This window comes from Akebia trifoliata, chromosome 4, assembly GCF_017979445.1.
Source record: "Akebia trifoliata isolate Shusen 1 chromosome 4, ASM1797944v1, whole genome shotgun sequence".
Lineage (NCBI taxonomy): Eukaryota > Viridiplantae > Streptophyta > Magnoliopsida > Ranunculales > Lardizabalaceae > Akebia > Akebia trifoliata.
This window is the reverse complement of record NC_141378.1, coordinates 31,653,785-31,797,591: the sequence shown is the minus strand read 5'-3', so window position 1 is coordinate 31,797,591 and position 143,807 is coordinate 31,653,785. Positions and strand designations below refer to the sequence as shown.

At 36.1% G+C, this 143,807-nt stretch overlaps 3 protein-coding genes across 3 annotated transcripts; all 3 read left to right on the top strand.

Moving 5' to 3' along the window:
* The first annotated feature begins 23,016 nt into the window (after window positions 1–23,016).
* Window positions 23,017–85,513, top strand: ATGRIP (Golgi-localized GRIP domain-containing protein). The gene is made up of 22 exons (XM_086440793.1): window positions 23,017–23,300; window positions 23,765–24,249; window positions 24,487–24,602; window positions 33,406–33,575; window positions 41,088–41,181; window positions 55,057–55,143; window positions 55,273–55,353; window positions 56,140–56,265; window positions 57,167–57,275; window positions 57,360–57,439; window positions 58,527–58,655; window positions 58,753–58,853; window positions 61,253–61,386; window positions 61,482–61,579; window positions 61,684–61,803; window positions 61,938–61,965; window positions 62,100–62,158; window positions 62,965–63,036; window positions 63,106–63,153; window positions 73,198–73,303; window positions 73,426–73,484; window positions 85,089–85,513. The coding sequence occupies exons 2-22, from the start codon at window positions 23,799–23,801 to the stop codon at window positions 85,200–85,202; spliced, it is 2,382 nt and encodes a 793-aa protein (XP_086296919.1). The 5' UTR covers window positions 23,017–23,300; window positions 23,765–23,798; the 3' UTR covers window positions 85,203–85,513.
* Window positions 85,514–90,650: 5,137 nt separating this feature from the next.
* On the top strand, window positions 90,651–91,142 carry LOC147404727 (uncharacterized). Its single transcript, XM_086437897.1, has one exon. The coding sequence runs from the start codon at window positions 90,651–90,653 to the stop codon at window positions 91,140–91,142; it is 492 nt and encodes a 163-aa protein (XP_086294023.1).
* A 14,618-nt stretch (window positions 91,143–105,760) lies between these two features.
* On the top strand, window positions 105,761–106,165 carry LOC147404726 (uncharacterized). Its single transcript, XM_086437896.1, has one exon. It carries the CDS (start codon window positions 105,761–105,763, stop codon window positions 106,163–106,165), a length of 405 nt encoding a protein of 134 aa, XP_086294022.1.
* Window positions 106,166–143,807: the final 37,642 nt, after the last annotated feature.

Sequence of the window (143,807 nt, the reverse complement as noted above, 5' to 3'; positions counted from 1 at the left end):
TCGTACTCTACCTACTCGAGGTGAAAGAGTAATGAGCTAATTTTATGGGAGTCCTACTCGGGGTGAAAGTGTAATGAACTAATTTTTTGAAGAGTCCTACTCTACCTAATCGGAGTGCAAGAGTAATGAACTAATTTTTTGAGGAGTCCTACTCTACCTACTAGGGGTGAAAAAGTAATGAACTAATTTTCTGGGAGTCCAACTATACCTACTCAAGGTGAAAGAATAATGAACTAATTTTCTTGGAGTCCTACTCTACCTACTAGGGGTGAAAGAGTATTGAACTAATTTTTTGGGAGTCCTACTCTACCTACTCAGGGTGAAAAAGCAAAGAACTAATTTTTTGAGGAGTCTTACTCTACCTACTCGGGATGAAAGAGTATTGAACTAATTTTCTGGGAGTCCTACTCTACCTACTCAGGGTGAAAGAGTATTGAACTAATTTTCTGGGAGTCCTACTCTACCTACTCGGGGTGAAAGAGTATTGAACTAATTTTCTGGGAGTCCTACTCTACCTACTCGGGGTGAAAAAGTATTGAACTAATTTTCTGGGAGTCCTAGTCTACCTACTCGGGGTGAAAGAGTAATGAACTCATTTTTTGAGGGAAACAAACGGGGGATTAACACCGGATTTGATTTTTTTCTTTTTAAAAACACAAAGAGTTGGATTTTATGAAAGTCCGATCAACATTTTAACTTGCTTTTGAAAATCAGGGGTTTTTAACAAATTGCTATCAAGAAGGTAACCTTTTAATTCAGTTGATTAAGCTTCAGAACAAAATGCCTCTAGTTTGATAGAAAATATTCCACTAGGAATAGTTGAACTTAGTTTAAAAAAGACTGCCCCTAGTGTAAATGGGAAAACTACATACTTTAGAAAAGGAAAATGCCCCTTATTTTGAAGATTTGAAATCTTTGATTATCGTAAGCGCAATAAAGATTTAAATTTTAACTTTGACTTTTTATTGAAGAGTTTGAGTCGAGCTCAAAGAAATTGGAACAAAATATTTCCTTTCGAGATTCATTGTAGAATCTACCATTTCCCTTTTGGTTTACTTGGGAAGTAAAAAATTTTCAGATCAATCGTAGACGATGCTCGTGACTTCTGAGTCTTTGCTTGGTTTAAGCTTGGTCATTCGGATTTCTGATGTTTCGGTTCGGATTGCCTTTTAGCTTTTCAACTCCCCGGAGATTTTTTCTGTTGTTATAATTTTTACCTAGATTGCCTTCTCAAGTTTTCAATATAGCGAGCGTGCTCTAACTTTTGCCTAGATCGCCTTTTCAGATTTTCGATGTAGCGAGCTTACAATTTTTTCTTTTTTCTTTACTCTGATTGTTGTCAAGGTCATATTTTTGGATTTTCAACCTTACAAGCTTGTCTTAATTTTTTCCTAAGTCGTCCTTTCGGATTTTCAACCTAACAGGCCCCATTTTCTTTTTCTTCCTTTTTGAATTTCTGAAGATACTGTCTGATCATTTTTTGTTACCTTCCTTGACTTTTTCACATGGAACTCAAGAGGACTTTCATGGGTAAACTTAGGGCTAGGCATAAAAAGAAATGAATTTTGAGGCTCAAAAAACCTGAATGCCCCTTGCGTGGCATTTCTTTTAAATTATTTTCTTTTTTTTTCTATTTTGACAATATTTCTTTTTCTTTTGAATTTGTTTCTTTGTGGGAGAATATATATATATATATATATATATATATATATATATATATATATATATATATATTTATTTATTTATTTTGATGTAGTTAGGCTTGAAGTAACTTGTCAGGTTACCTACGTACCCCAGAATTTTGGGATCAGATTAAAACGTAGTTTGAATTCTTCCCTCCCCTAGGTTAAGTGATCAGGCTGAGAAAGAAAAAGACATCATTTTTTATTTTTATTTTTTAAAATGCTACAAAAGGTTGAGAAATGAGATATTGAATTGGGTAGCAGGAAAATTGATTCAGCCAAAGGTGGCCTCCTTAAATGTAATACCGCTTGATTTGATAAAGGTTGGTTGGTTCTGATAGTTCAACTCCATCACGATTTTGAAGTCTGGCTGTATTTCCTTAATGAATTAATCTTTTCAATTAGGTTTAGACTTCTTCCTATAATTGAGGATGAGTGCTTAATTTTCTTTGAAGTCTGATGGTTAAATCCTTGACTTGTAAGTGGCGAACTTTAACCTTCTTATCAAACGTGCGAGCGATTCTTTTTTGATAAGTTTGCACGTGGTACAAAACTTCTAAGTTATTTTTCTTCAATCAAATTTAGCTCTTCATACCCAATGGTGTGCCTAATCTGTTTCTAATAATTGCATTTCCATCAAGACCTTGAGATACAGGATTTCCATTTCAATTGGTAAGACTACTTCCATATCATACATTAGAGAATAGGGAATAACTTCAATAAAAGATTGTATTGAAGTACAATACGCCTAAAGTATGAATGGCAGCTTCTCTGACTAATCCTGATGTGATTGACATATTTTCTTGATAGTCATTTTGAGACTTTTATTGGCTACTTCAACTGCTCCATTAATCTGAGGACAGTAGGGAGATGATGCCGGATCTTGAACTTTTGAACATAGAGTAATAATGTCGGCTTTGAAGTATGGCCTGTTATCAGATATCAATTACAAAGATACTCTGTATCGACTTATGATAGATGCAGTGAGGACAATATTGATACGTTTTGTAACATCTTCTTTGATCTCATTGGTATTTTCATTTCATCGAGCGAGTATCTATTCCGTGTTGGATAACACTCAAGCTTGCACCTAACATATCCTCATAAGGTCACGTGAACAAGTCTTTTGAAATTTCAGAGTAAATTCATTATCCCCTTGTATTCCTATAGGGATAAGATGGTTTATATTTGAATTTCTTGGGAATTTTTTTTTCTAAGGTCAATGACCTACGGGTTGAACCCAACCATTATTTCCTTGTTCAAGAAATAAATCTATCCTTGAAGTCAGATTATTGGTTAATCCGTTAATACGCTCGAGGTATTCAAAAATTTCATTTATTCAAATAGGACGACAGACGCCATTGTAAACTTGACAAACTAGTTCGACTTAACAGAAAAAAAGTAGACTCGATCTTAAAAAAAACATTACATTGATAAATTGATAAAAGTAAAATGGACTAGAGCTAACCTAAATGACTTATGAAAACTCAAGACGAGTATCCACAACGGGCTTGATTAGGATTGAGGACTGAGATATTGCTTATAACCGGTAGGACTAAGGCATTATGATATTCAAGGAACGACTGGGTGATGTTGAGAAATTCTGAGGCCATTTATGACTGTTGACTTGGTATTGACGTTTGTTCTAACTAACCGGACTTACAACCCTAACTAAACGATGGACGATTGAGCTTAGGTACAATGATAACCCTTAAGCCTTATGGAAGGTGAATTTAATAAATTTTAGTGTTACCCCTTTGATAACATTTTAAATGAACCCTGAGATTTTATTTAATTTTGTGCACCAATCCATTAAACAATTTATCCATTCAATGATTACTTAGAAGGAAAATAATTTTATTGCACTTTTGAAAATTATTGAAAAATAATATTTTTATTGAATAAAAAATTTCACAAATCTGATTATTTTTTACAATCATTTTCTTTTTAGAAAAACATATTTTGATAATTTTTCAAGGTCCATGCAAAAAATTGATTTTTTGTAAAAAAACATATTTCAAAAAAATTTCATTTAAAAATAGATTTTTTGTAAATCATTTTTCCTTCCTTTTTTTTTCTTTTAGAAAACATTTTTTCTGGAAAATATTCTTCTTCCCAAAAATATTTTTTCTGAAAAATATTCTCCTTCCAAAAAATATTTTTCTTATTTTAAAATAGGTTTAAACCCGAATTAGCAACGGATTTGAATTGTATTTTTATTTAAATGGTCTGGCCCATCATGATCGTTGGATCGAGATGGACTGGTGGGTCATTATGAACCATTAACGAGTTTTTAAAATGGATTCTTTATTGGGTTGGTGCACCCAGTGATATGATAACCTTGAATCAGATTAAATAAAAAGTTTGGCTATCTTGAGGACAAAATTGTAACTTCCTGATCTCAACATTTGTAAAGTCCAATTCCAATAAGCAACCCGATAACACCCACGATAAGCTCGAGTCGTGACCTATAAGGAGGTTTTTAGACTCTAGATTTACCACGTGCAATGCAATTTATCTAGCCACCCTTGCCCAAGTGCACCTATATACCTTTCGATATGTGGTGACTTGGTTTGATATACCGTATAGGTGATAATTTAAGACTCCAACTCAAATCTCTAAAGATAAAAAGTAACTAGTTTAATTCCCAGTTAAGAAGTGGCGCACGATGCTGAGCAAGGGCCCACTTAAATACCTCTCGTCTAGAATAGACGTTGTCTATCCCCCTCGTACAGTACGGTACAGCGGGATAGGATCTCGCTTAGGCATTGATTTTGACCAAAAAGTGGAATTGGTGAACTTAGACTAACTTTGATACCGATTATAGGGTTGGTGATCGGGACATGTGACATTGTGGCTTACAATAGGACAAAGGCTAAGGTCGCCCCAGTATGGATGCATCGATATTGCTTTCAGTGTCATCTGATCAAACGGTACTTATGCCCCAATTTTATATACCATAAAGATATGTGACTGGAGTTTTGGTTTTCATGCATGACATCGCATCTCACGAGGAGATTGAGCCATACACTAGTGCCACATTGGCTAGAAGGGACATGCAAGCGTGCAATGCAACAAAATAAACGTGTTAGTGGTGTATGCCAAGTAGGGTGGGATGTGCCTAGGGCATTTTTTCAAATAAATGGGCCCGTAAGCCATATCAAACCACAAAATATGAATATCTCATAAATATTGATCAGAAAACATAAAATCCATAGCATCAAAAATTAAGATCAAGGCATGCACATAAAATATGTATATCAATCAAGATCGTAGCATGTCAGATAGGCGATCAATTAGTTAGCACAAGAAATAATCAATCAGATCCAATATTGAAACAGGCACAAAAATTTTTGTTTTTTATTTGTTTTTTATTTTTTAAAACTGAATCAAAACAATTTTTTTTATGGTCCAATCAAAGATTACTTTGGGTGACCCTAAATAAATTAAGATTTCAATGATCATTGAACCGAGGATAGAATGGTAATTGTGATGATATGGAATGATGCTTTCTTCTTTTTTTTCTAAATAAAAAACAAATTGATTATTCTTTTTCTTTTTTTTAAAAGAAAACAAAATTCTCTCTTTTTCTTTATTGCCACGTGGTAAGGTCAATGGCCTTTAGCAAGATTTGAAATCTTACTAAATTAGTGAGGTTAACCTTACCATTTGAATTCAACAAATTTTGAGGTTAGAAACTTTAATCACTTTAAATGAAAATTGGGATCACACATTTTACACATCGACAAAGTCAATTTGATCCTTTAAAAAAATGTGGGTCCCTCGCTATGATTTGTTTGCGTAACAAACTCAATAGACTTTTAAAATAAAAATTGCAATAAAGGATATGTCAAACTTACAAAGGAAATTCTTTTTTCTTTGTATGTTACTGCCAACACCACATAATCAAAACTTTTTTCATATATATATTGCTAGCAACAACACCACACACCTTTATTTTTTTATTTCTTGAGGGAGAAAGTCTATAAAGGCCAACTGGTCAAGTCAAAATTTCAAAATTGAAATTTAGGCTTTTGACTGATGTGCTTAATGCCTTTGCTTGCTTGTTTTTGAGGAACCGAACTTTGATGGGGAAGCGACTAGGTATAAAAACAGGCCCACAATGAAGATCACAGAAACAATGGATCCATATTTTGTCAACAACCTCTTCGCTCGTTGGAACTTCTTTTTTGGGAGGTCTATCTTTCACTTGGGACTCTAGAACAAATGAGTGAGAAACAAGAGAACCAGTGTCAAGCTTTTTCCATGTCTTGAAAATGTTAACACTGACCAGATCATATACATCTTGAGCCTAACCATTATCAATAAGACTTACATCATACCCACTTGCAGATCATTGGTTATAGATGTCGATAGAGATAGAAACTTGTTTGAATCCAGATTTCAACTTGTTGAGGCTGACCTTCTTGTGCACTAGAGAAAAGGCACATCTGAGATCGCAAAAGCCGAAGAAACGATGAACAAAGCTAAAAGAAAAGAGATCAAATGCTTCAATTTCGAATTCACCATGGCTGATTTTGGATTCCAAAACTCGTTATTTACGGGATCTGGAGTCACGAAGAGGAGAGAGGCTAGGGTTTTTTATTTTTATTTTTAAACAAGGCTGCTGCTATTTCTCTCTTCAATTGAATCGAAAATTTTTTCTCAATGGTGAGATCGATCACACAAAAGTGATCGCAAAGATTTTTTATCTGCGCCATAAATATCGCAAACAAACCCTTAATCGGTCCTTGATTGGTACTCTTCATGATCGCTATAACCAAACTACCTTAAAGAAAGAAATTGTTCTTGTAAAACCTCGAGTTCTCGATTCGTATCTTGAGAAAAATAAATATTAGAATTTTGAGAAAATCTTGAAAGTGGGACATAGGGGTAAAACTTTAAGATGTTTCTGATCATTTTTAATGGAATCTAACCTTACCATTAGATTCAAAATGATTGAAAAACATACTTTAGCCTGTAAGCACGTTCAAATGCGAGTCTGAACACAAAAGTTGCAAAATCTTCGATTACCGAGTTGGACTAGGCTAAAATAGTGACTTTTTGTTAGAGTAAGAATTATTAAGATTAGATTACTTTATTGGATTCGTGATGAAAAATTATTGAACATGAACTATTTATTTGTCATTTTTGGAGATTAGGAAATCGAATTATCATTAAAAATGAAAATGACGTCAATTTTAAGGGGTTACCTCAGGCCAAAAATGTAAATTTTTGTTAGCGATAGAATTTATAGAAATTTATCATACCATTAGATCCAGAATAAAAAATTTGGTGAAATAGAGTATTCATTCGTCACTTATGGAGTCTAAATGGTCAAGTTATCATCAAACGAAACAATAGGTAAAATACCGATTTTGTCCCAAGATATATATAAATAAATTTTTTTAATTTTTTCACTATTCATTTTCTTTTTAAACGATACAAAATCAGCTAACCCATTTTTTTTTTTAAAAAATCATTTTTTCTTCGATCTTCCACCTCAGATCCTTCGTAAATAGCTTGCCGTCGACAACCGACGTAGAAGAGAGAAACGTCCGCAGCCACGTTCTCTACAAAATCCATCAAACCTCTTTCCATTTCACTTTCTCTTTCACCCCGTATCATCAAAAATCAACCGTATATATATACGGAGGTTTCGAAACTTCGACCTCGGATTTCGCCTGTTTCGGGGTCAAACCGTCTTCCGTCGCAAAAGGGAGAAAAGACGACGACGTCGAGATTTTCAAAACCACCGAGTTAGATTTGAAAATCAACCATTTTGAACTTTGAGTCATCTCGATTTCTGTGTCGTTTGCCTTGATTTCCACGCACGCAATTCGATCCTTTCGCACAGAGATTGTATGGAACTCTCAATTTCTATTAATAATCGTAGATTGTGAAAATTGTATTTAGGTTTTTATTAAAAATTTGTAGTGAGTTTCCAAAAATATAGAATTTAATCGGTTATTTCAAATTCACGTCAGAACTTGCATGTTTGATATGTTTAACTATATTTTATAATAAAAATATACGTGGGTAGGATATTATTTCCGTCAGTTGGGTCCTGTGCACCACTCGGACCCCGTTTTGATCTAAGTTTTGATATTTTTTTTAATGTTATTGATAAAAATGAATTTCATAGTTGAAGAAACGATTTTAATATTCAATGAACTCAAATTGAGTTGATGAATATCAGAAAATTGATATTTTTATTTAAAAGATTTAAAATGGTAAAAATCAAAAAAGGGAAAAAGTGTATGAAACGGTAAAATGTCAGAGTCACACCCGAGGGGTGATGTCTGCATTTTACATTATTATGTTGTGTGTAGGTTGGTGAACGGATATCTAGGGATAATGTTACTGGTTGCATGTTTATTTACTTTCTGTTAGCGCCAGGCGCTGTTTACGTTTCCATTCCGTTATTTATTTTAGGCCGGTGGCCACACTTGCATGGTAAAAAACTAGATATCCATTCTCAACCTTGTATTGTTAATTTCTCTTTTATTTTCAAATGAAAATAATATATATATATATATATATATATATATATATATATATATATATATGTAGTTATTTTGTGAGCTGTTAAAGAGTCTGTGAATGCCTGAAGGGATAGTGCGTCATATCATCCGGAGTGGTGTACTATCTTGGGATGTACGGTAGAGACCACCAAGCTCATACGTGGTATGGGACACGTATGAGAGTGGAGTCACAATTGGAATCCGGGTTTATTCATCTCTATCTTTACCAGTGAACTTGTACTGTAAAGATGGTCATATACGAATGGATTGTATATTTGGGAATCACATGTACACCTGATTGACATAAACGAAGATGATTAGTCAGTGATCACTAACAATCTATAGTAGTTGAACGTTCTGACACATCGAAAATAGTCTCATTGCTTAGGGTCACGTCAAACGGCCAACCTGAGCCGGATAAATGGTCAACCAAACGTGGTAAATGCAGCGATCGACCACAAAATCAGGAACTAAAAGTCAATAAAGAATTGTAACCTCATGTCCCGACTAGGAGCGATCCAGTCGTGAATCCCAATTATCTATTTCCACTACTCCACCATATGTATTATGTATATGTTGTCTTATTTTAATATATAAAATGAAATGCAAGTTTAATGTTTCTATTTAATCAATTAGATTTGTATAAAAAGAAAATGCTATAGTGAGTATTATTGGTTGATGTAATATCAATTTTAAAATGTTTAGTTGTTCATCTTTGGCTATATTACCAGTTAATTGTAGTTTCTTCTTTAAAAATTTGCATATTTTAAAATGATTCAGCATGCTTATTCGTTCATGTTAGGAGAGGTTATTGGCAGAAATTGTTTGATTCCCTACTGGGTAACCAATGTTACTCACCATTTCTTTCTTCATTTTTTAGTTTCAGATCTGAAGCTTGGCAAAACAGGTGTAGAAAACGAGTGAGGATCATCTGGTGGGTCAGATAGACAATCAGAGTTCGTCACCTGGTGAGTATTGGGGCTACATCTCCTAGTAGTGTCAGTTCGTCTAGAAGTATTTTGGATTCTATATTGAGTGTTAGGAATTCTGTTATAGTGAGGAATCTCTGTATAATCCTGTATATAAATTTTTTTCTTCTACACTCTAATCTATCGTACGTTATTAGACGTATATAGGCTTCCGCTAATATTATATTTTGTTTATATATATGCAGGATTGTATGTCGTTTATTAGGTACAGGTTGAACGCCTTGGAATGTTAACATAAACAGAGGAGATCATGCCGAAATTTTGAGGTGCCACCTAGTATTTCGAGATCTAACATGGGGATTTGTGTTAGCGTTTGGCGGGGCGGCATAGTTCTTATCTCCAGATTACAGAAAAAGAAAGTATTTCTATCCAGGCATGAAATTGAAAACTAGAGATCCTGATAATTGCTGCGTCACGCCCAATTTCTGAGTCTAAGAACCTTTGTGAGAAGATGAGCGAATGAGAAATGCCATAAGAGAGAAAGAGTGAGAGAGAGAAGCATCTTTCTTTTTGCTGCCCATTTCAGCACACATATGGAGAAGAAGATAGAAAGAGAAAAAAAAAACGTTTTCACTATTAGCACCTCAAATAAAAAAAATATTTTTCTTTTATTTTTTTTTCTTGGAATCCTCTCATCATCACGAACAACATTAAAAAAGGTAATTTTTTTTATTTCTTACCACATCACTCAGAAATAATTTATTTAAGAAGAAGATGAAAAATAAAAAATCGTTTTCTACTAAGGACACACCACACACAAAAAATATATTTTTTCGATTTTTTGTTTTTTTATTTTATTTTTTTTCATGGAATCCTCTCCTCATCACGAACAACATTAAAAAAACAATTTTTTTATTTCTTAGCACATCACTCATAAATAATTTTTTTCACAACTTATCATCGATGCATATTAACATACTAAATAAATTTTATCAAAAAAAAATCCTTTTAAAAGTCTATAGCTTCTCATCCCAACCACCATCATTTCGTCCTCCATTCATATGTCAATTTGAGTATTTCATTGTTTAGAGTCGTCCCAAAATGACCCTAAATTGAATCATAGAAAGTGATACTCGAAAATAATATACTCAAAATCAATCTAAATAATGCAAGAGAAGATGATACAACCCAAAAATATACGAATTAGCTAAACTAAAAAATAAATAAAACAAACATATAAAAAAAATTAGGTTTAAATGGTAATATTCCTATACTTGGGGCTTTTCAAGTTTGATCCTCAATAATCTCCAGTGGAGTCGCCACTTAAAGCGCCCTCGATCCGCGGGGTGTGTGGATCTGCTTTTGATTTTTAAGCTTTGGGAGTCACCACCTAGCTATTACAGTCTAGGAATCGAGCATTGACTCAAAATGGATAAAAACAACTAATCTATAAAAAGAAACTAGGTCTGAGGATCACGTTACGGGAAGGTGTTAGGCACCAATCCCGCCCGGCAAACGCCGGTCTCTACTATTTCCCAAGAAGATTACATTGCTAAAAAAACCTAAAATAAATAAATAAAATATAAAAAATAAAAATAAAATATACCTATAGGATCACAATGATTTGTTCTCTCAGAACTGGTAGAATGATTATTCGTAAGATACTCCTCGCTTTGTTTCTGTTATTGGATCCGCTTCAGATCTCCAAGATGAAGTATCTCTTTCTTAGATATGAATGTTTTCTAAAAACTTTTGATGGATTTCTGGGTGTTTTGTGAAGAATTTCTAGGAGTTTGTGAACAAAAACTAGGGTTTGGATGATAGGTAAGGGGTTAAGACTTCAAAATCGGGGTTTTGGAAAGGTAAATGAGGTTTTTTGATCTACTTTTTCTAGGGTTTTCTTTGACCTGTGAAATTAGGTTGTGGAGACTCTTTTTTTATAGAGTTTTTTGGGTAGAGTTAATGTTTGATTAAGTTTCTTTTAAATAAGGTAAATTAGGATTTTCACTTTAGTCTTATGAGATTGACTTGGTCTTTTTAGATTAGGATTTTAATTAGGATTTTGACTTAAGTCTTATGAGATTGACTTGGTTTCTTTAGATTTTTAAATTAATTTTATTAAGGCTTTACTTTACGTTAATTAATATTTTATTTATTAATTTCGAAATTAAAAATTTAAAAATTATCATTTTGCCTCGAAAAGAACTTTTGCTTTTCAAGTCAATTTTCAATGTTCCGAGATGTTTTGGAATCAATTTTTCGTAAGGAATTCAATGGGATTATTGATTTGTGTTACTTATGAAATTTTTTGGCATGAAATGATTGTCAACTCTTATGAGGGGCATTTCGTAAATTTATCGAATTTGGTGAAAATTGGCGAAATGGTTTATTTGTTATTTTATGTGTTCGAATGGGTTTTACTAAGCGTAAGGGGGCTCTATGGATGTTTTGATATTAGGGTTATTTTGGTAATTTGATTATTTTTTAGTGATTTTTATCGTAAAGCTTCTTTTTATCTACAAGATGATGATTTTTATGTTTTTGGGATTATATTTTCCTAGCTTAGCGTGGTTTTTACAGTTTTGTTAGTTTGAGATACCTTATCTAAATTTCTGAAACTTATCTAGTAACAAAATAAAGCATTAGAATAATCATCCATCATTGGGAATCGCCACGATCAGGCGAGTACAAAAATGTGGTGTCTACAGTCTCTTTGAGCAACCTAAACATTTTTCATCAAAAATGTTAACAACCATTTTTAAAAGGTGGATGCAATGGTGAAATTGTTGAAAAAATACTATAAAATCTTATAAATCCTGATGCAAAGTCCTAGTTTTGCCCAAGATGGACAATATCAAGCTTTCAATTCCAACCAAGTTGTACCTGATCAACAACCACAAAGACAACATACTACTATACCTTCCTCACCTCCAGTTCCTTAAGGACTTCCATCCATATTCACTACAATCGACAATAGCCTGAGATTTCTCAAGATGATGAATGTGAGTTCAGGGTAGTTGAAGTGAGAAGTATTTTAATGACTTGAACAATTATTGTGTATCTCAAGAAATGTTTGTCAATTATTCTAAATTATTAATGATTAAATATCTAAATTGTGGTAAGAAGGTTTTTAGGGTAAACAGACTTCACCATTAAGACCAAATGAATCAAGAAACATAGTCTAGATTGTAAGCACACTTAAATCCAAACTTGAAAAAAATCCTAAGAAACCTTGAAATACGTGTAATTAGAAATTTGAAGAAAGAGATTTTGAAAGATATGGTTTTAAAATAAATGGAACACACCATTAGAATCATCTCAAAAAAATTATTGAAAATTGACTATAAGAATGCGAAAATCTAAATCCGTTGAAGTCGGATTATTAGAAAAATTACTGATTCGTAAAACCAAGTGATGTCGTAAATTGTGCAAAGGATGTGACTCACCAATTGTGTTGAGTCACAACTAAATAGCATGAGTTATTAGTGAGGTGTATAATCAAAACACTTCAACCTAAATGGGTCCCATGTGAGGTAAGATAACTAATAATATAATATAAAATAAAAATAAAACATAAGCTTTTTGTTTCCACTTCTTCTCAAACCCAACATCATCTTCATTGTCATGTTTCATCTGAAAAAGAAAACTTGGAACTCCGATTTAGCTTAACTTACAGAAAGTTTTGGGAGTCAAATAAAGAGAGGAAAAACTCCTAAGGTCAAGGGATTCGGGAATCACCAAATAATTTCTCATTTATGTGAAATCAAACTAATATCTTAAGCTTACATCAGCTATTGGAGAAGCAACACCCTTATAATACTTCATTCAAAGGACCTTGGAGACTTCTAGGTAGGAACTTACCATTTCTCATAAATAATTATTGATTTTAGACAAAAGATGCTTAGTCAAATATGTTTATTTGGTTTTCTTTAGTTTTACACAAAATTTTATGAAAACTAGTAATTAAAAAGGTTTGAAGTGATTTTAGTTTCAATAAAGGATGATTTCAGTTTGAAGTGATTTTTGTTTTAAACTTGGTAATATTAAAGAGTTTAAGGACTGATGATGTTTTTTTTTTGTTGTTATTTCTATTTTAATTACATTGGACCAGCTGAACCTTGTTTCTATCTATTTTAAAGACATTAAACCGGCTAAACCTTGTGCATATATATGTTTTGAACGCATTGAACTAGTTGAACCTTATTTTTATTTCTGTTTTGAACACATAGAACTAGCTAAGCCAACAAATCATTTAATGATTTTTATTTCAATGACACAAAAACATTGGATCGATCAAAGCTAACAAAATAATAAGTACATAGCTATAATAATTTTGAAACTACATAAAAAATTGAGTTGGGTTTCTAATAGCATTTCAAGAAGTAACGAACATAACATTTTTTAAAGAAATGATTTTGTTGAATGATGGATAGTGAGAACGAATTTTCTTCATTATTTAAGCATGTGATGAGTGACTCTAATGGTTTTAATACTATTAGTGATTGGCTTAATTTTTCGTTGATTTGTTAAAATTCATAAGGTGGATCACGGATGGGATTGATTGGTCGATTTTGAATTTTAATAGGTCGATTTAGTCTAAAATACTATTAGCACCCCTCCTTAGTTTAATTTTATCTTTCACTTTTAAATTGGGGTGTAATAAGTAAAATTGTACATTTTAATCGATGAGGGTCCGATATCCAATTTCTTAATTAAAATTCTAATTTTATCATTTCACCATGATCGATTGGGGTCATTTCATGTGATAAAAATCGTTATTTTATGTCATCGTGAGTATCATTTCACGTGGCCAAAATTATTATTTCATATGAAAAATCTCGTCATTTTCTCTGAAAATTTCTCATTTCATATGAAAGTTTTGGTTTTCCTAAGCATGGGGGTTTCTAAATGTGGATCAAATATTAAGGGTATTTTAGTCATTTTTTTCAATTCTTTTGAATTTTGGTGAGTGATTTCTTTGTATCTCGATATGATTATTTCTAAGTCTCGAGATCCCATTTTCCTAGCGTGGCAAGGTTCTTACGTCATTGAAATGGGTGGTGAACCTAAGCATACATACTTACTAAATTGAGTGTATAATGTGGTAATTATAAACGTGCATAATTTCTAAATTGAGTATGCCAAGGAAGGAAGAAATGGAAGAGGGTCGGAAGAAAATCTCTCACAACTTTCAGCTTCTTTACATATTTTGCGTTTATCATTAGGAATTCATGACGACTGGGTGACAGATTGTAGGATTAGGTAGATACAAAAATGGGATGTCTACACATGAATACTATCACTGTATGTTTGTAAGATGAGTTTCTGTTAGGTAACTCTGTTATTCAACTAACCTACACATAACTATTGTAGGAGACTAAGATATGTTTGATGTGCCAATTGAACATGTTGAAGTAGAAGAGGATGAGATGGTTTATGTTCATCCTTTTTGTTTGTGTTGAGAGATTAAGTAGATCTATGTTTTTTGTGTATGTTAAAGGCTGTGAATTTTGTGTTTTGAGAGTATCAAAGAGCTCTTGCATATATTGATATGATGTATCACTACTTCTCTATATTATATATTTGGTTTGTGAGATATGTTATAGATAGAATGGTGAATTTTATTATTCCATTTTCAATTATATTGTTATATTGTTAATTATATGTTGATAATATCATTGATAAGAGTTGTCATTATATTATATTTTAGTATATTCTATATATGAGGAAGTCTCATTCTTCGAAAACTAACATTAGATTATGGAGATTCGTGTTAGAAGTTCAAGGCGGGACAAATACTATGGACGAAAAACTCACCAATCAGATTGAGGTAGTCTAAGAAGAAATGATTAAACTAAAATAGACATATTCTTTGGTAGGACCAGGTTTAGAGATCTCTACTTTTACCCGAATACGTCATTTCCCTAAAAAAGTTCAAATGTTTGGATTTTGAAAAATATAATTGTATTTTGATGAATGTCTCGAAACACTGAATTATACGCACATTTCCTGGACATTTATTTTCATTTTTGTCCCTATTTTTCCGTATTAAGGTAATAATCATGATAAGTCTCGAAACATCATGTTGCATGTTAATTAAGTTTAATTATACATAAATAAATTCATTTACTAGATAAATCTAATTACGTGTATTTCTTGTGCAGAAAATTAACATTTTGGAATCAAAATCTAAAGGCAAAAACATTTGAGCCCACTTTGGAATGTCCTAATCCTTTGGAATGCCCTAATCATTAACTTATGTTCTCATCTTTTGTCTTTTTGTGCAAAAAAAAGTGGAGGCTACTTTTAGACTCTTCTACACACATTTTTTTTCTATAAATAGAGCTTCAATCTCTAGAGGCTCTCTCATCTCCTCTTGGTTCTCTTATCCAAGACTCCTTTAATCTAAGGCTCTTAGTCTCTTCTCTTATATTTTTATATTTTTATCTTCTAGTTATTTTCTTTTTTGGCTAGATAGTCTTGTAAGAAGTAGAAGAAGAAGAATTTGTAAGTTTCTCCATGAAATGAAGAAAAATTATTTCATCTCTTATCACCCCTCTCTTACAATGACATTAGGCTAAGCTCCCCTCCATTAGAGAGTGGAAAAGTCTAGAGTAAGTTTTTGTGTTATTTTTAGTTTCATGCCTTTCTTTGATCTAAAATGCTTATGAGTTCTCTTTAAGATTTCTTGTACCTTTTATTCTTAATATAGATACTTTATACTTAGATTAGATCAAGATAAAGTATGCTTAATCTAGATAACTGGTAGTAGGAAGTTTTGAAAGAATTTTACTTTGTTTATGTTCACTCATTTGATTTTATTTGCTAAACTTTCCGATCTAAGGAACTAACACCAAGCCCTTATGATTGAGTTATAAAAAGGCTAGAGACTAGGAATTTCTCATCAACATGTTCTAGGTAGATCCATCTCTAATGGTGCTTTAATTTCATAAGTTTATTTGCTTTTACCATCATTTACTTTGGTTAATTTTCTAGCAACTTTAAATCTTCTTAATAAGTTCAAAAATACAAAGAAAATCAGTTTTAATTCCTTTTGGTTAATTCGAATTTTATCCTCTTAACTTAACTCTACTATCCCTTTCTCTTGGGTTTGATCCCCTACTTGCCCTACAAGTAAGGTAAAAGTAAGATTAATATTAACTCCGATAGGAAGAAAAACGATAGTCCCATCATATTGGTTGCCCTCTCTCTCTCTCTCTTACTCACACATACTCACTTGAAGCTATATTTTGGGTCAATATGCCATCTTGGGAAGAAGATAGATTGTTGGTGTAGCTCTTTTAAACAAGTTGTTTTCTCAATTGGATCACTCTCGCGTCAAGGGTTGGCAAGATTTTTCCGACATGTTACTAACCCACTACCAGTTCAACACTGATGTGAGACTAGCAAAACAACATGGCCAAGATGACAAGAAAAACAAATGAAAGTGTGAAGGAGTATGCCAAAGATGGTGGGAATCCGCCTCTCAAGTAAAGCCACCAATGACAAAATAAGATATGAACACTACGTTTGTCTTGATACTGAGAATTCATTCTATACCCACATATTGGATCACTCAACTGAAAGCTTCAAAACATTAGTTTAGGTAGTAAATAGGGTCAAAAATGGGATCCAAACCGGTCTGATCTTTTATTTGGAAAGCCTGAGGACACCAGTAAGAAGATTTACATAGAAAAAGTTAGGAATTTTGGGTAAAAAGAAAAAAGATGTCCAAGTAAACAATCTACAACCAAGTTAGTCTCTCTTTATTCCAACAATAGTAAATCATAGGCTACCAGTGCCCCAGTGCCACGGTCGTGTTCTTTTGAAGTGAGGTCGTGCGGCGCAAGGGGTGTCAAATCCACCTGCAAGCCTGTAAAAATGATCGTACACCACAAACGTAGCTATCAAACAAGTAAATGAGGCAACACGAGGCAAAGCCCAGAGGCAACTTTATTAATATAATATTGATTACACGGGGTAACACGTTATAAAAATATAAAGGTGCGTTACAAAGCAATAGATAATCCTATGACACGCGAGACTTCCACGCAGCTGGGCTTGAGGGCTTCAGTCAACATGGGTGTAGGTTGGGGATTGGGAAGCATTGGACACCCTTCCTACAAGGTGTATAATTTTCCTTTCCTAGATTTCCAGAAGAAAACATCAAAAGTAGAGGCTAGTCATACTCCCTTATTATAGAAATACCACTAAGCTAACAGATATGCCCTGGCATAGGACTGACATGTGCCTCTAAACTAATAGATATGCCCTGGCACGAGGGCTGACATGGTTTTATATTGAGCCTTACATACTGTTACATGGGTACTCCTGAGTAGCTCCGGGGCGAGCTTACACCTAACTCTAGGTGACAGAAGTTATAACTGTCACAGACTCCCCAACCTATTCTATAGACGTCCTCGTCGTATTAACTTGGCAAACTCTTCAATCTTTTGCTTGAAAGGTTGTAAGTTCTCTGCACTCTCCTATGTAGTTTCAAATTCTGACATGTTCTCCTATGTGACAAAGTACTCCACGTGATGCTACTGCTGTTACTGGATTGAACTGTTGTTGAATTGACGTCTTTAAGAACTTTGTCGACAACACGTTCTTGCTGAATAGCTGAATGAGAAGATGTACGTGTTGGAATGCTGCGCGCGGGATCTTCTGGATCTTTATGGTACGGCTTAAGACTTCTTGCATGGATGACAAAGTGAATGTTGCGTAACCTGTATGGTAACTAGAGTTTAGCAAACCTGTACGTCCTTGGATTATGTCTCCTGTAGCCTGAAACAATAGTGTGAGAAGTTAAATCATGTTGGTTTGTGATAACTTCAAAAGTACTCTTGTTGGACTAAGAGTTCTTCTGAAAGTTGGAATTGAACAAATTCGCCTAACTCTCATGGTCGGCATTGGCAAGATGCCTGAAATACTCCAACGTAGAACTGAATCTCTTCGTTGGCCAATCTGATTGACGATGTCCCCTGGTTGGAAAGTCAATCTGAAACCCAAGTAATATGCACGGTCCGTCCCATAACTTCCATGTGATTCTTGAATCTCTAACACTAACAATACTCTTAACTGAGGGGCTTCATCTACAACTTGAATCTGACAGTAACCTGATCTCAAACCCAATCTTGAATAGTACTTGGTTGTCCCAAGTTTATCAAATAAGTCGGCAACCGGTTGGATAGGATACCTATTCTTGATGGTGATCTTCTTCGATGCTCGAGAATCAACACAACGTCACAAAGACCTATACTTCTTTTATTTCTTGCTCAACTCAGCTAGTCTTGGAGGATTTATCCTGAAAGGCTCTTTTGTAGGAGGCGTGGTACCAGGTAGCAATTTATTCTGATGATCTATCGACCTACGTGGGTATAGTGTTTTCAAAAGCTCCTTCGCTATTACGTCATCAACTTCTACTAAAACCTGTGTAACTTGTGTGGGAGTTGAACTATGGTCCTGTTCTTCAGACTCAACTCTCAAGGTAGCAATGTACGGTTGCTTACTTTTCTTCAACCCTTTCTTCAACTAAATGGCTGAAATCAACTTTCCATCTTCTTTGCCGATGGAGATGGGAACGAAGCTTAGACATTCACCTAACATGCCCAATGTGTTGGTGAATGACATTGGGACAACCCTGTTCTATCGCATAAAATCTATCCTAATGAGAACTCTGAACTCATCGAGCGGAACTACGAGTAAATAAAGCTTATCCTTCTGTGTACCTATCTTGACGAACACTGACTTGGCCGAACCTTGGATAGGAGTAGCTTAGGAGTTTACAACTTTCATACGGCTTGAACCCTTATCTAACAGGATATTGAGACGCTTCGCCTCTACAGGGATAATGAAGTTGTGCGTAGTTCCTGTATCAACCATTGCCTGGGTGGTCTTGCCACCAACTTCAATATCGACATACATAAGACCCTTCCGTTGACGATTATTCTGAGTCCCAGATGTCTGCTTCATTGCATTCAATAGATGCAAGGCTCCCATGTGAGGATAATTTTCATCATCTCGCCCACTCGTACTTTCGTGACTAGGGTCACTTTGGGAGGCTAATAGTGCAGTCAATTTGGCTCACTGTGGGCACCTAAATGTCTTGTGAGGCCCACCACACAAAACGCATACATGCTTGTGACAACGCTTGACTGGCGAGGTACTTCTGCTCTGTGAAGGGGAGGAATTCGGGGAGGAACCTTGACTAGAACTCTGTTTGTGCCCTCCATTCTTACCATTCGAGAACTTCTTTGTGTGCTCATGTTGATGCGAGTAACCCTTCGACTGAGGGTATACATCCTGTTGGCTCCCTCCCGCGGGAGTATAATTAGTCAACCGCTCAGCTGCTATAATTGCAGACACGAGATCTTGCACACGTTGCTGTTGGAGCTCTATCTGAACCCAAGGTTTGAAACCTTCTTGGAATGAAAACAACTTGTCTTTATCTAACATGTCACGAATATCAAACATCAAGGCGAAAACTGCTTAACGTAATCGTAAATTGTCCTATTTGTTGGAATTGCCTCAACTTTCTATGGGCAATGAATTCTACGTTCTCTGGGAGAAACTGGTGCTTCAACTCCTTTTTGAGGTATTCCCATGTATCGATGAAACATTGGCTACTTTTCATCTTGGTGTACTTTGTTCGCCACTATAGTTTGGCGTCACCTGCAAGATACATAGAAGTAGTTGTTACTTTTACCTCTTCTAAATCCGGACGAGCTACACAGAAGTACTGCTCCATGTCGAATAGGAAATTCTCGAGCTCTTTCGCATCGCGAACACCATCGAAAGTGCGTGACTTAGGGACTCGCAATTGTGAGGGAGAAGCATCACTATTGATAGGCCGATCATTAGCTACAGCTCGGACTAGGAGACCTACCTTCGTAGTGAGCTCCGTAATCTGTTCTTGTAAGTTGGCTAGGGTTCCTCGGGTATCTTCCTCGAGGTCAGTTACTCTAGCTCTGAGGGTTGCGGATTCTTTTTCCAGCGTGTTCTGGCGACCATCTAATTGTGCAATACCATCAACGAGACTGGATAGCATGGTTACCTTATCTTCTAATACCTCAATGCGTTCTTTGTTTATACGTGGTGGTGGTGTGTTTGGAGCGGGTTGGTCCGCGGTACTTGTAACTCTTCTTGCCATTGTTCATGTGAACTAATGGAAACTGGGGGAAGAGCTTGGGGATAAAACCAACGTGAACCTAAATCAACATGGTTGAAATACCAACTGTGCTCAAACAACTATAGCTTTGATAACAACTGTCACTGCCGTGTTCTTTTGAAGTGAGGTCATGAGATGCAAGATGTGTCAAATCCATTTGCAAGCCTGTAAAATGATCGTACACCACAAACGTAGCTAGCAAACAAGTAAACGAGGTAAAAGCCCGGAGGTAACTTTGTTGATATAATATTGATTACACGAGGTAACGCGTTACAAAAACATAAAGGTGCCTTATAAAGAAATAGATGATCCTATGACACGCGAGACTTCCACACAACTGGGCTTGAGGGCTTCAGACAATGTGGGTGTAGGTCGGGGATTGGGAAGCATTGGACACCCTTCTTACAAGGTGTATAATTTTCCTTTCCTAGGTTTCCATAAGGAAACATCAAAAGTGGAGGCTGGTCATACTCCCTTATTACAGAAATGCCACTAAGCTAATAGATATGCCCTGGCACGGGGGTTGACTTGGTTTCATATTGAGCCTTACATACTGTTACATGGGTGCTTCCGGGTAACTCCAGGGCAAGCTTACCCTTAACTCTAGGTGACAGAAGTTATGGCCGTCACACCCAGGCTACCTTTCCTGTCATTCATCACATACCGCACCAATCCAACAAATGTCTCAAATCGATTAGACTGTAAGCCAAATAGAAGCACCAGGGTCTTTACCCCTCTACCCCGTGAAATAATAAGAACTACTCCCTACGTTTGTTATCAATCTGCCTTTTATTCACGAAAATTGCAATCCATCATCCAAGAATGACAATACTTGAAGTTATCTTGTAGGTCCATGTGCCATTTTGGGAAGACGATTGTTAGTGTAGCTCTTTTAGACAAACTTGACAGCAAGTGGTTTTCTCAATTAAATCACTTTTGTGTCAAAGGTTGGCAAGATTTTGTTGACATGTTCTTGACCCATTATAATTTCAACACTGATGTAAGATTAGACTAAACAACATGGCCAAGATGATAAGAAAACTAAATGAAAGTGTGAAGGAGTATGTCAAAGGTGGTGGGAATAAGAAATGAATACTACATTTATCTCGATACTGAGCACTCATTCTATACCCACTTACTGGGTCACACACTTGCAAGCTTCAAAGCATTAGTTCAGATTGGAGGCCGGGTTGAGAATGGGATCCGAACCGGTCTGAATCATGTTTGTTACACATTGCTGAAGCTGGTAAATTGTCTTTGTTACCCTTACAATCATATTATACATTGTTTGCATGTTTCAAATGCCTATTTCTTATCAAACATAATAAAATATATTATTTCTTATAAAATTAAAATACAATTTATTTTTAAATAATAAATAATACTCAAATCTTCAATTTATAAATAATAATTTCTATTTATAAAAGCCCACAAATTTTAAATTAAAAATAATAATGTCATACAAGTCACCAAAATTTAAAATCAACATTAAAAGAACTTAATTTTGGATCAATAATTTTCAATGGAAATGAAGGATGTGTTATTATAAAAGCACCCTATGAATTAATAAGGACAACCCACACTATAGTCAATTTTTTTTGTTTCATATAGGTTAAAGTTTTTAAAATGAGTAAATTTTTAGTGAGGATCGTCTATATGGTCTAGAGATCATCCTCACCAAAAATCAGTCCATTTTAAAATTTCTAACTCGTCAAAAATAGTTTAAAAAAAAAAAGGGACGAATTATAGTTCTTGAACTTGTTTTGATAGGGTTAAAAGTTTCAGGATGTGTTGATTTTTGGTGAGGATGATCTCCTCATTGTAGAGATCATCCTCATAAAAAATCAACTTATTCCAAAACCTTTAACCCATATAAGACAAAATAATTTAGCCATGGTGTGGGTTTATTAATTTGTGGGGTGCTTATATATATTAATAAGGAGATCATCCTCACCAAAAATCAACTCATTCCAAAACATTTAACCAATATAAGACAAAATAATTTTGCTATGGTGTGGGTTTATTAATTTGTGGGGGTGCTTATATACTTATCCATGTGATATAAGAAGTAATATCCTTTTTAAGAATAAGGGCATACTTGTCCGTGCTAAAAAAAATGAAAGGCATACTTGTCCGTGTTGAAAAAAACGAAGTGCTTACCGTTTCAACACTTTTTTTCAGCATCAAAATAGTGCTGTATTTTTTTCACTTATTTTCAGCAATAAGCGCTGAAAATATAGAGTAAACAAACGCGCTATTTTAATAAAAAGTGCTGAATTTAATTTTTTTCAGCAATAAACCCTGAAAAATAGCGCAAACAAACACTACCTTAGTCTCTCTTTATTCCAATAATGGTAAATCATAGGCTACCAATGCCCCTGGTCCCCTAGTCCCCTTTCAAGTCATCCACCACAAGCAATACCAATCCAACACTTGTCTCAAGTCGGCTAGAACTAACAAGTCGAGAATCGTAAGTCAAATAGAAACACCAGGTTTTCACTCCTCTACCCATGAAATTATCATATTTACTCCCTATTCCCTGCCCTCGTTAGCAATCAGCCTTTTATTTATGAAAATTGCAATCCATCGTATAATAAGAATCACGATGATTAATTTTCAAAATTACAAAAATATCCATATTTTACTATGTAATAATAAAAAACCCATCAAATAAATATTTTAAATTACAGCACATGCCACCTTCTACTGCCCCTAAACTGTAGAAGGGACTAATCTACCTCTCTTCCGTCAGCACAGATTGCATGTTAAGAGCATCCATCATATTCGTATGAGAGAGACCAGGGCCTCAGGAGGAAGACCTGCGATGCGATCTAACATCAAATCTATTATTCTCTTAGACGGAGAAGAACACTAGACAGTGAAACCCACCCTGATTATCACTAAACTAGGGTTACGCCAGATTTATTTACTGGATTCAATAAACCTTGGAGCAATCTAATCTCGTGAAATTTAACTGTTCGATCGCATTTACCAGGTCAGTTTTTGTTTTTTTTTTTTGGCTGAATCTCGCTCTTTTCTTTCGAATATCTATTATTTCTTTGATTACTTATTTTTTCCCTAAAATATCTTGAAATTTCGCTCTGATCTTGTTTATTTGTTACTAAACAACTCGAAGAAACAGAGGGCGAGTTATTGAATTTAAGGGATATTATAATTTTAATTTAATTGGTATTATTTTTTGGGATAAGAGTATGAGACTGATTTTCATTGTGACTTGTGCGGAGAGGAACCTCTGTTGGAATAAAAACCAAATGAAAAATTCATAATGTCTGGTGGTCAATGGTAAGAACATAAGGCACTAGAATCTGATCCTAGTTCACTCACTCCAATGAATGTTTAAAAAAATTAAATAAATTTGGTTGCATTGTGAATTTGGATTGAAAGTAATTTTTGATTGTTCATATTTACTGGAATGGCGTGTGTGTGTTTTGTCGTCAGTATCCAATTGATGAAGTCAGGAAAGTGAAGAAGAATGTCGACACTGGAACCGATGATTGATGGAATGCCAGAAGGTCATAAAGAGGAGGAGGATGCAATAAAATCAGGGAAACATTTGTTTGATGGGAACTACAAGGAAAATGGGGTTTGTGATGATGATGATACTCATGATCAGCTTTTACAAATGGTTATCGAACTCAATTTTCAGAATGAGTATTTAAAAGCTCATTTTGAAGGGTTGAAGAATCTGCATTTGGAATCTAATGTGGTAGCTTCCAATCATAAAACAAAAGAAATCATTGGGCATGAAGGTGGGGCCTTTGAAGACACGAATGAGCTTCATGAAAAGATAGAATCTTTGAATAGAGAGCTTTTGGAGCAAAAACAGATGCAAAATGCTGCAGAGGATGCTTTGAAGCATCTTCGTGCGGCATTCTTCGAGGCAGATGCGAAAGCCCAAGAGCTTTCCACTAAGCTTGCTGAAGGTTAGATGGTTTTTTCAATTCTTGATACCAACTTCAAGATACTGTGTATTTGGTTATTCGCGTGTGTGCGTTATGTCATAGTGTTGGTTCACTTCCAAATACTTATATATAATAGAAAAGCTAACTATGTTTTTTGGCACATCATCAATTTTCATAATGTTGCTTTTGCAAGAACCTATATTTAATCTGTTGTTCCTAAGTGTCAAAATTGAAGGCTTAATTGTTATAATTTTGTAGCTCAACAAAAGATGGACCAAGAAATAAAAGAGCGTGATGATAAATTCAATGAACTTGACTCCAAGTTTGGGAGGCTTCACAAAAGAGCAAAACAGCGTATTCAAGAGATGCAAAAGGTAAATGATATCTCTGGCAGTCATTTAACTTCAGACTTCCTACTTTGTTATCACTGTCACATATTGCCTGTCTTGTCTTGGTTAGAAGTTGAAGATGCACATTCTGTTAGAATTGAGTATTGGATTTCATTTTATACTTTAATTTATCTGTACTTATTTTATTGTAATTGTGGAAGCTGAAAGTTCGTTTTAAGATGATGGTCTTTGTTGATGCTCATATGTTGATCTATTTGAGCTATGAAACAATGACACTGATAATGTGGCATTCTAACACATGGATACAAGGTGTCAAACATAGTGTCTTTGACAAGACCAAAACCCATAGATTCGTAAACGTATATTATAATTTGTCATTTTAATTATGTTTAAGTCTGATTCTTTAAATAAAAAGTAAGGAATGAAATATATATTAAGTAAAATCAAGATAAATTAATAATCACGATCATGTTTTAAAACTAAGAAAAATTGCAAGATGTTGTAAAACTAAGAGATCTAAGAGAAATTGCAAGTCACCAAAGTGTGAGAGAAATTTTTTTTCAAGAACTCTCTTATCATTCATGTTGTCAACACCTATATTTATAGGATTACACCAATAATGAGAGGGAGATGAAAAGCTAAGAGTTACCTTCAATTACCATGGCATACAAAGAGGTGGAGGTTAAGAAGAATTGTCATCATGTGGTCATCCACAATGCATGTATGCATTTATAACACTCCCCCTTGGATGACTATAATTAAGAATATTTACAATACTCCCTCTTGGATGTCTACCACTCAATGATGGTTGCCTCATTAAAATCTTGCCATGGAAACTCCAAGTAGGTAAAAAATCAATGCAAAGGAAAAAGAGTACAACGTTCTTTAGGACCATTGAGTTGGTGTTGGATGCACTTAATGCCACCTCGTTAAAAACCTTTACTGGAAAATCCATTGGGATAAAAACTAGTTAAAGGAAAAAAGAGTATAGTGCGCATATTTCCTAAAATGGCATACTTTTGCTTTCTTTTCCTTTGGCTACTAAGATGTTTCAGTTCGCTAGGTTGTTTCTTCCCTGCCCATAGATTTAGCTGTAGTTTGAAAGGTTGACATATTCGGGAATCTCCGGATCTATGCTTATTTTCAACTCCTCGAAGCATTTCGTAGCTAGCTAAGCCTTTCCTCATCTCTGGGTGCCTAAGTATCCACTGTAAGTTTTTCCTTGTTTGGACCTCACCATCCACTTTAAGGTTATGCCATCCTAAGGTGCTATTAAATGGAAGGATGCCTCCCGATTAGTTACTTCCCTTGATAACATCAAATTTCAATTTGTTTGATTATTAAACAGTCGCACGCCAATTTCGAGCACCATCTTTTGAAAAATTGACTTTGGGAAGGTTTTGGTGAAGAGGTCCGCAAGATTATCATTGGAGCGGATCTGTTTGACTTCAACTTCATGTCTCTTTTGGAGTTCATGCTTGTAAAAGAACTTTGATGAAATGTGCTTAGTCCTATCTCCCTTGATGTAACCTTCTTGGATTTGAGCGATACAAGCAACATTGTCTTCATAGATAATAGTTGGAACATTTAGTTGGCAAGTAATTTGTATATGTTAAATTAGGGATCTCAGCCAAACACATTCTCAGTTCACTTCATGAAGCACCAGTATTTCTGAATGATTGGAGAAAGTAGCTACCAATGTTTGTTTAGTAGAATGCCATGAGATAGCTGCATTACTACTAATAAAAACATAACCTGTCTATGATTTGTCCTTTATGGGGATCAAAGATATAACCTGAATCTGCATAACCAACTAGATGTGGTTTGTTAAATTTATCATCAGAATAAAATAAACCCATATTAGTTGTTCCACAAAGGTATCTCATAATATGTTTAACACCATTCGAATGCTTGTGAGTTGGTGTAGAACTATATCTTGCCAAAAGATTGACCGAGAATGTTATGTCAGGTCTCGTGCATTGTGCTAAATTTAACAATGCACCAATAACACTTAGATATGGTACTTTTGGACCAAGGATTGTCTCATCCTCCTTAGAACAATATGGATCTTAACATCTAGAGACCGGATAACCATCAGTGTACTAGGTGGATGTGCTTTGTCCATATTAAAAAGATTTAAAACTTTTTCTGTATATTTTGACTAATGGATTAATATTCCACTAGTATTGCGTTCTATTTGTAGACCAAAATAGTATTTTGTTTTTTCAAGGTATTTCATTTCAAATTCCTTTTTCAGGTAGTCAACAATTTTACTGAGTTCTTTAGGAGGCTTAATTAAATTTATGTCATCGACATAAACTGCTAAAATAATAGATCCTTTGTTAAATTTCTTGATAAAGACATATGGGCAAATGGGATTGTTTTTGTACCCTTCCTTTGCTAAGTATTCACTAAGACGATTGTACCACATTCTTCTGGATTGTTTTAAACCTTACAATGATCGTTTTAACTTTATCGAGTACATACTCTTTGGCTTTGCTTCAGGCAAATTAAGTCCTTCAATGTCTAAATCCTCGTAGAAGTGTGTAGTTGCTACGTCCATAAGTCTCATGTCAAGTTTTTCAAAAACTATGACACTTATTAGATAGCGGAACATTATTGCATCCTGAAAGAGTATGTATCTTTATAGTCAATTTTGGGTTTCTATAGGAAACCTTGTGCCACAAGACGTGCTTTATATCTAGCAATTTCAGTTTTCTTATTTCCTGTTCGTACAAATACCCATTTGTATCCTACAAGATTAACATTATTTGGTGTTTGTATTATACGTTCGAATGCATCACGCTTTTCAAGAGAATCTAGTTTTGCTTGAATAACAGTTTTCCATTTTGGCCAGTCATCTCTTTGTCGACATTAATTCATGCCATGTGGTTCAGTATCATCATCGCCCTTAGAGATTTTAATAGCTACTACAAATGAGGACATATCATCAATGATCATCTCTTTGTGATCCCACATTCATTCATGCCATGTGGTTCAATATCCCTTAGAGATTTTAATAACTACTACACATGAGAACATATCATCAATGATCATCTCTTTGTGATCCCACATTTCTCTTGAATATGTATAAAACATAGAGATCTCATTATTATTTGGTACCTTTGCCTCTTTCAGGGTTTACATAGTCACTTCAGAGACTTGTGTCATTTCTAAGACAACAACCTCTTCTGGGGTTTTAGAGAAAGTGGATCTTTTGTTTATAACCTCTTTTGGAGCATTACGTATTATCCCTTTTGGAACGTTATTAGGGCATGATTTTTCATTTGACCTTTGCTTCTGGGGAACTGAGTATTTAGAACCTATAAGTTTGCCATACTTTTGGCTTGCAACAAATTCATTTGAAGTTTGTCTTACAAGGATATAGATTTGAGCTGTCACATTTGCAGCTGACACATATGACTTAGTTGCTTTGACTACATCATTAAATGCATCTGGCATTTGATTTGCAATATCCTAGAGATGTAGTATTCTTCGTACCTCATTTTCACATTTAGCAATATGAGTGTTTAAATGAGGCAAGGTGGAAGTATTCCGTGATAATTCTTGTCATTCTACAGCAATGTTCTGTTCTCCCCCTAATGACGGGAAAACTATTTCATCAAATGGACAATCTACAAATCTAGCGGTAAACACATCACTTGTCAAAGGTTCATGAGATTGGAGGTGGATCTCTACATCCAATATCCAGGACAAATAATTTTCTCTTGATAGCTCAAGAGCCTTGAACTTAAACTTAGCGATATTTGTCATTCCCCTTTTTTATGTTGTTGTCTAGGAATTGTTCAATAAAGAATGTATAATTAAACTTATGAAATGAATTAAAAAATAACCATGATTAAAAATAGGCTCATAAAAATAAATAAATTCAATAAACACACAACTATTTAATTTTATAGAACTTCTGGTTCTATTAAGATCAATGATTAAGGAACTTCAGGTCCTTATTGACTCTTCAAAATATTCAGAATTTCGATAGAACTTTAGGTTCTAACATTTACTATGTGATTGTGAGAACTTCTGGTTTTACACATAAAATCATTGAATTTCTAGTTCAAGTTGGTTTAATATATAAAGGTTAGAGGACTTCAGGTCCCAATCCTCTAACTTGATCTTGTAGATCATCAAAATTTCAGGTTTTGGCTATGGATATTGAAAGAAAAATTATCTCCAGGATGTCCTCTACAAGAGGTTTCTCTTAAAAATTCATCTTCATGATGAACTACCTCTTCAAGAGGTTTCTCATAAAAAAATTCGAGAGCGAATATTTCTATTAGTTTATGAACAATATGAAGTGTGAAGAAAATTCATTTTCTTACCTTCTCATAAAGAACAAATATTTCTTACCTTAGAGAAAGTTGACTTCAATTCTAGTGGTGGGGCTAGTGTCAAGGTTTGCGTTCAAAAATCTTTAGAACCTCTGGGGAAGGTGCTTGAAATAGAGAGGGGTGGAATTGTTCAATCATCGGTTGTGGAAAGGGTGGAGAAAGGTAGGGAGAGGCTTGAGAAGGTTCAGGCAAAGGATCTCAAGCCAAGGCCTGTGAGGCTCCCTGGCAGTTCATTTGTTTCGAGTAAAAAGGGATTCAACTTTTGGAAAAGGGTTGTGGTCTGCGAAAGTTCGATTGATCTCTATGATGGGGTTGAGCTCCAATTTTTACTTGAAGGTTTGGCGTGTTCCCCTAGGAGGTTGTTCTGCTTAAATTCAAAAGTGTGGTTCTTTGTTCAGGGCCCAAGCCTCTTTGTGCTCATTTAAAATTTTTAATTATCTCGAAGGAGTGGTGTCCTTGAGCAGGTGGTACGCCCAGGTAACCCAGTCTTGGCTTAGCCTTAGGGGTTTACCCCTCTTCCTTTGGAATCAAGATTCTCTGGTTGAGTTAGGTGAGTCATTGGGGGGGGGGGGGTAGGTTTAAAGGAGATTGAGGACAAAACGTTGAAGTTGGGCAAGCTGGATGTAGCAATCTTAAAGGTGGGTCTTTGTGCTGCAAAAATCCCTAGGAGTTTGGAGGTGGTTTGTGGAAATTTGAAGTATAGGGTTGTCGTTGACTTGTTGAAAGATTTAGTCCTTAAGGCGGAAGTGTCTAACACCGAGGTGCGACCGGATTTACTTTGCGACATTGCAGCGTTGAGCCAGGCTGTTTAGGGTCAGTTGGAGAAGAAGAGCCATGAAGTTATCAACTCAAACTTGGTGTTATTGGACCCTGGATGTAAAAAGTCATTAATTTAAAAAAAGGTTACAAGTGGGTTTTCGAGCGGGAGGAATGATTTCAAATTCGTTGCGAGGCACGTGGAAGGGTATGGTGACATGTGGCATAAGTACTATAACTAAAGGGGTTGGGTTTGGTTCTGGTGCTTTGCATGGTTTGGAGGACCAGGATTTATCCCCTTTAGGGAGTAAATCCGTCAATATTCGACACGTGGAAAATGCTTATGAGGGTGTGACTTGAGTGGCCCAAAGTTTTAGATAGAAGAGGCATTTTGCGTAGGAAGTAGGGCGAGGCTCAAATATGTAATTGATCAAGATCTGGTTGTAGGAATTCGTGGCATAGTAGATCTGAGACATGTGGAGACCATTTTAGGGTTGAGCATTGAATTTTAGTGCTAAAGGTTTCAAGCCTGATAGTGAAACCTAGATCGTCTCTTTCGGGCTGGACTTGGGGGCCCATGGGCCGGTTTGCGAATTGGAAGTGGATCAAAAAATCTTTTGGCCTAGGGATGTTGGGTAAATTGAAAAGTCTTGGGCTAGAGGATGTTGTAGATTTGGTTGGGGGCTTAGTTAGGCTGTTAGGTTGGGCCAAAGCCTAGAGTTTTGATCAAGGACTTTAATTTTTTCCCTATTTTGGAAGGGGCTGGATTAGTTTTTGATGACTCTCATAGTCAATGATTTTTTCAGAAATTTTTTCTTAGGCAAAGTTGGCTTCAAAAGGTTCACCTGGTGGGTAGATTTGGGGTATAGATTTGGGGGAAAAAGGGTGTTCGATGATGGATAAGAATTCAGGGGGAGTTGGGGCTAAGTTGGTGCAAGTTTCTAGCATTGTTTGCACGTTGGTTCCAATTGAGCTGGTCAGGAAAAGGCTTTAAGAGGATCTTCGGTTGACTGAGTCTCCCTATCTTCCTTCAACAGGTATTGGTAAGGTTCTTAGTAGGGAACTTGGCCCTTTCTGAATTTGTTCCTACCCGATGGAATGTCTGTCTTTAGATCCCTTACCTTTCGTTTCTTTATCTTGGTATCTCTTTCTTCTTCTGTGCTATTATGATCCCATTCTATCTACCATGCTTGCATTGGTACCTTGTTTTGTTTTCTGGTTGCAGATAAGCGTCTCCTCAAGAGAAGTTCTTTTCCCAACTAAAGCCCTTTGAAGGTTTAGAGGTAGAAGGGCTAACTGATTGGTATCCATTGGCTGACATGTAGGGTTTACCACGACGTTTGAGCATACATTGTCGACTCTTAAGTTTCCTAGACTAGGTGCAATGCAATGGGACCTACTTTGAATGCAATTACAACTAAAGCTAAACCTTGGCTCTGATACCAAATTTGAAGCAGGACAATGCAATGAACTCTAAAATGAATTTAGAGATCATAAATAAAATCCACCAAAGCATGAAACATTTTTTTTTTATTTTATAAGTTTGCCGTCACTAGCTAATTCAAGAAAAATCCAAGATAACTGTCTTTCATTCTTCAAAAACAAGTAATAAAATTGAGTCTTTCACATATATTAAGCAATAAGCATTATCCTAGACCTCTCACTTAAACATAAAATAAAAAAGACTTAGCTACCCCTAATTAATAAAACTACTACTGACTAACAGTTCGACAAAAATTTAAGAAGACCAAATACTAAAACTAAGTGTTAAAATACTAAAACTAGGTGATGTCCTCGTCAAAAAACCTATCCAACCTCAACATTCTGTGTTTCTTGGCGGTTCAACTCTGTAACGTGTCTTCTTTTCGACGATAGATCCATTGGTAAATTTTTTGGTTTAAAAAAATCTCCAAATGACAGTATATTGCTTGTTAGCTCATCATCCCTTTCTCTTAAGTGAACCTAATACATTAATATCTCCCCCCACATACCATGGTCTAACCCAGTTGTTAGCTATGTCATCTAGCTCCTCCCAAAATTGATGTCGCTTTTCGTCCCTTATTAAGAGAAGTCTTCGTGGATGCATTTGCATGATATTGAAGCTTAGAATGCTCATGCCCCAATCAACTGATTTGATATGGTTATATAATTCTTGTTCCACAATTCACATGACTGATGCCTCTCGAAGAACCAACCTATGGTTGGTAATGGTACCCCTCCTTTGCCAGGGCCCCACACTTCTCAAATAATTAATTTGTTCACCTCTTTCAATTTGGATTCGTAGATTGTTACAATATGTAGTTTCCCAGATTTGATTAGTTCTTTCATTGCTATTCTCCTTGCGGTTTAACTTAAGTCCCTAACATTCCATGTCAAACTTGACTGCCATTTCAAACAATTTGCACATTCCTCTTTGCACATTCAACATTTTCCGAATAATCTCACATATTGATCCCAATATGTGTGAAATCAAAGTTGCAAAAATTCATGTGCTTGAGGTCACGTTCATGTAGTGGCTAGGGTCATCATAGTGGTATCGTTGATTTTCATTATCCAGGAAGGCGAAAGGTTGATCGAAGATTAAGGGATTTCAAGCAGAGGATTGTTGTAGTAGGGACAGAGTTGCAACCAAGCGGAAGCAAGAAGATTCTGAGCCATTCTTTGTGTTTTCTAGGCATAGCCACTGGATGTCATGTTGACTCGGCTCTAATGGTCATCTCTCATGCAAAAGTTGTGTTACCTGTTGTTCGTCTCAATAGTTCTCCTCGACCCCCTTTCGTATGTTTCTTGCTATGTTTAATGCTATTTACAATTATAAAAAAAAATGCACCAAAAGTAAAACTTATAAGGTAATGAGACATAATCTTTTAGACTTTAATTGATAGAAATTGGTATATGTTTTGCCCCTCATTTGCCTCTTTGTATTATATTATTTCTTTTTTTAGTGACAAGTACCCGTAACTCATTGATGTATAATTTCTTTACTTGTTTGGATTTTAGTTAGTGTAATCGGTCTTTTCGATGGAGTTTTGTCATTATGTGTGATTTGATCCCTTGTTATTGTTGGCATTTTGTCTTGGTGCTGGTATTCTTATGGTTCTGCAGTTGTTAAAATGGATATATGCATTATTCATTGCAAATCTACATGCCAGGAATATGCCTATTCTCCAATAATAAATAAATCACCTCTTTTTCTCTCAACCTAATATGTGATCAATAAAATAACTCAATTGCTATTTTAAAATGGCTAAACTAACTCAGAGAGATTCAAAGACAAAAAAATCGAAATGACTAAGCTCCAATAAGACTGAGGTCTACATTCCCTTTATTGACTGTAACTTAGCCATCTCAAATGCGCCTTTGTAGACCTAGGATTTATCCTAGGCAATCAATACCATTCAAATTGAATATCAATTAAACAACTAAGTATTACCCATCATATCTTTCTGTGTTGAATTGTGGTCTTGTCAAATTCCCAAATGTTACTCTTGATAGGAGTTCCATTTTGCATATCTAGGTCTTCTTTCAGGAACATTAAAATGCTTTGTAGGGTCACCCTGCTTGTGTATAGGTTGCCTTGTGGACCTTTGTTACTTGGCATCATAAATTATTATTTTTAAGTTATACGCTTTAAAATTGTTTAACTTGAGAAAAATATTACTCAAAATAGATTAAATTTGTATTTAATTGAGTTCATTTCTTGACAAGAGCTTTTTTTATAGGAAAAAGATGACCTTGAGGCACGCCTTCGTGACGTGAGCGAGATGGTTGAGCAAGCGTCATCCCAACAATCATCCTTGCAACAAGAACTGGAACGCACGCGACAAGAAGCAAATGAAGCACTGCGAACATTGGATGTGGAGAGGCAACAATTACGAATTGCAAACACTAAGTACAATTTCCCACTAAATGCATATTGGGGTTGGTTTGTGCATATGAAACAAATAACATATTTATTATTCATCTAGGATAATAGTTTTAGTTTAAGTGTTGTTTGAAAATTTTGCTTTTTTTGAATTACAGTTATGCTTGTGTTTGACTTCATTAAATATCATACCATCTCGAATCTACATTTGCCTCCTATGAAGGGCAGCATCAGTTTTTATATGGGCGTTTTTTTAGAAGTTATCGGAATTCTTTCATTCTAATCAAACCTGTTTTTTTTTTTTTTCCGAATGTGTTAGATTTGTGAACTGGTAATATGTTAGAGATGTTTTTGAAAAATTGAGTGTGATATTATGTGATATTTTTCCAAGATTGTTTTTGGCAAGTTGCCGTGAAAAAATTGTTGGTGGATAATTGCTACTAGTATAAAAGAAATGAGAATATTATTTGGATTTTGGTGTTTAGAAGAAATTTATTTGACCGAGAATTGTTTTTGATTTGTAATAAGGAGATTACTACTATTAATGGCAAAATAATTTTTTTTCTTTAAGTAATGATGACATTTTATTGAAAAGAAAGAAAAAGGAAGAGGGAGAACTTAGAAATTTTTTCTCTAATGTACAAAACCTTTAGAAACACCTTCTTTTGCAAGCTAGTATGTTTTTTCCTTGGTGCTTTTAGGAGTGAGTCCATATTAAATATCCAATCTATCCACTTTGTCCTTAAGTAGGTTTTTTTTATTGGCATGCCTCTTATATAATTATATGATTGTGTAAATCTTTTCTTATCAATATAGGATATTGGGTGGATTAAGCTTAACTTTGATGGAATTGACTACATGACTATATCTAGAATTGGTGTCTTTCATAATGATCATGGTGAATCGTGTGATGCAAGACATTTATTTCATAGCCCAGAGCCCGGTCAACCCTCCCCCATAGTTGACTCCATATTGTGGACGACCTCTATCACAGGATTCCAATTGATTGGCCAACCCACGAGCATGCCCCAACTTGTGGGCCCCCCCATCACATGACCTCGCTTCCCTGGAGATGCTCCTGCATCATTCAATCACTTTATGAACGAGACTTGAATAAGGGACTTGCTTTGATACCAATTTGATATGTCATTAACCGATACTTAACAAAAATCCGTGACTAATGATGGGCGTAAGATTAATTTCTTTATTTCATAGCCCATAGTACCTGGTCAAGCCTTTCCCTTTAGTGGGCCACATCTCGTAGGCCAACCACAGCACCGGGTCTAACCTCGTGGGCCATCCCACCAACGAACCCCACCTTGTGGGCCACCTACTAGCATGGAGATGTTCTTGCATCATTTTGAAAGCTTCTTAGTCCTATACATGGAGGCGAACTTGGACAAGCCAAATTTTGAAGAACTTCAAGGCCTTAGAATTTCAAACATAGTTTTGGGGAAACTTTGCTGGTCGAAGGTCATTATTGAAATACTAAAAAATGGCTAAAAGAGGCTTCATCATAACTTTCACGCCCCGAAATCCCAACACGAATCCCTATGATTCATCAGTCAGAATCTCGAGGTGTGAGGTAATCAATCACACAACCTGATAGAACATTCACAAATAATAATACTAATGGAAAAGAAAATATACGCAGCAGAATAAACATTTAACTAACATCTATACGAGAGTCTAGAGTAAGCGGAAGAAATTGACAAACACTGATAAGTCAAGATCTTCAGTCTCATAATACATCAGGTTACAAAAATTTCTAAACTAATATGTTTCTTATCTACAAGCGAAAACTGCTAGGATCCTCTACTAATCCTCAAAGACACGGTGGCGGCAAGACATCAATTTTGATCCTCCTCGAGGACCTCCTCAAAAGACTCCTCAAAGAATGGCTCTTCAAAAGTAATCATTTGAATGCAAGTTTTTCATAATGTAACAACGATAAATGTCTAAGCATACTCAATAAACAATTAAATAATTTCAACCTATCATTTTTATCATTTAAAGTAACCTATGCATCTTTCAAATAAAAACATCTATCAAACATCACAAAATAAGGAAAAGATACATAATAAGAACATGGCGGTGTAGTCGATAAGAGAGCAGAGGAACACGCCGATATAACCGCCTTGGCTATGGCAATTCGTTATTCCAGACTTCCAATTTGACGTGGAATCCCATCGTTATAATATGATTTTATGGCCAGTCTAGCATACCACAGCTTGATGACTATTTATCTGGCTCAGACTGGCCGTTGACTAATAACCCAATACTGAGTTCAATTAACTGTGAGGTCGACCGTTTGACAACTACAGACTAACAGTGATCACTAACTAGCCCAGGAGACCCCTCGTGTCGAAGCCTATCAAGAGGCAATGCATGTGAACCCCGCCTACCTCTACATTATACAGAGACTGCTTTTACACATAACGTTCCCCAGGAAATAAGTAGGAGAAATTTCCGAATCTCATAAGTTGTAATATGCTCTAAGGTATCTCATACTACCGAAGAACATATGACATCTAGCGCTATCCTAGATTGACTCGCCGCTTCCGGATACACAGCAACGCGTCGCTCTTTATGGGTTTTCTACCAACCTTTGTTGGTAAACAAAATAGTTTATTTTGTATATAATATATCATTTCTTTTAATCGAAAATATAAACAAAGTCTGGTAGTGCCCTCTAGTGACAATTAGCTGTCATTTCCATCCATCAACCATCTCATCCTTCTATCTATCTTCACGTTTTACGTGGCATAGCCACTACGTAGAATTGGAGGCACTGTCCCATTAATCAGTCGAGAATATATGTTCTTTCTATCCATCCATCAATTAAATCGATCAATCTATCATCTAATTTCTTACATATCTATCAAAGTAATTTCACCTTTAAAGTAATTCGAAATCCATATAGCATCAACCAATTCCATTCGGTGGTTTTGGTTGAGTCGAAAGAGTCAGAAACAAAGATAAAACCATAAGACGTAAAAGCTGGAAATCTGTGAAAATTTGGCTAAGTGTTGAAAAAAATGATTTTTCAAAGTCGAAATTGAAAACGGGTTATTTTTTTTTTATACAACCATTCCCGACGTTTCGAAATGGGAGGGGTAAAATCTTCATTTTATTAAAGAACTTAAAGTAATACTTAACTGTTTTTAATGAAATAAAGGTAGGAAATGGGTATACATACTATATGGAAGCAACACAAAAAAAATTGGAACCAAGCTCAACGTTTGGATACTTTCCGAATTGCTGATTTTTCGTTGAAACTCGACCAAATTCGATCCAAACCTTATACTACTCATAAAATGCATAAAATACATAAAATACATCAAATAAATCAAATGAACTAAAATAAATAAAAAAATAACCATGCAAACATGATCCAATACGTTCAAATATTTATAATGTGACGAAATAATCGATATATCGAAGATCGCATGGATTTTCTATGAAATTTTTGCATAAGTAGAAGTTAGAAGGGAAGGCAACCTACTTTGAGCTATATTCGACTGTTGAACGGAGTTTAAGATCGTCTCCGGCCAATCTCCAAATTTTTCCTCCGGCGAAAATCGAATTTCTTTGCGTCTACACATAGTCCTTGACGACGTGCACAACTCTTCTTCTTGCGGCAAAGCTTGAATCATTCTAGTTCGGTGTAGATCTAAGTTACAAATTTTGAGGGAAAATGGATGAGTTTTGTTTGGAAAGGAGAATAAGAAGAAATCAGATTTTTCTAATAGAATTTAGATATTTATGACTTAAATGGGACGTAAGCGTTATTTCGGGAGATATTTTTTTCAAATGCCGATTTAGATAATCTTATACTCTATTTCAGGTTATTTATTGATACGAATCTAATGGTATAATCGGATTCCTCGAATTATATCTCTAAAAGTATCGTTTACCTATTTGGTAAATATCTAAAACGGAACTCGAGGATTTTGTAACTTTTCCGTCCGAACTCGAATTCGAGCGTGCTTACAGGGTAAAGTATGTTTTTCGATCATTTTGAATCCAATGGCAAAGTCAAATTTCGTTAAAGATGGACAGAACAAAATTTGAGTATTTTACCTTAAGTCCCTCGGTTAGAATTTTTTCAAATTTCACTATTTTATTTTCTCGAGATACTAATTAGAATTCGGGGTATTACAATAGCCTTCATGATGAGGACAAGAAGCTTTGGGAGGCGTCGAAAGATGGGGCATTTTTAGTTCGCTCCTTTCATTTGACGAGGTTTCAAGCCGTGCAGATTTTTTCTCCAGCCAAAGCTATTTGAGGCACGAAGGTTCCTACAAAGATCTCTATCTTTATTTGGCAATCTAGCTTCGGCCACCTTCTGACTTTGGATCAACTTATTAAGAGAGGTATGATTTTTTCGAATTTTTGTGCCTTGTGCAAAGAGGATGGGGAGTCCCTAAGCCACATACTCCTTCATTGCAAGTTTACTTGACAGATTTGGGATTACTTTCTTTCGTTGTTTGGCATCTAAGGTTGTATCCCTAACTCGTTAAAAAATTTGTTTGTGTGTTAGGCGTACTGGGGTTCCCCTTTTTGCAAAGCGTAGAGAATTTTGTGGAGCATTACCCACTTCATGATTTTTTGGGCTGTTTGGAGGGAAAGAAATAAAAGGATTATTGAGGGGGTAAAATCAGATGTGTATATTGTGGTGCACTCGGTGTTAGCTTTCTTGACATATTGGGGGAACTTTTTAAGGTCTTTAGAGTTGTATTTTTTGAAGATTTTCTTGTTAGATGGGATAGGATTTGTAACTTCGAGGTTTAGTCTGATAGGTAAGATTTTCTTTGTATTTTCTCTTTCTTTTGGGTTAGGTATCTTGTCCCCCTCTTCTTGTACATTATCTTTTCCCCTTTTAATAAATTATGTTTACCTACAAAAAAAAAAAAATGGCTACAGTTGTATGGGAGCTGAATGTCCATGGAGGCTAGCCTAATCTTCCACATTAGGCTATAGCTGGTTTGGTAGCCTAGTGTGGAAAATTCTGCTCTGACATCTAATCCATTCTTTCCATGGCGAAATAATATACAAATATGTAATATTATGATGGAAGGTTCTATGACTTTATCTTTGAGAACTAGTTGCGAGAGACTCTTTTACCAAATTTTGTTGGACCCCTTCCTTTGTTGATACTTCTTTTACTATACTTTTACAATGTTCCCCTCAAAGCATTATGGGGTTTTGGAATACGTGTACTCTTCTAGATGGCACACAAGATTACAAAGGTTGATCGAAACTTTTTTGTTTACCGAACATGACTCACATTTCTTTCTAGCTTATGCTACCAATATATGCCAAGGAAAAGATCCCGATGGGCACAAGTGTTGTTTTTTTGCAGAATGTTAAATCTAGTCAGGTGATTGGGCTTTGTTGTGAGCTGTTGTAATTCCCATTAGTATGTTAAGCATGAGCAAAAACATTTTTCGTGGAAAGAGGGAGTTTGTGATTTGTGATCAAAGGTAGATCTCAGACAAGAGTAATGATGCTAAAATGTTTGATTTGGTAGAAAGTGAAATGGGATATTATGAAAAGAAAACTATATAAAACGGTGGTGGGAAGGGGGGGACTCAAAAACTTATATGCTTTGATGAAGCAATTGTCAATTGCTTTGCTCAAGTTTTGGAAGAACTTATCAAATGGAAGCATGTGGGAGTTTTTTTTTTGAGAAAGATGCACATCAGAGGTTGAACCATGGTGGTACAAAAGGAAGTCAAGTGATAGAAGCAAATGTCTTTCCAAATGCCTAAAATCCAGAATGCTTTGTCATTCCTGAAGGTAGAAGGAGCAGTATTGGAGAAATATGGAGTACAAAATTTTCTGAAAGAGAAAGAAGTAGGCTTTAGTCACACCTCACAAATTCAACCCGAATCCCCATGATTCCCAAGTTGAATTTAGTAGTATGATATTTACCCCATAGAATGATAATAATATATAAGAGACTAAAATCTAACAATGATAATTAAATAACACAGTCAAAGCAATTTAAATAACATAACCATATGTCATACCTGATCATTGCTCCAAAAGAATTGAAAACAGACACGTGTACTCAAACATCATCACACCTGACATATATACCTAAAAAAAGTAGCGACACGAACTATGTCCATATATACAAAGACAACTCTAAAAGACTCTAACCTAACTCTAGTATCAAGACTCTCAATAAGAATACTCAAACTCCTCTCTTGAAAGCTTAGACCTTACAATTCTAAATAGTAGTCACCTACATGCAGGCTAAGCATTCTAGGCATAGGTAAATTATGCAGTTTTTGATAATCAGAATATAATTAAAAATATTTAAACATTGAAATCGTAAAGCAAAGTAAGTAATTGAAACACATTACAGTTCATAATATCACATTCAATGACAGGGTACTATAATAGAGAGTTGAGGGTCACGACTGATGTGAACATCTCACTCAAGATACGATTGATCCAATACTTCACCGGTATGGAACCTCACCATTAATTCCTGATTCTATGGCCAGGAATTAAGATGAATCTGAAAAGATGCAAAGAATAATCACATTTGGAAGTGGGAATCTGAAAGCATTTCACTACACTCATTTGCTTCATTTGAGAATTAAGGGGCCTTTATTTTCTTGCAAATTTATGTGGGGTAATTCTGCTTCACTGAAGGTAGCATTTTTTTTTTCTTTTGGTGGACACTATTGATGTAATCGTAGTGGTAGATCAGTTGATTAATAAATACACGATTGTGGTCGATGTGTTCTGTTAGTAGAATATAGTGGTGAAATGTTAAGTTGTCTTATCCATTGTGCCTTCACATCTTGTATGTGGATTTTTTTCTTGAGACTGCTACTTGATGAGTTATGCCTAGTACTTTGACATGGCTAATTCAAGGATGGAACAGTAATCAATTTCAAGTTTAGGTGGATATTCTTTGGAGAATTCTTCCTTTTGCAGTCTGTTTTGAGTGTTTATAGAGAGAAACAATTGGATTCTTGAATATAAGTACGAACCCTTCCATCATGTTATAAAGAAGGTTGAATCAAAATTGTTTGGAGTTTGGTCCTTGAATTCAGGGGAGTTTCCTATCTATTCTTTCTTTTAGCGGGGAAACTTCTGTTGAGGGACATAACTCAAATAAGTGAATATGTAATTTTTGATGGCAGTTCTCCTTGAGAGCCCCTCACCCCGCCTTTAGATTTTTCTAATTGTAATTTCTTTTCCTAACCTTCCCTCATTTTACTTAAACTCCAATGAAAGAAAATCTATTTTATCCCTGTGCAGGAAATCATTTGTGACAGTTAACGCAAATGATTTTCATTAGTGATACTGATGCTCTAATATGTGAGTTTGTAGCTGAACTCGTTAAGCAAATAGAGGATAAGACAATCATATTCTTTTCCTGAAAGCTCTCTCACTTCAGTAAATATTTGCACTATCAACATATGTATGATGATCCTGTTTGACATGTCGCATTTATGATTTCAGCCTATGAGTTGTCATTAACTTTCCTAATCCTAACAATTGTTATTACTCCAGACTGCGGGATACCAGTGAGGAAGTGCGCCGTTCATTAGAAGCCAAAGATAACGCTCTTGAGGGGTTACACCATACTCTTTTTGAGAAAGACGAGGTTTGGTTCTGTTAACTAATTTTCGAGGATTGAAGTTGCTCTCTTATTTTATAACCATAACTCTCTTTTATTGAACATGACTTGGTAAGTTTGTAGTGTTTATCACAGCTTAAGAATCTTACTGTTTATGACATTGCTGTAGTTAGTGTGAGTGCTTCTGTGTAGCATTCAACTAAACCTATGGATTTCTTGTTCATGCTTGTGAATTAATGCACGACAACAAGGTTTCAACTAAAAGTATGTTTAAATGATGATTTAAGGGTTTTAATGGGTTCATTAAAATATTTTAATGTGCTGGTTTTAAGGTTATATTGGATAGAGGGTTAGAGAACTCATCAAGAGGTTAATCAAATCCACTTCTAATAAAGAAAATCCCGACAACTTAAAACCTTCTAAATTTAGAAACTTGCTAATCAAGCAATTATTCCCTTCATTAAAACTTTATAATGGAAACTCACAATTAATTTTCTGCAAACTTATTGACCACTAAATAGCGACTCATACTACTAGAACACTAATTGCAAAGAGATGAATCTGCTCATCCGAGTATCAATTATGGAAAGAGAGGATGTGATGTAGGACAGTGATGCCTAATCTAGAATGTTAGGCTAGTATCCTAAGGTCCTAATAAAAATTGGCCCATGGGTCCATCGTTTCCCTGTCGGGATGCCATAGCTTCCCTGGTCTTGATTCACCTCCCATTTGAATAACCAAACACGTGACACAGTTGTTACTTATTTGACCAATAGCAAAAAAACCTTCCAATTAAGGTGTTTGACAAGCACATATATGTAACCCTTTTTTAAGGCGGCCCAAACAGCACGAAGATGACCCAATAGTTTGTTTATTGGTAGATTGGGTTTTTGTGGGCCAAAGTGGACTGGACTTTGGGTTTGTTGTGGCACTTAATGGGCCTTCCTGATGAGCTAAGTATGAAATTTTCATTGTTAGCTTTACTTTTAGTTGTTGAATGCTTGCTAGAATGATCATAGTGCCACTGACATTAGAAATGAATCATAACTAATCATAATATAAACTTTTTGTGCTTTCCTAGGTAAATACTACATGCTAAAATACTTTTTTGGGTCCCACTAATAAAATAGCATTAAAAAAATAATATTATATTTTTTTTATAAGTTAAAATTTTTATTGATGAAAAGGAAAAGCGGGGACGAGATGGCCCCAATACAACAAATCAAAAGATGGGGAACAAACCCATAAATAGCCACAAGGTTACAAACCAACGGGGACAAAGAGATGGCCCCAATACAACAAATCAAAAGATGGGGAACAAACCCATAAATAGCCACAAGGTTACAAACCAACTCCCACCTAACAACAAAGTCCTCAAAGATTATTCCTTTGAATTCTTTGAAAACTTTACCCCAAAAGAACAACTGCCCCAAATTGGACAAAATAAGATCACGCAACTGAAGCATATGTCCCTAAAATGTGCGCATGTTCCTTTCTTTCCAAATCCCCCAACAGATGGTGAATGGGAAAAGGTTCCATGGGATACATTTCGCAAATCTGAAATGGTGACCCCAAGCAAGCCACGACTTAAAGAGCTCACGAACGGACCTTGGAAATCAACAGACTATCCCAAACAAACTTAGGAAGTACAACCACACTTGGTTACCCACCTTGCAATGCAAAAGAAGATGGTCCACTGTCTCCCCATTTCTTAAACACATGAGACAACAGTTTGGAGTTTCAAAATCTCTTTTAATTAACTGGTCTTTCATCGTAATTCTACCCAAAGCCTCTAACCATGCAAACACCAAAATTTTATTAGGAACTTTAGCACCCCAAATAATGGAAATCAGAAAAGGTGAGGGATTTATGGAAAGCATTGACCCATACATGGACCTACTCGAATAAGCCCCATCCTTTGTGCCATCCCACAGTTTACGGTCTTCCGAGTTATCACAAATCAAACTGGTTTCTAATTGCTCGAGAAGTCTTCCTATTTTATCCAACTCCCAATCATTTAAGTTACGCCTAAAACCAAAGTCCCATGATCTTACCCTGTTAAAGTCCACCCAAAAAGATTCAATTGGTTTCCCCTTTTTCCTTGAAATAGCATATACTCTAGAAAAGTATCCATTAAAGTTAGCTCCCCACACCACCTATCTTTCCAAAATCAGATCCTGCTCCACGTCCCCACTTTGAATTTCACCTTTTTTATGGAATGAGGGAGTTCTGCTAAGAATAACCTTACACACTCCACAACCCTACTTGTCCACTATCCCAACCAAACTCTTGAACCCCATATTTTTGTGCCGCCACTTTCCTCCTCAGCAAATCTCCAAAGCCCTTTTGACAACAAAACGGAATTTATAGCAGCAAAGTTTTTAATTCCCAAGCCTACATGTTATTTTGGCAAGCAAATTTGTTTCCAACTCACCATTCCTATCCCCTTGATCATGCCGAAAGGAGTTCATGCAAATTTGATCCATCTTGGACCCCACACTCTGAGGCAAAGAGAAAAGAGAGAGGAAGTAATTAGGAATACTGGATAATGTGCTCTTTATCAAAGTTAGTTTCCCACCTTTGGATAGATACCTCGGCTTCCAAGTACTCAACCTCTTTCCCATTCTTTCTAAGGCTAGATCCCAAATCACTTTGCTTTTAGAACCCGCACCAAGGGGAAAACCAAATAAGATGTTGGCAAAACTCCCACCTTAAACCCAATCGATGCTGCAAGAAGATGAACACCATAAACAATGTTCACCCCAAATAACATACTCTTATTCAAGTTCACTGGCCTATCGGATATGGCTTCAAAACATCCCAAAACCCCACTAAGAAATCTCAATTGAGAAGCTGAGTAATTAGAAAGACGAGTATCATCAATGAGAATTGCAAATGAGAAATAAGACGGCATTGGCTTCTTGCCTTAAAACCAGACAAATTCCTATCCACCACCCTTTCTACTAAGTGTTTCCATAACCACCAAGAACAAATAAGGCGAGAGGATTAACCTACCTCAGTCCCCTCGAATGCTTGAAGAAATCTTCCGGAGCCCCATTTTCTAGTATTGAGAAGGAAAGTGAGGAGACACACTTGAGTATGTAACTAATCTCCATTCAATAAGATGTCAATGAATAGAAAATTGTCTTAATTCTCTTGCAATACAAAAAACAAATGCAAAAGAAAATGGATGCTATTTTGAAAAATGCAACTATGAGGTAGGAATGGTCATTGCAACATGACTTCTTTCTACTGAAGACTTGACCGGATACCAGTATTACAGGTTTGTAGAGATGGTAAGAGGAAGAGCGGTTGAGGTGAAGGTGGAGTGCAAAGTGTTTGAGATCAAGGTGGTGTGGCTTCAAAATAGGAGAGGTGTTCAGGTCCTAGAGAAAGGTAAAAGGTTTGAATCGTGTATTCAACTCTACGAAGAAGAAGCTGTATGGGTCTCTACTTAGTTAGATGCAGCGAGAGGATCTGTGAAGCCAGTAAAAGCGAAATATTCCAAAGGTGGTAGGATCTTCTTCATTCAAGGAGAACGCAATACTTTCGGTAATTTTTTGAAGCTTCAACAATTTTCTGAGAAGTTTTTTCGGCGAGCAATTGTGCTCCCAGAAGGTTTGGGAGGCAATGGTTGGGGTGAAGTTGGTCTCACTCTTAAGACTTTGTCACAACCTGAAGAGAGGATGGTAGCTCCGAAGGAGGGGGTTCGGGTGGTTAAGCCGTGGGCTGAGGTTGTGCGTAATCCACAGGCTGGTTGTACCCCACAGGTCAGTGACTGGAAAGCTCCAGGGGTTTTAGACATGGAAGGGAACCTTAGTTTTGGGGATAAGCTAATAAAAACTAGTGGTAAAGCTTTTGGAAATTGGAGGTGGGCTTTCATTTGCAAGGCAAGTTCCCGAGAGGCAGATTGGGAAGGTCTATTATCAGAAATTAAACGTGGATCAGCCCATCTATTGGGGGTAAAACTGTTGCAATGGGAACCCTTAACCTCTATATTGTGGTTGGGAAACAGACCAGAGTTTCTAAAAATAAATCATAGAAGATTGATTAAGGTGGGGGAAACGTTCTTCCATTTACGACCATGGTATGCGGACTGCAATACGCTAAAACCTGAGTGGAAGATAGGGGGGTCCTGGGTCCGCATCAGAGGACTCCCATTCCATTTATGGGGTAGATTTGCCTTCAAAAAAATCGGAGCTCAGTTAGGTGGGCTTTTGGACATCGACCCAAGCACGGCGCGGCGTATGTTGCTGGATAGTGTGTTGCTGAAAGTCGGTTTCTCTCCATGGAGGATGCCACGTGGGCTTAACCTCTGGGTCGATGGATGCAAATACTCAATAGGGGTCGAGGTGTTAGTCGCCGAAGACGCAGGGTCAGTAGAAGCGGAGACAGCATCCCCTGAGAGGATGGAGGAGGCTGTGAGTAAGGAGGTCAAGACTTCAGTCAACAGAGGCATTCAGGTGGAGGAACCATGGCTTTAGGTGGAAGAAGGGCTGAGAGACAGACCTGGTGTTATCATTTCGGGAGGAAGTATATCAAAGCTGGGTGAGGGAAGCGTAAATGACAAGTTTTGCAATTGCTTGATGGACAAGATTCGTCATTATAGTGTTACACGTGGAAAAAACAATAAATGCGGGAAATCACGATGTTGGGAGGAAGGACATATACGTACGGTAGAGTTACTGGGGAAAGCAGCACGAACTGTGAATTACAGGAAGTGGCTGCGCAAGTCAGGGGCTCTGGATAAGTCTGAGGGCCAAATATCAAATTTTGGGGTTAATTCAGGGGCCCAAGATGGAGAAGAGGAGCCCAGTTTTAATGTTTCACATTTTATAGTGGACGACGGGATGGGCCACGAGGCTCAAGTTGTTGCTGAAGGATCCGTTGTCAAAAATCGGGCTACAGACGGGTTGGGCAGCGAGGCCCAATGGGCCAATGTGGGGCTGGGGAGTGGGCTTAGATTCGCGGCCCAGTGTGACGAGACAGAACCGAACAGTTCAGGCCTGATGATTATAAACTCATCTTTCGAAGATCTAGTCACGCAGGTGACTTGCAAGCCCATGGGCTTGGTGGGTTCAGTTAGGGGCAAACAGGCTGGCCTTTCAAAGGTGGCTGGGCTGTTAATCAAGAGGGCCCGACTTCGGTCGTTCCGTCGCAAAGCTAACAGGAGGAATTCTTGTAACAGAAGAGGGGAGACAGAAGCTCCAACAGTAGGTGTACCTGGTTAGCTTCCGACGGTGAACTTGACAGGAAAATTGAACGAGAAGTATCGATTCAAAGTTGCGGGACCTGAGAACTGGGAAGACTTCATTTCCGAAGGGAAGTTAGGCCTGGTGGACAAGGAACTGGGTCTTTCTGGCAAGAAGATCAGCGGGAATGGGCGGATATGTAATAGCGAAGGGATCTTGGAAGCGGATGATGGAGATGGCGGCGGAAGCGTTGTTAACGATCAACCCATGGTAAGATCGACTTCTGGGATGTGGGGTATGGATTTTGGGACAAAGGGGAGTTGCCTTTTTAGTTTATCGAAGGAGTTAGGGGCTTCGTGGATACCTTGGGCTATCTTTTTCTCGACATCGCTGGGTGGTTTCAATGGGGTAGGGCGCAGATTTGGTGATAGAATATGGTTCAGGAGAGAAAGAGTTTCAGAACAGGATCCCAATCAGTGGTGTGATCATAGTACGAAGGGGGGAATAGGTTTCATATGTGGGTTTTTTCAGGAAAGGAAAAATGTGAGGTTAGTACGAGGACAGCCTAGTTCTCAGGCAGAGTCAGTAGCGGTAGTTAGGTGTGGGAATGACAGTGAAATGCAGCAGCGCGATATAAAGAAGTTAACAGAATAGATCTTGGCCAATTTGTTGGAAGTAGGGTTGAAAGTGGGGATGTCCATAAGAAATGAAGGTAAGGTATCCCAGCTACTGGTTAATGTGGCCCTGAAAACCAGCAAGGGTGTGGAGGTTTGTATGCAGAAGGTGGTGGGACAATGGCTTACTTCAGGGGCTGTTTTTACTGTTAGTGGGGAAGTGGAGATGTCGTCGAGGGCTCGATTTCAGTATGAATTTTCCAGATTGAAAATTTCGAGACATCTATCTAGCTGTGGTGGTATGACCAAGGAAAGGAATAAAAGACTGAAAAAGGAGATCATTCAGCTCAAGAGATCGGTGGAGGAATTCCCTCTCACAATCTCAAAAGGGAAGAGAGCCGGTAGGCGCTTAGTAAGTTTAAATGTCGATTAAAATCTTGTCTTGGAATGTAAGGGGTTTGAATGCGGCCCCAAAAAGAGCAACAATCAAAGCTATGGTGTTGAAACATAAACCTCACATAGTGATCCTTCAGGAATCAAAGTTAGATAAGGCGGATGATAGGGTGATTAAGGAGATTTGGGGAATAAAATCAGTTGAGTGGTGTGCTCTTCCGTCTTGGGGGGCCTCGGGTGGTATCATTTTAATGTGGAATAGGAAGACAGTGGTGGTGGAGGATAATCTTGTTGGGGCCTTTTCGGTGTCAGTTCTGTGCAGGTTGATTGTGGAAGATTTCACCTGGGTTTGTTCAGGGGTGTACGGACCTACTCTTGCTAGAGAACGGAACTAGTTTTGGGAAGAATTAGACTATATCAAAGAGCGTTGGAATAGACCGTGGGTTATGGGGGGAGATTTTAATGCCATCCGTTTCTTGTTCGAGAAGAGTGGGGGGTCCAGGATAACCCCGAAGATGCGCAAGTTCTCGGAGTTTGTTGACCGCAATGGGATGATTGATCTTCCGCTTTGTGGGGGTAGGTTCACGTGGTCCAATAATCAGGAGAATCCGACTCTTAGCAGATTAGATTGTTTTCTAGTCTCATTGGATTGGGAAGAACATTTCGGTAGGATTACCCAGGATAAATGGCCAAATCCGGCGTCAGATCACAGCCCTATTTCCTTGACGGCCGGGATGCGGAGGAATAGACCTACGCCATTTAGATTTGAGAATATGTGGTTAAAGTATCAAGGCTTTGGGGAGATGATTAACGTTTGGTGGAACGAGCTTTCGTTTGAGGATAGGCCAGGAAAAGCGTTGAGGTTAAAACTGAAGGCCATCAAAGAGAAGTTGAAAACCTGGAATAAGGAGACTTTTGGGCTTGTGCAAGATAGGAAGAGCGGTGTGCTGGCGGAATTACAAGATTTGGAAGACAGAGAGGAGGGAGGGGGTATAGGAGTGGAAGAGAGGTTAAGACGAGCAAATCTCAAAGTTGAGTTTCAACAATTAGCCACTATGGAGGAAATTAGTTGGAAACAAAAGTCGAGAGTTAGGTGGCTCAAGGAAGGGGACAAAAACACAACTTTTTTCCATCGTATAGCGAATTGTAATAACCGGGTGAATTTCATTTCTAAACTCAAAGTTAACGATGTATGGAAGATCGGGGAGGAGGAGGTGTGTGAGGGGGTGGTGAATTTCTATAATAATCTATATACGGAGGATTATGTGGATAGGCCTGTACTGGATTCCTTACATTTTGATAGCATATCTCCAGAGCAATAGAGCTGGCTTGAAAGACCGTTCGATGCAGAGGAAGTTTGGGGAGTGGTGTCTGGTTTGGCGAGTGATAAGGTACCGGGGCCAGATGGTTTCTCTATAGCTTTCTTCAAAGCTTGTTGGGAGACAGTGAGAGATGATGTGATGGCAACTCTAGAAGATTTCTACAGGGAAGGTTTCTTAGATCTGGGTTCTAACTGTACATTCCTTGCTTTGATTCCTAAGGTGTCAGGGACTGAAGACATTAGAGATCTTAGACCAATTAGTCTGGTGAGTTCAGTTTACAAAATCATCTCGAAGATCTTATCGTCCAGGTTCAAGATTGTGTTGAAGGATATCATCGGTCCGGCTCAAGGGGCATTTGTTTCTGGAAGACAGATTTTGGACGGGGTTCTTATAGCTAACGAATGCATTGACTCGCGCAGAAAAGAGGGTATTCCGGGGTTCGTGTGCAAAGTTGATTTAGAGAAAGCTTATGACCATGTGAATTGGAAGTTGGTGAAGTATCTTTTAAGGAGAATGGGGTGTGGAGAAAGGTGGGTGAGATGGGTCATGAAGTGTATTTCAACTTGTACATTTTCGATTTTGGTCAATGGTTCTTCGACTGGGTTTTTTAGAAGTTCGAGGGGTCTCCGCCAGGGGGACCCACTGTCACCTTTTTTATTTGTGATAGTTATGGAGGCCCTGGGTAGGATGATTTCCAAGGCGGTGGCTATGGGGGAACTCTCTGGTTATTCTACTAGGGAGGGTGGTCATGTGGTGTCGCACCTTCAGTTTGCTGATGACACCTTAATCTTCTTGGATTACTCCCCTAGACAGTTGAGTGTCTTAAGTGGTATTCTTGGATGCTTTGAGGCCATCTCTGGCATCCCAGTGAATTTTTCGTAAAAGTAAGCTGTTCGCGGTAGGTGTGGAGAAAGTTTTGGAAGTGGTAGCGGCATCGATTAGCTTCCAGACAGGGGATCTTCCATCAACATATTTGGGGCTCCCTTTGGGGATGGCCTACAACAGCAAGGAAATTTGGGAGCCGGTCGTAGAAAGGATGAGAAAGAGACTCAGTTTATGGAAAGCGAAGCTTTTAACAAAAGGAGGGAAGATCACCCTTATTAAAAGTGCGTTGGCTAGTATTCCAATATACACTTTGTCTCTCTTTTCAATGCCTAGAAGCGTGGAAGTGCAGTTGGAAAGAATTTGCCGAGAGTTTTTGTGGCACGGCAAGGATGATTTGAGAAAACATCATTGGGTGCGGTGGAGTAAGTTATGTTTGCCCAAGAAAAATGGGGGTTTGGGCTTTCGTAAATTTGGTTCTATGAACTCAGCTTTATTGGGGAAGTGGCTTTGGAGATTTGGAGAAGAAGGGGATAGTCTTTGGAGGAAAGTAATCGTGGACAAATATGTTGTAAGTGGGAACGGATGGGAGAGTGGTCCGGCAAGGGGCGCGTTGGGGTGTGGAGTTTGGAAAGGAATTCTTAGAAGAATGTCGGCAGTTAGGAGCAAAGTGAAATACAAGGTTGGTAGTGGGACTAAGGTGAGGTTCTGGGAAGACTAGTGGTGTGGGAATGGCCCCCTTAAAGACGTGTTTCCAGAATTATTTGAGTTATCTTTGAAAAAAAATCAAGCTATTTCTATTTTCAAGAAAGTGGAAACTAGCGGGATAAACTGGGACTTTGGGTTTAGAAGAACTTTCAATGATTGGGAGGTGGATCTGCTAGGGAGTTTTGTCGCTATGGTGGAGAATAGCTATGTGCCGAGCTCCTCGATAGATAAGAGATTGTGGGGAGGCATAAGGGATGGGAAGTTCACGGTCAAATCGTTGTATGTCAACATTGCGCCAAGTAGTACTACGCTGTTCCCTCATTCTTTTGTCTGGGGTGGTAAGATTCCTCCGAAGGTATCGGTGTTCCTTTGGCTGGCGGCTTTAGGGAGACTTCCTACTCTAGACCAGTTGATCAGAAGAGGCTTTATCACGCCAAATCAGTGTTGCATGTGTAGGTCCCAGGCGGAAATGGTGGATCACTTATTTATTTACTGTCGGGTGGCTCATTATGTTTGGTCGCACTTTACTTCTCTCTTTGGAATAGTGGGCTGTCTTCCTAGATCTGTCAAGTTGGTTTTGGAATCTTGGTTGGCGTGGGGAAACTCTTTCTTGTTTTCGAAACGGATCCTTTGGTTTTTGGCCCCTTTTGCAATCTGTTGGGGGATCTGGAAAGACCGTAATCGGTGTATCTTTGAGGGAAAAATTTCTACGTTGGAAGGACTAGTTCTATTAATTTTGGAGATCTTGTTCTCCTGGAGCAAGCTTTATAAGGATTTCAAGGGGGTATTCTTTGAAGACTTTGTAGTGCGTTGGGATCGAGTGTGTTCGTTACAACCAGTCTAGATAGGTGGTTGAGTTCTTTTTTTGCCTCTTGTTTTATTTTTCTGTTAGTCTGTTTGCTTCTCTTTGTTTTTGGGTTGGTCATCTCGACCCCCGTTTTCTCTTATAAATAAATTATCTTTATCGATAAAAAAAAAAAAAGTATGTAACTAATCCACTTATCTCCAAATCCCATTCTCCCCAAAACATACTTTAGAAAGGACTAACTCACATGGTCATAGGCTTTTTCAATATCGATTTTCGCAATTAGAAAAACCATAAAAAATTTAACGACCAGCAGCAACGCTCCTTGCTAGGGACCAATTACATTTTGTAACACTTTCTTCATTCTTGAAGCTAGGATTTTTGAAAAAAATCTTGTAGACTGACCCCACAAGGCTAATGGGGCAAAGATCATAAAGATCCAGCGCACCTTCTTTCTTTGGGATCAAAGTGATTAAAGTGCAATTTCAAACCATGGTCTGGAAAGCTTTCCCTAAAGAACTCTTGTAGAATAACCAACAAATCAAATTTAATTACCTCCCAATAGTACTTGAAGAATGCCATTGAAAAATCATCTGGACCTAGTGCCTTGTCATCTTCCTCATCAAAAGGTCTCTCTACCATACCTTTTGGTCCACTGAAATGCTATCAAAATGTAAATTGTTAGGCAAGGGATGTTGAGGGAAAATTTCCATGTACAAAGCTTTATAGTATTCCACAACTCCATTAGCCACCTCCTCATCACTCACTTTCCATTCTCCTCTAACTTTTAATCTTGAAAGATGATTTAGGGAAAACTTCCGTGTACAAAGCTTTATAGTATTCCACAACTCCATTAGTCACCTCCTCATCACCCACTTTCCATTCTCCTCGAACTTTTAATCTTGAAAGATGATTCACCCTATTATGATGGTTTGCCATTCGATGGAAAAATGAGTGTTGCCGTCCTCCTCCTTGAGCCATTTAACTGTAGCTTCTTATTTCCAAGAAACTTCATTCATAGCCACCAATTTTTGAAATTGAACTCTCAAATCCTCCCTTTTAAACCTTCCATCCCTGTCCAACTCTTCAACTTCCTCCTTTCTCTTCCAAGCTATCGATCTCTCCTAATAAAACTTTCAACTTCACATTTACAACCCCAAAAGACTCTTTATTCCACTTCTTGAGGAGCTCTTTCAAAGCCTTTAATTTGTTCCTAAAGGGAAAACTTCTATGTACAAATCTTTATAGTATTCCACTACTCCATTAGGCACCTCCTCATCATCTACTTTCCACTCTATAAGAGTTATCTTATCACTAGCAACAAACCAGGATGGCCTCTATACCAGTTCAATGTGAAGAATGCCTTTCTCCATGGAGACTTAAAGGAGGAGGTGTACATGTTTCCACCACCAGGCTTCCAGTTGACAGGAGAAAAGGTTTGCAAGCTAAGAAAATCCTTATATGGCTTAAAACAATCTCCCAGGGTTTGGTTTGAAAGGTTTAGCAAAGCTATACTAAATTTGAAGTATACTCAAAGTCAGGCAGATCACACCTTGTTTGTTAAACACATAGTGGACATCACTACAGTTCTCATTGCTTATGTGGATGACATTGATGTGACAAGTAATAGTGAAAAAGAGATTGATCGGCTGAGGAAGTATTTGTTCAGAGAGTTTGAAATCGAAGACCTTGGAAAGTTAAAATACTTCCTAGGTATAAAAGTGGTGAGATCTGATAAGGGAATAGTCATTTCCTAGTGGAAATATGTGGTGGATCTACTTCATGATATAGGAAAATTGGGGGCAAAACTAGTAGATACACTAATAGAGACAAATCATAAGCTTTGTATGCAAAAGGGTGCGCCTCTTCAACATATTGGTATGTTTCAACTTCTGGTTGAACGTTTGATCTATCTTTCCTTTACCCGTCTAGATATTGCTTATGCGGTTAGTGTCATGAATCAATATATGCACTCTCCTCACACCCAACACTTAGAAGCAGCATAGCGTATTTTGAGGTATCTCAAACCGTCTCCTGGTAGAGGGTTTTTGTTCAAGAAAAATAGGCTTTTGAATATAGAAGCTTTCACTAATGTAGATTGGGCAGGATCTTAGGATGATAGGAGATCTACATCGGGCTATTGTACCTTTGTGGGGGGTAACTTAGTAACATGGAGAAGCAAAAAAGCAATAGGTTGTAGATTGATCAAGTGCAGAAGCAGAGTTCAGATATATCACACATGGGATTTGTGAGATATTATGGTTAAAAACACTTCTTCAAGAGCTTGACTTTCCAGTAGAGATTGTACTGTGACAACATAATGATTAATATTGCACATATCCTGGTACAACATGATAGGACTAAGCATATCAAGGTTGATAGACATTTTATTAAGGAGAAGATTACAGATGGTGTTGTTTGCACTCCCCAGCTTGCAAATATTCTCACCAATGGAATCAACAGTGTACAACTTCATGATGTCTTGAAAAAGTTGGGCATGGTCGATATCTATACACCAACTTGAGGGGGAGCGGTTCAAGGGTAGAATAGTCTTTCTACTTCCATGTACTTATCAGGATTTTATTTTGTTCTTAGGGGTAGTTTTGTCACTTCTGTTTCTTATTAATATAAATAAGAATCCTGGGAGACATAAAACCATTCTTTCATGTACTCCACTTTTCTCACATTCCTCTTTGTAATTTTTCTTATCTTTTACTCTTTTCTAACAAGATGTACAAGAGAAAGCACTTCTACTACTATTTGGCCAATCTCCAAACCCACAGAAGGGTATAGACACAGAGAAGCTTGTTCTCCCACCGGCTGCACCAAAAGGAGGCGGCGCCTGCTGCTTTTCCTCTTGCACAGCAGTCTTCAGCTTGAAAGCCGGTTAAAATCTTCGCCTCTTGCACAATCGCCTGAGGTATGTTCGCTGGAAAGAGGGTCGTCGGTTCTAGAATCTCTTTAAGCCCCTTTAACAAAGATTTCCACCCTGAAAGATTAGTGCCTTCAGGGAAAATAATTGGCCTGAATTGATTTTTCTACGCAAAGTCTATGATTTTAATGAAAGCTCCACCTCTGTTGGACCTTTTTTCTGCCACCTAATGTGATTCTGAAAGGAGAACTTACTCCTCAACGGTTTCCCAACTGGAGCGTTAATGGATTCTGACAGGGTGTTTAAAAGCCAACTACCTTGGAAAAACATGTTTTTAACTCAAAACTCTTGGAACCAATTGTAGCCGTAGCAGGTTGATTGTTACGTCTCATTGTAGTCTGATTAAACAACTGACAGCTTGATCTGCAGATCTACTTCGATTGTCCGAAGGATCCCCTTCTATTGACCAAATGAATGTGCGGTGACCGGAAAACTTCAATGGAAATCGTGTTTCATGGAGATGAGACTGACTCTAGATATAGGATGGAATCAGAAACCACTGAAAGATTTTTGGAGTGGCATGAAACTTTGAACCACAGATAGAACTCTATTCCATTATTGAAGATTGAGTAGAAGCTTTATTGGGAACTACTCTTGAAGTTGGATAATAATTAATGATTTTAAAGTTTGTTGATGCATGGGTTTTAGGGCACATTTTGATTAGCGGTATGTTCTGATGAAGTGACTCGTTTGTCAAAAGTACCTTGAGTGTCTCTATGGATCAGATATGGCCTTCACATTTCTTCTTTCCTCTTTACGAAATATATATTTGTTTTGTGGTTGCAAATACAGAGAAAGAAAATATAATAATTGTTGACTCTTCGGTTATTTATTTGAAACTGTTGAGTAATGACAATTATCCCAAGTTATCAACTGTTCTACTTGACACTAACATTGTTCTCAAAATCTCTTCCAATTGATGCTTCCATGGAAGTTTTTCTCCAACAAATACTAAATAAGACATAAATATCTTATTCTTTCATTGTCTGACTTAAATATTTATCCCTGGTTCTGGTTTTCCTTGATCTTCTCAGTATGCTAAATACAAAAGTTAAAGATGTAATTTTCTTCTATTATGTTCTTGACATTGTATGCTAACTCACCTTACCCACAGATGTTAGAAGAAATGAGAGGTTCTCTGCAAATTGCTGATGAGAAAAAGCAAGCTTTAATTACTGAGCTTTCTACTAAACACCAAAAGGTATTTTTCAGTTTTCAACTCCAAATTTTCAGTATAAGGCTTTGATGATGATGCAATAAACATTATCTATGACCTTTATTCTTCTAAGTGTCTTCACTTCCCTTTTTCACCTGCCCTTATTTTCTTCAGCATGTAGAAAGCTTGGAAGCCCAACTTGCTGATGCACTTTCTGAAAGAAGTAAAGCAGCTGAAACAATTTCTTCTCTACAGGTAATTATTGACTTACAGAAGCTGTGTGTGTGTGTGGGTGTGTGCACGCGTGCAAGGAAATGGGAGTATGAGGAAAGCCATGTCCAAGTTTTATGACTTCTTTGTTCATCTCATGGTGTTGAGATTTCAGTTGATGAAAAAGCGTCTAAAAAATTTCATTGATGTTTATACTCCAGTCCAATATCCTTGCACTTAAGCACACCCATAACATTTTTGTTTATCTTGTAATACATGCAGTGGGGGAATAAAAGAGTGTTTTCCGAATATGTATGAATTTACAATTGTCTAAATTACCCAAAGTTCTAGAAGTAATTCATCAAAATAACAAGTCACCAATTCTATAGATATGGCCACATTTGAGAACATCAAATGTGCTGAGTGCACTTGAAAAATAAATGTAGCGGATCTGTGATCCAAATCACTTGATTTTGCTGCACATTTAGAAGTGGCCAAATTACATAACTAACGACATGGGTAAGATAGCGGCAGTAGACTTGATTATTTGTTGGCATGATATGGATATTAAGTGATTCTATTAGTTGAATCTGTTAGGACCCTAACAGTAAAATCATAGTTACCACTTCTTTGTTGTTGTTTATGTTGATCAGGAAAAGAAAGTAAAAGTTTCATCTTCGACAGTGGGCTTTCTTTGTTATAATCATTTTATTTACTATTATTATTATTATTATTATTTTAAATTTTGTTCTCATACTCCTATATATAGCACATCGGTGTTGCATGCTCCAGGAACTTCAGAAGTGTAGAATATGGTGGATTTTTTTGCAGGTGCTACTTGCTGAGAAAGATTCTGAGATTGCAGAGATGGATGCTGCTTCAACTGGTGAGGCAGTACGGCTGAAAGCTGCTGTGGAGTCAGCAAAAGGAGACCTTCTTCAATTGAAAGACGAACACGTATGTTTATTTAGATTAAATTTTTTAGTATGGTCTCTTCTTCCTCTACCATAAGCACCTGCACAAGTTGGTGATATTTACTTGTGGATAGTAGTTGGATCTCAATTCACTGTGACTCTAGTGGGTCGATAATGGATTGCTGACATTGTTAGTGAGCAAGGATAACAGCTCAAGAATGGTAAAGTTGGTTGGTCATCCCTGGGTTTTTTTTTTTTTTTTACAAGTGAAATAATTGCCATCCGTATTTGAAAGTTTTCAACCAAGAAAATGGGGGCTAGGAATTGGAAAGTGGAAACTATAGTAGAGTTTCATCAACATATTAAGAACCTCCCTTTGTGCTGAGGGTTGGTTATCCTGGTTTTTTTCTCTTTCCTTTAGATATGCTGATCCTCTTATCTTTTTACTTTTTGATAGGTCTGGATATATGCTTTCCTTATTTTAGTGTTTCTTTTTTTCCCTCCAACTCATTAGAGGGAATTATCAATTGTAAAAGAAAAATAATTAACTGTGAATGCAAAAAAAAAAAAAAAAAAAATGTAGACTTTGGCTGGATGGCAGAGGTCTTTTCTTGATAGGGAAAAAGGTAGAATGATATATAGTAGCTGAAGCTGCAGCTTTATATTGTGACATTGACTGTATATTTTCATTTCAAATTTGTCTTCATCATACCCCTAATGCTCTGTAGTTACACCATCTACAAGATCATTCTTGATAACACTAACATTTTGTTTATCTCAGATTTTCTAGATTTAATGTTTTTTCAAGATATGTTTACATCCACATCAAAACATATTTTCTATGATCTGTTTTCATGTTTCCATTGGCCCTCCAATCAAAGGGAACAAGTGGTTGCCCTTTGAATTAAGTTCTCCATATTTTTAAAAGTGAGTTATGCATTCAGGAAAAAGAAAAAAAGAGCTGGGAAGCTGCTTACCAGGCACTCAGAACTAAGTTGGAGGCAGCTGAGAGTACCTGTCTACGCTCTGAGATTGAAGCAGAGAAAATGCGAAGTATCTTCGGAATTTCAAGCTGAATTGTTTTTTGATCATTGTTACTGTATGAAAGAACTGAACTTCCTTGTTCTTAATATACAGGTCAACTGGAACTAGAGTTATCCATGAAAAACCAGTTGCTAAGTATGAGAGATGCCGAACTTATGACCACCAAAGAAGAGGTACAATGATTTTCCCTCGCCTTTCCCACCTTGGGTGATGTTTTCCATTGATGGCCTAAGATGGAATGGTATTAGGCGACCAGGTTTCAATTTCTTTGCTTTTGTTTTTCTCCCCCCGTACAAATGGAATTTACCATTCTTGATCCTGATACTGAGAAAACATCATACTTCTAATGTTCTTGTCTAAGCGAAAAAATATATGAAGAGTTAAAAGTGGAAGTCCATGTGTTGGACTAAAGTTTTCAATTGTGACCTGAAATTGTGTCGATGAGTTATAGAAGAAGAAAATGCACAAACAGGGTTACAAAAATGTTGTGTATGATTCCATCCGGCAATTTTTAGCATTTGTCAACACTTTTTTTTAAATTTTTTATCAGTAAGCCTGTTCTTAATGAGATCAATAACGTGGTGATGGTAGGAATTGAATCCAGTTATATGGTATCATCACCCATAGACTTTACCAACTAAGCTAGCTGGCATTTTCTTTGTCAGCTTTCAGGCTTTAGGAGACGTCAGTTCAATCTCTGCATCCAGCAGTTCTATTACAATTTGAAAGGAGTTATCCGATGAATCTCTTTCTGTACATAGAGGATACTTGTGAGTGCATTTTCCAGGTTGCCGTTGATACCTGGTGAAATGCATAACAAAAAATAAATTAGTCACAAGAATGATCAAGGTGTTAATTACGTACCTTGACTCTAGTCAAATTCTGCTGACTAAACTAACTACCCTAACTTACTCCTAAACATAGTTACCCACTAATTAGGCTGGAGGTCTGTCATCCCAAATTTGGGATAATCAGCTCCGATTGAGTCTGTTATCCCAAATTTTGGGACTTGATCTTTTGAGTCCTGAACCGGCTTGTTACTGATCAGACTTGAACGTGTGAATAACCTATCATGTATAAGTTGTATTAAATCTTAAATAGTTACATCCACATTTAGTGACCTACAAATTTTCACATAATATAAAAACTTTTGTTTTCTCAGAATCTTAACGGAATATTCCCTTGGTATGCAACAAGGTCCGATCGAGTCTTCACAGACTTGCTTCAGGATTCCCTTCTCACATAACTTATCTTTTGCAGATCAATTGCCTAGAAAGTGAGTTTTCTTCTTATAAGGTGAGGGCTCATGCACTTCTCCAGAAAAAGGATGCAGAGTTATCTGCAGCTATGGACTCTGAACTGCTCAAAGCTCAAGAGGAAGCAATAAAAGTAAATGCTTGCAATGAACCTTGTTCTATCTGAAGAGAAAACTAATGTTTTTCTTCGTCACTCATTTGTTTTGTATTTTTTTGGTCTTTTGTCTTAGGAAGCTGAAAGAGAAGTAGCACTGACATCAGCAGAAAGGGATAGGGCCCTTCAAGATCTCAAGGATGCTTTGGCTAATCATGATAAAGAACTTGCAGCAAGGTGGAGTGCAACATACTTACTTGACTGTATCACCGACTGCTGCCTTTTAATAAAATTTTCATCCATGCCCCTCCCTTTTCTACTTTATTATTTGGTCAGGTTATTACTTTTTCTATTATCGAGAGAGAAATGAATCTTCCCTCTCCCTAAATTTATTCCTCTACTCAACCTATTACAAAGACTTCAATATTTCTGTTTCTGGAACTTTTAGGTGGATGGAAAATGTGGTACACTGAGGGAAATAGAACTGACAACTCTTTAACACCTTTTGGTACATAGTGTACAATTTTGTTTGCTGTGCTGCATATTGGTGCTGGTTCTAATATAAATAAGGGCTGGTCCGGAGTTTCAGATGATGATACTGATGTGAATCTGACCCCCCTGTAAAATTATTGATATTAGGCTTACTCCCTTGCAAAAAGCAAGATGAGGTTTACCCCCTTAGACCATAAGTCAACGTTGTTTTTTTCTTGATAATTTAACAGTGAAATTTTAGTATTTTTCAAATTCTGATTTTGTAATTTAAGTATTTAAAGAGCATTTTGAAAAAAATCAAAATTTCACTGTTCAATCATCAAGAAAATACAACATTGACTTACTGTCAAGGGGGTAAGCCTAATCTTGCATTTTGCGAGGGGGTAAACCTAATATCACCAATTTTACAGGGGGTGTTTCTAAATACCCAAAAATGAACTATCAAATATTGATAGATGAAAATTTTAGAGCTATAATATTTCACCGATTCACACCTGGTGTAACACTTACCTCTCCATTCCTTCATTCTGGAAATGCTGAAACAAGATAACAATGGAGTCAAAAGATTTGTTCCATTGAACAAATAATTATTAAAAGAGACATACTGTAATCAGTAGCTCTGAAATGAGCACACAATTATCAAAATCTGGATTGAGATATTAAATAATCCCCATAAACACCCAACCTGCCTTGAATATGATTTTATTTAGTTTTCTAAAGTGATAATTTTGATTTTATATTGCACAATTCTAAACCAGACATGAATTCAGCTGAAGCTAATATATCCTTGCAATGAATTTTATGATCTGCTTATTAAACAAAAGCATGATCCGTCATGTCTACAAAGTTTTGCGTATGGGATTCTTTTATATCATGACTGAGTAATTCTGTGACTTTTTTTTTTAACCTATTCACAATACTGTCTTTCACCTAGTTATTAATATTTGCCCATGTTACAGTTTTCTTATATATTTATGTTTGCAAAAATTTTATAGAGTGAAGAAAGTGAAATACAAAACATTCTTTGAGGACCAGTAAGACCTATGAAGGAAGGACACAAAAAACATACAATGAAATGTAGTTCCTCCATTAACAATGAAATGCATTCTGAAAAAATAAAATAAAATAATATATATATATATGGGTCCCATTCGGCACCCTAAGTTTTACCACACACTTTAACAAACGCATTTTGTCCTACATGGGTTAGAAGTTTCGGAATGAGCTGATTTTTGGTGAGGATGATCTCTATGGTGAGGAGATCATCCTCACCAAAAATCAGCTCATTCCAAAACTTCTAACCCCATCAAAAATGGTTTACAAAAAATGGACGGTCCACGATTTTTCAACGTGTAAACATGGGATTAAACATTTCGGAATGGGCTGATTTTTTGGGAGGATGATCTTCTAATCATAGAGATCATCCTCACCAAAAATCAGCCCATTCCAAAACTTCTAACCCATGTAAGACAAAAAACGTTTGTTAAAGTGTGTGGTAAAACTTAGGGTGCTGAACATTTCCCTATATATATATATATGGGAACTGTTCGGCAGCCCTAAAGTTTGCCAAGTTTTGTGCCAAACATTTTTTGTAAATCACTTTTGATGGGGTTAGAAGTTTTGGAATAGGCTGATTTTTTGTGAGGACGATCTCTACGGTGAAGAGATCATCCTCACAAAAAATCAGCTCATTTTGAAACTTCTAACCCTAGTCTACAAGTTGATGAATCGTGGACCGTCCAATTTTTGTAAATCACTTTTGATGGGGTCAGAAGTTTTGGAATAGGCTGATTTTTGGTGAGGATGATCTCCTCATCATAGAGATCCTCCTCACAAAAAATCAGCTCATTCCAAAGCTTCTAACCCATATTTTGAAAAATGTTTGGCACCAAACTTGGCAAACTTTAGGGCTGCTGAACCGTCCTCTATATATATATCAAAAATAGAATTGTACAATCTCTAAATACACTGGACCGCTCATGAATGAGTTATTAGATCATTTGGACCTTGAAACATGGTTGCCCCATTCCTTAATATAGTTTGTTTATGGTAAACAACAAACAAAACATCTTATCCATTTCCAATTCCATCTTCATTCAGACTATTGTCGTCCAATACTATCTCATAATTCCATCTTCATTCAGAGATGCAGCTCTTAGCAATGCTGACCAGCGAATTAGGAGCATGGAAATAAAGCTTGAATCTACTAATGCTCAGTACCGATCAGAAAAAGAAGCATGGAAAAGAAACTTTGAGAATTTGGAAGAGACCTGGCGATGTAAATTCTCCATGCTTCTTGTTTTCCTTTCTTTATTGTTTGTTATGTTATATAATCTTGGAAGGATGCTTAGAAGTGGAACAATATTTTTGAAGTGAGATACGGGGCATTACAGAGTCAAAACGAGGTAAGCAGTAGGGCAGATCTACAAAAAGAACTAGAGGAGCTCAAACTACAATATAAAAAATTGAAGGTACCTTGCACTATGTTTCTTTGTTTGGATATTCTTTCTACATTAAAGGAGGTCTATTTATTTCTTCGGTGAGGTGAATTCTAAATATCATTCATATATTGTAGGAAGAGAATGATTCTTTTCGTGATATAGCTGATAGAATGATAGAGGAAAAGGACAAGGAGATCTCTAGACTCTTAGATGATAACAAGAATCTTCATCGTTCTCTGGTGACGAGGCCTTCGGTAGGTTTTTTTGTTCATCTATTATTTACATTCATACGTTGCTTTCTTGCATCCAGGATTGAGTTTTATTTTCTATAAGCCATATGGTCCCTTTATTCATGACCATTGGCCTGATAGTATTTTATTTATTCCAGATTGGTCACACTGACAACCAGACCACCGGTAAGTGGGATATTCCTGTACTTCTTGCTAATTTGTTCACGTTGGACAAGAGTGTATTGTTTTCAGCTATTATAGTGAATTTAAATATAAGTTGGTAATAGTTTCCTCTCGCTCTATCTCAATCTCTTTTTTAGCTTTTCAAAAGCAGGGTGCACTAATTTCAAATACAAACGCAGCAGAACAGCAGATTCTGGTACATTATTATGTTTTCTTTTACTCTTGCTTAATATAGCATTTTATTTTTAAGAGTTACATCTGATTTCCAAATGCATCTTAATGATAAGTATCAGCATAGGGAGAGAAATTGTTCATTGGTTTGTCACATGAGTTGTGATGACTGATGAGTCCTTATCTTCCTTCTGTTAGTACTCAAGTTACACAATTATGAAAAAATCTCATTTTTGTTTTCCTTGATGCACATCACTTGGAATTCTTGATCATCATCTATTGAGCCTATGGAGTATGGACCTCTCCTTCGGTTAGCTACAACCAAGAACACCCAGTGTTCCAGTAATCCTAACCATCCAATTTAAGGAATTTCAGTCAATGTTGATGGACCAGAGCAAACATTATTTTTGAACTTCCTTAAAAAAAAGAGCTCTCAAACTGGACCAACAATCAGTGCCATTATTGGGTTGCAGGTTCATCTGAGAGGTATGATAACACAAAAGTCCAGGATGGCCCGTGTGCCAGGTGTCACCACGTCAATCATATGCACTTGGGCACATAAGCCTTGACTTGACATCACATTCATTATAAAAATGTACATCTAGAGTGCTCAAAACTGTACGTTTGAACCTTAGATCTGCAAAATCAATGAGATGGGTTTTCATTCCATGCATAAATAAGACCTAAAGTCGTATAATACCTATAGGGTAATATTCTCAAAAGTATTTAAGTTATGAGAGTAAATAGCGTAAATCTTCCACATAATCTCATATGTCTAGACTAAGAAGTTGCCACTTAGCTTGATACTTACAATAAAATTTGAAATTTCAGGTTTTGGCTAGGCAACAAGCTCAGAGAGAGGAAGAACTAGCACAGTCTCAACGACACATCTTGGCACTTCAAGTAATTTTCACTCTTCTTAGGTCATACCTATAAACTATAGGGCATGTTCTGATATTTGATCCAATTCAGGAGGAACTTGAGGAGCTTGAACGTGAAAATCGTCTCCATAGTCAACAGGTACATCATCATCATTATCATAGTCAACTATACTTATTAATTTCTTATTGTGAAAGATGAAAAGGATTCATGTTGACCCTAATGTTTGGAACACGTTATAGATGAGGTTGATGATGATGAGATTGTTAGAGTTCTTATTTTATGTTATTATATTTTATTCACTATATGTGATGGGTCCATAACTTAAGCCCATCACTATATGATTATTTTATATATAAATAATGAGGGTTGAACCCTATCAAACTCACCTTCATCTTTCTTTTATTCTTCTCTCTTTCTGTCTAAATCCTAACTTTTATCTTCTCACATGGTATCAGAGCAACTCTGCTCTTAGATTAATCCATTCCTCATCCTCTTCCTATTTTTCTTTTTTTCTTTTCAGTTCGGGTTCTTCAAACCCTAAGACCTGGTACAAAACATGACTTAGGAGTCTTCATTTGCAGTTTTTTACACCTAGATGTGTATCTAGAGTGTAGTTTTTTATTTGTTTATGGTTTGTCGATGATTGTGAAGCTCATGTTGTAATTTTGAAGTCCCAAAATTCAGTTTGTAGAACAAATCTATGACTACTGTCATGTGAAGAATATTTTCTGAAAAAAATAGACTTCTTCGGCTTTTCGATCAACAATTTGAAATTTTTTCCGAATCTCAATTTTTTCAGGTGTTTTTTGATTTTGTGATTTTATTTTGATCGTTGTTTCGTTGGCATCTCAACCCTAGACACATTTCATAGAATATCCCTAGTGACACTATTTTTTTTCCATCTTTGTGCGGGTTTTTAGTGAACTTCTCCCCAGATGAAAAATTTGAGGATTTCTAATGGTGCTCAGATCACTTCTGTCAAGTTCAACGGCTCAAATTATTTATCATCATTTTGTTCAAGTATTTCTTTGTGCCAAGAAGAAATAGGTTTTGGTTGAAGACCCTCCATCACTAGATGAGAAACACTATGAAGATCGGCAGAGGGACAATTCTTTGGTGATGATGTGGCTTCGGAACATCATGGAACCACCAGTTTCTTCCAATGTTATGCACTTGATATATACAAGTGGATTTGGACAGCCATTCAGGAGATGTATCCTCAAGAAAAAAATGTGTCACGGGTTTATGATCTATTCGAGGCCATATTTACTACTAAACAGGATGACATATCTCTAAGTGAGTATTATAGCTCTCTCTATGGTATATGGGAGGAGCTTCAGTAGCACCAACTATTGACCACCGATCTAGAAATGCAGAAAAGAAAGGTTGAAGAATTTCAGGTTGCATTGCTTTTATCTAATTTGAATCCAAAGTACAATTCACTTAAGGGGCAACTTCTGGTTAGTGAGTCCTTACCTACTGCTGTTAATGCCTTGTATCGTATTCAACGGGCCTCTCTTGGAAGGAGTCATTGTATCTCCTACGTATAACAAGGGGTCATTAGCTTTGGTTTCTAGTAGTCCACATGAGGCTTCCCTTGGTTATAGATATGGTCATGGTAGAGGTGAGATGAGATGCTTTTATTGTGATTACTCTGGCCATACTGAACAGTTTTGTTGGGATAAGTTGGGTTAGCTTGGGTAGGCTAATCAAGCTCATGAAGAACCTTCTCAGCCACCTATTGGTCCACCCTTTCAGGCTCATTTAGACTTGTTTCTTCTGATTATTCTACTCAGCTTGACGAGATATTTAGAAGCTGAATACTTTGACTATAGGACCTTCTCAGCCCACAACTACTATTGCTAATTCTGGTATGCCCACACTTATGACTACTACGTCTCCTTCATCTTGGGTCATCGATTCTTGAGCTAGTGCCCACATATCTAGTATATCCCACATCTTCTCTAATTTAAAATCTCTTGGTATTAGAAGATTAGGGTTAAGGAGGAAAATAGAGAAGAGAATCAATTGGTCACTACCGATAGGGTTCGGCCTCTCGTTTATATTAAAAACATGTGGTTGGTCGTGTGGGCTTAAGTATTGGGCCCATACGACATTAAATAAGAACTCTAACACTCCCTCTCAAGCTGGGGAACATACAAATCTAACATGCTTAGCTTGGTACAAAAAGTAATAAAGGAACTCCTAGACAATGGTTTTGTGAGAACATCTCTATACTGATTTTTTGACTTGATATAGAGAGTAGATATCTTCTTAGCCATCACCATATCACAAATAAAATGACAATCAATCTTAATGTGTTTGGTTCTCTTGTGGAATATTGGATTACTAGCTATAAAGCTAGTAGCCTGGTTATCACAATACGTAGGTATAGGAATAGGAACTTCAATCCTCATCTCCTTCAGAAGACTCTAAACCCAAGCATCTCACATGCAGTATGCGCCATTGTCCTGTATTCTGCTTCAGCACTAGAATGAGTTACAATTTGCTTTTTACTACACCAAGTCATCAAATTACCTCCCACGAAGGTACAATACCCAGAAGTAGATCTACGATCAGTCCTGCTCCTCGTCCAATTAGCATTTGAGAAGCTAGTAATGGATATAAGAGGTGAAAGTCTATATAATAATCTTTTGCCTGGTGACCCCTTTAGATACCTCGGTATCTTAAACACATCCCAATGAGTCTGTCGCGGAGTATACATAAATTAGCTAACTATTCCCATAACAAAGATAATATCTGGGCGAGTGACAGTTAGGTAGCTTAGTTTGCTAACTAACCTACTATAACACCCTACATCAGCATAAATCTCCCCTTATTTAACATCTAGCTTGGTAGTAGGATTTATAGGAGTATTAGTTGGTTTGGAACCCAAAGTACTAGTCTTAGATAACAAATCTAGAACATACTTCCTCTGAGACAAATTAATACCTTTTTTGGAGCGAGCTACTTCAATACCCAAGAAATAGCGAAGAAGACCCAAGTCTTTAGTGTGAAACTATTTAGCTAGATGAGTCCTCAGATCTAAGATACCACTAGTCTCACTTCCAGTGATGATAATATCATCTACATAAACTATCATCGTAAGAATTCCACCAGAAAAGTGCCTCACAAACATTGAATGATCAAGAAGTAAACCTAGCAAATTCATAGGCGAGAACAATTGAGCTAAATTTATCAAATAAAGCTCTAGGCGATTGTTTCAACCCATAGATTGCCTTCCGTGGATGATACACTAGTTCAATCTTACCAGAGTCCACATATCCAAGTGGTTGCTCCATATATATCTCCCCCTGCAAGTCTCCATGTAGAAAGGCATTTTTAATATCCAATTTATAAATGAGCCAAGCATAACACACTGCAACATAAATAAGAATTCTAATAAAGTTTAAGCAAGTCACTGGAGAATAAGTCTCACTATAATCAACCTCATAAGTCTGTGTGTAACCCTTGGCTACAAGGCGAGACTTCAATCTCTCAACATATCTATCAGGAAAATACTTGACTTTATACACCCATCTACACCCCACAACCTATTTCCCAAGTGGAAGTGGAGATAGGTCCCAAGTATGATTATGATGAAGGGATACAATTTTCTCACCCATAGCTAGTTTCCACTCAGAGGAGAATAATGCCTGCGTATAGGAAGTAGGAACAAAAATAGTAGACAAGGGAAGTGTAAACTAGCAAAATAAAGGTGACATCTGATAAAAAGACACAAAATCAACAATTGGGTGCTTAGTGCAAGTTCTAGTACCTTTCCTTAAAGCAATATGAAGATCACCAGAGGTAGAGGTAAATGTTGGTGGATTTGTAGGTACCTCAAGTGAAGTTGATGAAGGATCTGGGACTGGCAGAGAAGATGAAGGAGCTTAGAAATGAGTGCGTTGATATACTTGAAGAGACATAGTGGAAGGGTCACATGTAAGAAGAATTAGAAGCATAAGAAAGGAGGAAACTGTAAGAGACAACTCCCCCTGACAATAAGACACAAGATCCAAGTCAAATGAGACACCAGCAAAAGAAAAATAAAGTGTAATGTCACATCAGCACTTACTAGTACCGTTGAGTGATATAAAAATAACACCTATACCCTTTTTGTGTATGAGAGTAACCCAGAAAGACACATTTGATGGATCTTGGGGAAAGTTTATCCAACTCAGACTCCAATGAGTGAATAAAGCAAATACAACTAAAGATTCTAAGAGTAACAACAAAAGGATGGATTTGAGAATAAACTAGAGAGAAAGGTGATTGACCATTTAAAATTAATGATGACATGCGATTAATAAGATGAAAAGCTATGAGGACATCACCCCAATAAGGCTTAGGTACATGCATCTGAAACATAATGATGTAAGCAACATCAAGTAAATGATGATGTTTTCGCTCAGTAATACCATTCTGTTGAGAAGTATTAATATAATTGGTTTGATAAATAATGCCATTATATAAACAAAAAGACTGGATAAAGGATTCCATGTATTCTAAGTTATTATCAGAATGGATAATTTTCACAAGTTTGTCAAATTTGATTGAATTTTCTTTATAAAAAGTAAGCAAAACATGAGGTAATTCAGTGCGATCTTTCAATAAAAAGAGTCATGTCATACGAGAATAATCATCCACAAACACCTCAAAGTAATGAAAATCAAATAAACATTTTATTCTTGATGGACCCTAAATATCTATATGAATTAGTTCAAAAAGACTAGATTGACGACTCTCAGTTCGACTAGGAAAAAAACTACGGTGATTCTTGTCCAATTGGCAAGTCTTACATTTTAAAATTGACACTGAACTCAACTTAGGAATGACACGATGCAAATTAAACAAAGATACATGACCCAATCGATAATACCACTGAAGGGGTGAAATTGAAGCACTTAAGGCAAAAGTAGGCACATTACCCATTATGCCTTGAATAATATAATCCATCTTTTTCAAGTCCCAAATCAATCATTTTCTTCGTCTTGAAATCTTGAGAGATACAATAAGAAGGGAGAAAAGGTTATAGAGCACTGCAATGATTTTGTAAGCTAACTAACAGTAGGTAGATTAAAAGGAAAATCAATGATAAAAAGAGTAGAAGATAAGAGAAGAGATGAGTTTGGAAAAACATCACCTTTCCCAACTATATTACGAGTAGAACTGTCAGCTTATACAATGTGAGAATTAAGAGAATGGAAATTAGAAAAGAGACGAGATATACCAAACTATGGGCACTAGATCTTGAATCGATTACCCAAGCTGAGGGAGACTTAGCAGCCATAAATCTAGGATTACTTGAAGTAGTTGTGGGTGAAGTAGGTCTTACTGTCAAGGTGGTCAACTTCCGAATAATCTCTCCCAACTGTGTAGTTAAGATAGAAAAATGTAGCTCTAGATGTAGTTTGAGAAGTAGAATCAGTGAAACTTTGAGGAGGTTCCTCTTGAGCCTGATTAGCCTAAGTAGATTTACCCTATTTATCCCAACAAAATTGCTTAGTATGGTCAATGTAGATACAATAGGTATACTTCAAATCACCACCACGGCCGCCTCCATGAGCACCATGACTTCCTCTACCAACACCATCAGAAATCCCCAAATTTTCCATCCGAGGAGAAGTAAACTAAAATCCCGCAAAGAGATAAAAAAATCTCAAAAAAATAGTATCCCCTTGGATATTCTATGATATGCGACTACGATTGAGAGGCCAACGAAACAACGACCGGAATAAAATCGCAAAACTCAAAAACACCCATAAAAAAAAAAAAGATCCGGGCAAAATTTCAAACTATTGATCGAGAAGTCGATTTGTTTATTTTTGCAAAAACATTGTTCATGAAGCACTGTTCGTGCAGAAAACACTATTAACGGAGTATTGTCCATGTAGAAAATACTATTCACAGAGTATTGTTCATACAGAAAACATTGTTCACGAGTATTATTCACGTGGCATGTTTACACTATATTATTCACGGATTTTATTTTATTTTTGAAACTAAATTTTGTGGCTTCAAAACTGTCCACAAATTCCCTAATCATTCATAAACACCTTAAACAAACACAAACAAAGTCCTAGATAAACATCTAGGTGCAAACAAACAAACCCTAAACGCTTAATCTTTTTTTAGAACCAATGCTTTAGCGTTTGGAAGTACTGGATTGAAGAGGGAAAAGAAAGTGATTAAGAAAAGGAAAGATAAGAAGAGAAATCTAGTAGATCTAATGGTAGAAGTGCTTTGATACCATGCTAAGTTTGGGAGTCCAACTCAACCAATTGGCTATGGGTGGAGAGGCCTAAGAGCTTATATAGAGAGAGATATGGCAATAAGTGTCCGATGTGGGACTAAACTCAACATGCCTCTACACGTTTGGGTTGGACTAGGCCAAAGAACGTGGAGATATGAACTAGGTGATGTGGAGGTGAGAAAGGCCCACTCTGATACCATGTTAGAAGATTAGGGTTAAGGAGATGAAAATAGAGAAGAGAATCAATCGATCATCTTCAATAGGGTTCGACCTCTCTTTTATATTAAAAACATGTGGTTGGTCATGTGGGATTAAGTATTGAGTCAACCCGACATTAAATAAGACCTCTAATAAGTCTCATATTGTTTTATCTAATGGTTCTACTTGTAGTGTAGTGGGGGCAGGTGATGTTCATCGAACTTCATGTCTTTTATTATCCTCCACCTTACTTGTCTAAGATTTTCATTTTAATCTATTATCTGTTAGTCAACTTACAAAATCTCTTCAATGCTCCATAATTTTTTTTCCTTCCTCTTGTGATTTTCAAGATCTCAAGATGAAAGTGATTGTTTTGGGGCATAGGAAGGATGACTTGTATTTCCTGGCACATGAGGAGACTTCATCTACTATGAGTGCTTCTGTTTCGCTTCTTCAGTGGCATTTTCGTTTGGGTCACGTATCTTTGTCTAATTTGTGTCGTGGTGTTCCACATTTGAGTCTAGTGTCTGTTTTAGAATGTGAGGCTTTCTATTTGGGAAAACATTACTGTAGTTCTTTTCCTCTTTGTCTTGAGAGTCGTCAATCTAGTGTTTTTGATGTAATTCATACAGACATTAAGGGCCCATCCAGAATAAAAGTTTATTTGATTTTCAATACTTTGTTGTATTTGTGGATGATTATTCTAGAATGATATGGTTATTTTTATTGAAAGATCTTACTGAATTACTTCATATTCTTTTTTACTTTCTACAAAGAGATTTTAGTTCAATTTGGCAAGTTTATTAAAATTATTCGATTTGATAATGCCCTAGAATACACACAATCATCTATTCAATCATATTGTTCTGACCATGGCATTGTTCATCAAACATCATGTGCTCACACCTCTCAAGAAAATGGTGTTGTAGAACGTAAACATCATCATTTACTTGATGTTGCTTTTACCCTTATGTTTCATATGCATGTTCATAAATCCTATTGGGGTGATGTTGTTCTTATAGCTTGCCATCTTTTTAATCGCGTGCCATCATCAATTCTAGATGGTTTTTCACCATTTTCCTTGGTTTATCCTCGAGTTGACCGTTTTGCTATCGCACCTGAAGTCTTTGGTTGTGTATTCTTTGTTCACTCCTTTGAGTCTAGTCTTGATAAACTATCGCCTTGGTCCATTAAATGTATATTTTTGGGTTATTCTCGTACTCAAAAAGGTTATCAATGTTATTGTCCCATCTTACGACGGTATTATGTTAGTGTTGATGTTACATTCTTTTAATCCACACTTTTCTTCCCATTTGTCAAAGCTTCATTTGATTTGCACATTGTGTCTTCGCTTAAGGGGGAGTTGTCTTTGCCCACTCTTCCTCCTTTTGTTAGTCTTGTTGTCCCTATTGTTGTTCCTACACATGGTTTTCTCTGCTACTTTCTTGGTATTGAGGTTGCTCATTCCAAGTTCATTCCAAAACTGGAATTAACATGTCTTAGCGGAAGTATGTTCTTGATTTACTGTCTGAGACTGGTACATTAGGCTAAGCTAGTTGATATTCATATGGATCTCACAACTAAGCTTGATGCTGAAAAGAGGAGAGTTTTCTAGATGCGGGTCGTTATTGTAGATTAGTTGGTAAATTAATTTATCTTACTATTACTCGCCTAGACATCACATTTGCTGTTGGAGTAGTTAGTTAGTTTACGCATGCTCTACGACAGCCTCATTGAGATGCAATTTTTTGGATTCTACACTATTTGAAGGGGTTGCTATACACTCTGGCTCAAGTTCTATCTGTCATTAATTTTTTAGATTCTAATTGGGCTGGAAGTCGTATAGATCGTCGGTCCACTTCAGGTTACTGTACCTTTATAGGTGAAAATTTGGTGACTTTGCGTAGTAAGAAACAACAAGTTGTAGCTCGTTCTAGTGTTGAGCCAGAATATAAGGCCATGACTCACACTGCATGTGAGATGCTCTAGGTTCAGTCACTTCTCAAGGAAATGAGAATTAAGATTCCTTCTCTATGCCTATATATTGTGATAATCAAGTTACTAGCCATATTGCTAGCAACCCAGTGTTCCACGAGAGGACCAAGCACATCGAGGTTGATTGTCACTTTATTTGCGAGATGGTGTTGGCGAAACAGATATCTACTCATTACATCAAGTTAGAAAATCAATTGGGAGATGTGTTCACAAAACCATTGTCTCAAAGTTCCTTTCTTAATTATTGTACCAAGTTGGGCATGTCTGATTTGTATTCTCCAGTTTGAGGGGGAGTGTTAGAGTTCTTATTTTATGTTATTATCTTTTATTCATTGTATGTGATGGGCCCATAACTTAAGCCCATCACTATATGACTATTTTATATATAAATAGTAAGGGTTGAACCCTATAGAGGGTAACTCACCTTCATCTTTTTTCTATTCTTCTCTCTTTCTCTCTAAACCCAAACTTTTATATTCTCAGAGATGTTTGGAACAAACTTGCAACATTTGATCTTTGCCCACCTTTAGTTAAAGTTGTCTTACAAGCATATATAGCCTAATTTGATAATTGTCAGTATTTGTTTTTTGTCACTGTAGTTTATTTGTACGATAGTTGCATAATAACCCCTACACCTGTTGTTTAGGGGTGCACATGGTTTGGATTGGTTCGGATTTTTGCAAAATTGGAACCGAGCCAAACATGATCGGTTCTACAAATTTGGAACCGAACCAATCCAAACCAACCTTGGTTCGGATTGGTTCTCAGTTCTCATACTTTCAAAATAGAAAAACTAGTATTTTTTCTTTCAAAAGAGGAACCCTTTGGATCAGATCATCAATAATGCCTATTTTTAAAATGAAAATGATTTTATGATTAAATTTTGACTGAAATTTGTATAAATTGAAAATTAGAGAAAGCTCAATGAGACTAAAAAAAAAATTACATTTTTAAAATTGGTATTTTGGATGGATTAGTGAGGAAACTAATCCATAAATGATAGATTAACGAATCCAAGTCTAGGTTCGCCTAGTATATTTCATTTAACAAACACGACATGAATGTTATCGTAAAAAAACAAGGAATCAAATTTTTTGAAAAAGTTTTTCTACAAATGGGTTGGTCCATTTGAGAGTTGAGAGAGAGATTTGTGTACATTTTTTTATGAGTTTTTGTTAAAAAAAAAAAAAAAAAGAGGAGATGAAGTCGAAGAAGAGAGAAATAGATAATAGAAGAACGAAACTAAGAAATTTTTTAAATAAATAAACATATATATTATAATAGATACTTCAGATTAGTTCGGTTCTCGGATTGGTTCGGTTCTATTATACCCCTAATCCGGAACCGAACCAAATCAATCGGATTTTTGTATATACAATCCGCACCCGAACTAAACCATGCTCAATCCGAACCAATCCAATCCAAAAGGCTTCGGATTGGTTCGGTTCTCGGATTTACCCAATCCAATGTGCACCCCTACTGTTGTTGCCGTCCTGCCTAATTAAGGCTATCTTACAGAGTGAATGTCTACAATATATTGCCATTAGTGGTGATATTTGGAAAGACATTTTTTTTGTTTCTTTCATTACAATGTTTTATTGCAGTGGGGGTCAAAAACAGATGTAATTTTTCTTTTTCTTTTTCTGTGAGTAGAACTATTATTGAATTCATGTTTTATTTCATTTATTAGCTAATTGGTAGTTAAGAATATTCAAAAATAATTAATTGGGCAGGAAGCAGTTTTGAAGGAAGAGCTCCGTAACATGGAAAGATCAAAGAAGCGGGAAGGGGTAGATATGACATATCTGAAGAATGTCATCTTAAAACTTCTGGAAACAGGTAAACTCGTCCATTTTTTAACTTCACAGAACTAAAAGCTTGTTGATATTCAGTAAAGTATTCAACTTAAACTTTCATTTCAACCAAGGAATAACTTGCAACAACTATTATCTCATAAACAGGTGAAGTTGAGGCTCTACTCCCTGTGGTAGGGATGCTGTTACAATTCAGCCCTGATGAGGTGAAGTAGACAGCTTCTTTCAAGTCGCTAGCTATTATTATTATTATGAAATCGAGTGTCTATTGATATGCACTGCTTTGTCATTGTCAAATGATTGAAATCATGCCGCAGCTTTGAGGCATGTTTGTAATCAGTAAATAGTGATTGAGGAATCACAGCGTTACTGCAGTGCCATGTCTCAATTGGTGCACTTCCTAAGTTTTAAAGCTTGGGAACTCAACTCAGATGTCCATCGAGTCAAGCAAGTCAACTAAATTTAAAAATATTTTTAAAATTTAAAATTATATTTATTTAAGGTTTTCAGAAAAAAGAATACTAAATATAACTCATAACTCTGCCGAGTTTGAGTCTAGCCTCTACAAGTTTTAAAACATAGCAAACACAAATGATTCCATGTTTGTTAAGCTTTTGTTGGCAAAACCCAAAATTAACCCGATACAGGAGAATGCAAACAATGCAAACAAACCTAGAATGATATCCAAGATCCAAATATATTATCCAGAGTCTGAAGATATAAATTAAAGGCTCAATCAATCACATGATATCAAAAATACCTAACAAGTTATTATGAAGATTAATTTCTAGGCCTGATTTGCAATCCCACAAGAAAAAATCCTTAATTAAGGAAACACAAAAGTTTTGATTCTTCCAAACTAGTCCAGGGTTTCAGATATAATGTGGCTATCAAATATTCTTACAATAAACCAATCAGGGAATGCTATAATAGGCTTTAGGACAATAAGTGGTGAATTTTGATTTTTCCAAACAAGTTCGTGGGTTTCAGATATTATGTGAGACTAGGTAGTTGTAAAAGGTTGTTATTGGGCTTAAATGTTTTTTTATTTTATTTGAAAGGTTAACGGGTTAAGGCGGACACAGACCAGTTAATTCCTAAGATACAAGCAATCCCTTTTATCCTGAAGTAGGATATTACAAATATTACTCAGAATAGTATCCCTATCAAATTCTGTACAAGTTTTCAATGCCGCTATCAAAGCTAACATGTCTGCTGCTTTATTGGATTCTCTGAAAATATGTTGAAGGCAACCTCCTCAAAAAAACCATAGATTCTTTTGATATTATTAACCAGATAAGCTGATTCCCATGGGCACTTTCGTCTATCTTTAAGAATTTGGATGGCAAAAAGTGAATCAGCTTGAATTTGAACTTTCCTGCGTTGTTTCCTCATTGCTAACTACATACCTGCTTCAATACCTTGAAGTTCATGTATATTATGATAGATTTTGGCATTGTCCAATAGCACCAAATCCACCCTTTTCAGTAGTTAAAGACCCATCTGTATTCATGAGCCAGTGATCTTGAGGAGGTTTAGTCCATCTACATGAAGTTTGTTGTATATGAATAAAAGATGCAGGTAACTCCCAAGCTTCAATCAATGCTCTATTATAATTTGAATTTTTTCTCGTTTATCTGAAAATTGGGTCCAAATGTCTTCTTTTATCCTTCTGAGGATATCTTCAATTCTATTGAATTCATTTTGATATACTCTAGTACATCTAATGCGGAATGCAAATCAAGTCAACGATCAAGGCTTCCGACGAAAATTTTGTAATTATTTAGGTTTTCACTTAATTAGGTTTAAATTTAGCATTCGAAATTATTTTAGATTAGTTACATTTTTAGTTTTGAGTTGTTTTAGAGTTTTAATTTTATGTTTTTGGGCTTATTTTGATGTTTATCGGCCCATGGTCTTAGTATAATATTTAGGGGCAGTTTAGTAACTTTAGGTTGTCTTTTATTTAAGTTTATTAGGGTTGAAAAATTAGGAGAGAAAGTTACCAAATATGGTTATTTATTTGGAATTTTAGTTTGATCAAGATTTTCTTGGATTTTTATTTTATTTTATATTATTTTAGGACTTTTTTAATGAAGAATAACGTTGAATAAAAAGAAAGTTTGAGCTTGATCTTCTTAACAATGAGTGTGGGGTGAGGTCATTTTGGAGTGAGTCCAAGATAATATTTTTTTTCTCTATCCATTTCTCAATTTCTTTTTTAATCTTTTGTTCTTGATTTTCTTGAATTCTTGATTCTTGAAACCCCTTTCTTGAACTCTCTAATTTTTATTCTAGAACTCTTGAAAACCTTTCCTACAGCCTTTAACATTTTCCTCAATCCTTAATTCTTTCCCCATTATCTTAACCATTAATCCTTACCCTACAAACCCGAACCTTTAATCCTTTCTTTTTCCCTATTGAAAATATCGTAATTTATAAAACTTTATGTTTTGCATTTCAAAAGCGAATTGGGAATCTGGAAACCCTTTTTCCAATTGCTGCCCCAAATCCTTAACCCAATTCCAAATACCAAATCAGATCCCCTAACCACCCTTTTTTTTTTTTACCTCTCTTCCCCTACCATCTTGCATCAACATCTTTCTCGTCAAAGGTAATAAATGAATGCACAATTCTTGATGGCTGTTGTGATTGTTGCCTTTGAAATGGTCCAAGATCCAAGCTATCTCAAATTCTCATGTTCCCACGAGTCTCCTTATCAAACAAAATTTGAGGATTTCTTCCCATAATTTAGCAGAAAAACGACACTCCATCAGCATATGGTAAGTATTGGGCTTAAATGTTTGTTTCTAATTACAATAAGTTTTAAGGGATTTAAAGGGGTGTTAAATGAGTAACTTGGACTGCAATATGTTCAGGATGGTTGAAAGTTTGGGTTTCATTTTAGAGGTGGGTGGTAATGTTTTAGGGAGCACAATGATGGTTTGGCTAACTGATCTTGGGCAACAAGTTTGGGGTTTGATCTTGGGGAAGAAAACTAGGGTTTTGTTTCTGGGAAAGAATAGGGGTGTGGCTAGGTTTTAAATGGGTAGTAGGTATGGAGCAAGATTTAGGGTGTAGTAGGACAGGTATGGGTGTTCAACTAGGATTATGTGGTGTTGGAATAGGTGGGGCAAAATTGATGAAGGTATCGGGATGAGGTTCGCAATAGAGATTGATGAATGTAAGGTTTGTAAGAATGAGACAATTGAAAGAATATAAATAAAGTAGAAATTTTCCTTGATTTGCACCAGAAAGAAGTGGATGGAAAGGATGGTGTAATCTTGGATCAAACCAATGAAGTATCCACATAGAACTCTCCAAGATTACTCACATAGAGAGCCTTAAGAATTCACAAAGAGAACTTAGAAATTTTTTTATTTTATTTTATCATAATAAAAATTATTACTAAACATCTATCTATAAAGTTCTCTCAAACCTAAATCTAACCTTAGCAATCCAACTTACATAACAATATCTAATGGTCGTGAATAAAATAACTTAAATATAAAAAATTAAAAATACCATCTATGTTTCAATCCTGTAACTTTCCTTCTAATTTTCAATCAATGAAAGCTCAATAAAAAGGCATGATAAAACTACCAAGTTATTGGCCAACAGCTATAATAAAGTCAATCTAGTATAACCTAAAAGTAGGCCTAAATACTAATCCTAATCATTAAATAAAACTCTTAACATAGAATGAAATAAAACATAAAATCTAACTAATGGTCCAATGGAGGGCTTAGACCCATAGCTCAGTTGGTTTGACACATTGCAAAACAACTTTGCGATCATGGGTTCAAGTCCAGCTTACCCATAAAAAAAAATCTAATGGCCCAATGGAAAACAGAACTATGAACTCATCAACTCTGCTCGAATGGAAAGATTTTGCATCTAGCGAAATAAAATTGTAATTATACTCCAACTAATCAAGTTTTTCTATAATCTACATGCCACACGATCTTGGTCTGATCGTCAAGAAAAATCATTATATCCTCTACGCTCCAATAGCAACTCGTATGCATTCTCCTATTGTCAGTTCTTCCTAATATCATGTACACAGGGTGTTCTAATCCATTCTAGAGTGGGGTCCTCAACTAGAACCTAGCCCAAAATCTAGATATCACCAATTCATGTAAAGAAATGTAAGGCTTGTGGTCTTCGACAAAACCCAAAATTGATAATCCAATGTTCCCCATTCCTCCATGTGTGCAATATGGAACAATATGGTAACACTGTGTTCTGGTGTGACATATGCGCCTATGACCTTTGTTGTCTTGAGACACTTGGACCACAAACAAGGATCGTGTTGAAGGTGTGGGGAACCCTTAGCTTGCATTTCATTCGTGCATGCCTTTGGAGCACCATTGCCTTAGTATAGATGTTTTGGGGGTAAGTTGGTAACTTCTTTATCTTTTTATTGAGTTTTCATATGTTGAAAATTCCAAGGAAATAAAGTTATAAGATTGAGAAACAGATGGTATTTTTGGTTTTGTTATATTTAAGTTGTTTTAGGTTATATTTACAACCATTAAATCTTGTGATGTTAGTTGGATAACAGGATTAGATATAGGTTTGAGTGAACTTTATAAATAGATGTTTAGGGTTGTAATTTTCATTATGATAGAATGACTAAAGTTGGTTTTCTTACTAAATTCTCTATGTGAGTTCTTGAGGTTCTATGTGAGTCATCTTGGAGATTTCTATGCGGATACTCCATTGGTTTGAACCAAGGTAGCATTATCTTCTTCTATCCACTTCTTTCTGGTGTAGATTATGGTAAATTTCTACTCTTTTTTTTTATTCTTTCAACTGTCTCATACTTACAGACCCTAGATTCATCAATCCCTATCATTGGTGCCTCGCCTATAGCCCCAGTTGAACACCCATACACCTGAAATCTTGCTCCATACATATTAGTCATTTGAATTCTAGCCACACTCATATTTCTTTCCTAACACCCTATTTTTCTTCCCCAAGATCAGTCCTCAAACTTGTTGCGCTAGACCAAGCAACTGAACCATCATTGTGCTCCCTAAAAACCTATCATCCACCCTTAAGTTGAACCCCAACAGTTGTTTATTGGAAATCTTAGAATAGTTAGTTCTAGTTTACTAATCTTAGTTTATTTCGGTTTATTCCTTTGTAAGGGCATTTATGTCTATTCCCTTTTTTATTGATTATAAATATACGCCAAGTTCTCATTATGAGACTTGACTTTTCTCTTCTAAAATTCTTCTTGGTATCAGAGTAGAAAGGAAAAAAAAAAAAGGCACTTTTCACCCTCCATCTTCGTTTCTTCTCCAATCTTCATTTCTCCCCTTCGAGGGCCCCTTCTCTTTTTGATATTTATTCTCTTCATCGCATGTTGCGATAGAGAATTTGTTAGTTCTTCACATGCTGCAATAGAGTTTTGCACTGTGAATCTTTGCCCTACGTTAGGGTTTCCCTTTATCCACTCTAGAGTTATTGGGTGAACTTTGATCAGCCTCAATCCAACTCGCAACAGTAGCAGCAAACAACAACAAGGTGTTGTATACATCCCGATCAGTTTATATACCCCTAAACAGGCTTGCGACACCAACAGACAACAACTACGTGCGGTTGTGTACATCAGGATCAGACCTATAGGTCTGAAACAACCTTGCGACAGTAATTGCTAATGATTTGGATTCCTGCGATCAGTGTACAGGCCTTGAATAGTCCTGCAACATCAGCAGCAAGTGGTTGGAACCTTACAATCAAGTTATATGCCCTAAACAAGACCTGCAATCAAACCTACAGGCTGTGAATAGCCTTGCGATCAGATCTACATGTTGTGAACAACCCCTGCGATCAGCCTACAGGCCTTGAACAGTCCTGCGATCAGTCTACAAGCCTTAAACAGCTCTTGCGATCAGCTTATAAGCCCTTGATTGCCCTGCAATTAATTCTACAACAGCTCTAGGGTTGTACGAAGGAATTTTTGGTGATCTGTTGGGGCTTGGACGCTACAAGAAGGAATTATTTTTGACAGCAACAGCAAGAAATATTTTTTATTTTGACCTTAGCAAGGGGCTTCGACAGAAATATTTTTGTGTTGCTGACAGCAATCAATAGCATTATCTAACCTTCGACAGTACTAATACGGGAGATCTCCCTTCAATCCAAAGTTCCTTCTTATTCATAGTGTGCAATGACGACGACTCACGAGACTAAGGATTCTACCACAACTCTTGGGGCAAATTTCTCAGTCCAGCGTATAACTAATGCACCACTAGATGGTCGCAACTTTCAGTCCTGGTCCCGGTCTGTACGACTTTATTTGGGTAGTAGAGGCAAATCTGGTTGGTTGTCAGGCGTTATTCTTAAGCCACCCCTCACTGATCTAAAATTTGAACAATGGGAAATTGATAATTGCACCATTCTAGGATGGTTATTTAATTCCATGGAGCAACGCATCTACACTATGTTTATGTATCATAAGACTGTCTCCTCTTTGTGGTCAGCTCTCACTCAAACATATGCACATGCTCGTAATGACTCGTGGATTTATGAACTTTACCGGGATATTGCTCAGGCTACATAGGGAAATCAAAGTATTGCAGATTACTTTGAATTCCTTCAGTCTCGTTGGGAGGAACTCTCACACTATGAGTCTATGGCTGAGTTGTCTACTGAGGCAGCCGCGTATGTGGTTAAGAGGATTGCTTGACATCTGACATATCAGTTTCTCATGGGTCTATGCCCTGAGTTTGAAGTACTGCGAACCCAAATCCTTAATACCACGACTCTACCGTCCTTATTTGAGACATTTGCGACCATTGATAGCGATGAACGTCGTCGTCGTGTAGTTCCCTCTCAGACTCAATCTTCTGTCATTATCTCTGCTCCAGATACAGATCAGATGGCTCTTGCAGTTAATTCGGGTTTCTCTAACTCATACTTTAGGATCCGGGAATCGAGGTCGTGGCAGCCGTGGACGGGGTAAAGGTAGTAGTCTTACGTGTAGCCACTGTGGGAAGATTGGCCATGAGAAGGCCCGTTATTTTCAACTCTATCCCCACCTGTTGAGATCTTCTGGGGGACAGCCCCGTGTTGCTGTTGTGGAATCTACCTCTGTTGATCCTGCGTCCCTTGGAACTATTGATTTGCAACATCTACAGACGCAGGTTATAGCTATTGTACGGGATCAGCTTCAGGCTCAGACTCCCTCATCCTCGACAGTCGCATCTGTTACCGCACCTACAGGTACCTCTTCTGCATTTCATGCCTCTCAGTCTGGCTCTGCTCCTCTGTCTTGGGTAATTGATTCTGGTGCCTCTGATCACATGACCGGTGAGTCTAATCATTTTATTTCTTCCATTTTTCCTACTACTCATAAAGAGGTTCGGCTTGCTGATGGGTCTCTTACCCCTATTCATAGCAAGGGTACTATTTCCTTGACCTTGGTTTTTCTCTTGATTCTATTCTCCATGTTCCTCACCTATCTCTTAACCTTATGTCTGTGAGTAGTATAACAAAATCCCTTAATTGTTCTGTAACATTTTTTCCAACTCACTGTGTCTTTCAAGACCTGACTTCGAGGAGGATTTTTGGCAAGGGATATGAGAGGGATGGGTTGTATCTGTTTGGTGCTCCACCTACTACTGTTCCAGCTTCCATCCTCCCACTCACTGCTAATCATCCTTTTTCTTCACAGACTTTAGACTTATGGCATGCTCGATTAGGACATGCAAATTTTCAGCACTTATGTTCATTATTTCCTACTTTAAAATTTTTTTTGTAATGGACACAAATTTCAGTGCTCTGTGTGTGAGCTTTCCAAACACACACATACATCTTATATTCCTCGCATGCATAGATTTAATGCTATTTTTGATTTAGTTCATTCTGATGTTTGGGAGCCTCTCCTGTTACTGCTTTTAATGGTCATAGATATTATGTTACATTTATTGATGACTATTCTCGTTGTACTTGGGTTTATTTAATGCGTTCTCGTTCTGAGGTGTTCCCTATTTTTGTTAATTTCCTCAAAATGATTTTAACTCAGTACAACATTACTGTCAAATCTCTTAGAACAGATAATGGAGGAGAATATATTTCTGATAGGATTCAGTCCCATCTCCATGAGCGTGGTATGCTCCATCAGTTAATTTGCCCATACACTCCTGAGCAAAACGGGGTGGCGGAACGTAAGAATTGCCACCTCATGAACATCGTTCGTTACCTTTTGCGAGGGATGCATATTCCCAAGTCCTATTAGAATATGGCAGTTCTTACTGTTGCTTTCCTAATGAATCGTGTTCCAAGTCGCACTTTAGGGGGACAAATGCCTTTTCATGTTCTTCACCTTGATAGCACTCTCTTCCCCATTACACCGAGAGTTTTTGGGTGTACCTGCTTTGTTCAGGATAGAACTCCCCATCACACCAAACTAGATGACAAAGTCATTCATTGTGTTTTCTTGGGTTACTCATCTATGTCAAAGGGGTATCGATGCTATAATCCACTCACTCATCGTCTTATTCATTCCTTAGATGTCACATTTTTTGAAAATGTTACATTTTTTGAAAATGTTCCATTTTTTCGTACTTCATCTTCTTTGTAGGACTCTTTTCCTTTGCATGATCAGTCCCTTATAGTGCTACCGTCACCAGTTTTTTCTCCACCTTGTTCACCGCCGCTGCAGGTTTACTCTCGACGTCCTCCCCCCTCTCAAACTTTGCCAACATCTTTCTTGGACTCAGGTATAATTCCTTCTACATTTACTCCTGTTCCTTTCATTACTGACTCTCACTTACCTATTGCACTTCGCAAAGGTAAGCAAGGGTGTGTACTAATCACCCTATTGCCCAGTTTGTTTCCTATCAGGGTCTCTCTCCTTCCTATCGAGCCTATCTTGTTGCCACAGACTCCATTTGGATTCCTCGGTCTGTATCTGAGGCTTTACGTGATTCTAAGTGGACTAGAGCCATGACTACTGAGATGGATACATTGCAGCAGAATCATACTTGGGATCTTGTTTCTCTTCCCTCTAGAGAGCGGACTGTTGGCTGTAAATGGGTTTTCACCGTCAAGTATCTAGTAGACGGTATTGTTGATCGCTATAAGGCTCGTCTCGTCGCTAAGGGATTTACACAGACTCCGGAAAAAGACTTTGGTGCCACATTTGCCCCTGTCGCCAAACTTTTTACAGTTCGTCTTCTTATCTCTTTAGCGGCATGTCATTCATGGCCTCTTCACCAACTTGATGTGAAGAATGCTTTTCTAAACGGTGATTTGACAGAAGTCATTTATATGGATCGCCCTCCTAGGTTTCGTCTTCAAGGGGAGTATTCTGGGAAAGTATGTCGCCTTCTCAAATCTCTGTATGGCCTAAAACAGTCTCCCCGAGCTTGATTCCAGCGCTTCTCTGTGGTCATCCTATCTATGGGATTTTCTAGATGCCACTCTGACCATACTTGCTTTATTTGACGAGGAGTAGATGGTCGCAATACCATTGTCTTGGTTTATGTGGATGATATTATAGTAACTGGGAATGATGCATAGTGGATTGACAGGGTTAAGAGGCAATTGGGTAATGCTTTTGAGGTTAAAGACTTAGGTCCCCTCAAGTACTTTTTAGGGATAGAGGTAGCTCGCTCACGTCATGGTATTTCGTTATCTCAATGCAAATACACATTGGATCTTCTTCAGGACACTTATGCTTGGTTGTCGTCCTGTCTCTTCCCCAATGGATCAGAATCATCGACTTCATGCTGAATCTGGGGAGCTTTTATCTGATCCTTCATCTTACCAAAGACTCGTAGGCCGATTGATTTATCTAACACTCACTAGACCAGATTTGACCTTTGCAGTCAGTGTAGTCAGTCAGTTTATGCATGCTCCGTGTACCTCTCATCTTGACGCTGTGTACCGTATCCTTCGCTGCTTGAAGTCTCGTCCTGGTCTAGGCCTATTTTATTCCTCTACTACTCAGCCGCATTTGTCCTATTTCACTGATGCTGATTATACAGGATCTCTTACAGATAGGAAATCTACATCTGGTTTCTGTACTCTCTATGGTGGTAACCTTATTTCGTGGAAAAGTAAGAAACAGAGTGTGGTTTCTCGTTTGTCTACTGAAGCTGAGTATCGTGCTATGGCTCTTGTCACATGTGAACTTCTTTGGCTTAGATCTTTGCTGACAGAGTTGGGATTTCCTATTGTTGGTTCCTCCTCATTGTTCTGTGACAACAAGTCTGCTATTATGCTTGCATCTGACTCAGTCCTTCACGAAAGAACTAAGCACATCGAGGTTTATGTTCACTTTCTCAGCGAGAAAGTTCGATCTGGTACACTTGAGACAGTCTTTGTTTCTTCTTCAGATCAACTGGCCGATATGCTTACAAGGTCTGTTGGACCTTCTATCACTAACTCTCACCTTGCCAAGCTGGGTCTAGTTGATATATTTGCCCCAGCTTGAGGGGGAGTATTGGAAATCTTAGAATAGTTAGTTCTAGTTTTACTAATCTTAGTTTATTTCGATTTATTCCTTTGTAAGGGCATTTATGTATATTCCCTTTTTTATTGATTATAAATATACGCTAAGCTCTCATTATGAGACTTGACTTTTCTCTACTAAAATTCTTCTTTGTTGTCCCTTCAGTTCATCCTGAAAATGTAACTTGTAGCCTAAATTATACCCCTTCAGTCCTTTTGAAGCCCTTGAAACTTGTTGTATTTTATAGTAAACTTTTAATTCCAATAATAGCCTTAAACTACAAATTTTCTCCTTTCAGCCCGCTTATCCATCTTAAAACCCTTGCTGGAATTTCTAGCAACATTTAAACCCTACAGCCCAAAAATCGACCCCTTATTACACTAAATCCTCTTACGTCATTCGCTCATTAGTCTACTATTAAAATATTTGATAGCCACATTATATTTCAAATCCTGGGCTTGTTTGGATGAATCAAAACTTCCATTAAGCCTTTTGAATTGCCGTAATTAAGGGGTTTGTTACTGTGGGATTGCAAATTAGGCCTAGAAGTCAATATTCACAATTACTTGTTAGGTGTTCTTGATATCGTTTGATTAGTTGAGTTTCTAATTTACATCTTTGCTATAATGGATAATTTATTTGGGTCTCAGATGTCATTCTTAGTTTGTTTGCAGTCTCCTGCATCATGACCCATGATACATTATTTTCTTGCCTTTGTAAAGAACCAACATGGAAGCACTGCATTACAAGGCTCCATATTTCGATACATTTCAACCCAGCAAGAGTAAGCCCCAGGTTGCCTGGCTTCAGGCCTCCTTACACACAAATAGTGAAACCCTTGGTGATTCGACCTCCCTTACCCCCCACATCCATAATTCAACCTGCCGTGCTTCTGCCAGACAAGCTCTGACCTCCCAAATTGAGGTGTAGAAGTGTGTGTTAGTATGTTTGTTCCATGGGGGGTTTGGAGCTTTTGGGACTGAAGTGCGTCAGGTGGTTCTTTTCCTGCATGATCTGTCCATAGTGTTCATGAACACACATTAAGGCCCATGTTGCTTAGTGAGCCAACCCATCAAGTAGGATGCCCAATCAACAGCCGCCTACCATCAATTGGATGTTGGGTGCCCATAAAAGCTGCACTGATCAAAATGATCCCAACTGTCATTCTTATGCGAATAAAGATAATGATCTCAATAGTGTCATGTTTCGGGTTAGTGCCCATTTGCATCGTCTCTTGTTCATGGCCTGGATCGGCCCAACCCGTTTTTGTAACCACAGAATTTCCTTGATCTAATAGCATATTCATTATTTTTGACATCTCCTAACATACATAATATTGCAGATCCAGAAGTGCCAGCAAGCTTACCGTTCCTCAACTGAGGTTCCACCAAGCCCTGCAAGTGATGCTTCTTCAGCTTCCAGCCGCTCTCTTTTCTCAAGATTCTCGTTTTCATAGTTCCTTAAAGTGCAGAACACACATGTCTGAGTTTCATCCACCCGGGAATGTATCTTTGGCTGCACCCACAAATAGAAAGGAGCGAAGGAGGAGGTTGTAGAATTTTTTTTTACTTACAGAATATCCATCCTATCTATAGCCACTCTCAAATTTCAGTGGTTTGACAGATTACTTGATTTTTTCATTTTACTTTTTTTTTGTTTTTTTGTTTTTGTTTTTTTTGTTGTTGTAACTTTGAAGTTGTATTTCATGGAACATAGATCAAATATTGTTGTAAAAGAACTAATAAAAGAAGAAAATGTTTGCTAGCATTTGACTGCACATGGAAAATCAATTGGAAAACCAAATTTTATTGTTCTAGTCATTGGAAAATAAGGTCATGAGGGGAGAAAAACAAGTCCGACTTTGAAGTGGCCAGGCAGCTTCAAAACTTAGGGGGATATCACCCTCCTCTCATAGCATGACACAGCTTTTTTTTGTTTATGTCACGCCCTTAGGTTTTTGTTAATATTTGAGATACGTCCTTGGAGACAACACGTGTCACATAAAGGAGAGGGTTCTACCAAAATTTTGAAGCCGGATGGGTGTTTCAAAAATTTTTTTTTTTTTTTTTTTTGGGAAGAACTTATATTTTTCTCTAATCTGTTCTCGTTGTTTTCTGATACACTTTTGAAAATCAAATTACTAATATTGTAAAAAAAAAAAAAGAAATTCATAAATTCTTACGTAAGATCTTTTTGAAATCACCTTGGAAAATTAAATTACTAATATTATTAATAAAAAATTCAGACATGCTCATGTATGATCTTTTGCCGAAATTAATTAATCAGCCTGAAGTATATACAAAATGACTGTATTCATGAATTCATTTTTTTAACTTGTCTAGTGCACAATTGTTGTATGGACAATATGATGAATTCACCTTTATGCCCTCATGTTCAGTGTAGGTTAGTAGGGAGGTTAAATAAGTAAATAACAAAGGTTAGTGTTCATATAATGATGGGAAACTTACTCTCTCTCTATATACACTCTCTTTTTGTACATGTTTGATTGATCAACTTTCAATTTGATTGCAGTGATTCCTGATGATGGGTGTATGTTCTAAAAGTTTTTGTTGATCTCTAGACATGTTCTAAAGCTCAAATAAGATATTATACATTGAAGAAATCTTAGAAATCCAGTTATGCTAGAAATACATAGACTCGAAATATAGAAAAGATCATTTCAAGACTAAAAGATTTTTTACGACCAAATTTGATCAAATTATCAAAAATACCCTTACCACGAAAACACTGTCACATTTAGGAAATCCCTTTTGAACGCATGAAAGGATAATTTGGAACCAAATAAATTGTTCCGTTGATTTTCACAAAAAACTTGGCATACTACCAAAATACCCCTAGTGGGTTCAGCATTTATTTCATGTTGAAAAAAAATCATAAATTATATAAATTGACATTTTCAATGAATTTCTTTAAAAAAAAAAAAAAAAAAAAAAAAAAAAAAACGACCAATTCTAAAACACCCATGAATGTCAATAAACGACTTCCTAAAGCAAAAGCTGTTTTTTTTTTAAATGGCAAAATGGTAATCTACCAATTTCACAATTTGAAAATGCAAATCAATTTTAAGTGAAAATTTTAATATATTATATTAAAAATATAAATCAATAAATACAATTAACTAAGGTGGTGTTTGTTTGCGATATTTTTCAGCGCTTATTAGTGGAAAAAAAAAAAAAATTTCAGCACTTTTTGTCAGAATAGCACGTTTGTTTATTCCATGTATATTTTCAGTGCTTATTGCTGAAAATAAGTGAAAAAAATTTAGCATTATTTTGATGCTGAAAAAAAGTGTTGAAGCGGTAAGCACTTCGCTTTTTTGGGCACGGACAAGTATGCCCTTTGTTTTTTTGAGCACGGACAAGTATGCCCTTATACTTATAAGGATATTACCTCTTATATCCCATGGACAAGTATATAAGCATCCCATAAATTAATAAACCCACACCATGACCAAATTGTTTTGTCTTATATGGGTTAAAAGTTCTGGAATTAGTTGATTTTTGGTGAGAATGATCTCTACAATGAGGAGATCATCCTCACCATCAACCTATCTTGAAACTTCTAACCCCCATCAAATTCCTAAAATCAAAGCCTCAACTCAATACCCACACCCTTAGCTTCAATTTTCAACAAAAAGAAAATATCCAAAAAAGCTTTAAATCAAACAAATCGTTGTTGACATTCAAAATCAAAGAACAAATTCTCATCCTAAAGCTTCGCCAGCAATCAACCATCAACCATGTCAAAAGCTAGTTATTGTAACTCTTAGGAATTAGGGTTTGACAACGTACATTTTTGAAGGAGTAGAGTTCGACTTTCGTCAAATAGGATTGGTGCCTAACACTTTTCAATCTCGTAACTTGATCCACGGATTCTATCTCTTCGTAGATTCTAACCTTGTATAAATTTTTGTGTCGATTTTAGATCCTAAACATAGAATTAGGTGGCAATTCCGTTAAGTCCCATAAAAGGTTTTCTCCAAAACCATAAAACGGATCCAATCCCACAGATCAAGAAAGTTTCACTGGCGAAGTCACTAAGGACATTCGAGGATCCAACTCAAAATTTACAAAGATCAACGCATTGCAAATTGGCATAAGTCTATTTTTGCCATAGGTTCCCTTGGTGAATAATAAATGTGAGTATTTTTTTTTTTTCATTTATTAATTTTTTTAAAAAAAATTGGCATGGTATTAGGAATTTTAATTGTGTTTTCTAAATAAAAAAAAAATCTTGGTTTTTTTTTCATTTCAACGTCCCATAACAATCGAAGATTTAACGTTTAAATAAAAGGAGGATTTTAAGTCGTGCTATGTGTTGTATCTCTAAAAGATAATTAAAGGTGGAAAATATCAAAAGATCAAGGAAAAGAAAAAAAATCTTTGGTTCGTGGCAAAAAATAAATAAATAAAACAAAAAAGGGTGGCGGAGTGCGTATTGTAACAATGAAGACAAAAAAAAGGAGCTTGTATGAGATCTGTTTTTAAAAACAAAAGAGAAAAAGTGTGTGTGTGCGTGCGCTATGTTGTCTTGTGAGTAATAAAGAGGAAAGAAAATGTCACGTCCCCAAATCCAACACAAATCCCAAGAATTCCTTTGCTAGATTTCAAGTCATGATTAACTATCCCATCGTATTTTAACAGATCATGTTTCCCAGTTATAACGCAATAGAAATACATAATATCAATAAACTAACAGAGTGCAGAATCTAGTAACAACTATAATCATGATCCATAATCATTAAGTCTCATAAATATAAGTCTCACCAATTGAAACAAAAGACATAACTAAGTAATCATATTGAATATAAATCAATATGCAATGCCTTGACATAAATGACTCAAACTTAAACTTAAAATACCCTAAACTCTAAAGAACAATCAAATTGATGAAGATGACCGCTCATTAACACCCTCAATCTCAATTACCTCATCATAAACGTCCTCTTCAAAGACTGGTTCCTTTATAGTCGTAAAATCTGAAAAAAGGTAAATGGTAGGGTGACTAACAGGAGTTACCTAGTGGGAAATCTATCGTATGTTTTGATAGAATATAGCATTCGAGCAAAGACTAAAGAAAAATAGTAAAACAATTTAGATAAGTATCAGTCTATTCTTTTTGGGATATTGTGCAAGAGGATTTTGTTCGGGCTATTTTAAACTTCTTTTCTCATGGGAAATTACTTAAGGAATTGAATTCTACTCTTTTAGTCCTTATTCCTAAAGATAAAGAGGCGACCTAGTTGGATAGATTCAGACCTACTCTTTGTAATTTTGTTTACAAAGTGATTACGAAAATTTTGGCTAATCGTTTATCGCAAATTTTACCTTCTATCATTAGCCTAAACCAATCGGCGTTCATTAAAGAGAGAAATATTTCAGATAACATTTTGCTAGCCCATGAACTTTTTCGAAACTCCCATCTTACATCGAGTTCTCCTTTTTTTTTCTGTCAAAGTAGATTTGAAGAAAGTTTATGATAAAGTCAGATGGGATTTCGTTTTTAATATTCTCAATCAATTGGGGTGTGACCAGACTTGGATTTCTTGGATTAGAGAATGTATTACTACTCCTAGATTTTCTATTGCTCTTAATGGATCATCGTATGGCTATTTTCCTAGTAACTGTGAGTTAAGACAAGGAGATCCTATTTCGCTTTATATTTTTACAATTGTTATGGAAGCCTTCTCGTGTATTTTTGAAAATAGAATTGAGAATAATCTTATTTATGTCCCTACCAATAGTAATCTTCCGCAAATATCTCATCTTATGTTTGCAGATGATATTATTTTGTTTTCTAAAGATAGTGTTCACTTTGCAATCAACATCAAAAATCTTCTTGATGACCTTTTCCATATTTCTGGCCTCCTAACTAATGTTGAGAAGAGTGATTTATTTTTTAGTCAATCGTGTTCAAACAAAGATCTTATCATTCAAACATTGTCATTCAGAGAAAGTAACCTCCCAATTCGGTATTTAGGTCTCCCCTTGTTTTCTACTCGATTGATGTTTTCGATGTGCTACCTTTTGATTGAGAAAATTCAAAAACGAATTGAGGGATGGAAATCTAGAATTTTATCCTTTGCTGGTAGACTTGAGCTTATCAAATCGGTTCTTTTTTTTTTCAAATCTACTAGTCGTTTTGTTTTTCTCTTCCTAAAGGGGTCATTATTAAGATTAAATCCTTGTTGAAAAATTTCCTTTGGAGTAGGATTGTGTCTAGTAAATCCTTTCATGCTGTTAGTTGGTCCAAAGTTTGTTGACCTTTTAAAGAAGGGGGTATTGGATTAAGAAGAATTAAAGATTGGAATACCATTGGTCTTATGAAACTGTTCTGGAAAATAGTTAAAAACAAGAGTCTTTGGAGTGCATGGATGAGAAGAAGATATGTTGCTAAGGGTACTATTTGGATATGTAATCTTCCAAACAATACATCTTTGGCTTGGAAAGACATTATGAAAGTTCGTGATCTCACTAAGAATCACATTCGGTTCCTAGTAGGTGATGGTTCGATGGTGTCATTTGGGAATGACCCTTGGATGGCAGGGGGGCGTTAGTGGATCAATTTGGTAGAAGGGCTATTCATCGTATGAATAGCAATCAATCTTTATGTAGTGGTCTCTGATTTTGTTGGAAATGATAGTTGGGAAGGTCTAATGAGAGATGACTTAAGAATGATGGAAATCGCTAATTTAGTTGAAGCGCATCATCCTCCGTAGCCGAATGAAAAAGATAAAATTGTGTGGACAGAGAATGCGAATGGGGAGTTTACTCTTAAATTAGCATGGAATGTGATCAGAAATTAGGATACAGAGGTTATGTGGTACAAAACTATTTGGAATAAGCTGAGAATACCACGTCATTCTTTCATAGCTTGGCTTCCGATGAATCGTAGGCTGCTTACAGTTGAAAACATAAAGAAGAAAGGGTTATTGCTCGCTTCTAGATGTGTGCGTTGCCGGAATGATGGGAAGGAGAATGAACACTTGTTTTTTAAGTGTAGATATAGCAGGGACTGTTGGAAGAATGCATTGAACTGGGTTGAGATTGAGAGAAATTCAGTCCGTACTTTAGAAGAGGAAATTGAGTATATTGGCAATCAATCTGTTTCAATTATTCTTAGTCTGACGCTATGTGCTACTGCGTATCATATATGGTGTGAACGTAATCGACGTACCTTTAATGAAACAGAGCTGAGTGGACAGCAGCTAAGTCAGATGATCATGGCGGATGTATGTGGTAGAGTGGACGGCTTGAAGACATCAAATAATGTGGTGCTGAATCTGATTCAGGTTTGGGGCTGCAATGGAACTCTTAAAAATAAGGATAGCTATGTTGTTCGTTGGCTTGTTCCTCCAATGGGATTATCAAGTTAAATACTGATGGGTCTTTATCAGAAATAGGGGCTGGAATCAGATTTGTTGCAAGAAATAATAATGGAGAATTGGTCACTGTTGGTATGGGGAGATCGAATCATATAGAAATTGTAGCGATTGAGGTGTCTTTGGGATTTGTGTTAGTGTTCGGTGGGACGTCACATTAATCATGATTCAAAGTTTTTTTAAATATATCCCTAACTAATAATAAATCACCTCGTTAGACATAGTCTTGAGCTGCACATCTTGTGAATTATAAAATTTAAATTAGAAGGGTAAAATGAAATGTTATCAATAAGGATCATTAATCCATCACCAATCCTTAATTTACTTTTGATGGTGTTTTAGGATACCATTACGCCTAAACCCAAGCATCCACCACTTAGTTGGAGTTGAGAGTCAGGTTGGTTAGGGTTGACATCAACATCAAGTCAATCATCAGAAATGGCCTTAGAATCTGAACTCGTAGGAATTCGTAAGATCTTGGCAATCTTTGCAATGGACATAAACAACACAAAGAGTAAGGCAGAAGTATTAGAACAAATTCTGAATCAACAAGAAATTCACCTGACGATCAAAGGGGTAAGGGACCGGAATGTAGCATGGCCAAGAATCCGCAAGAGATTTATGAGCCTAATGTAAATGAAGAACACTTTAATGAGAATCCGATGCTAGCTGTTCAAGCTGTAGATGATGATAAAATAAAGAACAAAAGAAAGCCTTGGCAAGCAAAGGTCGAACCACAGAGATAACGTTAATCCAAAGTAATTTTTTACTTCCAATCCAATTCAATTTTAACAAGTGATTTAAAAACAGTTTGCAAGAGATGATTTATCTAAAATAAACTACTAAAATAAAAGAAACTTAAGAATATGAGAGAGAAGTGTAGATCAATTGGATCCATCATCACAAGCTTTATCAGTGAATTCTGATTCTCTACTTATCTACTAAACAAAAATAATGTTTGTAGATCGAAAAATCAAGCAGTTATAATATAAACAAAATCAAAAGTATGAAATATTTTAGGCTGAGATTATTATGTAATCATTAACTATTCTTTGTAGAGCATGGTTCTTCTTGAACTTATCAAAGAAAGAGACCATCAAAATTTGAAAATAATTAACATTCAACCTAATAATAAATATCTACGCTATCACAATAAAACTATTAAATCATTATGAGAATCGTAAAACACTAATAAATCTTGCTCAGGCTTCCTCAACTGATTTACCGGAGATTTAGCCAATAGTCATCGCAAGAACAATAAAGCAAAAATAAAATAAAGAAAACGTTGAGAGAAAAAAGAGACGAAAGAAAGAAGTTATTTTTATTGCTTGACTTCAAACTGACAGAGCCTCCTTACAACTTTCGTAAAACTAAGAAACATAAAATAAAAACCTAAACTAAAATAATAGAAGTTGATCTCCAAGGAAATGAGGTATCCCTCCCAAGATGATACTCCCTTTGGTCTAGTATTTTATTTATAGAGAGATCAGATTAGGGTTTCTTGGGTAATTAGGATTTCGGAAGCACTCCGTGATTACAAAAATACCAAAGTCCTACTTTAATACGAATGTCTTTCAGTCGTCAAGCTTTAGTATAAATTTTGAGGATTAACCTTTTTAGTTGATCGCGCCATCGTCGTTGACCTTGGCGCTGAGGTAAAATTTTGGTCAAATGACTTGACTTTTGATCCATGATTTCGTTTTGGACCCTAGATCACAGTAGTAACTTCGGATTTTCCTGATTCGCCTTGAAACTTCATGAATAATTCCTATTATACGTAAATAACAGTAATTACTTCTGAATTACATAATTTAATTGAAAATAAGAATTATTATGAACTAACCATGAATTATATCAAATGAGTGGATTTAATAGTTAATTTATTGATAAAGTCTATGTAATTAGGACTCTAGAAACGATTTTCTAGACCCTGATCACACCCCCAAACCTAGATTTTGCTAGTCCCGAGCAAAAAGTAAAATAAAAACTAAGTTACAAACATTTTTTGTAGGTTACACGATTGCATTTAGCGTATGCAGCAAGCCCTTAAACCCCTAGGTTACCCCTAGTGGACGAGTTTGACTTGTGAAGGTTTGCAGTGAATATACCCACAAAATTCTAACACTTTAAAAATCAAACTCAATAGATGTAAAGAAAAAATAACGATGTTTCCAAAGTCTATACGTTTGAGCAAAGTTCTATTTTTTCCACTCCTCAGTTTAGAAAATTTCAAAAGTAACTTGAGTGCTCATGCAATTTTTTTTTATTTTTCTTTTTTTTTAAAGCAACATGTGTTTAGGAACAAGATTTCACCTCCTGCTACTAAGAATAGTTGGTTCTTCCTCAGTTCTAACTCGAAACTAAGCATCCTGTCTGAGATTGTGAGAGATGTGAATGTTCACTTTAATAACTCTAAGGGACTTTATCTGTGATATTCTAGTTTACTCACGTTTTTACCATTGACGACTTTCACCCTACTAAAACTATTCGATCGCATTGGACATTTTTTTTTGTACTTTTTTAGCTCAAGCATATTTGTTTTGATTTGATCTTTTTCATATATTTTTACTTTTTCTTTTCTCAACTTCACTACTTTTCTGATTTATTTTTCAACTTCTGCACACGTCACCATTTTTCTGGTGTTATTTAAAAAAAAAAACAGGTAGCCCTTTTCAAGGTACCCAGTCTAGTCCTATGGTTGCTGTCCAAGTCATATTATCTCCAATTCTATTTTTCTTCTAACCAGCCAACCAAAGGACAAGGTGTAGACACCCCATTTTTGTATATGCCTAATTTGACAATTCATCACCTGGTTACCATAAATTCCTAATGATGATCGTAAAGAACTCAAAGGCTTGTGAGTACTATCCCTATTTCCTCTCATTTCTAACATTTTCATCTTCCCTACTCATTACGACTCGACATAGAAATTTACGCATGTCTAGGATCGCTACACCTTACACCCGATTTAGCAAGCATGTACGTTTAGGTTCGCTACACAGTTCAATAATCTAAAGACCTCGCTACGCTAGGGAAACATGACTTTGAAACTTAGAAATAATCACGTTAGGATTGAAAGAAACCTCACGTTAAAATTCGTAAAAATCTGCAAAAATTGACAAAATGACAAAATTACCCCTCATAAATTTCGGACCTCCGAAAGATCTCGAAAGTACGTCCATTGCACTCAGAACATGATTTCGAGTCTAACGAGACCCAAATCGATTAAAACAGAGAAATTTTGGGAAAAATCATAAAAATGATCAAAATGCCCTTCAACATTCAAATTCAATTTACAGATCCTTAGGAAAATATAATGAAAATTAAAATCCAGATAAAAATTGAATCTAAACTAAAAATAAGATTAAAATTAAAAATTAAACAACTCAAATTCAAAATTAAACAATTAAAATCTAATTTAAAATTAAACAATTAAAATTTAAAATCTAATTCAAAATTAAACAATTAAAATCTAATTTAAAATTAAACAATTAAAATTTAAAATCTAATTCAAAGCTAAACAATTAAAATCTAATTCAAAGCTAAACAATTAAAATTTAAAATCTAATTCAAAATTAAACAATTAAAATCTAATTCAAAGTTAAACAATTAAAATTTAAAATCTAATTCAAAATTAAATAATTAAAATCTAATCTAATTCGAAACCAAACGATTAAAATTAGAAATTAAATCCAAATCGAAATCAAAATAAAATCGACGAACAAATTAAAATTGAAATCAGACTCCCACCGACCAATTCAAATCGATTGAAAAAATTAATAAATCAAATGGTCGATTAAACCAATAAAATTGAAATCAAATTTAAACCAATAAAATTTAAAACAAAATTTTTTAATCAAAGCTAGAATCGACCAATCACAACTCGAGATTATAGTAGTACGAGTACCGTGGGATCGCTACTCCCATTCTCCCAAAAGAAATAAGGAAAGTGAGAAACGTGTGAAAAAAATAAAAATAAAAAGGGGAAACAAAATAAACTGAAATAGAAACAGCGTTTCTATTTAAAGGGAGACAATGCTCTCCTTCAAGGAGGCCGGATCTTCTTCTTTCTTCACGTCTTCTTCTCTTCTTCTTCTTCAACATCTCTCATTCAACTCTTCTCTTTGGTCTCTCTCTGCTCTCTCTCTCTCTTTTTTTAGCCAAGTTCTCCAACGTTTTCAGCCTTCTTCACTAGCATTTTCAGCCTTCTTCTCCAACAATTCCACTGCAACTCTCACATCATTCACCACTTTCTGCCTGCAACACCTCCAATAGCCCTCACTCTTCACGTTTTGATTGCAGCCAAACTCTCTGTCCCTGCTACACTTCATCCCCTCCAACACCATCCTTGCAGTGTCTTCTTGCTGCCTAATTTCTTCTTCAGCAACCTCTCCAACAACAACATAACACCCAGCCCTACTGCAGCCATCTTTAAGCCATCATCTCTCTTTCACGTCCTGCCCTATAGCAACCTCACCTCTCTAACGTCCTCTATAGCTCGAAGCCTTCTCTCCGTTTTCGCATCTCCTACAGACAGACGCCACAGCCACACTCTTCATTAATTTGCTACAGCAACGAGGTTCATTGCTATCCTTTCGCTACCTTCATCCTCCTTAGGGAATACTCACAAGCCCTTAGGATCGCACCTGAAGGAATCGACCTCTATCATCTTTCTATAGGTAAGTTTACTGTTATTTTTTTTTCTTTTCTTCTCATTTTTCACAACTCACTTTTTATGTACAGGTTGGAATAAAGAAATATGTTTTGTATTTTTTTTTTATTTTTTTTTATTCATTCTTGCGTATCGAGTAGGATCCGATAGTTTTTTATGTATTTTTATATTTTTTTTATAGCGGCATGATTAGGAGTATGTTTTTTATTTTGTGTAAGTTTTTATGTTTTTTTTTCTTATGTCGATAGGATTATGATAGTTTTTTTTTATGTAGTCTCTTCTATGTTTCATTCATTTTTTATTTTATTATATTGATAGTATGAGAAAAATATACATATTTCTAGTTTTTTTTTTTATGTTCTATTCATTTTTATATATTGATAGGATTAGAGGTTTCTTTACATTTAGTTTTGCATATCGTTAGGACTAAGAGAGTGATTTTCTTTTTTTATTTATTTTGAGTAGTTTTTATTTTTCTTTTTTGTTTTGCATTAATAGGATTAGGAAAATTTCTCATATAATTTTTTCTATTTTTCTCCGTTATTCATCTATGCGTTAAGCCCTTCTTTTTGCATATTGATAGGTTAGGAGAGAATTTTTGTGCCCCCCTCTTGTTTAATTATTTTTGTTATTTTCATTTTATTGTTTTTCCATGTTAGAAGGATTAAAGGATTTTTTTCATCATGATCATTATGCTCAACTTGGATTTATATGATTTATGATGATGTTTGAGCTCTCCGTTTTATTTTGAGATTTTTCTATGTGATCAGTGTACCTCTTTGATTGACAGATATGCATGTTGTTGAGTGATAGCTATTTTGACCAAATCAAGAATCATGTGTGCATGCTCTTTTGGTTATTTTAAGGACATGAAATTTTTTCTTATGGATTTTCCTTCAAATTTGAAAACTTTATGCAATGATATTTATCAATCTTCAATTTGGTAAGTATGATAACTTGAATTCTTTGTTTGGTAAATTTCCAATTGGGTGATTCTTGACAAATCCATGAGCTTCTAGTTTGGGACTTCATTATTCATATAATTATTCTTTTTGGAAATTATTTGTGGACCATTGGAAAATTCATATTTGGAAACTTTCTAATATGGGATTGCGTAATGTTTTATTTTGAGAGAACATATATTCACAAATTTCTAATTTAGAAATCTCATATTTTAGCAATTTTCTAATTTAAGCAGGTTCTACATTTTTATATTTGGAAGGTTCACATTCATATGGAAATTTGGGAGTTTCAAATTTAGAAACTTACATTTTTGGAATGTTCTATTTTGGAGGATGTATCTTTTAAATTTCTAATTTAAGAATTCAGCATATATTTTTGGATCATTATTTGGGGAACTTCAGATTCCCAATTTGAAAATTCTTTGAGTTCTGATTTAGTAGTTCCTATTTGGGACCGTTTGAGAAATACTTGCATGTGAAATTTCTTAATTGATTCAAGATCATAGGACTAATTATGGCTTTTTCAAATCTTTCTGTTTTTGTGGAATTCAAAGTATAATCATGTAATTGGGATAATTTCAGTCATAACATTTGTTTGGAAAATCCAACATAAATTGATGATGATGATTGGACTGTGATCTTGACCATAGTCATTGTATGCTGACCATAAGATGATTTTGGATTGTAGTAGAGATTGATCATCTTGATCGGGCGGGTTCGGTGCCTAACACCTTCCGAAACCTATAATCTGACCCCTTACTCATATCTTTGATCCGTGGACCAATCCATATCCATTTGGAGTTATTTATGCTTCCTAGACCTAAACTAGGTGGCGGCTCCCACTTCTCAAAAGTCCCCCATTTAATAAATCGGACCATTATCCACTATTTAGTGGAAAAGGGTCGAAGCGATTTCACAAGGAAGTCATAGTTTACTAGATTTAGTTTCTTCTAACATCCTAGATAGAGAAAAAGGTCAATACTTGTTCCATAAAATCATATTTTTACTTAATCAGAATTGTCGTGAATTTTTCAAAATATTCTTTTGATTTTCTTTATGAGGAATACCAACAAAAACTTATGATAAAAAATTAGGACATGAGCCTGAAATTTGAAATTCATATGTAGACAATACATATAAAGAGTTTGAAGAAAATATTTCAAGACTGCTAAATATATTTTTTTTCAATTAATTTTTTTTTTTGAAAACATGAAACTAAATTAGTAATGAATTAAACATGAAATTAAACTATCTATACAATGCAATTGTGAGCTAACTTAATACCCTCAAACCTAAATGACATATTGTCCTCAATATGTAAGCAGTAAGAAAAGAGAAAAATGTTAAATCACACCTGAAACGGATTGGGCATTAATGTGCAAACTTTTGTTATAACTGATCTAGAAAGAGTGAAACTTATAAAAATAATAATTTCTGAAGTAATTTTTGCATAAAAGAAATCCTACCTAATAATTGAAAAACAACCTAATTAAAAACATTCTAATCTAAAGAAGGAAATCCTAACTATATTATTAAAAACAAACAAATAAAAACACATGGGTTGCCTCCTAAGCAACACTAAGTTTAACATCTTCAGCTGGACCTATCAAAAGGTTTGATTTTTAGAAATTTTCCTATCATCTAATTTGACAAACACAGCGATCGATTTTTCACCCCAAATGATAGGCACAATTGACTTATCACCACAAATGATAGGTAGATAGATTTTGATCATCGTTAGGACACGGGACCGATTTTGTAAAATGATCAACATCCCTTGTTTGTCCTCAGTTCTGAGTGTCATCACCTTTTCCAAACAGTTTTTATCCAACATATTCCCAAAGAGAATGGAAGTTGTAAGACATGGAGGGTCTTTACAATCTTACGAAATGATAAGTTGGATGGGATACGAAGGTGGATCGGTGGTGGTTGGAATTGGTGTAACTAACAAATTAGAATTCATCCTTGGCTCTTCTTCAATAGTAAGCTCATCTGATGGTAGATCAATTTCCTTTTTCAAATTGGTATAATCAACTTGCTCATTGGGAATTTAAAACACAACTTAACTCTTGAGGATTATCTCATTTCAAAACTGATCATTCTTTATTTTTTCTAAAGGCACAGTGAGCTGACCTAGTTGGACTTCTATCATTGTTTTTGTTGGATTGTAACCTCATGGGTTTGTGTTTGAACTACCATTGAGATGGGGTTATTAATTATTGATGGACAATTATCAAAATCTTCAAAAGATTGGAACTGGTCACTATGGTAATTTTGAAAAAATTGTGAATTTTTTGAGATTAAGATATCCTCAGTTTCAAATTGATCAATTTTCCCTTCTTCTAAAGGTAGTTCAAGGTAACTCTCGAGCTGACCTAGTTGTATTTCCATCATTGTTTCATTTGGAACTATAACCTCATTGGGTTTCTACACTTGGTTATCCACTAACTTACAAGAATGTAGTGTGTGGACTGCTTAAACAGAATCATTAGAGGAACCAGGTTGACTTGCTATCTCATACTATTCTTTTTGGGTAGTCCCTCTTGGGTTAGGCACAGTTTGACTTGGAAATCATCCTTTGTTTTTCTCCCCAAGAGAGAGAGAGATAATTGGCCTAGTTGAACCTCAAGATTTTTAATTGATTGTTTATGCCTTTGACTCCTTTGATCCTAGTCTTGCATAAATTTCTATTGTTGCTTGAACATCTCTATCACCATTATTTTTAATACAGAGTTTGTTTGTGCAACTAGGGGAAAATAATTGATCATAGGATGGATAACAATCGTCCTTTAATCAGATGTATGGGGTGAAAAGTAAGATGTTTGGGGAACCAAGGAAATGTTCGCATTGGATTTAGATTGCCTATTATAGTCTTTTTGAAAACTTGGAGTACCACCCTATTGGATAGGCTCGTTCTAACGATAGGAGAAGTTGGGGTGAAACTTATTGTCAGTGTGGTAAGTTTGATTGTACGAGTTTGGAGTGGGTTTCCTAAAAGTGTTATATGACCCAATGGCATTGGCTTGTTCTGTATTGGCCATAGGACAGTTCTCCGTGAGGTGGTCAAAAGTTTCACATATGTTACATGCGAAAGACATATCTAAATTTACTTGGAGTGTAGGATGTATCTTCAGGTGGTTAGTTTTGATGCTAAAATCATCAAATTTCTTATTTAAGTTTTACATAGTACTAACCAGAGTAATCATTATGTTTTTGAGATTAGGATCACTTTTGATCTTGTACATTCCTAGTTTATTGGTTCCAAAGTCATTCCTATCAGAGTCTCCTAAATTGGTGTTCCAATTTCGAGCATTTTCAGTGAGTTTCACGAGAAAATCGTAAGCTTGATTTGGAGTCTGATTCATGAATTTTTCTTTGTGTATAGACTCCAAAAGGATACATTGGGCTGTCGTAAGATCACAATAGAAGAAAAGGACCAGTTGGGCTTTATCAATCCCATGATGTGGGCATTTTACAAGCATGTCATTAAATTTTTCCCAAGTTTGGAAAAATTCTTCATTAGGTTTGCCCTCGAAATTCCTAATGACATTTTTGATTTGTTCTGTTTTTACCATTGGAAAGAACTTAACCATGAATTTACGGGATAACTCATCCCAAGTAGTGTTTGAGTTAGAGGGCATCGAGTTCAACCATGCTGCTGTATGATCATCTAGAGATAAAGGTAACAACCTTAACTTGACATTTTCATCATCGAGGTGACCATTTCGAAATGTTTGACATATGGTCAGAAATTTATTCAAATGGTTATAGGGTTGTTCAGTCTTGAACCCATGAAGCTTAGGGAGCATATTGATAGTGGCTGCCCTAATTTCGAATTGTGCCACATTAGTTGCTGGCAAGATAATACATGAAGGGGGAGTACCTGTAGTGGGTACAAATAACTCATTTAGAGTTCATTGATCTTCTTGGATCATTTGAGGTGGGGCAATCGGTTGAACCATCTCGGGTGGCTTAGAGATAGGTGAGGAATTGAATTTTCCTCTAATCCTTTGAAGTGGATGAAATCTTGTGATCTCGGGATCGAATTGCTCAAGTAGATTCTTTTGAGATCTCCTACCTAACATGCACTAATGATGAAAACAGATAATAGGGAGGAATTTCACACGTGTTTGATGGGTTCCTATTAGACTAGACAACTCCTAACTATTTCAAAGGAATAGCTTGAGCCTCCAACCCAGTTCTCTGAAATCGAAATCAGCCAGTTTAATTCCCAGATGAGAGGTGGCGCGTGATGCTGATCAAGGGCACTTTTAAATCACCTCTTCGTCTAGAATAGATGTACTCTATCCCCCTTGTACAGTAGGGTACAATGGGACAGGATTTCGCTTAGGCACTGACTTCGATCAAGAAGTGCAATTGGTGCAACTCAGGCGAGCTTTGCCTATTGAGCTTGATGGAACCTATGGTCAATTTTAATAAGATTTTAATTAAATTTGGGCTTCTGTGAATTAATTTTCTAATAAGGTAAGAATGCAGTGATGAAATCCGATTCTTATCTTGTTTGTGCCATCCTCGTAAGGGTGCCCCTTTTACTATTGTGCAATCTGAAGTGTGCAGTTACTCACTCAAATTCAATACAGAAACCCATTGGCAAGGGATGCGTGGGGATTTAGAGTTTTACCTCCCGTTCTAGACAGGCGTTGATCGAGTTGAGTCGACTCGGGCCACTGACACCAAACTCGGTGTACGAACCCGAGGAGCCGAGACAATTACGTCCCACTATCGTCCTCCCTTAATTCTATTACAATCCGAGCTTTCTCGAAATAATTGAAATTAAATTAAAATCTTCTAAAAGGAAATTCCTATTGTAGTTCTTCTTAAAAAAAATTAAATTTATGTTTCTTCGTCAAAGAATCAATTTCGGGTGGTGAGATAATATTTTCGAACCATGTTACTCCTCGTCGAATCCTTCACCTGAAAATAGAAGACAAATCAAAATTACAATTCTAGAAAAATTATATGTTCATTGAAATCCAAAAGTTTGAAAAATATTCTACAAAAATTTGAAGTGCGAATCTCGATGTTTGACTGCAGTGCCACAGTTAACCTAGGCGGCGCGAAATTTTTTTGATGAAATTGACTCAAATTTTAGGGTTTTGTTCATGCTGACTTCAAGAATCCAACAGTATTTTTTTCGAATTTTTCTAAAATAAAAATTTTGATCAACAAAAAATCAAATCAGATTTTTAGATAAAAATAATAATAGATTATACTGTTGTCCCTGACAGCGACGCCAATTTGTTCAAATTGTAGATGATGATAAAATAAAGAACAAAAGAAAACATTGGCAAGCAAGGGTCGAACCATAGAGACAACGTTAATCCAAAGTAATTTTTTACTTCTAATCCAATTCAATTTTACCAAGTGATTTAAAAATAGTTTGCAAGAGATGATTTATCTAAAATAAAATACTAAAATAAAAGAAACTTAAGAATATGAGAGAGAAGTATAGATCAATTGGATCCACCTTCACAAGCTTTATCAGTGAATTCTAGTTCTCTACTTATTTCGATCAACTAAACAAAACTAATGTTTGTGGATCGGAAAAATAAGCAGTTATAATATAAACAAAATCAAAAGTATGAAATAGTTTATGCCGAGATTATTAGGTAAACATTAACTATTCTCTGTTGAGCATGTTTCTTCTTGAACTATCAAAGAAAGAGACCATCAAAACTTTGAAAATAATTAACATTCAACCTAATAATAAATACCTACACTATCACAATAAAACTATTAAATCATTATGAGAACCGTAAAACATTAACAAATCTTACTCAGGCTTCCTTAACCGATCTATCGAAAATTTAGCCAATAGTCATCGTAAGAACAATAAATCAAAAATAAAATAAAGAAAACATGGAGGGAAAGGAGAGATGAAAGAAAGAAGTTTTTTTTATTGCTTGACTTCAAACTGACAAAGCCTCCTTACAACTTTCGTAAAATTAAGAAATATAAAATAAAAACCTAAACTAAAATAATAGAAGTTAATCTCCAGGGAGATGAGGTATCCCTCCCAAGATGATACTCCTTTTGGTCCAGTCTTCTATTTATAGAGAGACCAGATTAGAGTTTCCTAGGTAATTAGGATTTCGGAAGTAATCCGTGATTACAAAAATACCAAAGTTCTACTTCAATACGAATGTCTTTCAGTCGTCAAGTTTCAATATAAATTTCGAGGATTGACCTTCTTAGTTGATTGCGCCACCACTCTTAACCCTGGCACTGTGGTAAAGTTTTGGTCAAATGACTTGACTTTTAATCCACGGTCTTGTTTTGAATCCTAGATTACAGTGGTAACTTCGGATTTTTCCGATTCGCCTTAAAACTTCACGAATAATTTCTGTTACAAGTAAATAACAATAATTTATTTCGAATTACAAAATTTAATTGAAAACAAGAATTATCATGGACTAACCATGAACTATATCAAATGAGGGGATTTAATGGGTAATTTATTGATAAAGTATATGTAATTAGGGCTCTAGAAATGATTTTCTAGACCCTGATCACTAGTCAACAGAATGACTCAGTTGGAAACAGTCTTGAAGAATATAAAAGGGGTTGATGAAATCACAATGGGCATCAAGACTTTGAATCAAATCCTTAGGATCCGTTTACCTAAGAAGTTTGTAATGCCAGAGATGAAAAAATTCAATGGGGTAAGTTGCGCAAGATGAACAAATGACATTGTTTTTTCAACGTACTTTATCAAGATTGGCACTACGATGGCTGATGTCTCAAGACCTATCTACAGTTGGAACATGGGAAAATATGTTCAAATAATTTTAGCAACAGTATAAGTATAGTACCAAAATTGAAATCTCTTGAAGGAACTTAGAATCAACCAAGCAGAAGAATGAGGAAACTTTCACCTACTTCGTTAGTCCTTGGAGGGGTAAGGCTGCACAAATGTGGGATAGATCTTCAGAAAAGAAATAAGTAGCCATCATCCTAAATTATGTAACTTAGGAGTATGCCCAATATCTAGTCGCCCAATACCTTCCCATGTTCAAGTCTCTATTATAAGCCGGTAGCCAACTGGAAGATGCCTTCGTTTCCGAGGTCCTTTCCAACACTTCTAACAATAAGTACAAAAATTTCTTCACCAATTCTAAACGTAGCACCAATCATGTCGATGTAACCAATACATTTGCTACACCCTTCTAATTTGCTACTCAACCTACTAACAAAGCTAGTCCCAATCAGCCTTGAAGACGTAGACAATTTACTAACCTTTGAATGTCTTTGAGCATTGTTTTGCATAAAATATTAAAGAAAGGGCTCATTACACCTCTCCAACCTTGACTTTTATCACATCCGCTCCCCACTTTTCACAATCCAAATTTATTTTGTGAGTTTCACTAGAACCACAGTCACCTTACTGGTCGTTACGTCGTTCTTCGTCACACATTCAAAACCTAATCGACGCCAAAAATGTTATTATCTCTTCCCCGGTATAGCCAAATATTACCACCAATCATTTTCCCACTTACCAACCTCTTCTGACATTAAATATGGTGTCCAACACCCAACTCCCATTTGACCCAATCCTCCTCATTCGCCAATCAATCCTAAACCACTCAGTCCCCTTCTTATTGGAATGACATTCACTAATGAAGTTCTCACCACTGACTATGAACCATTCAACGTAACTTTGGATGAAATCTACTGTTTATCCCCACCTTATTATGATAGCCATACTTTCGCCAATTATGTTTCAACTTAGATGGACTTGGAAGAATCATTTTCCTCAAAAGATGAAAATCCTTATCTATTGGTCAAAGAATACAAAATTTTCACCCTCTCTTGCAACAAATGTTAACATGTGACATGGGAAGAAATAATCTACAAAATACCCAAAATTAGGTGTTAACAATTACGCAACCTTGCACAAAGGAGAAGAAGTAAGTCTGAACAAGGAAATCCTTCAAGAAGGTAGAGAATCTGATAAAGGCAAATAATTTGATAAAGAAATTCAAGACTAGTAAGCCACCGTAGATTCTCTCAACATTGCCTAGATATTCCTTGGAGATCATCATGCCTCAGTTCTATCGATTTGAAACAATATCCCGTGTCCTCAATTGGTAATCAAACCTGTTGTGCATATTTGTCTTTAGTTTTTCATGAGACTTGTGAGTTGGTTTGAGTCTAGTTTTTTATCAATTCAGCAATGTTATGCTTTCTTTAGATGAAGTCTAGCTCTTTTATTTCTGTTGAGTTGAGTCTACAATGGTGTCTATCACCCCATTTGAATTTAATTGAAAATTAAAATTTTTGAATAATCTTGCTTTAGTAGAGGATACTTTTACAAGGAACACCCCCGAATTAACAAAAAGACAAAGGTCGGGTTCAACCTCTAATCAAGGAAGTAAAAGTCATTAACCTCGAAATAAAAAATAATTTCCAAGAAATTTAGATTGGAACCAACTTATCCACAAAGGACCACGAGGAGATGATGAATTTACTTAGAAAATTGAAAAGACTTGTTCACGTGGTCCTATGAGGATATGTTGGGCATAAGCTTGGGTGTTATCCAATATGAAATAGATACTCGCCCTATAAAATGAAAACATCACATATAAAGCTATAATGGACTAATAGTTAGATTCCCCCATTTTGAAAGAGATAGGCCGAAAGGAGCTCTGGCGATTTTTTCCTCCCTTCGTCCTAAGAAAGAACTTTACCAAAAGAGTTTCTTGAGGAAGTTCGATTCAATCTTTGGATTGATACAAGAATAAATTGCAAATTTCTGCGTGTATTGTTTGCTTTCTTTGTTAGAATGGGTGAATCATGCAGTGGTATGTCATGGAGAAATCTGTTTAAAGGTGGGGATACCACCATGAATAGATCCCTTGAAGTAAAGTCAGATTTTAAAGGAAAAAAGGGTGATCTCTATCCCTGAGGAAGAAGTTCAGAATGAGATTAATTGATGGGTAAATACGCTCGTAAGTTACATGTTGGGTAAGAGACCTTACTTTCTAGGACTCAAGGCTGCTATCAATAAACTTTGGAAGATAAAAGGATTTGTGGAGATCATCTCGATGGATGATGGGTTCTTTTTGTTCAAGTTTAGTCTTGCAGAAGATTGTGCTACTATTCTTAATTCAGCTATATGGACGATAGGAGGACGTCTTCTAATCCTTAGGAAGTGGAAATCTGGTTTGTCAATGACAAAGGAGATGCTTAGTTCGATCCCAGTTTGGATTCGTTTACCAAAACTTCCATTGCAATTCTGGGGCCATGAATGTCTGAGGCCAATTAGGAGCACCTTTGGATCGCCGCTGCACAAGGATGAATCAACAACTAATAAATCTCGTCTGTCCTATGCTAGGATTGGTGTAGAAATCAAATCAGATTGATGTTTCCTAGAATCCATTGTTCTTAAAAGGGAGTCAGGTGTAGAGGTGATGCAGTCGATCCAATTCGAATGGAAGCCTAAGTGCTGCAATGTGTGTATGACGTTTGAGCACTCCAAGCATCGCTTCCCAAAGGTAAAACAACATACACATTAGAAACATCAGACAAAGGAGATTATGGATTGGAGAGTTAAAGGTCCTCCTCAAGTGAATGATCAACCGGTGATGAATCATATGGAACTTGCTGTAGTTCTAACTAGGAGTAGAGAGGGAAGGGACGATGGAAAGGTAACAGAATTAGAAGGTAATCCAAGAATAGAAAGTAATGCAACAGATCTTTGTGTTGCTGTTTGTGCTGCTCCAAAATCGTCCTTACAGCAGCAACTTAATTTAGAACATCCAAAATCAGTTGATTCAGGAAATAATAAGGAAAGTGTTGAATCAAAGGGAAAGGAAACTTCCTATTCTGCAGCAGTGTTTCATAAGGCAGATTCAGCTATGGAAGAGGCAACTACTAGCGCAAATCAATCATGGTATGAAGAGAGTCCAGTCTGTGATTTTCAGGTGAATAAGAATCAATTCCCTTCTCTAGCTGATAGTTCTGATGGAAATAATTTCTCAGACTTTGAAGATGACCAGTCAGATTCTAGTGAGAAGTCTACGAAGGATGCTGATAAAAGGAAGAAGGGGAAAAGGAAAATTAAAAAGAAAAATAAAGGATCGAATGGGAAGTCTAAAAAAAATCACAAGAAGTCTAAGTCAAAACAGATTTCAATTATTATGACGCGTTCGAAGGGAGTGCCTATCGTGGAAGGCACGAAACCTAGTTTGTGATCATGAACGTGGGCTGTTGGAACATTAGAGGTATGAACCATATTAGTAAGAGGAGATCAGTGATGGACCTTATATGTTCGAAAAAATTAGATATTCTAGTCTTAAATGAGACCAAGGTAGAAAAATTCAGATCAGTGGGTTTTCAGAGAAGCATTCACAAGAAGTGGCATTTTATTGATAATTATGATTCGGATGAAGCAGGTAGAATTTCGATTGGGTGGAATCCGATGAAAATAAGATTGGAAAAAATTTCAGAGGATGCGCAATTCATTCATTGTAACATGCATCGGATAAATGACAATTCTAATTTTATGATCACTGGTATTTACACAACTAATTTCAGATCGGAGCTTCTAAAACTATGGAGTTTGATGACAGATTTGGCAGTAAGCATTGAATGTCCGTGGGTGGTAATTGGGGATTTTAATACGGTTCGATTTAGAAATAAGAAGGTTGGAGGAACCTCGCTCCTCACCGTAATTTGAAGGAGTTTAATGATTCCATTAATTCTTGTGGGCTTCAAGATATGAGCACGACAGATCATTTTCTTTTTTGGAGTAATAAGGCGACTAATGGTAAGAGAATCATGAGTAGATTGGATAGAGCATTTGTTAATGTCCAATGGATTCAGCAATGGGCAAATGTGCATTTGAATTACCTTCCTCCAAGAATTTCAGACCACTATCCGATGAGTTTCAGTTTGGAAGATAACGTTAGAAGTTGTAAGAGTAATTTCAAATTTTTTTACTTCTTGGAGTTATCAAGAGGGTTTTCGAGACATTGTGGTTAATGCTTGGAATATTAGCTTTGATGGCAATCCTTCATTTGTTCTAGCTTCTAAGCTTCGAAGGGTTAAGATGGCAATTAATTGTTGGAATAGGCAAAAGTATGGGAACGTTGTCACCATGAAAGCTGCAGCGGAAATCAATCTTAATAATATCCAGCATCGAATTCAAAATGATCCGTATAATGTGGATTTGGCTCATCAGGAAGGGATAGCGAGCAAAGATCTGTTTAAAGAAATTTTGGTAGAGGAATCCATGATTAGGCTGAAATCTAGGATCCAGTGACTGAAAGAACGGGACACGAACACCAAGTTTTTCAATGCTTCTATGGCTTTTAATATTGCTCACAATGGGATTTATGAACTTATTGGTGAATCGGGAGATGTGATTAGAGGCATGGATCGTATTGGAGCCTATGCTATTGATTATTTTCAAAAGGTATTTTCTTCCTCTTCTAATTCTCCATCCTTCTATTCCATTTAAAAATAGACTGTCTTTGGGTCAATCTAATAGCTTATCTAGACCTGTTATTAGAGAGGAAATTAAATCTGTCGTTTTCTAGTTCCTTCTAAATAAAGCCCCTGGTCCGAATCGTTTTTGTGTGGAATTTTTTACTTCCTATTGGGATATTGTAGAGGAGGATTTTATTTGAGCTACATTGAATTTCTTCTCTCATGGGAAACTCCTAAAGGAGTTAAATTCTACCCTTTTGATCCTTATTCCCAAAGATAAAGATGCTAACCGTTTGGATAGATTTAGACCCATATCTCTTTGTAATTTTGTGTACAAAGTGATTAGTAAAATTTTGGTTAACTGGTTATCGAGTACCTTACCTTCTATCATTAGTTTAAATCAATCGGCGTTCATTAGAGGGAGGAATACCCTCTAGTTCTTCTCCTTTTTTCTCTATCAAAGTAGATTTAAAAAAAAGCTTATGATAGAGTTATATGGGATTTTGTTCTGAATATTCTCAATCAATTAGGGTGTGACTGTAAATGGATCTCTTGGATTTGGGAATGTATAACTACTCCTAGATTTTCAATTGTCCTTAATGGTTCTTCGTTGGGGTATTTTCCTAGTAAATGTGAGCTAAGACAAGGTGACCTTATTTCACCTTATCTTTTTACTATTGTTATGGAAGCCTTCTGTTTCATCCTTGAAGATAGAATTGAGCAAATCTTATTTTTATTCCAATAAGAAATAATCTTCCACAGACATCTCACCTTATGTTTGCAGATGACATTGTTCTTTTTTCTATGGATAGTGTTCATTCGGCGACCAACATTAAAGCCCTCCTCGACGATTTTTTCAATATTTCTGGCCTTCAAACTAATGTTGAGAAAAGTAATCTATTTTTTAGTGCTTCATGTAATAACAAAGATCTTATTCTTCAAACTTTGTTATTTAGGGAAGGTAATTTACCTATTCGTTATTTAGGTCTCCCCTTGTTTTCTTCTTGCTTGACCATGTCTACATGTTACCCTTTGATTGAGAAAATTCAAAAGCATATTGAGGGTTGGAAATCAAAATTCTTTTCTTTTGCTGGTAGACTTGAGCTAATCAAATCGGTTCTCTCTTCTTTTCAAATCTACTGGTCATCATGTTTCTATTTACCTAAAGGGGCCATTAACAAAATTGAGTCTTTGTTGAACAATTTCCTTTGGAGTGGGTCTTTTCATTCTATTAGATGGTCCAAAGTTTGTCGCCCTTTTAAAGAAGGTGGACTTGGAATTAGAAGGATTAAAGATTGGAATACTATTAGTCTAACGAAACTTTTCTAGAAAATAATTAATAACAATAGTCTTTGCAATACTTGGATGAGAAGGAGATATCTCGCAAGGTGATATTTGGAGATGTAACCCTCCGAATGATCCTTCTTGGGCGTGGAAAGGTATTTTGAAGGTCCGAGAAATTACGAAGAATCACATTTGGTTCCTAGTGGGAGATGGTTCGAAGACATCTTTTTGGAATGATCCTTGGCTAGAAGGAGGTGCGTTAGTCGATCAATTTGGAAGAAGGTCTGCTTTTCAAATGAATAGTAATTTGAATGCTTTAGTTTCTGATTTTGCGAGAAATGAATATTGGAAAGGTCTGATGAGAGATGATATCAGACTAACAGAAATCGCAGAGTTAGTTGAAGCTCACCATCCTCTGTGGCCGAACGAGAATGATAGGATAATTTGGAAGGTAAATGCAAAGGGGGAGTTCACTTTGAAATCTGCATGGAATGCGATTAGAATACATGATTCAGTGGTGAGGTGGCACAAGGTCGTATGGAATAAGTGGAGAATAGAACGGCACTCTTGTACAGCATGGCTTGCAATGCAATGTAGTCTGTTAACAGTTGAAAATTTAAGAAGCGGAGATTTATTGTTGGTATCTAGATGTATTATGTGTTGTATGGATGCAGAGGATAATGAGCACATTTACTTCAAGTATAGTTATAGCAGTGATTGCTGGAAGAGGGTGCTGCTTTGTGCAGCAATAGAGAGAGATACTGTGGGATGCATAGAAGATGAAATTGGAACCATTGAAGGTAAATCGATCTTTCCAATTCTCAGCCTTATGCTCTGTTATACATTTTCTCATATATGGCGAGAGAGAAACCGACGTATCTTTGACAAAAAATAGCTGGAAAAGACAGTCAGCCAGATCATGACTCCCAATCCGATCACCTTCACCGAGGATGAATTTATCAGCGAGGGATGTGGACACATTGAACCATTGCACATTATGGTAATGTGCAAAGGTATGATGGTAGCAAGGGTACTGATCGACAATGGTTCGGCTCTTAATGTCTGCCCTCTACAAACTTTGCACAAGTTGAACACGGATTTATCTTACCTCAGGCCAACTAGAAGGACTGTAAGGACTTTTGATAGTAGGAAAATTGAGTCGTTAGGAGAACTGGATCTCCAAGTCACTATTGGATCATGCACATTTGAAGTGACCTTTGAAATTCTGGACATACCCTCAGCATTCAATCTCCTTCTAGGAAGACCCTGGATCCATACCGCAGGGGCAGTCCCTTCTTCCTTACACCAGCGAGTCAAATTCATCATGGGACAAAGGGTGATATCGGTTCTAGCAGAAAATCTTATACCAGTCGATCGATCTCCGGATGTACCTTATATCGATGTAGAGATGATCGGAGATAAAGAGGGGTTTCACGCCTTTCAGTTCACATCTATCAATCATATCCAAAGGGAAAAGGAAAAGACAAGGGCAAAGTTGTCAAAAATAAACCTGATGATCGGACGAGTGATGAAGAAGGCGGGATATCGTCCGAAACAAGAGTTAGGGCCTAAAGGAAAAGGCAGGGCCACTTTAATCAGCTTGCAAAAGCACACTCCCTACTTTTGTCTCGAATTCAAGCCTACGAGGAAAGACATCTCTGATATGAATGATAAAAAGAGGGAGCTTCGACTTGCACGAAGACAGAATCGAGAACTTAATTTATGGAACTTGGGTAAAGTACCACACATCAGCATCAGTTTCCCATAGTCCTTGAAGAGGCCAGAAGACTTATCAGAACTACCACCGACAAACCACACAGGAGAACCAAGTATTGTAAGTATCGAACCCATTCAATTGCAAGAAGACTCATTCGTTGAGTCCCCACATTCTTTTACAGATGGCATGGACATCTTTTCCAGAGGGGATTCCGAACGGAGTCAAGAAGAAGAAGAAAGAGAGTCCGCTAAGGCAGAAGTCGCAATATGCGAAGAAGAAAGATCACTGTCCCCCTTTCAAATCGATTGGGGATCTGTCGTAATTCCACCCACCCTACAAATTCCTGCGCCCGGATTTGACGACAGTCACCCGGAAGTGATGGTCATATTTGAACCGTCAAGGGAGCCACTCTCCCAACCTATCCGCCCTGCAGAAGAAGGGCAAGTTTTCAAGAATTAGGAAGAATACCCAATCACTTATGAGGCCGCCATGGGGTCCAGAATCCCTACGGCCTCCAAAAAAAAATGCCATTAGCAAAATCTCGTTTGTCCGAGGACCATAATGAGCTCTTGTCCTCGGAGCAAGACTATTTTGGGGGCTCGCCTTCGTTGCTAATGAATTTGTATGATTTTCTTTATCTTGTTTCAGAAATACAGATAGTCCACAAAATCCAAAAAAATCAAAAAGTCTTCAAAATTCAAAAAAATAAAAAATCTTTCAAAATTCAAAAAAATCAAAAACTCTCCAAAAGTCAAAAAAATCAAATATTTTCAAAAATTTTAAAAAATCAGAAATCTTCAAAATACCTAAGGTTTTCAAAGAATTTCCTCAGTTGAATGAGTCTTGTGACAGAACAGAGTATGAAAGAGAAGAATACGACTTTGACCTCGAGCTCGACTTTGATCTCATGGGGATTGAAGAAGAGTCAGAGGAAGAGGTTGAATATCCTCCAAAAGAAATCAAAGAACTCATAGAACGTCACGAGAAAGGTGTTCAACCAAATATAGAGGATACAAACTCAATGAACCTAGGCACCGAAGATGACCTACGGATCGTAAAAATCAGAGCCCTATTAACGATTAAACAGAAAGAGGAGATGACAAAGTTCTTACAACAGTACCAAGATGTCTTCGCATGGTCCTACCAAGACATGCCCGGGTTAGACACAGATTTAGTCGTTCACAAGTTACCTATCAAATCAGGAAGCAAGCCAGTCAAGCAGAAATTACAAAGGTTGAAATCAGAGTGGACACTTAAAGTCAATGACGAAGTAATGAAGCAGTTCCAAACAGGATTTCTCGCAGTATCCACCTACCCTGAGTGGCTCGCAAATGTCGTCCCTGTACCAAAGAAAGACAGAAAGGTACGCATTTGTGTAGACTATAGAGATCTGAACAGAGCCAGCCCTAAAGATGACTTTCCATTACCACACATCGACACTCTGGTCAATAATACAGCGGGGCACGACATGTTCTCCTTCATGGATGGCTTCTCAGGTTACAATCAGATAAAAATGGTAGAAGAAGATCAAGAGAAGACTGCGTTCAGTACACCTTAGGGTACCTTTCACTATAAGGTTATGCCATTCGATCTCAAGAACGCCGGGACAACTTACCAACGAGCCATGACAGCCTTATTTCATGACATGATCTATAAAGAGATAGAAGTATACGTGGACGACGTGATAGCTAAATTCAATCTCGATGAGGATCATCTGGTAAACTTGAAGAAACTGTTTGATCGATTGAGGAAGTACAACTTAAGACTTAATCCGGCAAAGTGTGTATTTGGGACCACGTCAGGAAAACTATTGGGGTTCATTGTCAGTAAAAGAGGCATCGAAATTGATCCAGCTAAAATGAAGTACATCATAAATATGGAGCCACCCAAATCAGAGAAAGAGATCAGGGGATTCCTAGGAAGAATTCAGTACATTAGTCGGTTCATCGCACAACTAACTCCGATCTGTGAGCCAGTATTCAAATTACTAAAGAAAAATGAGCCGAAAGAATGGAATAAAGACTGTCAAGAAGCTTTCGACAAGATTAAGAGATACTTGCTTAATCCACCAGTCTTAGTCCCACCTACACCAGGTTGACCTCTACTGATGTATCTCTCCGTGCAAGAAAACTCCATGGGTTGTGTATTAGGGCAATATGATGAAACAGGTCGAAAAGAACAAGCCATCTATTACCTTAGCAAGAAGTTCACAAGTTACGAGGCAAACTATTCAACCCTAGAAAAGACGTGTTGTGCCCTTGTCTGGGCATCACAACAACTACGCCACTACTTGCTCAGCTATTCGACTATGCTTATTGCTCGAATGGATCCTTTGAAGTATCTCTTTGAGAAGCCAGCACTCACAGGACGCACTGCGAAGTGGCAACTGCTATTATCTGAGTTCGACATCACCTATGTCACTCAAAAAACCATTAAAGGACAAGCTATTGCTGACCACCTAGCGGAACACCCCCTGCCCGACTATGAGCCACTAAGGACAAACTTTCCTGATGAAGCCATCTTATTTGCTGAAGCTAAGAGCGACGATGAAGAATCTACTTGGAATATGTACTTCGATAGAGCAGTAAATCAAAAGGGAAACAGAATTGGGGTAGTTTTGGTTAAGCCAGACGGAACGCATATCCCCATTGCAGTCAGATTAAGGTTTCAATGTTCAAACAACGAAGCCGAGTACGAAGCATGCATTGTGGGGTTGAAAGCAGCGATCGACCTTGAAGTGGATGAAATAGATGTATTTGGAGACTCAAGTCTGGTAGTTTACCAGACAACGGGAGAATGGAAGACCCGAGAGCAGAGACTGGTTCCGTATCACGAGTATCTCGAAGATCTAAGTTCAAACTTCACCCGAATCTCCTTTACTTATATGCCAAGGGCTAAGAATCAGTTTGCAGACGCATTGGCTACTCTGGCCTCAATGATCAGCATCTCTGAAGATACCGTAATTGACCCTCTTGAGATTGGTATTCAAAATGAGCCAGCATATTGCTTACCTGTAGAGATCGAAGAACCTGAGGAAAAATCATGGTATGCAGACATCAAGGCATTCTTAGAGGATAGAAACTTTTCCACCCGATGCCACAATGATGGATCGAAAGACTATTCAGAGATTGGCAGGACAGTTCTTCTTGAGTAACGGAGTCTGGTACAAAAAGTCGCATCACGAGGTCCTCCTCAGGTTTGTAACACAAACAGAAGCCTAATGCTTAATCAAGACTGTGCATGGAGGAGTCTGTGGACCTTACATGAATGGACATATGCTCGCAAAGAAGATAATGAGAATGGATTACTACTAGATGACTATGGAGAGCGACGGATATCAACATGTTCGAAAATGTCACTTGTGTCAAATCTATGCCAACAAGATCAACGCGCCACCTTCAGAATTGCACAATATGATTTCTCCCTGGCCCTTCTCACTCTGGGGCATGGATGTCATCGGGCAGATCAATCCTCAAGCTTCCAATGGGCATCGGTTCATCTTAGTCGCCATTGACTACTTTACGAAATGGGTAGAAGAAGCATCTTACGCCAATGTTACAATGGGCAATGTCTTGAAGTTGGTTAAGAACAACATCATATGTCGGTACGGCCTCCCAAGCGGGATAGTAACCGATAACGTCAAAAATCTCAAGAACAAAGACATGTCTAAGATGTGTAAGGATTTTCAGATCACCCATCACAACTCAGTCATTTACAGACCAAAGATGAATGGAGCAGTTAAAGCCGCTAACAAAAACATCAAGAAGATCATCGAGAAAATGGCCGTTACTTACAAGGATTGGCACGAAATGTTACCCTTCGCTCTACATGCTTATCGAACGTCAATCTGAACTTCGACTGGGGAAACGCCTTATTCAATGGTCTACGGAATGGAAGCAGTCTTGCCCGTTGAGGTCGAGATTCCTGAAAGCGCCCTCGATCCGTGGGATGCGCGGATCCGCTTTTGACCTTTGAGGTTTGGGAGTCGCCACCTAGTTATTACGGTCTAGGAACCGATCAATGCTCTAAACGGATAAAGAACTAATCTAGAACAGAAAAAAAATTGAATTCGGAGATCATGTTACGGGGTTGGAAGGTATTAGGCACCAACCCCGCCCAGTCAAAGTCGGTCTCTACTAATTTTCCAAATAAGTTACATTGCTAAAAAAATCTAAATAATAAAAAAATAATAATAATTATACCTTTCCGATAGCAAAGACCTTGTTCCCTCAGATCCGACAAAAATTGCTCCTTGTACCGTATTTCTTGCTTCGTTCTGTCTCCGGATTTGATTTCTGATCTCCGAGGCAAGGTATCTCCTTTTTTGATCTGGATTTTTCGAGTTTGTTATGGATTTTGGGGTGTTTTGGAAGGGCTGTTAGGTGTTTTTTAGGCTAAAATTGAAGGACGGATGTTAAGTAAGGAGTTGGGACTCCAAAACTAGGGTTTATGGGAGGCTAGGGGGGCTTTTAGACCTACTTCTCTTAGAATTTATGATTTGATACGAAAATAGGGTGTGAGCACCCCTATTTATAGATTTTTTTTAGGGTTTGATTTAGATAGAGTTAGTGTTTAATTAGAGTTCTTTTAATTAGAGTTGTGTTTTAGTTAGAATTGTTTTAGGTAGAGTTGTGTTTTAATTAGAATTGTTTTAGGTAGAGTTGTATTTTAGTTAAAACTCTATTAAATAGAGTTATTATTTAATTAGAACTCTATTAGGGTTTTGACTTTTGGTCTTATTTGATTGACTTTTAATATTTTGACTTTAGTCTTAATTGATTGACTTTTAATATCTTGACTTTAGGCTTGCTTAATTGACTTTAATTTTGACTTTAGTCTTACTTGATTGACTTTAATACCTTGACTTTAGTCTTGCTTGATTGACTTTAAATTTTTGGAGAACCCCCCTCTATTATATCTTTAATTCTTTGGACCCCCAAATGGAGGGGTCCTTAAAGAAATATTTTGCCAACCCTTAACAATTTTGCTTGAGAGTCTGATTGATCGATTTTTTTAGTTCAAATTTTTAAATGAATTTCATTAATATTTCACTTTAATTATTTAATATTTTATTTATTAATTTTAAAATTTTTAATTATGAAAATTGTGAAATTATCGTTTTGCCCTCAAAGAGGATTTTTCGCGTTTTAAGACAGTTTTTGATGTTCTAGGATGTTTTAGAATCGATTTTTCATAAGGAATTCAATGGAAATATTGGTGATCATGAACTTTATGAGGGGCATTTTCGTAATTTTGTTAAATTTTGTTAAAATTGGCGAAATGATTTATCTGGTTTCGATTTGTTGTTTTATGTGTTTGAATGAGTTTTCCTAATCGTAACGTAGGTTCTAGGGTTGTTTTGATGTTAGGGGTATTTTGGTAATTTGGTCATTTTTAGTGATTTTTATCTTAAAGCTTCTTTTTGGCCTGCAAGATGATGATTTCTATGTTTTTGGGATCGTATTTTCCTAGAGTAGTAAGGTTTCTAAGGTTTTGTAGTTCGAGATACCTCATCCGGATTTCTGAAACATTTCTGGTAACAAAATAAAGCAATGGAAATAACATCCATCATTGGGAATCATTGCGATCGGGTTGACGAGTTAATTAATCAGGCGAATGTAAAAATGGGGTGTCTATAGATGCCCCTCTTTGGCAGAGGGTTGAAGCAAACTAGATAACAAATCTATTTTTGTAGATAGTGCGATATCTGAATGCAAAAGCTAGTGACAGTTCATTTTGCAGCCTGATTTAGCAATTCGTCGAGGTGTTCGGATCTTTGAGGATAAAACTCTCCCCGAACTAAAATGTCAGGTCTTTGAGCGCGAGCTCTCACTGGCAATGTCAGATCCTTGAATTTTAAAAAAATTCTCCTTGACTAATGAAACAAATGTGCAAATGTGTGCATTGTGTGAAGTGAGAAAAATCTGAGTAAAACAAAACTCAAGAAAATTTGAATGATATTTGAGACAAATCTAAGCAAAAGTTGGGAGAAAGTTAAATGTCCTACTCTACCTACTCTAAGTAAAAGAGTAATGAATTTATATTTTTTTGAGAGTCTTACTCTACCTACTCAGAGTGAAAGAGTAATGCACTAATTTTTTTTGGGAAGTTCTACTCTACCTACCCGGAGTGAAAGAGTAATAAACTATTATTTTTATTTTTTTTGGAAAGTTCTACTTTACTTACTCGAAGTGAAATAATAATGAACTAAACTTTTTGAGAGTCCTATTCTACCTGCCCAGGGTGAAAGAATAATGAACTAATTTGTTTTGGGAAGTTCTACTCTACCTACTCGGAGTGAAAGAGTAATGAACTAATTTTTTTGGGAAGTTCTACTCTACTTACTCGAAGTGAAATAATAATGAACTAAACTTTTTTGAGAATCCTACTCTACCTGCCCAGGGTGAAAGAGTAATGAACTAATTTTTTTTTTTGAAGTTCTACTCTACCTACTCAGAGTGAAAGAGTAATGAACTAATTTTTTTTAAAGTCTTACTTTACCTGCCCAGGGTGAAAGAGTAATGAACTAATTAATTTTTTTTTTGGAAGTTCTACTCTACCTACTCGGAGTGAAAGAGTAATGAACTAATTTTTTTGAGAGTCCTACTCTACCTATCCAGGGTGAAAGAGTAATGAACTAATTTTTTTGAGAAATTCTACTCTACCTACTCGGAGTGAAAGAGTAATGAACTAATTTTTTTGAGAGTCCTACTCTACCTACCCAAGGTGAAAGAGTAATGAACTAATTTTTTTGAGAGTCCTACTCTACCTGCTTAGAGTGAAAGAGTAATGAACTAATTTTTTTAAGAAGTTCTACTCTACCTACTCGGAGTGAAAGAGTAATGAACTAATTTTTTTGAGAGTCCTACTCTACCTGCCCAGGGTGAAAGAGTAATGAACTAATTTTTTTGAGAAGTTCTATTCTACCTACTTGGAGTGAAAGAGTAATGAACTAATTTTTTTGAGAGTCCTACTCTACCTGCCCAGGGTGAAAGAGTAATGAACTAATTTTTTTGAGAGTCCTACTCTACCTGCCCAGGGTGAAAGAGTAATGAACTAATTTTTCTGAAAAGTTCTACTTTACCTACTCGAAGTGAAAGAGTAATGAATTAATTTTTTTGGGAAGTTTTACTCTACCTACTCGGAGTGAAAGAGTAATGAACTAATTTTTTTTTGGGAGTTCTACTCTACCTGCTCAGGGTGAAAGAGTAATGAACTAATTTTTTGAGAACAAACGGGGGATTAACCTCGTATTTGATTTTTTTTAATAAAAAGTTAGATTTTATGAAGGTCCGGTAAACATTTTAACTCTCTTTGAATCTTAGGAATTCTCAAAATTACTATCAAGAGGGTAACCTTTAATTCAAAGTTAACCTTATCCTTTGGGGTTTGAATTGACCAGGTTTCAAAACCAAAATGCCCCAAGTTTGACAAGGAACATTTCACTGGGGATAATTGAACATAATTTGAAAACGAATGCCCCTACTATAAGGGGGGAAACTATATTCTTTAGAAAAAGGAAGTGCCCTTGTTATGAAAGTTTGAAATCCTTGATTACCGCAAGCGCAATAAATGTTTAACTTTTAATTTTGACTTTTTATATTGAAGATTTTGAATCAGGCTCAAAGAAATTGGAACAAAATATTTCTTTCTAAAATTCATCATACAATTTGTTCTTTCTCCCCGTCGGTTCGCTTAGGGACATGAAACTCTTCAGATCAATCATAGACGAGATACTTGTATCCACTGAGTCTATATTTTGTTCAAACTGGGTATTGAAACTTGATCATTCGGACTTCTGATATTTCGGTTCGGACTACCCTTTTAGCTTCTCAACTCAACGGAGATTTTCTTTTATTTTTTGATAACTCTAAGTTTTGCCTAGATTGCCTATTCAGGTTTTCAATCTAGCGAGCATGCTCTAGCTTTTGCCTAGATCGCCTTTTTAGGTTTTCGATCTAGCGAGCTTACAATTTTTTCTTTTTTCCTTGCTTTGATTGTTGCCAAGGTCATCTTTTTAGATTTTTAACCTCTCAAGCTTGCCTTAATTTTTGCCTAAGTTGCCCTTTTGGGTTTTCAACCTAGCAGGCTATTTTTTTTTTCTGTCTGAACTTTTGGAGTTGCTGTCTGATCATGCTTTGCTATCTTCCTTGACTTTTTACACGGTACTTAGGAGGACTTTCATGGGTAAGCTTAGGACTGTGTATAAAAAGAAAGGAATCTTGAGGCTCAAAAACTCAAATGCCCCTTGTGTGGCATTTCCTTTTAGATTATTTTCTTTTTCCTTGAATTTTCTTCCCCACTTTGACAATTTTTTTCTTTTGAATTTTTTCTTTTTAGATTTTTATTTTGATGTGGTCGGGCCTGAAGTAATTTCTCAGGTTGCCTACGTACCCCAGAATTTTGGGATCAGACCAAAACGTAGTTCGAATTTTCCCTCCCCTAGGTTAGGTGATCGGGCTGAGAAAGAAAAATGCATCATTTTTTTTTGAAAAGATTGCAAAGGGCTGAGAAAGGAGATAATGAACTGGGTAGCAGGAAAATTGATTCGGCCAAAGATGACCTCCTTAAATGTAGTACCATTTGATCCGATCAAGGTTGGTTGACTCTGGTAATTCGGTTCCATCATGATCTTGAAGTCTAACAGTTTTTCCAGATAATATTTCCTTAATGATTGAATCTCTCCAATTGAGTTCGAACTTTCTATGATCGAGGAAGAGTACTCAAAATTTTGTTTGGGTAGTCTGATGCTTAGATCCTTGACTTATAAGTGATGAACTTTGACTTTCTTGTCAAACATGCGAGTGACTCCTCTCCATTGACAGACCCAATCTGTTTCTTACAATTAACTTCCATCAAGACCTTGAGATACAGGATTTTCCCTTTTAACCGGTAAGATTGCTTCCATATCATACTAGAGTGACTCTAGTAGAAGACTGTATTGAAGTGTAATATGTCCATAATGCGAATGATAACTTTTCTGGCCAATCCCGGTGTGATGTGTGATTGACACATTTTCACGATGATTGTCTTGAGATTTTTACTGGCTGCTTCAACTATTCTATCGATTTTAAAATTCCAACACTGATACATTTTATAATCCCTCCTCTGACTATGTCAGTCAATTCTGGTTTGTATATGTGGTGTTCTCACAGGATAGGTATATATTTCATGTTGAACAACACTCCAAATTTAACCGACATATCCTCATAGGACCATGTAAGCAAGTCTTTTGAATTTTCTGAATAAATTCATCATCTCTTTGTGCTCCTCTGGGGTTAAGTTAGTTCCAATCTGAATTTCTCGGGAATTATTTTTGTTCCGAGGTCAATGACCTTTGCTTCCTCGAGCAAGACATTTATCTTTTCATTTAAGAGGGGGTTCCTTATTAGAGGAATTTCTCCTTGAAGCCAGTTATTAGTTAATTCGTTAATGCACTCGAGGTATTCAAAAATTTTCTTTATCCAATCAATTTCAGAAGGGACGACAGACACCTCTATAAACTCGATAAACTAACTCGACTCAACAGGAAAAGAGTAGACTCAATTTAAAGAAGACATGACCTTGCTGAAAAAAATGACTCGAGCTAACCCAAATGACTCATGAAAATTCAAGACAACTACCCACACCGGGCTTGATTAGGACTGAGGACTGAGACATTGCTTACAACCGGCATGAATGAGGCACTGTGATCTTCAATGAACAACTGGACGATGTTGAGAAATTTTGAGGTCATTTCTCACTGTTGACTTGATATTGACGTTTACTCTAACTGATCGGATTTACAACCCTAGCTAGACGATGGACGATTGAGCTTAGATATAATGATAACCCTTAAACCTCATTGAAGGTGAATTTAATCAATTTCAGGATTACCCCCTTGATAACATTTTAAACGAACCCTGAGATTTTATTGAATTCTGTGCACTAATCCACTAAACAATTCATTAATGTAATGATTATTCAGAAAAATAATTTTATTGCATTCTTGAAAAATATTGACAAATAATGTTTTCATTGAATAAAAACTTCCACAAACATATTTCAATAAATTTTCATGCAAAAATAGATTTTTTGTAGACCATTTTTTTTTGAAAAATATTTTTCTTCCTTTTCTTTTTTTTAGAAAACATTTTCTTTTAGAAAATTTTTTGGGAAAGCATTTCCTTTTGGAAAATCTTATTCTTCCGAAAAATATTTTATTTTTGAAAAGCATTTCTCTTTTGGAAAACATTTTTCTTCTTTTAAAATGGGTTTAAAATCCGAATCAGAAAAAAGTTTGAATTTCATTTTGATTCAAATGGCTTGGCCCATAATGATCGTTGGATCGAGATGGATTGGGTCAAGTTTAAAATGGATTTTTTATTGGGTTGGTGCACCCATTTTAATTTCCAAAAATAACATTTTTGATCCTTGGGGATAATCATACACTCTGATCTCATCATTCACATCATTCACATACATTCATCAATCCAAAGATTCAATTCAATAAACAACCCGGGAATACCCATGATAAGTTCGAGTCGTGACCTACAGGAAAGGTTTCTAGACTCTAAGCTTACTACGTGCAATGCATTTTTATCTGGCCACCCTTGCCCAAACACACCGATATACCTTTCGATACGTGGTGACTTGGTTTGATATACCGTATAGGTGATAATCTAAGACCTCAACCCACTTCTCTGAAGCCAAAAACAATCAGTTTGATCTCCGGTTGAGAGGTGGCGCACGATGTTGAGCAAGGGCCCACTTAAATACCTCTCATCTAGAATAGACGTAGTCTATCCCCCTCGTACAGTAGGGTACAGCGGGGCAATATCTCACTTAGGCACTGGTTTCGACCAAGAAGTGCAATTGATATACTTAGACTATTTTTTACATACCTATGGGTACGAGTCAAGAGTTGTAGCTTTCATAAATGATTTTGCATCCCACGAGGGGACCGACCACGTACTAGTACTACGTTGGCAATCGGGACATGTGACTGTGTGGCTCACAATAGGTAAAAAGCTCAGGTCGCTCCAGCCTAGATGCATCAATATATATCTCAGAATCACCTGATCAGACGGTATTGATGTCCCAGTTTGATATACCCTAAGGTACGTGACTGGAGTTGTGGTTTTCATGAATGATGTCGCATCTCCGAGAGATCGAGCCACGCACTAGTGCCACGTTGGCTATATAGGACGTGTAAGTGTGCAAAACAGTAAACGTGCATGTGGTGTGTGCAAAACAGGGTGGGGTGTACCCAGGGCCTTTTTCAAACACATGGGCCTATGGGCCAAATTATGTCATCACATATGGATATCAAATGAATATTGATCAAGAAAATAATATAAAACCCATCACATCGAAATTAAGATGAAAGCAAACACATCACAAATATATATGTAGAGATCATGGCACTTTATATGGGCATATAACACAAATAATAATTAATCTGATCCAACATTAAAAAGGCCCACAAATTTGTTGTCTATGGTCCAATCAAGGGTTACTTTTAGGTGATCCAAAATAAATCGAGATTCCAATAGATGTTACATTGATGATAGAATGACAATGGTTGATATGAGCTCACTCTCAAGAACATTAATTGTGCTAACATTAGATAAATTCGGATTTTCTGTGAATTAGGAAAATACAATCCGAAATTACATCAATGATATCTAAGGCTCTCGATAATGAAATCGAGTGAACTCAAGTTCTAAATTAATCTACTCGATGAGATCTACATTTTATTAACAGGTGCCCAGACTTAGTTCTCACTAGAATGTTCTGTAAAAACGTTTTAACATTGCTGTCCCAACCTTCATTCAGAAACAATTCTAGATTTACAGATTAAACTTACATCAATGATATCTAAGGCTTCTGATAACGAAATTGAGTGAACTCAGGTTCTAAATTAATCTACTCGATGAGATCTACATTTTATTAAAGGTTCCCAGACTTAATTCTCACTACTATATTCTGTAAAAACGTTTGAACATTGCTGTCCCAACCTTCATTCAGAAACAATTCTAGATTTACAGATTAAACTTGCATCGATGATATCTAAGGCTTCTGATAACGAAATTGAGTGAACTCAGGTTCTAAATTAATCTACTCAATGAGATTTACATTTTATTAAGAGGTTCCCAGACTTAATTCTCACTAGAATATTCTGTAAAAACGTTTTAACATTGCTGTCCCAACCTTCATTCAGCAACAATTCCAAATTTATAGATTGAACTTGCATCGATGATATCTAAGGCTTCCGATAACGAAATTGAGTGAACTCAGATTCTAAATTAATCTACTCGATGAGATCTACATTTTATTAATAGATTCCTAGACTTAATTCTTAATAAAATATTTTGTAAAAACGTTTTAACATTACTGTCCCAACCTTCATCATTCCATCATTTTCATATGTCAATTTGAATCTTTCATTATTTAGGGGTCATCAAAAAGTGATCCTTAATTGGAAAAAAAATGCAATACCCAAAATCATCTACAATCAAGTCCCAAAAATAAATAAATAGAAAAAATAAATAAAATAAATCGAACTAAATAATAAAAAAAACTAGGTCATCTTGGCAATGCTCCCATACTTGGGGTTTTTCAAGTTTGATCCTCAATAGTCCTCAGCGGAGTCGCCACTGAAAGCGCCCTCGATCCGTGGGGTGCGCGGATCCGCTTTTGACCTTTGAGGTTTGGAAGTCGCCACCTAGTTATTACGGTCTAGGAACTGATCAATGACTCTAAACGGATAAAGAACTAATCTAGAACAGAAAAAAAATTGAATTCGAGGATCATGTTACGGAGTTGGAAGGTGTTAGGCACAAACCCCGCCCGGCCAAAGTCGGTCTCTACTAATTTTCCAAATAAGTTACATTGCTAAAAAAAACCTAAAACAAAAAGAAAAGAAATTATACCTTTCCGATAGCAAAGACCTTGTTCCCTCAGATCCGATAAAAATTGCTCCTTGTACCATATTTCTTGCTTCGTTCTGTCTCCGGATTTGATTTCTGATCTCCGAGGTAAGGTATCTCAATAATAGAGATCGGGTTGATATTCCCAAGTCTTCTCAAAAACCATTGCAAGGAATTGGCTAGGTCAAGGACAAAGAGGTTGGAAGAGGCTTTACAAGCATTACAAGGCTTGATTGTGGAATTACAATATAAGGAGGCCGTTCTAGAAGATTCTAAGACTAAAATTGGAGATATCAAAGCTTTCCCAAGGATGGTCAACTACCTTTTTATGCAAGGGATCAATTTGGAAGATCAAGTGAGATGCGAGTGTTAATTGAGAATTTTATATCCTAATTGTCCTTAGTTTTGGTCTTTATTTCCTAAGGACTAATTAGAACCAATCTTGATCCAATTTGTCTATAAAAGGGCACCTCATCTTGTAATTGGGACAAAATTGATAATTTACATCTTATGAGATTTTGAAGTTTATTCAAAGAAAACTTTAGTTTTGTTTCATGTTTTCTTTATGGGTTCTTTATGAGTTTTCATTCGAGTTCTTGAAGAAAAGACATGAATCTTCGACTTATCAAGGAAGTGATCAATCCTTGTGGTGTCATTAGATTGGGGTTTCAAGGACTTAGTTTCCTTGGGGTTTTAGTCCGATCAACATTTTAATTTATTTTAAAATAATCTAGAACGTTCGAAGCCTTCGAATAAAATGATTCCTAGAAGAGATCATCAAGAGAAGGTCTTAATCCAAGAAGGTTCACATCATATCTCCTTTTTTTATCTGGATTCTTCGAGTTTGTTATGGATTTTGGGGTGTTTTGGAAGGGCTTTTAGGTGTTTTTTAGGCTAAAATCGAAGGAAGGATGTTAGGTAAGGAGTTGGGACTCCAAAACTAGGATTTATGGGAGGCTAGGGGGCTTTTAGACCTACTTCTCTTAGAGTTTATGATTTGATACGAAAATAGGGTGTAAGCACCCCTTTTTATAGATTTTTTTAAGGGTTGATTTAGATAGAGTTAGTGTTTAATTAGATTTCTTTTAATTAGAGTTGTGTTTTAGTTAGAATTGTTTTAGGTAGAGTTGTGTTTTAATTAGAATTGTTTTAGGTAGAGTTGTATTTTAGTTAGAACTTTATTAAATAGAGTTATTATTTAATTGGAACTCTATTAGGGTTTTGACTTTTGGTCTTATTTGATTGACTTTTAATATTTTGACTTTAGTCTTAATTGATTGACTTTTAATATCTTGACTTTAGGCTTGTTTAATTGACTTTAATTTTGACTTTAGTCTTACTTGATTAACTTTAATACCTTGACTTTAGTCATGCTTGATTGACTTTAAATTTTTGGAGAACCCCCCTCTATTATATCTTTAATTCTTTGGACCCCCAAATAGAGGGGTCCTTAAAGAAATATTTTGCCAACCCTTAACAATTTTGCCTGAGAGTCTGATTGATCGATTTTTTTAGTTCAAATTTTTAAATGAATTTCATTAATATTTCACTTTAATTATTTAATATTTTATTTATTAATTTCAAAAATTTTAATTATGAAAATTGTGAAATTATCGTTTTGCCCTCAGAGAGGACTTTTCGCGTTTTAAGTCGGTTTTTGATGTTCTAGGATGTTTTAGAATCGATTTTTCATAAGGAATTCAATGGAAATATTTGTTTGTGTCATTTATGAAGTTTTTTGTGTGAAATGATCGTGAATTTTATGAGGGGCATTTTGGTAATTTTGTTAAATTCTGTTAAAATTGGCGAAATGATTTATCTGGTTTCGATTTTGTTGTTTTATGTGTTTGAATGAGTTTTCCTAATCGTAATGTAGGCTCTAGGGTTGTTTTGATATTAGGGGTATTTTGGTAATTTGGTCATTTTTAGTGATTTTTATCGTAAAGCTACTTTTTGGCTTGTAAGATGATGATTTCTATGTTTTTAGGGTCGTATTTTCCTAGCGTAGCGTGATTTTTAAGGCTTTGTCAATTCGAGATACCTCATCCAGATTTCTGAAACATTTCTAGTAACAAAATAAAGCAATGGAAATAACATCCATTATTGGGAATCATTGCGATCGGGTTGACGAGTTGATTAATCAGGCGGATGCAAAAATGGGGTGTCTACAATTCCCTCCCTTCAGATATTAAAAGAAGTTGAATTGGATGAAGCAGAATGGGTCCAAGCCCGATTCGATCAGTTGAACTTAATAGAGGAGAAACGTCTTTCAGCAATTTGCCACGGTCAAACGTATCAACAAAGAATAGCACGTGCTTATAACAAGAAGGTTCGACCTCGGGAGTTTGTACCCGGAGACTTAGTTCTGAAGAAGATTCTACCAATACAAGAAGATGCGAGAGGAAAGTTTCGTCCAAATTACGATGGTCCATTCGTCGTCCGAAAGGTACTGTCTGGAGGAGCGCTAATCCTTATAGAGATGGATGGGGAAGTCTTTCCACAACCGATCAACGCTGATACCGTAAAAAAATATTACGCCTAAAGTCGTTCCTTGAAATGAAGGGAGGCCATCTTTCTACTACTTAAACAATTATCTACCCTTAGTTAACCCTTTTTGAGCCATCACATTCATTTCTTAAACTAGGACCAGGGCAAGTCACCATAAAAAAAAATCATCAAAAGTCAAAATAAAAATATCAAAGTATACTCCCGGCCCGCATGAGGATAAACTGTGAATGGCTAAAAACACAAAAAAATCAAAAAGAAGTCAAAAACCTCAAAAATGTTGATCTTAAGCTCGACCCAAAAATAGACCAACCCCGTATCCATCTTTTACCTAAATAAATCTAGATTCAGCTTTCCTTATCCTTCCATAACCCTAACTTAAGCCTACGTTTCGTCCTATTTAAAGTCCTCTTAGATCAAGGAATGGTTCAAGGCAACTCAACTACGGTGGAAGCATGTCATGAGAAATATTGTCAAGTGCAGTCGATCTTGCTACTCAAATCGGATTTCAATCTGCCAAAGTCGTTGGAAGACCCGAGAGGGGAGGTCAGATCAAATATTTAAAAAAAAAAGCGACTCAAAGTGTAGAGTCATTGATCTCGAAGCTCAACTTGAGTCACTGCACCATGAAAATCGTTGGAGGAACTCGAGAGGGGAATCCAGATCTGTTACTCAAGAAAGAGAGCCACTAGAAGAGTAGAGTGTTCGATCTCGCAGCTCAACTTAAGTCACCAAGCCACAAGGGGCACATAGAAACTGAGAAGATATTCAAAGTGAAAATCTATGAAGAAAGCATAGACTGAAAGGGCATGGTGAAAACCTACAAGGGCACTGTGAGTAAAAAAATCAGTCTATGACAAGATCAAAACCACCGGCACGATGAAAACCCAAAAAGGGCGTCAATGCGCAAAAATGTGGAAATCGGGTCTGGTGAAAACCGTAACTGGTGCCAGGGACAAAAAATGAAAAAAAAAACAAAATAAAAATAAAATAAAAATAAAAAATAAAATTAAAAAATAAAAATAAAAAACAACTCCTGGCCCGCAAGAGTATAAACTGTGAACGGTAAAAAAATCTCGAAGTCCTCAATGCTCCAACAGATGCAACTAATATAACTCAGTCAAAATTCCCAGTCTCGGGGATGACTCTAAAAAGGCTAAAGATTAGTTGATACTTATATCCTCGGCATTTGGCAAAAGCACCATGATTGTTAACTTTCAGAGTTTCCAAACACAGTCTGTCAAAGATTATTCGACAAAGGCAATCTTTTAAAACCTAAAACAAAAAAAAAAGTGCATCATCAAAATTACTATTTTTTGCCTATGACGAAAAATCTAGGACATTTCTTAAAATCAAGAGTTTTCGAAAGCAGTGATATATCTGAGGCCACTACATAAAAAACCTATTTCATTCATTTCAAATAGTACTACATCATCTTCTCAAAAGCAGTGTACGAAAAGGAACAACGGGCAAGGAACCACTCATATATCCCCTTGGGGAGCATAGTAGGCACCAAATCTATCCTCTAAGGCTTTGATTTGAGAAGACTGATCAATGATGATTACCTCCGCATCTGAGGCAAGATGACTCATCGAATACTCAAATATCAAGTCGTCATGCATTTTCAAAGCAAGTCTCTCTCGTGAACGGTTGTGCTACGCTAAGCCCTCTCAAGACGATCCCGTAACTTCCATGAAAGGGAAACTAAGTTCGAAATGCAAAATCAATGAGGGAAAAAGAAAAAAATATCTCAAAATTGCATTGCATGGTTTAAAACGTCAATCATTTTCCAAAACTCATCAAAAATCAATCCAAGATTTCAAACGAGCTCCGTACCACGAAGTCAAGGGTTTCAAAAAGGTTAACCCTGTCAGACCCTGTGCTTGGGTAGCCACATTCTACAAAAAAAAAATTCTTCAATCCATCCGATGTTGTTAATCATCATACAATAAATTATTTCGGATTCGTGCAAATAAAGGGTCTAATTTATTCTTTGCATTTCTTTGCAAGCAACTCCTACAAAGAAGGGCAGTTGTAAACACCCCAATTTGTACGAACCCATTAGGAAAACTCAAATTTTCTCGAATTAATTCCAACTTAGGACTCAAACCTATCACGGGTTCACATTGCCACGTGGCATCATTCCCATGCATACATGCATACATGCATCATGTCATATAGTTTGCATGCTCAACTTTGTCCCTAACCCGTAACCATTCTCCATTCACCGCTCCATCACCCATACCATAACTAAGGTCCATTTCCTCCTCCAACCTAACCCAAGTCCAAAACCCAAGTCCATATCCTAAATTCAAAGCCAAGTCTATTCTAAATCCAAAACCCAAGTCCATATCCTAAATCCTAAGCCAAGTCTATTCTAAGCACAAACCCAAATCCATATCCTAACCCAAACCCAAGCCCAACACCAAGCCCACTCCAAGTCCATTCTCTCACCCCTTCACAAGATGACACATGTTAATACCTCATAAGCCCCCAATACCCAATGCATCATCTAATTGGAGGGTCAACTTCCCTTTTGTGGAAACTCAAGAATACCCTTTTCAAAAAGTTTAGTCAAACCAAAAAGGTTATTTGGTCTTTGGTAATAATACATAAAGGTGAGAGAACTTCCCATTATGCCCTCAAAAGATGGGAATCTTCAAGTACATACATAGAGTTCTCCCATTAGTCCATTTCAAAAATATACTTCTACCCTTGCTTTATGAGTTATTTACAAATGAACCAAGGTCTACTTTTCACCTACCACTTCACCTTTACACATGTCATTCTCCTATTCATCCTCCCAAAAGTGCTTTTGTTCTCCCATTGGTCAATTTCAAAAATACACTTCCACCCTTGCTTTATTTGTTATTTACAAATGAACCAAGGTCTACTTTTTATTTACCACTCCACCTTTACACATGTCACTCCCTTATTCATCCTCCCAAAAGTACTTTTATTCTCTCACCTCTATTTATCAAAAAACCAAAGATCAAAGAATACTTTTAGGGTTTCTTCACAAATGTCATCTTTACCCTCATACAAATGAAAAATCCAAAAAGAAATAACCTAAATCTCATGTCCATTTTCTTTATTTTTAGGGTTGGACTATTTTATCCCTAAAAGTTCTTCAAAAACTCTATAAATACCATCATTTTCTAAGAATAATTCATGCTCAAAAGCCCCCATCCTTCAACCTAAAACTCTACCAAAATCTCTACTCATCTCTCATCTCTCAACCCTCAACTACATCCTTCAACTCTCAAATTCATTACTCAAGCTCAAGTTCTTTCAAGACTTCCAAAAGGGATAAGGTGGGATAATAGTTGTTTATTTGTTTTTTTTACTTGCATCTTCTTCTTTTATCCCTCTCTTTTTCTTTTTAAAAACCTTTAGGATGTAATGGAGAACCCTCATTCATCCCGAGTAGATTGAATATCAACCTTGGGCATGGAATGCTTGAGGCGGTTTGGTCGAAAGGATGGAAGTTGAAGCCCTTCTTTACCCATTTTCATATCATGCATCATAATGTACACTATGCACACACACATCACACATGTTTGGCTATGATGAAGAAATGTGTAACTCTCTTGATGGGGTTAAAACACTAAGTTTCTAGCTAAGCATGCATGCATAAAGGTTATAGATCTAAGAGAACTCCATTCACGGAGCTTCTCTAAAATCCTAAACCAACATCCCAACTCATGCAAATGTGTATTGACTCCATAGAATATCTTCTCCCATAAGATAATTCTTATGTCAACACCAACATCAAATCCTCTTTCAAAGAGGTACATACACACTATGTGCACCCACCCACTTCATGCATCTCATGCATTTTACTTGTTATGTTAATCTTTAAAAAATGGCCAAACCTAAAGGTAACCACCATATGTGGAGAGAATGGGGTGCCTAACACCTTCCCCATTTTCTAACCGAATCCCCTTACCTAGATCTTAGGTAGACCATACCTTTTCTATGATTGAGAGTCACTACAATGCCATGAAAAAATTATTTTCAAAAAAATCGATTTGGGTGCCCATTCACACCCATTTCCAAAAAAGAATGGTGGCGACTCCAAACAACGTAGCATCGAGGTTCAAAGATGAACATTCTCATGTCTACAGATGGATCACACAAAAACATAGATCAAGACATAAAATCGATGGTAAACTTCAAAATCAAATATTATCGATCAAGAATGATGTATTTGAAACCATCACAAATGTGCCAAGGCCCATAAGAAGGGATCCATCATGTTTTTTTAGTCACAAAAAAGAATTATCTTTAGCAAAAGAATATGAGATTTCTTTCGAAGTTTGGAAAGAATTGAACGAGTCAATGTCAAATACAAAGAACGCAATCACACTCAATTTTGTAGAAGAAGACTGAAGATTACTCATTCTCAGAAGAAAACTGAAGTTACTCCTCCTCAAAAGAAGACCTTACTCGACAGAGCAATCCAGATATCGAATTCCTGAAACTTCAACCAAGTTAAGCAGCATTCACCAAAAGAGGCCTTCTTTCTTTTAAATCACACCGAACAACCTTGGGAGGGAAGTCTAGTATGAACTACGTTTTGACCTGATCCCAAAAGAAGAAAAAAAGAAATATTTGGGGTACGTAGGCAACCTGAGAAGTTACTTCAGGCCCGATCACGCAAAAAAATGTATTCTCTTAAGAAAAGCGTCATCCAAAAGGAAAATCCCATATGGAAATGTTCGAAAGAAAAGAATGTCAAACTAGGAGCATTTGAAAAAGAGAATCAACAGAATTGACAAAAAAAGGAAGTAATGACAAATTAGGTACGTTAAAAGAAAGAGTAAAAAAAATTGACAGAAGAGAGAAAGAATGCCAAACTAGGGGCATTAGAAAAAAAAAAGAATTAGAAGAATCTACAAAAAGAAAGAATATCAAACTAGGGGCATTTTGGAAGGTCGAGCCTTATACCATTTTTTTCTAAATTATGTCCTAAGCCCACCTATTAAGTCCTCTTGAATGCTAATTGACTCGCTTAAGGTGTAGGGAACCAAGAAGTTGTCGAGTTGAATATTTAAGATCATCGAGAAAAAAAAGAAGCCCATTAAGTTGAAAACTCGAAAAGGTGACTTAGGCAAAAGTTAGGGCATAACCATAAAAAAGAAAGCTTGCTAGGTTGAAAATCTGGAAAGGCGACCTAGGCAAAAATCAAGGTATTTTTAGAAAAAGAAAAGAAAAATTCGCTACGTTGAAAACCTGGAAAGACAACTTAAGTAAAAATTAGGGCATCATAAAATGGGAGGAAAGGTCCCATCAAGAAAAAAAAATTCAAAAGGAAGCTTATGCAGAAACTAAGAAATGCAGAACCATTCAAGCCACAATATTCGTCTTAAAAATCAGAAGTCATCTTGAACATTGTAAGATCTTTAAGAGTATGTTTACTTGTTTTGGTATTCGCTAGTGGAAGATATAGAATCATCAACCACTTTAAAGATAAAGATCTTATATTCTAGTATTTATAAAGATTTTTTAAGTCCAGCTCAAGCATTTTTCAAAAGAAATTCAAAAGAAAATGATCAATCCCTTATTGTATATATGATAATCTTAAGAGTCCTAAATTTAAGGGAATGTCAGTTCTTCTATCTGTCATACATCAGAGTCCATATTTTTCAAGCGTAATCCATTTCATCAGTCTCGTAGTCAATTTCCAATTAAAACCAACCTTGAAACTAGGGCATTTTTGAAAGTCATTTAATTTCAAAGTTTTGTCCTTAATCACATGATAACAAGGAAAAATCTTACTTAAAAGTCCGATGAAGTCCAATGATAATTATGAATCCAGATGCGTGATAAGCCAATAAAGACCCGATCTTTCAAACTTTGAGCTCCATTTTAAATCATAAAATGAATTAATAGGATTGTTTAAGTTCCTTTAAATCTAAGCCCGAGAAACGTGCTTAGTAAGTTTGAGTCCGAGAAACGAGACTCCAATTTTTTGAATCATAGAATGAGTAGGTTTTTTGAAGTGCCTACAAACCTAAGTTAGAGTCCGAGAAACAAGACTCCAACTTGTTAAATCATAGAATGAGTAGGCTTTTTGAAATGCCTATAAACCTAAGTTCGAGTTCAAGAAACGAGACTCCAACTTTTTGAATCATAGAATGAATAGGCTTTTTGAAGTGCCTACAAACCTAAGTGCGAGTCCGAGAAACGAGACTCCAACTTTTTGAATCATAGAATGAGTAGATTTTTCGAAGTGCTTATAAACCTAGGTTCAGTCCGAGAAACGAGATTCCAACTTTTTGAATCATAGAATGAATAGGTTTTTTGAAGTGCCTATAAGCGAGACTCCAATTTTAATAGGATTGTTTAAGTTTTTGTAAACCTTAGCAAGAGTCCGAGAAACGAGACTCCAACTTTGTTTGAATCATATTGAATTAGCATGATTGTTTAAGTTCTTTAGTCCAAGAAGCGTGGTTACAATAGGTTCGAGTCCGATAAACGATACTAAAATTTTTTTCGAACTCTAAAAAAGAATTTCAAATAGGATTTAACGAAGGTCCTACAATGTTATAAATCCAATTACCTCATTGTTCAACCTTTCCATTATTGCTTTCGTTGCATAAGCACATTTCAATTTTGAATCATTATTGTCAGTGAGAGAATATCTCTAGGACTTGACACATTTTTACTTAGAAAACATCACACCATTACACACATATGCACTTTTTGTTTAGTCAAGGATAATTATCCAAAATTCAAGGATCTGACACCGTTAGTGAGAGTTCAGGCTTGAGGACCTAACACCTTTTAGTTCGGGGAGAGTTTAACCCTCAAGGATCCGAGCGTCCCGACTAAACCCCATTTTTGCACTCGCCTGATTAATCAACTCGTCAATCCGATTGCAACGGTTCCCAATGATGGACGATCATTTCAATGCTTTATTTGTTACTAGATATGTTTCAAAAATTCGGATGAGGTATCTCAAACTAATAAAACCTTAGAAACCACGCTACGCTAGGAAAATATAACTCAAAAAACATAGAAATTATCATTTTACCGATAAAAAGAAGTTTCGCGATAAAATCACTAAAAAATGATCAAATTACCAAAATACCCCTAATATCAAAACATCCCTAGAGCTTACATTATGCTTAGGAAAATCCTTTTAAACACATAAAACAACAAATCGAAATTAAATAAATCATTTGGTCAATTTTCATAAAATTTGACAAAATTATAAAATTGCCCTTCATAAAGTTCACTACCATTTCGCACAAAAAATTTTATAAATGACATAAACCAATATTCCCATTGAATTTCTTACGAAAAAGTCCTCTCCGAGGGTAAAACGGTAATTTTATAATTTTAATAATTAAAAATTCTGAAATTAATAATTAAAATATTAATTAATGTAAAGTGAAATCCTAATTAAAATTAAAGTCAATCAAGTAAGATTAAAGTCAATCAAGTAAGACTAAAGTCAAAATCTTAAAATCAATCAAGTGAGACTAAAGTCAAAATCTTAAAGTCAATCAAGTAAGACTAGAAGTCAAAATGTTAAAGTCAATCAAGTGAGACTAAAAGTCAAAACCCTAATAGAATTCTAATTAAACATTAATTCTATTTAAAACAATTCTAATTAAACTATAACTCTACCTAAAACAATTCTAATTAAAATATAACTTTACTTAAAACAATTCTAATTAAACAATAACTCTCTCTAAAAGAATTATAATTAAACACTAACTCTATCAAAATAAGCACTTAAAAAAATCTATAAATAGGGGTCCCTACAACCTATTTTCGGATCAAATAATAAATCCCAAGAGAAGTAGGTCAAAAAGCTTCCCTAGCCTCCCATAAACCCTAATTTTGAAGCCCCAACTCCTTACTTAACACCCTTACTTCGATTTTAGCTTGAAAACACCTAGAAGCCCTTCATAAACACCCATAAATCCGTAAACAAATCTGAAGAATCCAGATCTAAGAAAGAGATACCTTGTCTCGGAGATCAGAAATTAGATCCGGAAACAGAACGAAGCGAAGAGTATTGTATAAGGAGCGGTTTTATCAGATCTGAGGGAATAGAATCGTTGTGTTCGAAGGTAAAATTCTTTTATTTTTTTTATCTAGGTCTTTTTGTTAGCAATGTAGTTTTATTTGGGATAAGTAGAGATCGACATTGGCTGGGTGGGGTTGGTGCTTAGTACCTTCCAACCCTGTAACGTGATCCCCGGACCCATATTTTTTGTGGTAGATTAGTTGATTTATCCGTTTCAAGTCTATATTCGGTTCCTAGACCGTAATAACTAGGTGGCGACTCCCAAACCTCAAAAGTCAAAATCGGATCAGCGTATCCCATGGATCGAGGGCGATTTCACACCCAAAGTGGATCACTGTTGATGCAACTAATAAGAATTTTAAAATCATCATCATGAAAATGTATGAGACACAATTCAAAATAATAGGGCACCCGATTTTCTTTTTTACTTCAAAATCGATTTAGATTCATGTAACCAATTTAAAAACAGTTTTCAAAAATAAAATATCTAAAAGCAAATACTAAAATAAAAGATTTAAAACACTATGAAGAAGTTTGGATTGGTGTGATCCACTATTGCAAATTCTGTTAATATTTTAACTATCCTTTAGTTATCTTGATCCACTAAACAAAGCAAATGTTCATGGATCAGAAAATACATCAATTATATCACGAAGGCATTCCAAAAATATGTGATCAATTATTAAGTCAAAATTATAAAAGAAATATTAAATATTCTTTGTAAAGCATGGTTTATCCTAAACTGATCAAAGTATAAACCATCAGAACGGTAGAACAATCAATATTCCATCCGATAATTTTTACTTAAAGATTTTCTCAATAAGATAATAAAGGATATATATATATATAGGAACAATAAAAAGGGTTAACAGAAACTTGCTCAGGCTTCCTCGATCTTTCTAACGATGAGTTTAGCCATTAGTCATTGCAACAACAATAAATAAAATAAATATAAAAGAAAAAGAGAATGAAGATGAGAGAATAAAAATTCTTCTTTATTGCTCTGGTCTGATATCTTATTTATAAAGATCAAATTAGGATTTCTAGGGTTCAGGATCCTTTTGTAAACACAAAAACTTTCAAACCCTAATTCAATACAAATTATATTCAACTACAAAACTTTTGCACAAATCTTGAGGTTTCTTTCTTCAATATCACCGCACCACCCACATTGACCAAGATGCCACGGTCCATGTGGGCCCAATTGACCTGGGTCTTGGTCAGTTGACTTTGTATGGGTCATAGGTCGTAGTGAATTCTTCGAATTTTCTAACTTGTTGTCGAAAATATGCAACTTGTTCCTGCTACACCAAAATAACTGTAATTAGGTTTGAAATAGATAATTTAATGGAAATCAATAATAAATATAGACCAACAATGAATTATATTTAATTAGAGGATTTAGTATATAATTCATCTATAAAATCAACGTAATTAGAGCTATAGAAATCACTTTCTATACCCTAATCAATAGTAGAGACCAATCATTTCGATTGGGTGGGTTCGGTGCCTGACACCTTCCAAAACTTGTAATCTGACCCCTTATCCATTTCTCTTATCCGTGGACTGATCCGTATCCGTTTTGGAATTATTCTTGATTCCTAGATCTCACATAAAAAAATATTAACATGCCAAGGCACATAAAAAAATATTAATATGCCAAGGCACATGTGTGCCTACATTGTTAATTGCTTAGATTTCGGATGTGTAATACCCTGAAAGTAAATATGATTTTAAGAGAAAAATAAAGTTTTAGTAGGAGTCTTGAGAAATTTGGTAAATCCGAATTATCCTTTTTACATAATTTAATTTCTTTCTCACTAAAGACAAAAAGGTAATTTCAGAAACAAGGGTATTTCAATAATTTTAATCTTTTTCTTTTAAATGTTAACTTAGGGCCTGTTTGGATACCAGGAGCAGAACTACTGTTCCAAAGAACAGGAGCTAAAGTACTCTGTGGAGTAGCTGGAAAAGTAATTTTGTGCAGAAAGGGCGTTTGGCAATCAACTCTATGAAGTGCTGGCAAAAGTACTTTTGTGCTGGAAGTCTGTTTGGGAACCATACTGACTTCTCATGACTTCTAGAAAAAAGACTAGAATACCCTTATATTATACTAGTTACTGTTTTTTGTCTTTTAGTGTCATAATATGCCTTCAAACTATACTGTTTTTGACATTTTAACTATAAATATTAATATAATATAATATAATAAATATTAATATAATATAATATAATATTTTAAATATTAAATATTAATATAATATGTTTAAATCCATTATACTCAAAATTTTAAAAAAAATTTGACAGACTATTTTTGACATAATATAACATAATATTAAAAAAAAATTGACAGACTGTCTTTTAGTGTCATAATATGCCTTCAAACTATACTGTTTTTGACATTTTAACTATAAATATTAATATAATATTTTAAATATTAAATATTAATATAATGTGTTTAAATCTATTATACTCAAAATTAAAAAAAAAAAAAATTGACAGACTGTTTTTTAGTGTCATAATATGCTTTCAAACTATATTGTTTTTGACATTTTAATTATAAATATTAATATAATATAATATAATAAATATTAATATAATATAATATAATATTTTAAATATTAAATATTAATATAATGTGTTTAACTATAAATATTAATATAATATTTTAAATATTAAATATTAATATAATGTGTTTAAATCCATTATACTCAAAAAATTTTAAAAAAAATTTAATATTAATAAAGGTTTCTTTTGTTTGATTTAAGGACAAATGAATTAGGAATATTTTCATAGAAAATTAATAAAGTTAAGGGTATTTTGGTAAAAAGAACCGTTAGATTTTGACTCCCCACAAGATGAGTTTTGAGAAATAGATTTTCTCGACTTCTTTACAAAGAGTAATTTCTTGTTCTTGTGCGGAGTAACTCTTCGAAGGAATTGTTCATCCAAACGTATCCAAACGATTTCTAACTCCCCGCAAGAGTCAAAAGTAGCCAAGGAGTCCTATCCAAACGCCTACTTAGGTTCTATTTTGGTACCATAGTATGTTGAGTTGAATTTCTAGACTTGAAACGATAAAACAAATAAGAGTTTTATTCCATTGGGGACATAACCATCATTTTAATTATGATAGTTTAACTTTTGGGCATCGAGACGTCGAAATTTTTTGTCAACATAAAAAAGTTTTTTATAATTAAATTTTAGACAAAATATCAAGTTTTCAAAAATTTAGGAGATGATGAATTTTAGACGACTTTACAAAAATGAAGATATATTAAAATTTATATAATATTTTAGTATCTAATTATATATTTAGATTATTTTATAGCAAATACCAAAATAATATTTTTGACCCTTCCATTTAGGTGAGAATTCAAGTTTAGGAGTTTGGACCGAGGTCAAGTCAAGGTCCGAAGACCTTTTTCTTTTATTTTTATTTTTATTTTTATATAGTTGAGGAGCCTTCGTTGTGCAACCCCATGGGAGACTTGAGAGTCCTTTTAGGAAGGGATAAAGATCCCCAAATCTTTCAAAATTTGGTGATATAGTTATGCAGGTTTGAATGTATTTTCTTCTACAACAAGTTCTTGATTCACAACCCTGAGATCATCTTAGATGAAATGTATTTAAGATGTATCTAGAAACCTTAGTCATGTCAACCGTATAGGATGGGGATTTGTTAGAAAAATTAAGAGACAATCTTGGGTTGATTAATTTTCTTCCAATAGTAAGTTGCCACATGTTATTCTTCGACCAAATCGAATAGAAAAATTAGGAGTTCTAAAATATCTTAAATTTTAATTTTATCTTATGCATTAATTATAAAAAAATTTACTTAAAATGAATGACTAGGATTTTAACTAGATTATATAGAAGGACAGGATGTTTACTTCCAAGATAAAACTATGTGAAACATTCACTTAGTCCAAATTTAATAGTAACCACCCTAACGTCGTTGAGAAAAAATCGAGAGTTTCAAACTTGGAAAGTTTAAGAAAAAAATCTTTAAATTAGGGGGGATTATGTAAACTCACACCATTGTAGGAAATTAAAGTGTCTCCCTAAATATTTTCCTTCCAAAAGATATTATTAATCAACGGTGAAAATTTTGTGAGCCCAAAACATAGCCAAAGCTTTTTCATTGATTTAATCCGATCAACAAGAAAGAAACTCTCCGCTCATCATGAAATTCAACATACTTAAATCTCAAAAAAAATTAGTAGGTTCACTTTCTTTAGGAATTCCATGTGATGATGCTTGTTATCATATTATGTGGTTCAATTGATCTTATGTTATGATCATATTCATTGATTTATATCTGATGCTATGAAAATGTTTTTAGATTGAAAATAAAATAGGGCGGAAGTCCTTGAGTTGTAGTCCCTAAAGCTTCTAGAGAAGATCTCGAAATGAGATAGGTATTATGCGTTAAATGTTTGAGCTTGGCCGTGAGTGCCAATGCTACATGCTATATTAGTTCGTGTCAGATTTTAAATATTGATTTTATTTCATATGATACTGTACACATGTTGTTCGTATTGAAATAGTGATTTTTCCTACTAAGCTTCATAGCTTAGGGTGTTTTATACCCAACATTTCATATCAAAGAGTGGTTCCGGGGAATTAAGGTGAAAATTGAAGATTTAATTGATTTCCGACATTTTCTTTAGATTAAGATCAATTTTTTTTATGTTTATTTTTTTAGCTCATGTTTAAAACTCTTAGTTTGATTGTAGTTTGTTAATTGGAATAATGTTTGATTTATTATTTGAATGTAGATTTTTCATAAGGCTTATGGATAGATGGTGATCATTTTAAAATTTCAACCCATAAATTTTGTAATGGGTTTGAAACCCATTATGTGTTAGATAGTAGGCGAAAATACGAAGCCAACTTGATATGATTTGCGACTATCAGACTTACGGTTTAATAGTTATGAATTTTTTATTACGTTAAAAAAAATTTTAACAAATTTTTTGATAATATGGGTTATTAGAATTTATTATTGTTAAAAAATATAAAAACTATTCCTAAGTACGTTGGAATGCTAAGATAAGAAATGAAACGAGGTGTTGTGTTGAAGGTATAACTCACCACTAGCTTTCTAATAAATGTGATAATTAAAAACTTACCTATTATATGTTGGGAGGAAAAGGTTACAAATAAGGAAAAAAAAAATACAAAAACAGAAACAAAGTGGATTGATACAGTGAAATTGTGGGACCTACCATTAATTTAAGTAGAAAGAAAAAAAATGAAGACTTTTATAACCGGTTGAGTGCCCAAAGAGAAAACGGAAGAGAGGAGAATGTGGCGTTGATGTGTGTGTGTGTGAGAGAGAGAGAGAGACAGGAGTCAAAGAAGAAAATATGGAAAAGGGGAAAATAATTTCGATTCTCATGCTTCAGTTCTTTTATTTGTGAAGAAGGTAAGCGACTAGTAAACTTTTCTTGTTTTGCAACTAATTTAAATTATATGGTGGGATTTTAAAAGGTTTTCTATGTAAAATTTCAAATGTGGGCAAGTTATCATGTTAAATTGGATTTCAATTATTCTATTTCAGTAATTAAGAATCCTAGAAAGTCCGATTTGGTGATATCATGTGAAATAAGAATCCTTGAAAAATTAATCATACTTGATTTGAGGAGGTCCAATCTTATTTTGGACTCTTGCATCTTCTTATGTTTCAATGGTCTATTTCAATTTATTATTAACTATTTATAGGATTAATTATTTTGTAACATTTTTTTTATTGATTTAAATTCCTTATTATTTCTATAAAATTCAGTTTGGGGTGTGTAGACGCGGGATTTCGTCATTACGTCGGCCACATCTACTATGATTTGGAGTCGCCACCATTCATATTGTAAGTGGGTGTGAATGGTCACCCGATGTGCATTTTTGAAAAAGTGACATTTTGACATTTTAGTGACTCACGTGGATAAGGTACGGATCAAACCTTAAGATCCGGGGTAAGCGGCTCGGTTGGAGAAAAGGGAAGGTGTTAGGCACCCTTTTCTCCCCACTAAATAGTGGTAACCTCAACTCAACTCGGTCATTTGATTAAAAAAAATACGAAAAATGATGTGCCACGTGTTGTGCATTTGTACCCTAGATAGGGGTTCATTTTCGGCTTGATCATAGGGTCATTCCATTGATGGAAATGACCCTTATGAACCTTTAGCCTTGGGGTCCATTCATCCTAAAAAATAAAATGAAGGGGAGAGGGTGATAGAAGAGGGAGGAGGAGAGGGTGTAGAAGAGAGATGGGGAGGGATTGCCTTGAACCCACCTTGTATCTTGTTTCTTCTTTTCTTCTTCTTGAGTCCTTAGTATTTTAAACAAATACAACTCTTTTTTTTTATTGAAGGAGTAGAGAAGAGATGATAATGGAGATGAGTGTAGTGTGTGATTTTTTTTTATGAGACTTGGGGAGGGTTAGTGTGAGGGAATTGATGAGATTTTTCTTAGTGAGATGGGTGATAGTTGTTAGTAGAGAGAGTTGGAGAGAATTTTGTAGTGAAGGTTGGGCCATTTTTGGGAAGAGGAGGAGGGTATTTATAGATGTTGAGGAGTTATTTTAGGGATATAATGGGGTGAAGTGAAGAAAAAGGGTAGAATGGTTATGAGTTTGAGAGAGATGTAATTTAGAGGAGATTGGAGGGTATTTAGGTAAGGAGGGTTAAATGGGTGAGTTTTGACCCAAATGGTTTGGATCCTACCCAACCCATTTGGGTGGAGTGTTTGGTGAGGTAAGTTTAAGATGGTGGTTGTGATTTGATTTAAGAGCATGGAGGATTTAAAGAGGTGGTTAATGATATTTTGGGAGGGTGAGGGAGATGATGCCATGTGTTAAGGTGGGTGGAAATGAAGGGTTGGGATAGGTTGATGGGAGAGGTTGAGTGTTTGACTTGAGAGGATGGTGTAGGTTTAGGTTGTAGATGTAGGTTTTGTAGGGAATGATGAGGGTAGATTAGGGGAGGTATAGGTTAGGGGTGTGGGTAGATGTGTTTGATTTGAGAGAAAAGGTGATGGGTTGATGTGTGGGTAGATGGGATTTAAAGCAAATTAATGGGGTAGGTAGTTGGGTGAGGGAGGTGAGATGGGGTGATGACATGTGTCATCTTTTGATGATAAAAGAGTGATTGGTTGATGTGGGTTGTGGTTTATGGGTTAGGGTTGTGGGTTGGATAATGAATTGGATATGGTTAATGATTTGTGGGCTTTGTAGTGTTGGGCTTGGGTTTTAGAAATGGTTTTTTATGGATACGGAGGCGGAGCGGTGATAGTAGAGGAGGGGTAGGCATCTCAAGTCTCACTTTTTAATTTTTAATTTTTTTAGATTTTTGCAATCATTAATTTGATCAAAAATGCCACGTGTTGGCGAATCGGGCTTTTTAGGCCCGTTGGTGAAATTTATCGAAAATTTGACGTTTTTTATTTTGGAAGCGGAGCGGTGAATGTTGGGAAAGCGTAAGGTTGGCCGAGTCCTTTTGGTGGCCTCCTAAACCATTGAGAGGTCTTAGGGGCCTCGGTTTGGTAAAAATGTTATTTTTCAATGACTTGGGCCCTTAAGGCCCGTTGGCCCATTTATTTGGAAAATCGTATTTTTGGGCCTTTCGAGAAGTGGCCCGTTCAAATTGAGGTGTCTACAGCTGCCCTTCTTTGCAGGAATTGCGTGCAAAGAACTGCAAAGAATAGACTAAACCCCTATTTGTACGGGCCAGAAAAATTCTGTAAAAACACGATCTTGAATTATCGAGATTTTTGTGGAAAATGGTTACTCAAGCACGGGGTCTGACAGAGTTTTGCCTTATTAATTCATTGATCTCGATGGCGCGGAGCTCGTGTGAGATCTTTGATTTGATGAAAATTTGATGAGTTTTGAAATCCGACTATTTCTTTGATCGTGTTTTGACAATCGGAGTTGAGTGCAACTCGAAAGGTTTTTGAATTTTTTTTTTTTTTTTTTTTTTTTTTTTATCTTGCTCTGTCTCTATCATAAGCTACCCCCTCAATTCATGCATTGTCCTTTGATACCTTTGATCCTTTCAACGGTGCAAGCACTGAGGTTGTTAGCAGTCGCCACAAATCCAAGAGAGTTTTGCAGTTGGAGCACAAGCAATATGGTTGTTAACAGCTGTCACTGATCCAAGAGAGAGTTTTGCTGTTTAGAGTACTCGCAATATGGTTGTTAACAGCTGTCACTGATCCTAGAGAGAGTTTTCCTGTTTAGAGTACTCGCAATATGGTTGTTAACAGCTGTCACAGATCTAAGAGAGAGTTTTGCAGTTGGAACCGAATCGACCAAGACCTGTTGCATTGGTGCTACTCTCTTGTAATATCAACATGTTGTTCTGACTGGAATTTGGAGTATTAACTCGCAGTAGAGAAACACAGTTACCAGGATCTCTACCATTAGCAATATGTGCCATTTCTTGAACAGCACCGCCATTAGAAAGAATGTCCCACTCACTTCTAAAGTTCTCATCGCGAAGGAAATTGAAAACTCCCTTTGGTGAGACTGGAAGCCAGAAAGAAGTAGCTGCACTTAGCACAATACCAGGAGGCCTGCTGAGATCATCTATGCTTTTTCCAATCATGGCCCTTACATCTTCAGCGCCACTTCCCGATAATGTTGTCCATGTGTGAGCAGTAGAAGCACTTACACCAGAACAAAAACTCATCACCATTCTTTCAGCTAACTTCAACATACTCTTTCGCCCTTCTTGACTTGTGATCACACCAACATCTCCAGCGGGCATGTTACTAGCCATAACACTTGCAAGGCGTTCACATTGTTGATCTAGGGTAGCAACCCAACGCTTTGCGCCAAACCCAAGGCTGGAGTTAACCAGTGTTTTATATATACTATGAACTGCTTTATCATCCACTTCTACGTGTTCGACCCATATAACCTTGGAGTAACCATTTGGCATTTCTTGGATTTAAACAACCTGATGGCCTTCTTCGACATCTCGATATCGGGCTAGGACGCAAATGATCCAAGGAAACATCGACCATTCCCTCGTCCAAACTTACCCTCAGAACCAGAGTGAAGGGACTTGAAATTCTGCTGTCATCACTTGAAGGGCTCCATTGTAAGTTTT

What these genes read in the sequence shown, in the direction of transcription:
- ATGRIP (XM_086440793.1), top strand. Translation starts at nt 23,799, where the DNA reads ATGTCGACACTGGAACCGATGATTGATGGAATGCCAGAAGGTCATAAA. An exon ending in CACTGACAACCAGACCACCG is followed by an intron (nt 61,966 to 62,099) that starts GTAAGTGGGATA and finishes TCTCTTTTTTAG; the next exon opens with CTTTTCAAAAGCAGGGTGCA. An exon ending in TACAATTCAGCCCTGATGAG is followed by an intron (nt 73,485 to 85,088) that starts GTGAAGTAGACA and finishes ATAATATTGCAG; the next exon opens with ATCCAGAAGTGCCAGCAAGC.
- LOC147404727 (XM_086437897.1), top strand. Translation starts at nt 90,651, where the DNA reads ATGAATCGTAGGCTGCTTACAGTTGAAAACATAAAGAAGAAAGGGTTA.
- LOC147404726 (XM_086437896.1), top strand. Translation starts at nt 105,761, where the DNA reads ATGTTGGGTAAGAGACCTTACTTTCTAGGACTCAAGGCTGCTATCAAT.